The sequence below is a fragment of the Podarcis filfolensis genome, assembly GCF_964270895.1.
Source record: "Podarcis filfolensis genome assembly, chromosome: 7".
Classification (NCBI taxonomy): Eukaryota; Metazoa; Chordata; class Lepidosauria; order Squamata; family Lacertidae; genus Podarcis; species Podarcis filfolensis.
Genome location: NC_139603.1, coordinates 39519133 through 39635125, shown reverse-complemented (window position 1 = coordinate 39635125; position 115993 = coordinate 39519133). Strand labels below are relative to the sequence as shown.

Sequence of the window (115993 nt, the reverse complement as noted above, 5' to 3'; positions counted from 1 at the left end):
TGCTTTTGCAACTAAGAGCAGTTTAGCCATCTACTTCCATGGATAAAGGAATTAGTGATGAAACACATGGATTACATGGACAAATAGGTATTTACTGCAGAGTAACAGAACAAGTCAATAACTAAGGAGTGAAGCAACAGCAACCACAGAAAGCTAAAACTGGTGGTCTGTGTTGCATTTTTTAAAAAGCAAACATTTAAAAGTGCAGAAGCTTCTGCACAGTAACAATATAGTTAGTTAGTTTTCTGTACTTATCGAATTGCACTTGTATTGCAAATTACTGAAGTGTTTTCACGTCGGAGACTTGTATAAGACTGTAATGGATAGACCAGGGACAGAAAGCTTGTAGCCCTTGGCCTAATTTCATATGACTATCAGACTACATAACAAGGGGAAAGGGAATGTCAAAGAGAGGAGAAAATAAGAGAATTGTAGAAAGGTCACTACCCAATGCCCTGAGCAAATGTGACTCTCAAAAGGGAATAAAAAGACTTCTTCCATAGACACCCTGGAATAGACACTGATTGTGATCCTAACATACTTGTTGATAAAAAAAAGTCCGAAGCAGTTATTATTTTCACTCATAAAATAAAACAAAAGGGTCACAACTGCATAGAACTTTGTAAACATGGATGCAGAGCTGAGACTTCATGAGAAATCTGGCAGAACATTTATTCTACAGTCCAGAAAGCAACTTTTGTGCCAAATCTTCTGCTGAAGAAAGATTTGTGATATTCTCTGTGAATGCTCCGGGAGCCACTTTGAAACTGAAATGAAACTTATGTTTAAACCTTCCAGTATCCAACTGAGCTTACCAAACTCAGTGTCCTCTCTTCTGACATTTAATCTATAAAACACAAAGTTTTGCTGGCTTGTGAATGAGACTGACAATGTCTTGAGATTTCAAAATAAAACATGTTTAGTGCAGTCATCTTGAAATTGTCCAAGCTGGCTGCAGATATATCAGCACCCTGCTGTTAGCAGAAAAGGGGGTATGAAGAGATATTAACCATGTGGAAAGACTGAAGAAAACCAACTGGAGAAACCCTTTACCATCTGTGCTCCTTTTCTTTCATTTTTGTGGGAAAAAATACTTTATATTCTTAGTGCAATAAAAATGGACACATAAAATGAATTCTATCCATTCAATCTCCCAGAATTCTATTTAAAGTTGATCCCTTTGATCAAAATGTGATATATGTATTTTTTTAGAAGAGAGATGCCTCTAGTAAAACAAAGGTAGACATAGCCAAAGTACCCCTCTTGTACTTTCTGTTCCATGCAAAGGCATATGCCACTGAATTTACTTTGTTATAGCCATCCAAACTTCAAAGATATCTTAAAATTGATGGTGGTCATATAGGTCACTGAAAAGCAGTACTTGGAACACCTACATAGCTAGCTTGCAAACATTTGAAAAGTTTTAATGTTGTGGTCTGCCCTACACATGCCCATCATGCTAAGCATTAATTTCTTGGAATGGTGTGTCCAGCTGCGTTAGATTTGTGTGGTGTGTTACTTGTTCTTTGGCATGGTAACTGAAATAGCCTGTGGTGTGGTTAATTATGGGGGAGGGGAGCTTACCTCTTTGGTTTTCAGTCCACTCCTAGGGTGAATCTGCTCTCCATATGACACAGGAGACTCAGGTACATTTACAAAAGAGTCCATTATTACTACCAAACCCGAGAAGGTTGCATGAGTGGACTTTATTCCATTCTCACATCAACTTAGTTGAATCATGTCCAGTAGGTGGTACGCATGGGATCACTCATGAAAGGAACAAATAATTGCATTTAAAAGTTATGTTGGGGGTGTGATTTAAATTATTTTTATGATTATTTATGAAATTTGCCTCAAAATGAACAATCCATAGAAGCTTTGAGGAAGATATACATTAGAAAGTTTATTTGGAAGTGCAATTCATTACATCAAGTGAGTTTCCTTTCCATTGTATTCCTGACCCTCTGAAGCAAATTGAACTCTATGGGAGTTTTTGTGGTGGCATCAGTGGGTTTTGGAGGAGTAAGTCAAATGCTGAAATTGTACCATGATTGAGATTAGCCTATAGAATAAGTTGATACTAAATATGTTTCTTAACTGCTATATACAATAGTTTTACCTCCAACATTAATCTAATTTTTCTTTGGAAAGCAAAATAGCATCTGTAACCACTAAAGTATGTTTGTCCATTCTTCATAAAGTTGGCAAAAAATGTGGCACTTAACATTTTGGAATGATAAATCTCGGCATATGTGCTATCCCATTAGTTTATTATTTTCATTTGAGTGCTTGGCCTGTAGCCAGAAGATAAGATAGTTGCCAGAATGCATATATCACACCACTCAAATGCAACAAACTTAACCATTTCCTGACCTAATGAACAGTGCATTTCTTAATTTTTTTTATTGATTTCTGCATAATTATAATAGTGTGTTGCAATATCTAATTCCTTTTTCAGTGATGCATGGCTAAGGCTTCAAACATAAACATTCACTTTTCATTTTAAACCTAACTTGTTGCATTTACTAACATTTTAATTTTGTTTATTATGTTTTCTATTTTTAACATTTGAATAGCAATGAAGATTACATGCATTCCATTAGTCTATGAAGCCTTAACAAAGACAAAACAATTTATTATACATACCCAACAGGTCAAATGTCTTGTTTTGGAGCAGATGGTGGAGCGTGTTTCTAATATGAGAGTTTCTCCAAAAGATTACATCATCCCAGCATATTTTCCTTAAAATGCACAATGTGAGGCTTTCTCCAAGATTCATGAATATTACCTTAATTATAGTATCACACAGCAGGTGTTGTTTTTTTTGGGGGGGGAGGTGATCCTACTTCAGCATTTTAATCACTGCAGTCTAATGAGTTGATTCCTAGGCTACTTTAATAAGTGATGCTAATAAATGATTTAAATTACAGTACTTAACGTGGTATCAGTACATAGAAACAGGAAATGAAAAGGGTGGGTTGAAATTTGTTACACCAACATGGAAATGTTTAAGACAGTGTGTACAAATAACTGATGTCATGTTGGCCATGGGTCGTAATGTATAAAACAATGAAAATACACACGTACTGCATTTTTTAAAACTACAGTGCAGAAATAGAAACATAAAACAGCTGCAAGAAAGTAACTATCATCACACTTTCAGTCTACTGTCAATTGTATGAGCATCCAATTTTCTTTGGCAGCTTTTGACTGAAGATAATACAAATTTGACCTCTGACAGGATGTACATGGGATGCTGCAGACATGTCTCACATATGTTTAATCTCTTCACAACCTATACAGCTGTTGTGCCATATTGCTTTAGCTTTTAAGACCCTATATTGCTGCAATAAACACTTTGCTCTCTGAGAAATTATATCATTTTTGGAGGCAGAGTGTTGAAAAAGAATTGTCAATATTTTCCCTACGGTACTTTGCAAGATAACTTATTGTCTCCATGTATTTTCTTCAGTGAAATCCTCATCTTTGAAACACTTGTGGCACATGGTTTTCTTTCTTTCTTTTTTCTTTATGAACCACAGTCCTGAGAGATACTAGTTGCTCTATTCTGACAGTTGCTTTGAAGTTGGAATCTTGTGAGCTATGGAAGCAATTGCACATTCTCTTTGTTTAAGGAAAACAGTGAGAGTACTACTTAAGAGTCCAGTTTCAGTTCCTCAGCCTAATGGTCAGCAAGAAGTCTGCATATGCCTTCCAAGGCTGCATGTGCCTCCCATCTGAATGGGGTTTCAAGAAAGCTGCTAGGCTCTCTGCCAACTTTCCAACCCCATTTGAGAGCTGGGAGGCCTTGGGGAAAACAGAGGGTGTTCAAGATGCACATACGTAGTAGAGGGGAAACTAGTGGTGTTTTTGCCTGTTTTGTACCCACTTTTAGAATTGAAGGTTTTGTTTGCTATTGTGGTTTGTTTTAATGCTGTTGCAAGTTTATGGCGGGTCAGTCTGAATGCTGTCCTGATTCCCTTCCAGTTCTTGTGGTCCTGTACCCAGTAAGGGTTAAAATCTGATAAAAGATTCTATTGCTGAACCAGGCAATCTTAAGACAATGACTTTAGCTTGCCACTTAAGCACAATGCTTGTTGTTGTTGTTGTTGTTGTTGTTGTTGTTGTTGTTGTTGTTTAGTTGTGTCCAACCCTTCGTGACGCCATGGACCAGAGCACGCCAGGCACTCCTGTCTTCCACTGCCTCCCGCAGTTTGGTCAAACTCATGTTAGTAGCTTCGAGAACACTGTCCAACCATCTCGTCCTCTGTCGTCCCCTTCTCCTTGTGCCCTCCATCTTTCCCAACATCAGGGTCTTTTCCAGGGAGTCTTCTCTTCTCATGAGGTAGCCAAAGTATTGGAGCCTCAGCTTCACAATCTGTCCTTCCAATGAGAACTCAGGGTTGATTTCCTTCAGAATGGATAGGTTTGATCTTTTTGCAGTCCATGGGACTCTCAAGAGTCTCCTCCAGCACAATGCTTAGCATAACCAAACAAGTTTCTCGGTTCCACGTGGGTGGGCCTTTCCCCTTTCCACCTGGCTGGCAGATAGAAGAACAATAGGAGAGTAGTTGTGTGACAGCTGAGCTAAAAGCAGGCTTCAAGCCATGCTGGTTGGGGCACCCATGTTGGATGAGCAGGGTATAAGTAAAATATTATCATCCTCATTGTTATGCTTGATTGGGTCTGGATCCAAGACTGTGACTATGGGAGAAGCAAGACCTTTTGGCGAATTAATGCTGTGGGGAAACCGCCCCCCCCCCCCCATATTATGTTCGGGTTGTATATATGTGTAAATAAACCATATATCATAAAGAGACAACAGTCTCTTCTATTCACACTGAACATTCCTTGGAAAAGGAAAAATGATCCTATTATTTATTTATTTATTGTTTTAGCTAAAATATTAAAATTTCAGTTCAGTAAAGGAGTGCCACGTTCAACTTTACTCTAAGACAGTGGTGGAAATTAGCTACCAATAACAAAATAGCAAAATAGTCTTTCCAGCTGTAGTCTGTATTTTCTTTCAGTTTTATCATGCAGATAAACTATAATGCCTCCTAAGGACCTATAATTTACTAGGGGACGTGATCAAGTGTTCATGTAAAGGGATTTGGATTTAGTGACCTTCATAGTTCATAAGGAGAATAAATTACAAGTTTTAATTCCTCCTAGACTAGTTCTTCCCTCTAGGATTAATATGGACATTGCCTGAGGTCAAAGGTTAGCAATGTGGTCTTCCTGTATTTGTTCTGAGGATTGACTGTTTGTGCAAAGCTCCTTTCTGTATAGTTTGAGTTTGGCTTAATCCCAGTTAAATGTGGCTAGGATGGCAGTTTTGCTATCTCAATTTTAAATTCAGTATTAACTTAATTACACCTCATTTCCTGATTCCAGGGATCAGGAATGATAATTTAGCACCCTGCTGATATTTTACTCTTTGTGACATGGGTTGTATGAATCCCCATGGGCAGGGCTTTTCTTCAGCCAGAACTCAGTTCCGGCACCTCTCAGGTAGGTGCCATTGCTCTTCTAAGAAAATAAGGGAGGTGTTCCTGGTGAGTTCCGGCAGCTCTTTTTCCAGAAAAATAGCACGGGGGATATGAATGACAACTTCCCTCCCTCAAATTCGCTCTCATCTGTTTTTGCTTCTAATTAGTCTGTTTGTCTCCAGCTGATGGTCCTTCACTCTGCATTGACTTCAGCTTCTAAGTCACACATTTTAAACTCTGCACATCTACCTCTCTCCCATTTGAATGTGTAAAGTCACTGAGAACTTCCCAGTATGCAGATATTCAGACAAGCAGCCACATTAACTCTGTTGCAGTAAAAATGAAAGCTACAAGAGTCTGGTAGTGCCTTACATTCCAGGGGAAGCTTTCGTAGGGGAACAGATAAAATCAACAGGTAGCGAAAGAGTTGACTTCTTTTCCATATGAAAAGCACAACAAGTTAAATGCACTCAGGTTCAATAAACAACATTTCAGAAAAAAAAGAAAAGCAATGAGACCCCATTCGGGAGAGCAGCAATTATACATCGATAATTTATCTGCACATTTACTATAAAAAAAACACAACTAAGGCAAAGAACTGTTCATAGAACAGAATCTGTGTGAGAACTTAAATAGGTAGGCTGATGGAAATCTGCTTGAAAGCCCATTTTAATTAAATTTCTTTGACATCCCTAGCAGCAGCAAAGATAGAAAGACAATGCATGTGCAAATTTAATGCAAATCTGTCCCCTCGTTGATGAGTGGGCCAGAGGCCCATTCCACATACAGTGTACTAGGCCCAGAGAATCCTGGTGACACTCCTGTCTCAGACCACCACTCAGCATCCTGGTTTCTCTGAACTAACTACAATTCAAATAAGCCACAGTATTCCAAATATATGTAAGTGGAAATTGTGGTTTATTCGAAACCGAACAGGGATTATTTCAATGTGTATAAAGGAATAGGAGAGAGTGCACAAGCCCAAAGCTATAGACTCCCACTTTAAACATCTGTGCTGGTGGGCCCTAGGCTATAGTTTAATTGTGGACATATAGATTCTTATTTCTTCTTTTAGATTAAATATTTCCAGTTTCAAACTTTGTCAGTGTGGGAGGATACCATATGATTGTAATTACTGAAATATGACCAAATAAGCCACTATGACGCAAAATTAGAAGCTACATTAATCTTTTGAGCCAAATAGTTTCCCATAAATTTTATGTTGTAAAGGGATTAGTACTCAAAACAAAATGATTTGCAAGACTGCCCTTTGAAAAGGTTCAGTTTTGTAGTTATTCTCTCCACCATGAATGAAACGAAAACATAAAAGCAATACTTAGATTCAGTCATCCGGAAATGAGTATTATGTCTGAGTTGCTGTTGGAATGAAAATGGGAAACCCTTTGGGAACTTATTGTCTGTAGGGAAAGGTTTTTGGTGAGGGGGATCTCAATTGTTGAAATACATGGGGCACAATGGACTGAAAATTAAGTGAATTTAAGTCCTATTGCTTTCATTGGCGAATGATACCTAACTCTCTCCTACTGGAATGAATGTGCTTTGATTTGTTATTTTTCTGTGGGCTTAAAAATTGACATTTGACACAATTTCATGGAAGGCCTAGAGCAGGGGTCATCAAATTTTTTGAGCCAGTGAGCTCATTATGAATTATCAGAAAATGTTGTGGGTGCCTGTCACAAAATGGCTAAAAGAGCAGAAAAAAGATAGGACTACAAAATCATGTGGTTGTGTGCCCCACTATCAGCCACCTGATCATAATGGAAAAGGCAGCTATTGCCTTGGGTCACAAAATCCCGAATGACTAGAATATGGGGCAGCAGTTGCTGCCAGATGAGCTGTCAGAGACGGAGGGCATGGAGGATGCCCTTAGTGGGGAGCAGCCCAAGGGTGTTGACAGAGGCAATAGGGGAGAGCATCAAAGAAGGCTGGGCAGCTGGCAAAGGAGAAGGCCACAGGGTGACCTCTTTCTCATCACCACGAATGTTGTGCTACCTTTGCCATCAGATACAAACCCATGCCCGCCAGGGAAGCCTGCTCCTCCAAGGAAATCTGTCTTTGAGGGAAGTTCTTGTGAGTGAGCAAGATGCATCTTTAAAGGCTGGCGGGAGGGGCATGCCTGTTTGTCAACAAATCTTTGCAGCTCTTGTCCAGTCTTGGATCCCTGATGCTGCTCTTGATCTGTCTAGCCATGCCTTTGGCATTCTGCACCTGAGGTCTGACCTGAACTTTTGCTAGCCTAGAATAAAGATTTCTTTCTGCTCACATGCAAGAGTTTCAGTTGTGGAATTCAGGGCAGAAACCAAGAGACCACATCAGCTACTACCACATTTTTTTTCAGAGATAAGTGTTTTTCTTATGTTCAGAATGGATAAAAGGATTGGTGTCCAATCCCAGCACGCAATGAAATGTGGGCTTCTTTAAGAGTATCTGTTCAGTGTAGGAAGGCTGAGTTATTATACAATGACATTATGTACCAAAAACATGTTATTGACACATTTATCAATGAGACATGTACCAAAAAAAACCCCCACATTAATGAGAAATGGCAACATATTTGCATCTATTTTAGAAATGCTGACTTCTGCTGTTCTAAGTGACTTTTGACCTAGGTTAATACTCCAAGGAAAATTAAATACTTTTTCCTTGTCCTCTGTAAGTTTTGGATTAATCATCTTTTTCCTTTGTATCTGCCTAGAGCTGGATTTTACTGTTAAGGGACTCAGAGTTTTGCTTTTCTCCTTCCTGTTAATGCTCCCACTGCTAATATGAACTGCCCTGTAAAATTCTGCCTGGCATATAGCCAGAGATGAAATGTACCAGAACAGAAGGAAATCCACCCTGACTTCAGTAAGGAGATGAGCAGCACAACTGATGCTGTAGAAACAGCCATCCATCAAACCATGTAGTTTGAGCTATCAACATTATATTCTAATCAGCCAGTTGATGAGTGATTCCTTCTAAAGTAAAGATTCCCCAGTTGTCTTCTCTGGCAAATGCGTCTTTATGGAATTTAGAATAAAGCTTTTCAATTCCATGAGATTTTACAGGAAATGTTGACTAAAGAGTCTAAGTGCACATTGCCTTGTTGTCTGAAGTGTTTGTGTTTGTTGTAAAAATCTCAGTCACGGAAAACTTGTTTTGCGTATTGTACAGGTCTTGGCACACAAGTCTTGCATGTTGTTTGATCAAATATTTATTTCTCTCTGGATGGTTTTCATAATTTTATGGTACTTTCCTATGTGAGCCAAAATGTATACGCCTTGAACGTGTCCTCTGTGTCTCAAGACAGATCTAAGGACTGTGCTTTTCAAAACTGTTGAAAAGTCCAGAGTTCATGGTGAAATAGAATGTTCTTTAAAATAAAGTGATTTTCTTAAGTTCACAGAGCTTCAGGGAGGAGCAAAGTACAAAACAGCAAAGTAAAAACCATTCTCTTCATGTTAGATGATTTAAGGAGCACATGCAGCGTTTTTTGGAGAGGGAGAGCAAGTTAGAAGATATATGAGAGTAATGATCTGTTGCAAGAATTTGTTTGAGAATGTAATCCCGTTTAATTTTACATTTGCTTTCATGTTTCTCAATTACTTCCTTGTACATCTAGCCCAAGAATTACATTTCCAATAAACAAAGGGCCAGACCTAATACACAAGAGAATCCACTCATGGAAGCATGTGGGACCAGTGACAGGCTTGCCTAACTGGGGTTTGATGTATAGAGGAGACTTTGTGTGAGCCATCAGCTCTGCACAATGCCTATAAACAACTCAAAAGAAATGCCTACTCTGGTTATGAAAATAATACTGGTCAGAGAACGGCTCCCTTGTGGGGAGTGCCAGTTCCCCTAAATTAATTGAGTTAAAGGCTCATCTAACCTATTTTTCAAATCTCTCAGGAATAGATGCTGTACATCAACCCAGGCAACTTGTTCTAGTACTCCAATTTTATGCTGTGTTTTGCAAAATAACACAAGCTCAGTCGTGGGGGGAATCAGTATAATAAAATCACAGGGTCAGTATTTCTTTTAAAAATTATGCTGCTTTTAAAAGCAAAAATCTTCTCAAGACAATTAACAACAGCATATACATAAACAATTAACTAAAACAATAGCATTACAATTTCCAGATCAACATTAAAATGTCAATAATAGTTACAATCTTAACTTTAAAAAATATAAAATCAGCATCAACTGAAAGCAGATTAGACTACCCAAATCATTAAGGGTTCCTCCGGATCACCTGTTTATTGAGCGTCCATATTGATTGGCTTGTACAAAGCTTGCAAAGAGGTTAGACTATGTCCGGTTGAGCATTCATCCTGATTGGCTTGTTGAGTGTTTGCATATCCTCCTGTTAATCATTCATTGATCCCACTCTTTTCAGTGCATTTTCCCATCACTTTCCAACTGTTTGTATTCTTTTTGCACTAGGGTGACAAAACACTTTAATCCACTTTAATGGTTCCAACCTAATGAGCAGTTTAGGATGCAGCTGAACTCAGCTCAGACAGGCTCAGTCAGAAATAAGTCCTAAACACCAGCCCAGGATCACTCCCTCAATGTTAAGATCTTTTAAAAACTATTACGACATAATCTGTGATGATAGACTGGGCAAGAGATGTTGGACACAATATAATGTTTGAAGATTGGGAAAGGTTGTGGAGAAAAGGGGTCAAGTTCACTGCATGTACGCTGTTAAAGGAAAATGTCATGAAAATGATGTACCTAACCCCTGTAAAACTAGCAAAAATCTATTATAAGAGTGACAATTTATGTTGGAAATGTAAAGAAAAAATGGAACCTTTTATCATATGTGGTGGACCTGTCCCAAGGTGAAAGACTTCTGGGAAAAGATATATAATGAATTGAAAAAAATGTTGAAATATACATTTATTAAGAAACCAGAGGCCTTTCTTCTTGGAATAATAGGTTTGGAATTGCCCAAGAAAGATGTTAGATGGTTTTTGTATGCCACACTGCAGCTAGAATTTTGCTGGCCAAAAATTGGAAATCACAAGAAGTACCAACAGTGGAGGAATGGCAGATGAAGATGATAGATTTTTCAGAGCTAGACGACCTGACCAGAAGAGTCCGCAACCAGAAGAAGGATGAGTATCAAGAGGAATGGGAAAAAAATAAAGATTATTTAGTTAAATATGTTAAGATAACGTAAATAGAATTACTTGCGAACATAAGATAGGCCTAGGATTTAAATATGTGATGTTGTAGAATATTATGTTTAAAGTTAAAATGAAAAGAAAGATGTTAATTGTCTAAGTAAATTTTATGTGAAAATAGTTTTGGAAAACTGCTACAATGACTGATAAGGAAACTCAGCCAGGGGGATTCGAGGAAGTCACCTAACAATGTTAACAAAAGTGGAATAATTATAGTTAAGATAAATGTTTGTTTGTTTGTTTGTTTTTGATGTTTTTGTTTTATTTGTTTGCTATAAATTTGGAAAAGCAATTAAAAAAATTGAAAAAAATAAAAATAAAAACTATTACGACATAAGCGGAGATCCAGTACCTTCCTTACACTTGTAGATATGTAGTGAGGTTGTGGAATAGTTTAACAGTGCAATTGGTGCATTTGAAGAGAATGTATGGCGATGCTGATACTGTGCTGGTTCTCAGCAAGCTGAGCAAAGAGATAAATCAGGAACTGGCACCTGCTGGCCAATCTTAAGGCACGCCAAAGCAACAACAACAACCACACTTCATGAAACAAATCAGATTTCGCTATTTGTCTCTAGTCATCAGACCATCACAAAACCAGAGCTTAACAAAGTGAACTTACATATATATATGAAAGTAACACAAGTTAACATAGATAAGGCTGACACAGACCCAAATGAAACCATGTTCAACAAAACAAACTTTAAATTCTGAACGTTCCAGATATATTGCATTTACCCTTGGGTTTGAATTAGTGTTAAAAGAAATCAAATTTACACAAACCTGAATAAAATTATATAAAACCTGAATTAAATAGAAACATAAATATACTTAAAATTCTGAATCTCCCTGGCAACATAGAGCATTCTTCCTAAACATTTACCCATTGTCAATTACTGCAGATACAAAACATGTAGTTGTCTCACGTTACATATTTATCTCTTTAACACAGCAGATAAATTACAGCCCCATGGACCGATCTCTCCACATATCTCCCTAAAGTATGTGCCAAGCTTTATTCCCTCAGCACATGATGCTAAGGAAAATATATAACAATATGTACCGTGGTTGTGGTTATCCAAAGCAGCTGAAAAATCAAGGCGAATCAACAGTCATGCTCTGCTGGTGTTCTCCTGACACAGGTCATCTTACAGGGAAACCAAGGCACTTTCTGTATCAATACTGGGCTTGAATCATGACTGAAGTGGGTCTAGAATATCAGTCTTCTCCAAGGGTATGTGGCCTCTACAGAATCTCCAATTGTTTGGGAGAAATTTACAGATTACGTTACACCACGAGTGCACATGTGTATGCTCTTATGTACATGTGTGGCACCTCTAAGGGAAAGGGCAAAATCTGTAGAAGTGGCTGTCCCAGATCTGCAATTCAAATATTAGTGTGCCCTTCAGAAACATGGAATCCATTGCTGAGACAAGGAAGTCTACAAATAAAGCAGTTATATGTGTAGTTTTTGTGGACAGATGACGGACCTCAAGCATACATGTCTACTGTGTGTTTTGAGATATTTACAAACGCTACTTTCTGCTTCACATTTTACAGTGTACACTTGCAAGACTGTGCATATACATTAGTATTTTGGTTTGTAAATAAGCACAGTACAGTGCAAATCTACCTTGAGTGTGGTATGAGGATATGTAAAACATAGGCATTTATTAAAAGTAACACAAAGGAGAGTGTATAACTGCCCCCCTCCCATTTGACATTTATTCTCTGTAAAATGATAGGGATTTACTCATACGTTGCACAAGTGAGGGCAGGGAGATGTTAGTAAAGCTTAGAGGTAGACAAGGGCAACCAGAAAAATGTTTTATATTGGCTTAATGCCATTGTATTAAAAGAAATGTGTTGTGGTATTAGTTTTGATAAAGCCTGGCCAATAGGAATTTCTTTTCCATTTAGTGTGGAGTGGCTTTAATGCTGGAAATAAGCCTGTTGGCCGGCCCCCAGAGCCGTGCAGATGAGAAAAAGATGCAGGAAATTCTCTTGTTTACTCATGTCTGTAACACTGAGAAGCAAGAACAGCTCCTCAAACCCACAGGGTAAGGGGTGTTTGTCTCTTTATATCTCTTTTTAAAAAACTGATGTTGTCAGTTTGTGACAGAAATGAAGAGAAGATAGGAGAGTGGTGCAAGTGAGGGAGAAGATTTGGAATGTATTATTAAACTGGACTTAACTACATTTCATCTCCCATTTGTTTCAGCTCTCTTGGTAATAACTTTTATGGCATTAAATAATTTTTAATGTTTAAAATTTGAAGCATGCTCAATTACTTTCAGTGTTTATTTAATGTGCCTGGCAAAATTTTCATCCCTTTTTGTGTTTTAGGTATTAAGTACTTAATGTTTATGCTCATTTCTAAAGTTTAGTGTTTTGTGCCTTTTTTAAAATCAAGCAACAGCAACCTAGAATGCTATAAATGTATATATAACAAAATATGTCACACAGTTCTTTTTTCCCTCCGTTAAGTAGAAAAAAGTGTTAGCATCTAGGATAGCTTGTGATATTCAATGAATATTGCTCATATTCTGATATCTTTGGACTCTGGCACTTTGTTAGGACACCGTTCAGGCGGGGTGTTTTTAGCTTAAAATGTGCAGCATGCAATTCTAAAAATCCTGATGGTCTTTTGAAAAATTACTATAGGCAGACTGTTTCTCTGTTTTTTAAAATTGTTTCCTTTTTAAAAAGGCTGGTTTCAGCAATTCAAAACAACAAACAAACAAACCAAAACAAAACAACACCCTCACCTGACTGTGAGTAGAAAGGGTCGCTGTTTGCTTTTGGATCTTTGAGAATAAGCTGTTGACACCAGTAGGCAAATGATAGCTAGCAAAAGTTACCATTGATGCCTCATAATAGAAATTTGGTTTACCTTGATATAGTAGGGCAGAATTGCAAAGCAGAGGCAAAGGCTGTTTCCTGAAAGTTTCGAATGTCCCTGCTGATGTAGTGCAACACAATTAAATTGATGCAATAACATGAACAGGGCTATCGCCCCGAACTGAATGAGAATACATCTGTTGGTGGCATCAGCAAAAATCTGACCAGGAAATTCCTTCAGTGACACTCTCCCACAATATGTTCCATATTATCCATAAACCATTTGGGCCATATTGCAAGTTCTTTCAGATTTTCAGAGGCAGCCGTACTCTTTCCGCAAATCCTAGGTTGATAGATAATTTGTCATTTACATGCTTGTTGGGAAAATGCAGTGCTCAGATAACCCTGTCTCATAAATCCTGAACCCCCTCACTTGGGGAGAAGGGCAGGGGGAGAGCAGCAGCCCAGTTTCAAAGATCTTACATTGCTTTTTAGGTTTTGCAAGCTTCCAGGAAAGAGGAATTTCGCAATATTCTGGAACAGCTGTAGAGAACATGTCTCACATTCTCAGATTTAGTAAATGGATGCCATTATCATGTCCTCGGAGAACAGTAAAAGCCCCGGTGGTTGTCAAGCGATGATGAAATCTTTTTGATACGTTGCAAATAAATAAATATTTATAGGGGAAGATCAGATCCATAGCTTATGCCAAGACAAATATTGGAAGGCACTGCTGGGTCTGGAACACAGCTGCACTGCCTTCCTAGCAAATTACCATTTCGATAGGAGGATTTGACTGATTATTCAGTGTGCACAGTCTGCTGTACAACCATATTAAGGGCAAAAAAACAACATAGTGGAAATGGATGCATATGGGGTCCCCCCATAAGATGATGGCCATAACTTGCTCTAGAGGTTTCAGGGCACTTGATATCAGATCACTGCTGCAGAGTTCTTTTGTATGCAGATGATACTGTAGTATACTAATGTGCTGTTTTCCTTTAGTCCAAGATGATTCTTGATGCAGAAAACTCTAAGCAGAATGGCCCCAGCAAATGGCGCTCCAGCCTGTGATCTCCAGTAAGGATCCCAGATCATCAGAGTGTGTGGGCCAAATAACTGCGTGATTTGGGTGGGATCTTCTCTCCCCTTTTGAGTTGAAGCCAGATGTCACTACCCACCTCGTGTCAGATCAAGGCTCCCACAAGAGGTCTCTTTTGCTTTGTTTCTCTGACCTTTTCCATGTCTATGTTTTCTTCTATCTGATGTTTCTCCAGCTCCCTGAGTTTTGCAAGAAGTGAACTTTCTTGTCTGTGAAGCATTGAAGAGTTCTGGATTTTTATTTTCTTAAAGCACAGAAGCAGGGTTTTTTTTTTTTCTTAAAAAGAAAGAGTTAGAAGCTTCATTTGAGGTATTTTTGTTTTGTTTTTTAAAGAAAAATCTATGCTGCTCTGCTTTAACCAAACAAACCTAGAGCTCTTCAGAACTCTGCAGGGAACGCTTTTGACAGCCTCATGTTGTAAGGCATATCAGCACACACACACAAGCACCAGAAAATCAGAACTGGCTGGTGGAACGGTAACTCAGAAATTCAGTTGCATATATATTCTGCACTTCTAGTATCACAAACAACAGAAATGGTTTAGCACTAAAAATACTGAAGACGGATTTCCAGGGTGTGAAAAGGAAATTTATCCTGTATTGTAATAATTCCTCTTTTCATATATGAAGCCCAAGCAGTTGTGTTTCACACATCTGTTTTACCCAACACTTTTGATTTACTGCCAGGACTATTTCATCTCACTGTAGCTGTAAGCATATGTCTCAGTACATTTCCCTTTTCGGGTAGAGCATATGATTTAAAATGCAGTACTCGACCTGCTAGTTACTTAACAGAATGTCACTTCTTCATGGAATCACTTTCCCTTAACCCATCAAATTATTTACTGTTGATGAACCTGCCTTCTGCTAATCAGACTTGACACAATGTTGAACGATGTATTTGAAAGTAAGGAAAACTCACTGCATTTATATTTGAGTTGGAGGTTGGAAAAAGTCCTCTTTGTAGAGAAAAAAGCCGTGTGGAGGAAAATGGTGTATGTTAGTGTCCAAGTTCAGTCTGGTTTTGATCGGTGGAAGAGTTCGTCGTAATTGGAGAAGGTGCGAGGAACAGCACAACTACTTCCGATATCTGATTTGGACTGACCTCTTATACAACTGTAGCCCAGCATACAGGCCTGGTTTTTGTAGGGCAGTTTTTCTCTTGCTTTACCTTTGTTTAACCTTTAATCATTGCCAGTGATGTAAGAGAACAGTTATTTCTGAAATCTTTTGCTCAGCTGGCCTGTGATGAAAATGTATTTTTGCAATGTAGTGCCAACAAAATGGCATTATTGTTACATATGCTTGGAATGGGTCACCTGGAAAAGTATAATAGGGGAAAGCAGATGTGAGTTTCAGACTAATTTTCCCCCACATTGACTATGAGATGCTAAACAAACAAACAAACAAAAATGGTATCTTGATCCAGTAATATAGAATAGGATCCAAAACAGTAGTGAAATCTGGTTCCATATTTTGGGGAAATTTCCATTGGATTCAGTGGACTCTTTTCCTAAATAAGTGTTCATAGGACTGCAGTTTTAGTTCCATAAACCTTTTCTACAACTCTATGCTTAGAACTTGGGTTGGATAGAAAGTGAAGCTTGAAGAGTTAGTTAGCTTAGTTTTTCTCGTGAGTAAACCCATTGAAATGGATACCTTTAGGTTCATTAATTCCAATGAGTCTGCTCTATATTAAACCTTAGTTTCTTTGCATACAAGTCGTTGTCCCAAGAGGAGAGGGAATAACTCTAGGCAAGTGATATCTAGCTTGGGGCCTCATTTCACAAACCTAATGATATGCAGATTGATTCTATATTAGATTTGTAATAGATTGAGAATTTTCAAGTCCTAGTGGCTTACCAGATGTTCCTTTTAATGCTTACAGGTTTCCAATTTCAGATAATATCAGAATTAGTTTAATTCAATAACAAGTTGCTGGATGAACACGAGCCATTTACCTCCTGCCAGCTGTATATTCTCTCTAATTCACTTATAGTTGCCTCCCCCTGAAAAAATATTTTTCTCCCTTTACTTTCTTGCCCTAAAAAAAATAAAAATTAAACAAAGTATGGGTGACAGCCAACCCCCCAAGTGGCTTCTTTCGAAAGCAGCTTGTGCATAATACATTCAGATATAGACGCTGTTGCATTCATGTTTCAGAAAATTTCTGGACACTACCTTTTTTCAGAAGGATTCTGTCATGTAAATGTTTCCTTTTGAGAGTGAACTTTAGCAATTTTTTTTTATTATACTTCCTTCAAAGAGCTCAAAGTGGCTTACAGGTGACTCCCAGGTGGTCTTTCATTGAGGCATCTGAAATGGTGAGACCAGCTTCAGCCTGAGAACTGTGTCACGTACCTTCAAATCCCTTTATCTAATACCCTACCACAAAGGGGCTGGACCTTTTGCAGCCTGGGGGCCACTTTCTCTCTCTCATGGAACCCTCTGGGAGGTCATATGCTAGTGGTGGGCTGGGCAAGGGCCGAAAGTAGATGGATCAGTAGGTGTGGCATTTGTACAGCCGGCCATATTCCAGCCGTGTAAAAGTCAGAGGTTCCTCCACCTACAGACACATATTTCTCCACTGAGGAAAGCAAGAGCTATGATCACAGTTCAAGGACACAATCCAGTCAAGCAAAAACAGTTGTGATAGCAGAACAGTGCTGATAAGAGGAGTGTTGTGGATAGGGGGTGTTGTCTAAGGAGGTCACATGGTCCAATGAGAGTCCTGAGGGCCAGATACAATGGTCTGGAGGGCTACATTTGGCCCCAGGCCTGAGTTTCTCTACTTCTGCTGAACCATAATAAAGCCTATGTTCATGTAACTGTGATAAACACTTGTTCTTTTGTCAGTCTGCATCTGTCTGCAACTTTTTCTTCCCTGCATTGAATGTTAGTTTCTAAGCTACTCAGGTCAGGGGCCTTTTCTTTAATACTTTGTAAAGCGTCGCCAAGCTTGATGATTTATTTAGCACAGAGAAGGGTTCAATACCAAACCCGCTGATGAGGGATTAATCCTCATTGTTCAAAATGGAACTTCCCTTTCTGAGAAAAGATTGCACTGTAAATCTAATTAAGAAGTCTTTTGTTTTTAGAATAAATTAGATTTTATTGTGCTATGATGCTCTGTTTTACAACACACACACCCTGATTACATACCATGCCTATCTAAACATGTGTTATTAAGTTAAATGGGAAGGGAGACAGCTCTCCAAACAGGAGAATTAGCCGGGCTTCTTCCTCCCAGTACTTTTTACCTTTCCTTTACTTATATTATGGAAACAGCAGCAAGAAGGGTTTTCTTCCCTCATCCCTTCTCTTTAGTCCTTCATCAAAGTTGTCATTGTTCACATAAATGAAGGAAAGATATGAATTTAATGGAAATAGATATACAAATAAATTAGTCATATTTGCATGATAATAAACTAGACATTTTAAACTACTTACAATCATATCCTAACAGGAAATGCATTTGATGGTTAAATTATGAAACAATTAGGAATATTTTGACTAGTACCTAATTTATTTAAGTCTCGTATTTGCAAGTAATTACAATATAAATATGGAAAGTGTCTTTATATATTGAATGTATTAAATCTCAGAAGTCTTCTCTATTACAGCTTCCAAGTCTTCTGGAAATAATTACAATTTTATGCCTGGTTTGAGAAGAAATATGAAGGATAGACAACAGCCTTCAATCTAGTAGTTCATGACTAAGAAGACCTGAATAATGAAAATCTCTTTCCTGTTTGCAGAAGGCATTCTGTAGTCCATCTGGTTCTGCTGAAAGAATGCTAATATAATATTATTTCCATAGTTTCCAAACATGCTAGCAGTTCTGTTATTTTGTTGTATAGAATGTGAGAGCACAATACACCCTGGATTATTCACACCATAGTTCATTTGGGGAATGGTGCTCGACAGGAACCAGTTTGGAACCAGTGACCCAACATGAAATGGAGTATGTGGCTGTTGAACAGCTTGCAAGAAAGCTAGCTCTGTGATTTTTAGCCAGTGGTAGAGAGACCACCAGTGATCTGTGCTGTATTTTCACATGATCACTGTGCCCATAGCAGGAGAGCTGGGAGGATAGAGGGGAAAGGTAAAGCGTCAAAGATTTCTTTAACATTCCATCTCATATCACTAGGACTGTAAATTAAAAAGCAGTTGTCTCTCCAACTATACATGTGGCTGCAGTTAAAATGTCAAAGAAACCTCTTATTTTATTTGTTTGTTTGCTTATTAGTTTCATTTCTGAACTGCCCTTCATCCCATAAACATAATATACAGTAAAACCTAAAACCACCACTAGAACATTATACAGAACAGAATTACTCCAAGTAATTCAGTAATCACTCTAGTGTTTCGTTCTCTTCCATTCATGTCTATAGCTCATATATCTATATACAGTGGTACCTCGGGTTACAGATGCTTCAGGTTACAGATGCTTCAGGTTACAGACTCCGCTAACCCAGAAATAGTACCTCGGGTTAAGAACTTTGCTTCAGAATGAGAACAGAAATTGCATGGCGGCAGCGGGAGACCGCATTAGCTAAAGTAGTACCTCAGGTTAAGAACAGTTTCAGGTTAAGAACGGACCTCCAGAATGAATTAAGTTCTTAACCCGAGGTATATCACATCACATCAAAATGTAAAAGTTGAATTTCAATTTTGAACTTTTCAAACATCTACCTCTGGTGACTTTAAGGCAAGAAAATGCCGTAGACTGCCAAAAATACACTAGAATAGCTGTACTCTGTACAATAGTTTTGAAGATAATGGGGGGGGGGGCAATGCTAGAAAGCTGCATGGTCCTGGCCTCATGGCCACACCAATGCTGTCCAGGTAAACAACTTCAACACTGTTTAACTGTTCCCCACCACACTATGGTTTAAGATCTACTGATCTAGCTTTCTGGAAGCATGGTGGACACAAAGACCATTTGGGGGGCAAGCGGATGACCCTGCTCAATAGTAATACACCTAGGATTATATCCAACGAAGTTGTCCCATTAGTGCAGAGACTTCCTCCTCTTCCTGTGCCCCACCTTCAGCCCCCACTGAATTGAGATTTCCTGAATGACCGGGTTGGGGCTGGAACCAAACCTTGTCAACAATGTGTACCCCTAGTATTTTTTTATATACCTAATATGTGACTTTCTCACACAAAATGGACAGAACAGGCACAGCAGAAAGATATTTAAACAACATTTTGTAGGGGCACTTTGACCCCTAGCACCTTATATGTATATTTTCCCCCAGTCATACCAGTGGGGCAGAATTGATCCCAAAAGCCCTAATAGTGAGCAACCAGCTATCTCTGAAATGTCCACAAGCTGGACATGTGAATGCAACAGTCTTCTCCCACTTGTATATTCCTTGGGTCTAAGGACGATCCCTTCCTGTCTTTGAGCATGAGGATTGGGCCCCTTTTAGGTCTGCATCACTTGAGAAGCTAGGACAAACCTTTCAAAAAATCTGAAGAAGTGTGCATGCACACAAAAGCTTATACCAGAACAAACTTAGTTGGTCTATAAGGTGCTACTGGACAATTTTTTATTTTTTATTATTTTTATTTTGACTTGCAAAAAATGTAAGCATAAGATCAAACTAACAGTCCAATGGGAAAAGGATGGCCAGAAAGAATTTGATATGGGAAGACCACATGTTAAAGAGAATGTATGGCCACTACTGCATTTCATCCCTCGTTTCTCCAGTGCCATTTAATTAAAATATGTGCTATGGGGGGCCACTAGGGGGCGCATCGGAAGATGGCTGACAATAACATCTCTCCGACCCACACGAGGTAATTTGGAGGCTATGATGGGGGTAATTAGCCTCCTTAACTCCCCCCGCCAGGATGGTGGGGGGGACGGCCCTTGCCTGCTGTGCCCTATACCACCCCCAAATTTGTGGGGATGGGGGCACTAGGCACAAAGCCCTCCTGTGGGATTTTGGCTCTCCTGGACGCCGTCCCTGATTCGCGCCACTAGCTGCAAGAACTTCAAAAGAAACAATTTGGACGAGGCGAATTGCACATACTTCAAGGAAGAAGGGGGGAGTAAAGACTGCTGACAGAAGAGATCTCTGATAAAACAAGACAAGAATAAAACATGAGAAGATACATCAAGATACGGTACGGCAAATGACTGATGGGGGAGGGGGAAAAAAACCTTTCCTTTCCTTTTCTATGTGATTAAACAAGAATCCCCTCCCCTTATGAGTCAGAAATGTCGTTTTAAGGACTTGAGCTGTGGATTTAAGGCTGTGTGGAGATAAACTTTCGAACCAAAGCATGTTTCAAGAAGAGCCTGGAAGGTATAAGAGCTTTGGAATGACGCAGTTAAAAATGCCGTCACCATTTTGGGAAGCTCTGTCGGAGGTCTTGAGTCTGGGAGGAGAAAGAGAGAAACAAAGCTGTTTATATATTGTGGATTAAACTCCTCAGTGGGACTTAAGAGCGACAGTTTTGTAAGATTATGATGGAAAGAGCGATGTTATCTATGAAGGAGATGATATATGGAAACCATCTGGATTTGAGGATTGGAAGAACGGAAAATTCACACAGGATTATTATTACTATTGGTGTTTATCAGCTTAAGGAGACTATCAGAAGAGATCATAAAGAAAAAAGAAAATATATGAACAAGATGTGATGTGGAAACAGCAAGATAAGATGGGATAGAATTACGAACTCTGTCTGGACTGATTTGGACTGATTTGGACATTAACGCAGCAGCAAGAAGATGATCAGAATTCCCCTTTGGATCTTGAAGTATGGGTCCCCCCAACAAAATTCAAAATTTGGCTTTGTAATTTGGAATTTATGTGATGTGATTTAATTTGATGTGATTGGCCAGTTAATAAAAATTATTTTTAAAAAAATAATAATTAAAATATGTGCTATGACAACATCATGCACAGCATTTTCTCACTTCCCACAAATGGAACCCAATGAAGCAGAGAAGCATAAGAAAATTCTGAATGCAGTAGCATCATACAATGCATTTTTTTTATTGATGTAAATCTTACTAACGAAAAACTGCAGGACATCTCTGTTGGTGGTGGCCTACCCATTGCTCCATAAGCTGTACCTATACTTATGAACATCTTGAACCCACAGTGTTATGCGCCCACTCTATATGCCTTTCGCTTGATAATAAATCTGATTCTAGCCATTCTGTTCTTAATGGGGGCCATGCATGTATCTGATGCTTCTTCATAACATCCCAATTAACAAGTAGAGCTAGTTAGAAGTAGTAAAAGGAGCAGCCAGGCAAACACACTGTGTGCCTCAAAAGCCACAGATGGCTGATAAATTGGAACAAATGAATATTGGTTCCTTCACTTCTTGAAACACCATTAATCACACAGCTGGGAATAATTTTCTTAGATGCAATTCTAGAATTAAGTTCAGTTGGTCAAGTCTAGCAGTTGACGTCAGGTCTAGAGGCTGACAAGCTAGAGCTTTATAATTATATTCCATTCACTGAACACTGTTTTAATGGGTATGGTGATCTAGAATTTTTCAGCAAATGGATGCAGTAATTTAGTGCTGGGTAACAAACGTACATTCCAGATTGGACCTAACATTGAGCTCCCTCTTTTATGTTTTCATGTGCCCAGATGCAAGTGTGATGCTAAAAGTATCACAAGTTAGTAACAGGTTTTCTGGTTGCCTGGGCATGTGGCAAATTATTTCATGAACACAATTCACCATGTGCAATTCAAACTGGGCTGAATGGTTTGAAAACCATTCCCAAAATGTCTCATACTGGGGCCATTATACTGGGGCCTGGGTAGATATTAAGTTCATGTATAAAACCTGTGCCTTTTGTCTCTATTTCACAAAGAGAAGGTAAGAGGTGGTATCACACAATCTCCTCATTTATCTTGTGCTGCAAGAGGAAGTCAGAATAAATGAAAAATACAAGTAAGTAGGTAGTTAGGTATCTATGTAATTAAATTCTCATGGCCTTTGGCTAGTCCAATAAACTGATTGATATATATTGATAGAGAGAGATGTATAATATATATAGTTTTTGGATTTTATTAACTGTAAGCCACTTTGAGGCAAGAGTGGCAACCTATACATGCTATACTAATTGTAGTAATAAAAATACATCACCCCTTCATAGTTTGAAATAGTGTTAATCCTCTTTAAAATATTAGATTCTAAAAGCACTGGGAAATTGCCCCATTGTCTATGTATATTTTTATTTTTTAAAAAAACACACACAAAAAACTGATTGTATGCTGATGGATTTCCATTTATTGCTCTTTACTGAAATGTAATTTTGCCCCATGCAGTGTAGGAACAATATCTCATCTGGCCAATTCTCCTATATCCTGCTCTCAAAATAAGGCAAATCAAAGGAGGTGGGTTGTATCCAACATTGGTCATACTCCAAGTAGCCCTATAGAAATTAATGGGCTATGACTAACTTAGGTCTTTTCATTTCAGTGGGCTTACTCAGAGTAGAAATTAGCTAAATACAGTCCAGTAATACCATCACCAATGGATGATTTGCAGGCAGTCCTTTGTCACAGGATGTGTCAAAGCCACTTTAAATCAAAGACCCATGTACATTCAACTTTTATCCTTGGTTACTGATTTAGCAGAGAGAGAGAAATGTATGAAATCACATTGTTGGTGGATGGGATTTATTGGCTTAACATCTGAGGAGATTCAGGAATGTAACTAATTGCTTCTGAAGTCAATTGTAATTTATTTTAAGTAAATTGTCTCCAGATTTGCCTTTCCTTGGTAGACAAGCCCTCTTTTTTAGGTGTTTTGCCAATAATGTGATCTCCCTGATAAACAGGCTGTCATGGAGTCACTGCATGCCAATCAACTGAATTTTTGCACATGCAAGTTCACTGCTTCAGAATTTCATCTGCAGAATGCGCTTAGAGAAGTTTTGCTGTCTGCAGACAATCCCTAGAGTATAGACCCATCTGCTTATAATTGGTCTATAGCCCCAGGCTAACCAAATATCTAGTATCACCAATGGACTGTGTCAGCAGCCCTTCCAGGCTACAGTGCATGACGCATTTTCTTCAGTGCATTGTCTTAATTATCTCATGTGCCCATGTAGGGTAAGAGGCATGGGAAGAAGCATCATAGCAGTGCACGATGCCAGGGGGGAAATGTTTCCAGCTATGTAGAACTGAACCAGTGGGAAGCAATATCTCATCTGCTGTATGTTATTAAAAACAATTCCTAATGCAAAACATTTAATACAGTTTATCCATATGGCTTGGTTTTCCTACCAAATCTCTGCACAGAGAATTTCATTTTTCACCTGGTGGGTTCATTTTATAAATCATAATCCCTCCCTTCTAAACCATAATCCCTCCCTGAAAAGTCATCTGATCATAATTATGGTTTTTCCATATGTGCCTCCCCCCCACCCCTGTTTATCACACACAAAACCCAGAAATGGTGCTGTGATGTATAAGATGTATTTATCAGAGACATAAAAAACTGAACCTGTCTTCTGTGGGATAACCAGTCTAATATAACCAACATGCTTAAGTCTAATTAATGTATGATGGAGTTAAGACCACAGAGTAAGCTGTTCTGCCAGGCTTAGCTCACCTTGGGAGGGACTAGGTAATCAAGCCTTCAGTCTACCCAAGAAGCTCAGACCATGACTCTTACAAGTCTCTCTTGAGTTCTTACACCAATAATGCAGGAACTTTCACTACTGTAACTAAGCCAAGTTTTGCTGGCTGTGCAACTTTTTCTGAATGCTGTATGGAAAACCCATGAATCCAACCTTTGGAAAGTTTGTAAGTAAACCATTTTTAACTTACCAAGTGAGTGGTCTTTATCTATGCTAGGGGAAGAGAGGGGTTTTGGAACTCACAAGGGCATATTTTAAAGGTCGAACAGCCTATATTTCTACACTGATGCATATTTTGTGACTTTGAATATCTGTCACCAAAGGGTACTTGCCCCAGAATTAAGCAATTTATAGACCTTTGCCAACAAAGCAGGTGAAAACAGAAACCTGTTGGGCATTCTCTACCTCTCAAAGTTTGTGATATATTGCAACACTATTTGGGGGGGGTGTCCGTCTCCTCTTTTTTCCTTCTAGAAAAACTGCAAACCGCTCTGAAGCTCTTTTAAGAGTAAATGGAAGAGAGCAAGTGAGAAATTGATAATGGGAGACTTTAGATAGATCTTTGTGATGCTAGTGCAGCATGGCTGCCCATGTAGCTGGTCCAGAGGCCGCAGCCCAAGAGATGAGAGGTGTTCCTTATCAGGTTCCTATCATGCCAGTGCTGAGGGATCTGCACTGACTGCCTGTTAGTCACCAAGTCAGTGTTCACGCAATGTACACATTGCATATGCACATGCAGAGCTCTGAATAAATCTGGACCAGGTTACCTGGGGAAAAATATTCTCCTGTACTGCCGAGTAAGGACATTGCAATCAGCTAATCAATGGCACCGAGTTAGTTTGCCTGCAGCCTGATTATTACTGGTTTGTGGTAACATGATGGCAGGCTTATTCATTTGTGGTACCAGTGTTGTGGAATGCCCTCCCTGCTGAAATACGAGAGGCGCCAATCAGTACCTCTGCCTCCTGAGGACACATTTGTTTAGGTGAACATGCTCCTGAATTTGAACTTCTGATCTTATTGTTTTCACTGTTTTTAAAGAGTTCTAATTGTTTTTAACTCACTTGTTTTATTTTGGATTTTAAGAAAGGTTGTTATGATGGTGAAAAGGAATTGTCATTGTGTATTGTGTGATTGTTTTATAATTGATTTTATAGTTGTTACCTGCCTAGAAACCCTTTGAGCATATAAGGAGAGTATGAATTAATAATAATAATAATAATAATAATAATAATAATAATAAAAATAATAATAATAATGGTGTGCAGTTTTTCCTTCTGCTGATAAAGGGCAGTTTAAATTGTGTGACATTTGACATTCACAACTGTCTTTTTGTTTGGTGATGGGCAGATGTAATTTGCAACTTCATCCTTATTCAAAATTGTGTGTCCTTTATATTTTGTGTACTTTAATATAATATATTTATGTTCTTGAGACTTTGGAGGGTTTTAGTCCCCCAATCTCAAGGGCAACATTTCCAGGAAACAGGACTGACAAACTCAATGCTTTTTTAAGTCATCTGGGTGGTCTTCAGACTGTGAATGCTGTCAGCTGAACTCAGCTGCAGAATCTATCAAACTCAGTGGGAGAACCAAGCCGTGTTGGATGAGTTTTATCTATGTTCTGGATAAGGAATTGTATATATTTTCTTTTCTTTGGCTTTTGGTCTGATCTTATACGCTTGGAAACATTTTTAGGCTATAAAGTATAACGTGGACACTTTAAGTGGAAACATAAATATCTTTAGGTAGGCTACCACATTGTCTCAGTAATTTATAAACTGAGAGTGGAGAGAAACTATAGACATGAAATATTCTGATGGCCTGTGTAATACTAGATACATAAGGATGCATTCCTCTTAAAATGGCTATTTCTCCCCTCTCCATTCATTCTGCAATGACATGGTTCTAAGAAATAGTCCAAATAGTTGTTTGACCTTACAGCTGCCACACAGACCATGCTATGCAATGATCAGTAAGGTTCTTCATGCTTGGCAATAGAGGAGTGGTAAAAAAAAAGTAACAATGGACACTTTTTAAAAATCTGATTGTGTTTGAAACTTGACTCAGGAGGACAAATCACATTCTAATGGTTGATGAGAAGAGAAGGGCAGTTACAAGTCTGATTCCACATAATAGATTGTCTTATCAAATTAGGTTTGTTTAGACAAAAGGTAAATTAACTTTGGCTATATAAATTAACAAAGGAACTTTAAAGGAACACTCCAGCATGACATAGCTGAATTGCCACTTATCAAGCAGTTCAGTCCTATTCTTTTCAGCTCTGGATAGGAGCAATGGCTTTTTGTTCTTCTGCAGGTATGAATTTACTAAGCATTCATATGATATCACCAACTGCACTATCACCAATTCCTGATGGTGTGAAGGGCCACTGTGCTTATTATGCACCTGAATGGACAGACTAGCCCTTCTCAGAGTAGACCTGTTGAGGTGAATAGTCGTGGCTAACTTAAGTGCATTCATTAAGTGCATTCATTCTGAATTATTGTTATTTGTTGTTGTTACCTGCTTTTCAACCCAAGGTCTTAGCATTAAAAACAACCCTAAATGCAACTCTGTACTTTTTGCATTTCATTGGGAGGAATTTAGTGTTTTCTGAGCAGAAGCATTTCTGCTTGCCAGGCAGAATGACCCCTTTCTCCCCCTGTATGTTGTTCTGGGGGTTCCCTGAATCTTCAGCATGGATTTAGGGGCGGTGATATCAAATGAATGCTTAGTAAATTAATGCCTGCAGAAGAACAGAAAGCTATTGCCCCTATCCAGAGCTGAAAAGAATATGACTTCATTAGTGGGTGACCCTTGTGTGCTGGCTTCCGCTAGTGCACCAGGTTAGTCGGATCCAGGCCATTGTAATTTAAATCCAACTTTTATAAACGTTGTTCTCTTTACACCCATGTTTACAACTGCCAGCTGAAGACTGTACTTTATACATGACATGGAATCTAATCCACAGAAGCTCAACAAGACTCAACAATAAGTTTTATGCTTCTGCTGTAATTAATGTGCTAGCCTTTAAGGTGCCACAAGAGCCTTTGTAAGCAGGGCCCGTTTTAGGTTTGATGAGGCCCGAGGCTACTGAAGGTAATGGAGCCCTTTATATGTCCAACTGTTCTTTGTCAACAACAAATTGTCACTGTTTTTTGTGTTGAATATAAGCTATATGGTAATTTATAGACCTCATAGGTATCTAAAACCATTTGCACATAACAAAATATGTACCAATATTTCATCAAAGTAATTGTTGAACTGTTGAACTGAAATACACTGAAAAACACTGTTGCTGTATGTAGGTTTTATTTTATTTGTTTTTTATCTTATATTTTGGAAGTGTACATCCAGTGGGTTTTTTTCTTTACATTTTTTTTGGGGCCCCCAAGAGAGTGGGGCCCTAAGCTATAGCTTGTTTAGCTTATACATAAATCCAGCACTGTTTGTAAGTTAAGTCAGTGATGACTGTCATGTTAGATGTAGTGAAGTATTTGCACTGAATTAGAATAATGCATTATTAATGGTTCTATCAATCTGGGGCTTACTTTGCCTCTTGAACTTGGATTTGTTTTGTTAAATTTAGCCTTTCTTTTTTGCTTAAGGTGTGGAAACAAGTGAATCACTTGAGACATGAATTTTGACTCTGTCTGTAACAAGCAGCTCCTTAGAAACCAACTAAAGGAGCCCCATGATGTTGAAGCACAGAACTGTGCAAAAGCATGTAGCACCTGCAACTCCAGTGTTGTATCGCCAAGAATAGTTTCACCCCCATCCTACCGCCCCTCTGTGTATATTTATAACAGCAGCGACTGGGAAATTTGTGAGGAGTTACGGCTTCGAGAGCTTGAAGAAGCCAAGGCTAGGGCAGCCCAAATGGAGAAGACCATGCGTTGGTGGTCAGACTGCACGGCCAACTGGCGTGAGAAATGGAGCAAAGTCAGAGCTGAAAGAAATAAAGCCCATGAAGAAGGGAGGCAACTGAAGCTTAAGCTGGAAGCCTCAATGAAAGAGCTGAGTGCCCTGAAGAAAATAAACCAATGTTTACTCACAGAAAATGAAGATGTAGAAGCCAGGAATGTGAGGAAAAAGAACTTTGCCTTTTCTGAAATGTGTTTGATGACAGAGGACCATTTAGCATCTCTGGAGAAAGAGCCTGTTAAACATGTCCAGAACAACAAGATTTTTGAGGTAGAAAGTCTCTGTCAGGTAAATAGATATGGGTCTTTTTTAAATCACAAAAATGAACCAGTTCCCACCACAGTTCTAAACATTCTGAGGCTGCAATCCTTTACCCACTTTTTCATTTCAGGAAGTTTATGCGACTGAAAACCCTTTAGGAGACCACCAAGATAAAATAATCAATTTGGAGATTCTTGATTCCCGACGCAAACACACACCAGTTTTTCTGGAAAATCCTGACACAAGCAAAGAGAATGAAACCAGATCTCAGGACGATGAAGTTGTACATATTTCTGTGTTGCATTTGCATCTTCATGAATCAAGGAAAATCTTGCAGAAGGAGCAAAAGTAAGTTAATAACGTATTTCCTTTTGTTAAAAAAATCCCCACATTTTTCTCCAAGAAAAACTTTTAATGGGCCAATTTTGGAATAGAATTACAGTGTATTTTGCAGGTAGTGAAAAGTCTAGTTCCAATGCCAAATTCATTGGGGACTAGTTCTTATTTCCCCCATTTATCTTTCTTATTAACTTTGCGAGATGGTGCCTGTCAACAACCTGGAAAAAGAGTAACATGCCTTTATGAAATGTTCTTACAAATCCTACTGTCTGCTCCACTGTGCAGCGTTTTAAGAACTTACTATTGACAGAGCAGTGGTGCTGAGTGTGATTTATTCTGGTATGTACTGTTGGCAGCTGTTGCTAATGATGGCAAATATTTATTCAGTTATTCAATACCAAAAGTGTGCAAGGATGAGAGACATAAACAAGAGGACATTCTTACCCAGAGAGAATATTATATTAAGAACCAGTTCAAGAGTGCAGCAACAGTGTCCCTGCATACAGTTGTTCACCAGCTTGGTCCTGCACACAACCATATGAAAATAAATTAGTAATATGGCATGTTATCCTGTCCTGTGATTATTTCCAGCTTCACCCCTATCTTCCTAGTTACTGGAGGGCTGACAGTGGCAGAGCAATGAACCCAAGTCTCAGATTTGTCTGTTCACTGAAATACACCTATGGAATCTATGTAACTGAAACTATCATGGAACTAAAGCTGCCATTCTACATTAAAAACATCCAACTGGCAGTCGATGCCATTCAGATAGAATGACAGCATTGGAGGAGACCTTGATGGTCATCTCATCCAGGGCCCTGATACGGATACAAGTTTTTAAAGCATCCTTCCTTCTCGATTCTAAAACATGCAGGGAGCTTGTATGGCTAAAAATGGCTTCCCACTTCAGAAGTTATCTCTCAACATGAAAGAGGCTACAAGGAACTGTGCAACCCCGCAGTTCCTTTGTATCCATGTTGCACCTTCACATGAGTAATGTGTAAATAAGTACAGTCATACCTTGGAAGTCAAATGGAATCCATTCTGGAAGCATGTTCGACTTCCAAAACATTCGGAAACCAAAGCACGGCTTCCGACTGGCTGCAGGAAGCTCCTGCAGTCAACCGGAAGCCCCGTCGGGCATTCGGGTTCCAAAAATAGTTCGCAAACCAGAACAGTCACTTCCGGGTTTGCGGCGTTCGGGAGCCAAAACATTCGAGAACTAAGCTGTTTGAAAACCAAGGTACAACTGTATTCAGTATCCCATGGGGAAATCTGATCTTTAGCGTTGCATCAGAACAAATGGCGATTGGGTTTGTTCTGATCTCTATCACAAAAGAGCAGGTATTCCAGGGGAAAGTGGCATGGCAAAGGCAAAACCACATGGACCCATGCCCAGAAGGCGTGGGACAAGAGGGAAACTGCTTGGAAGGCACAGGGGTGCCAACTATAGGGGGCTCTGGGTGCCTGAGCACTCTACCATTTTTGTTGTGGGTGAACCCACGCTGCAGGGCCCCCATGCAACTTCTGAGGTCTTGCAAGACATTGGAAAACATCCTGTGGCCCAAGTTGGCTCCCCTGGGACAAGTGGAAGTGTGGAGAAGCCCTTTGTCTTCTTCCAGTGTGTTTCAACAACAGCAGCCACTAGGTCTAGCAGCAGCCACTAGGATTAAAACTGCACATGCTTTAGCTCACCTGGATGCAGGATTGGACTGCCCATTGCTTTTGAAAATGCCATTCTCCCTAGCACAAGAACTGCAACAAAACCCTTCCACATCTTGAAGAATATAGTCCTGGAACCCATGCAATATTTTAAAGTATTGTTTGTTATCATTCTTGTAACACTGCAGAATCCGCTTATCTCTGGAGAAAGAGATAGAGAAGCTGAAGTCAGAAAAAATTCTGTGGAAATGGAAATATGAGGAGCTAAGAAAGTCCAAACAGCAAAGTCTAAAGCAGGTATGTTGCAAAAGGCAGTTACCATGGGTAACTGAAAAATAAATGAAATTTATTCTCTTTTGTTGTCTTGCTCTCCCATACGTACAAACCTAAGAGGCAGATTATGAGTTATGCCGAAGTAGAAATGAATACATCTTCCATGTTTTATTACATTTCCATGTCTAGGCCCTACCCTGCTTTCAATCCACCTTCTGTCTGATTTAACATGGAAAATTCAATAAGCATTCCCAGGATGTGGTTTGAAAAAACACATGTCCACCACCCTTCTGAAGCTGTGTCTGGGTCAAAGTTAAAAGGTTAAAAGGCCTCAGATCCATATGTACACTGCACTGGGATACCTTACAGAAGACACCTGGGCTATAAATGTAATAAACCAAGATATGATCATCTGAACACAGCTTTTTACATATGTTGCTCTACTACTACAACAACAACAATCCCATGGGGTTCTACTATAAGGTAAAATGGATTACACTTCCATACATGATACTAATGCACCTGCTGAAGGTCATTTTTAGCAAATTGTGTATTGATTGTATGCTATAGAAAATGAAACGATAATGAAAATCTAGTGGAAACTAACTTTTTAATGCTCTAAAATGGAACCTAAGAAATAATTAGCAGGATCTTGCTATAGAAATATAGCCTCTCCAGAGAACTTGCTCAGGTTTCAAACTTTCATATATACTATCATTTGTTTAAGACAGTTATATGCTGATTAAACGTTCACATTTCTAAGCTGTGGACATCAAAACAAACCATAGAAAAGGAAACAATAAAGCAATAAACATAAAATGAACACTACATTGAAATAACCTGCTGGAACAAGAAAGCCCTTAATCATGAGCATGAAGGGGAATGCCTGTCTAATCTCAGTTAGGAGACAGTCTTGGGCCCACTGCACTTAATGCACAGCTTCTAGTAGTCATAAAAACATAATATTCAATGTTAGGTCTTGTTATAATATTATTATCCTTGATTAGAATTCAGTCCTGGGTTGACGTGCCTTCTGAAATAGGGTGCAGAGGGCAGTACATATATAAAATAGTAATAATGTGACCATCCATCGAAAGCTGCAAACTTATACACACTAACCTGCAAATAAGATGCTGTTCCCAGATATTATAATATATGTCTGTCCTCTGCTAGTCCTATGAAAGTGATGATTAGGAACAGTGTTCATTTTAGTCCAAGAAACTTGCAGGTTCCTTCACTGACCACTGGTGAGCAGTATAGACTTGCAAATGCTTTCTTGCCAATAGCATGAATTCTCCCCCCTCCCAGGAAAATGTATTTGCTCATTATAAAATTGCTTTATGTTAGGTTTTTCTTTTCTTTTCCTTTTTGAAAGGCTGTATTTGTGATTTGAATATATAGCTATTTGTATTAGCACTTACATGTAATTGCATTGCTGGATGATATAGTATGTTCTCCATAATAATTTTTCTCTTAATCTTATAGAAAACATAGCTAGGTTACATAGGTAAATTAAGGCAAATTATCAGACTGAACAGAAAGAGTGTATCTGGATTTTGTTTAATCAATGTGAAGGATGGATGGAAATTATTTTGAAATGCGACGTGTGTTCAGTAGGTCTTTCAGCTGCAGGATAAATTGCTTGTAAAATGTATGGTGCAACTATAAATCACCATAATGCTTCCTTAGGGTGATTTCAGATGCTTCATTTTACCCAAAAGAATATTGCATCTTCAAGATCCACATCAATATGGCTTGTTAAAGGTTAAATCAGTTTTTAAATTATGTTTGAAACAACCTGGGTATGTCTCCATCATAGTACATGACGAGAGAATCAAATTATTGGGTGATTCCAATGTAGAGAAAAATGTTAAAAGAGATTTTGGAGATGCTTCCAACACAATAAAAAAATGGTCCAGTTTATTAAAAAAAAATGGCACCTGACTAAGTATAATTTGAGCATGGAAACACTGCCAGTAGATTAATGGAAGATTTTATTCCACATAAACAGCTGTCTACAGTGGTACCTCGGGTTACAGACGCTTCAGGTTATGCGATTTTGGGTTGCGCAACACGCCGAACCCGGAAGTACCAGAATGGGTTACTTCTGGATTTCAGCGCTCATGCATGTGCAGAAGCGCTAAATTGTGCTTTGCACATGCGCAGAAGCACTGAATCGCGACCTGTGCGTGTGCAGACACGACGCTGTGGGTTGAAAATGTGCCTCCCTCACGGATCACGATCACAACCCGAGGTTCCACTGTATTTCTTTTCTGTCCTGTTCTCAGAGATTATTGTTTTCTTAGATTTATTTATTTTCAAGTTTATATCAGATTATATTATATATATATATATATATATATATATATATATATATATATATATCTCATATTATTATATTTAGATCAGAAGTTTCCAATGTGCTGTATTCAAACTGTTATTGGGGTTCAACTCACATCAACTTCAGCTAGCATGGCCAATGTTAGACATCAGGAGGGCACTACATTGGTTACGCTGACCTAGATTAATAGAGTCCTTAGTGCCTGAGATAACTGCTTGAACAGTTAAAGTAGTGGGGGGGGGGGCTTAATCTCACACTGATTACATCCAAAAAGCTGCAGGAAGACCATAGCAGCTTCTTGAGTGTCTGGAGTCCCACCTTCCTTCCTACTTAGGGGTGCCGGATGCAAAATGGTTGCCAGGGGCAGATTCTTGCATCTTGTGTAGAAGAGATCTTCTACACATCTAGTTGTGTAGAAGAGATGATTGTAGCGTTTGTAGTTTAAATGGACAGGACAGAAGCCCTATCCTCTTTTGCATCATGTCCACCCACTGTAGCCCTTTATGCCCCACTTACCTAGAAAGCTGAGTGCCCCTCTGCAGAAACTGTCAAGGCAACAGGTAGATATGCAGTAAGAAGGTTAACATGGAACTTTGGATTGTGGCCCTTCAGCACAAAAGCAGGAGTGGGGAACTGGTGGCCCTCCAGACAGTAGTGGAGGGTGTGATGAGTTGCAGACACTTCCCTGACCTCCTGGCAGATGAGCCACTGCTGGTCACTAGCAGGGGAGGGGCGAGGTGGGGGCAAGGTCACTACAGTGCAAATGCACCAGTCAGTTAAATCCAGCACTTTTGCTGGTCCATTGTCACTGTGCCACCATTCCCAGTGTTTCACCCCTCCATCTTTAGTAACTCACCTGCCAGGAGGTCAGGTAAGCATCTCTACCCTACCATGCCCTATACTTCTGCCTTTGGGTGTTGCTGGACTACAACTTTCATAATCCCTGACCCTTGACCATGGTAACTGGGGCTGATAGTAGGAATTTGGAATCTATCAACATTTGGAAGGCCACAGTTTTCCCATGCTTGCGTTAAATATTATTTTACTACCATGAGCAGCAATAGGCTTCAGTGTGAATTATAGAACTTTTTAGAAAGCCATCAAATCGGGCTTGCTAACTCCTGAAGCTGAGAAACTAAGGAATGAAACTGAATCAATAGGGGGTGCAAAAGGTCCACCATCTTGAAGCCTTGGCTGTTTTGTAATGTGATAATTTAAAAGCAGTTTTCTCCTCCACTTGGCAAATAGAATGTAAACATACAACCCTACAATCATGCATTGAAAGTCTGTGTACAGTGTTCAGATAAGTACCCACACCTGCTGCAAATGTAAACATACATCCACACCTGCTTAATTAAGTATGTAGAAAGAAGAGAAGTTAGATTTGTTCTTCCATACAGCTCCTGAAACTATGTATTTCTTTTATTTTTAAAAAAATCCAACAAGTTAGAATGTAAACAGAACTGTATCAACTTTGAAACAAAAGAAGGGCATGGAAGAGACTCATTCAAGCATCTTTTCTCTGTGTCTTATTTAAAGCACAACTTGATTTAGTTCAGCCTTTTTGTTTTATGGAGCTGTATGCTGGCGATTGTATGGAAAACCAATATGCTTCCTCCTCTGCAAAATTAAAAGAAGAGAGGGGAAACCTCTTTCCAGCTTGGTAGATATAGATGTGACCACGAGATGTGTGGGTAATACATGACCTGTGCTTAAGGTTGTATCCATGTACGTTGTCCTCAGAGTTGACCCATTAAAATTAATAGCCCTAAATTAGTCGTATCCATTAACTTAATGTCTATTCTGAGTAGACCTAACATTAGATAACAACCCATTTTTAAAAAAAAAAAATAATCATGTAATTTAGATTGTTTAATAATAGTAAAAGCAACAGAAATATAAAAGGGTTGAACTCTATCTTCTTCATAAAGATAAAATCATTCACATTTGGTGTTTCCCCCCCTGAAGGATGTTTGCTGAAAATGTTTTCCCAATACACCATGCCTCTTTACAGTGGCTTGTTCTGTCACAAAAAAAATGGGCAGGAAATGAATGCGTTTGCCTGGCTTGCCAGCCCATCATTAGTGTGGCCGAATGCAAAAGTGGACAAGGTTCCTGCTCCTTTAAGAATTGTTCAAAAAAAGGGGGGTGGAATTGACACCAATTTCCATCAAAGTGTCCTTCTCAAATCAGGTAGCCTTCAGATATTTTGGGCTATGACTCTCATCCTTCTTAATCCTTGGTCACACTGGTTGGGGCTTATGGGAGTTGTCCAAGAAATCTGGAGGACACCAGATTGAAGAAGGCTGAGCAGTAACACAAGGTATCATCTGGCAGAGGTGTTTACCTGTCCTCCCAGCTGGTGAGTTACTGCTTCTTACTGGGAGGGGGTGAGGTGGTGCCATGCTAGCTTCCAGGCTGGTAGATCACTGATGCTTACGGGGGAGGAGGAGAGGAAGAGGGGTGATGTGGCAGGGAGGTCTGTGTAGTGAAAATGCACCTGCAGAACCAATATGCCGCTCCTGCTGATGTGTTTGCACTGTGATGACCCAACCACCTGGTCACCTCTTTCCCTCTCATAAGCATCACCGACCCATCTTCCAGCAACCTAGTGTAGCAGGTCCATCCCAATGGGCAATCCGCATGTTCCCAAGACTCTGGTTGAGGGGTTGTTGCAAAAACCAACAATTGTTTCAATAAGACAAGGGCCATTTCTCCAGGGAATCTCTAACACCTCCATAATCTTTCCTGTGTTTTTTATGTATCTGCAGCTCAGAAACACCCTAGTTTTTCCTCCACCTGCTTGTTCTTTGTTAGAATTCTTGCTCAGCTGCAAGTCAGATTTCTGCTGACTTCAAGATTGTCACCCTTTTTTCCACATGGAAGTTTGTTGCCCAGAATAAGTGTGTGTGTAGGGGGGAGGAAAGTACTTTCACCAGCTGTTGGATAGGAGGAAAGATTTGCAAGAGTCAGACCAATCTCCCTAATGACTGTCAAAGCTCCATATGTTAGGAAGAAGATTGTAGTGAAGTGTTGCTTCCTTTAAATAATAAACAAGCAAACTCAACTTCAAATCATGAAGACCAAGCATACCCCACTGTCACATTCACATCCTTTGCAGCAAAGGGGCAACGAACAGCAGTAATACAATGCGGTTTCAAGTACCATTAAAACGTTGCGTTTGATGGAAGCACGGTACCATCCTTTGAAATGTAAACCAAATATCTTCTGTGAAACCTTGAAACACATGTGGGAATTAGCAAAGACTCTTTCTGCTTCCTGCAAAGTTAGGATGTCATTGAGGCAAATTAAGAGATGAAAGCTCGTGTTTTTACGTCAGATCTTCTGGTTCAGAATGCCCCAAAGCAGCTGCCCTTTGGAGACTTCAAATTAAATTAGAAGAAATAATTGCTATAATCCCTTTACCTAAAACAATTTTTGCCATTTACATAGGGTTTTGAACACAGTTTGTATAATCTATTACCACTGCCACCCCTGCTGGTTTCTTCTGTCATAATCCAATCAACTACTAGAAAAGCATGCTAATGAGTCTTTAAAAATCCCATTTGGAATGAACATCAGGGGCTCCAGCTTTCCCTGCCTAGTTGTGGAATCTAAATTCGCAAAGTTCTCAAAAGCAATCTAGATGAAGCAAGGCGATACACTGGATTGTGGTTTTTGCTTTCCTGTGATGGAAATTCTTTTCTTCACTATGTGGAAAAACTTTATTATAGTAGAATGGAATGAGAAATCCCTGATAACATATATAACATGACCCCCACTAAATCAGTTCCGGGTATGTTCACAGTATCTTTCCATCGCATAGAAGTAACACCCTATTGGCCTGATCCTGAATTTGCTTCAATTGGAAGTTCAATGAGGCTTAGTCAGTGCACACAAGACTACAGACTAAGGGTGTGTATACATTGTTGCTACATCGTTATTTCCTCAGATTGGAACAAAGCTATTTTGGCAGTAGACACATCAAAAATGAGAAATGTTCACGGCAAATGACAGGATAGATATGGATTGTTATTGCAAGCGTCATGTATACAATGCTTCCTAAACCAGCAAAGTGACCATTAACGTTAAAAATCTGGCAATGGAAAATTTCTCTGGTGCCTACCTTCCTTTGATGCTCTAAGCATGTGCTTATTTTGCTTAATGGTTAATCTAACCCAGGTATTTATGCAGTCCAAAAAAGAGAGAGCGAAAAGTAAAAATATTCACCCACTTTAACTCTCCAATTGGCTCTCCAATTATGGAATCTGATTTCATGTGAGCTCATGCAAGCCCCTCCCTTGTTAAATTTAAATGAGTCTTAAACATTCCACTTTTCACCATGGCCTTTGGAGCTGAGTCTAAGGTATTGGGTGCTGTTCTTTGGAGCTGGGTGGGTTACTTAGGTGGTATGCTGGCGTGTATCTTCCTGAGGTGGAATTGGATATTTTAATGGTTTTAACTAGTTTTACTGTTAGATTTTATGGATTTCTATTTGTACATGGCCTCGAGCCACTTTGAGAAGCAAATCTTGTTTACAAAGCAAGCTAAAAGCTTTTAAAAATAAATATATATATTTAAAAATACACTGATTTTACAAGTTTTTACAATGAAGATTCCAGTACTGATAAGAGGATTTTGGAACTTCATGCTTTTATAGCTAAGTGCATTTCTGGACTAATACTTTATGCTGGCCCATCTTAGACAGCTAGGCCCCAAATTGAAGCATTTGACATCTGTTCTTATGTTGTATTTTGCAATAAAATACAGTAGTTTCACTCCTGGCACTTTTGATTGGCTTTCCCAATCTGTTCTTTTCAAAGGGGGCCATCCACATTCATTAAAATCAATGTGGATTTTGCTATTGTGAGTCAATGAGGCAAAACAGAAGAATGGGCCCAGCAAATCATCATTCCTTCCATAAAATTGTGCTTGAAAAAATACTCATTATTTTCTCTTTGTCTCTGTTGTAGTGTTGGTTTATGCTGAACTGTGACATTAGAATGGGTGATTCCTTGTGACAGTTTCAGCCTATAATTGCCTATAACAATTGGAGTTTTCTGTTTGCCTATGCTAAGCTTTGCAGTGGTGGTATGAATTTAAGTGTTCTACACTTGTGAGAGCTCCTTGTGTGTTTTAAAACCCTGGAAAACAAGGTTTAAACCTCCTCATGTTCATAGTGTCTTCCACCTTCAGAAATTCAGGCTCCAGGTTGTGGAGGGTGACGACAGATGCAATGCAGGGAAGGAGCTAGAGCCTTTGAGCAGGATTCAACTAAGCTGTTGTGCTACAGAAGGCACCATAAGAACTCCCGCTAGCACAATGGGACTTCCCCCTTCTCTCACCTCCTCCCCACATAATTTCACAGGTCAGGTTGGGAGAGTGGGCACAACCCCCCAGAACAGAGCACAGGGTGAAGAGAGGGGAGATCGTTCCACTAGGCAAGCAGAAAGACATGTGCTGATGGAGCAATCTCCTTAGCGTGATGTTGCATTCTTTCCTGTTTCCCTAATCATCCCGCTCATGTGCTAAGATAAAGAGTCACAATCCAGTGAGTTTATTTAGCAGCATATTTTTATGTTTTAAGCCAGGGGTGAGTAACCTCAGGCACAGGAACAAAGTTGGTCCTCCAGGCCTCTCTCTTTCATCCTAGCGATTCTCTCCTGACCATATGCTCACCTACTGGCTACATCCTCCATGAATGATTTTGCCTGGCTGGAATGTGTTCTTGAATTGTGACTGTGCCTCTTGCTTGCTTGTCAGGGAGGAGTACAGAGAATGTGTGTGGTGGGTATGTGTGCCTAAAACCTCTGGCTTTTATAGGGCTGGAATTTAATTACTGGGCAAAGGTGAGCATCACAGCCATTGCTCTGTTTACTTTTGCATCTGGACCTGTTTACCACTGAGATGTAGCAAACCTGTTTTTGCCTATAAGAGAATGTGCCCTTCAGGGCTAAAAAATTGTTTCCTTACCCCTGTATTAGGCCATCTAGAGACTATCGTTCAGATGATGCTTGCAGATGATATCCTAATTTTTCAGTGATGAGCCAACTTCTATTTTTCAGTTTGGGATACATAATGATGTACATCAGACTGAAGTAACAAGAATCACAGAAGGTTTAGAGGAAGACCCTGGACCCAAATCTCAGAACTCTATGAAGATCTGGGACTTACAAGCAGAGGTATGTTTAGATATTTCTGAAGTGTGTGTTTACACAACGAAAGTTTATAGATCCTTTAGAATTATGTTAAATATGCTTTCCTAAATATATGCAGAACACATGGGACCCTGGATGTAAGTAGTATTTATATCGGGGTGAAGGTTTCTATGGGAGTCTATTAGGAGTCTGAAAAAACATATTGCAAGAGCACATTCAGTACATCTTGGTTGGAAAACTATTGGTTGAATAGTTTTTAAAAGCTATTTTCATAAATTCAGTTATTTTTGTCTTTGGGAATCTGGAGAAAATGAAGAGTTAGAATAAATGTTTACCGTATTTTTTGCTCTATAAGACGCACCAGACCACAAGACACACCTAGTTTTTGGAGGAGGAAAACAAGAAAAAAAATATTCTGAATCTCGGAAGCCAGAACAGCAAGAGGGATCGCTGTGCAGTGAAAGCAGCAGTCCCTCTTGCTGTTCTGGCTTCTGCGATAGCTGCGCAGCCTGCATTCACTCCATAAGACGCACACACATTTCCCCTTACTTTTTAGGAGGGAAAAAGTGAGTCTTATACAGCAAAAAATACAGTATATTAAGGGAGGGAAAGGAGAACGACAAATTCTGTCTTTGAATAAAGGTAAAGGTAAAGGTAAAGGTACCCCTGCCCATACGGGCCAGTCGTGTCCGACTCTAGGGTTGCGCGCTCATCTCACTTAAGAGGCCGGGAGCCAGCGCTGTCCGAAGACACTTCTGGGTCACGTGGCCAGTGTGACGAAGCTGCAGGTGGCGAGCCAGCACCAGTGCCGCACATGGAAACGCCGTTTACCTTCCCGCTATAAAGCGGTACCTATTTATCTACTTGCACTTAGGGGTGCTTTCGAACTGCTAGGTGGGCAGGAGCTGGGACCAAATGACGGGAGCTCACCCCGCCGCGGGGATTCGAACCGCTGACCTTACGATCGGCAAGCCCTAGGCACTGAGGTTTTACCCGCAGCGCCACCCGCATCTTTGAATAGTTTGCTACGAAACGGGTTTTAAAAAGGTAGAGTGGAGAATGATTTATACATACATGACTGAAGGGCCATGTACAAGTTCTTTGGATGAATCAATTTGAGAGACCCATTTTCCCTCCTTAGTTTCTTTGTGTAAACTTTAAAATGACTATTTGAGAGTAGAGAAGTTCAGGTAGGACTCTTAGTTTTGTGAGTTTAAGATTAGGTGTGAGTTCTTGAATACACTCATATAGAAAATGTTTCCCCCTCCTACAAAATAGAGTTCTGCACAAGCATGTTATTGAAAAGTTTGTCATTTAGGACACCATGGTCTCCTAATCATTAAAGATACAGTTTCCACTATGGAATTTCTAAAAGACAAATTTACCGTACTTTCCCATGTATAACATTATGCTTTCTTACTTAAAAACTATGGTATGTTAAAAATTTGGGCTCATCTTATACATGGATAGGTGGCTTTTGCGATACGTGCATTTTCTAGCACCCCCCTAAAAAAAGCTGGATAACTCTGGGCCGCCACCCCCCCAAAAAAATGGTAATATCTTTTGCCACAAATCCTTATCTCTCTCTAGTGTATCTTCATAGAAAATTTAAAAGTGTTTCCTCTCCCTCACTTTTTCACTAATGTGAAAAAGCACCCAACCACAGCACGCTGTGTATAAACCCCACACAGGGAGGCAGCAAGGTGTGATTTTCATCAGAATGACAGTATGGAGAAAAGGGAGGTTTAATATGTTTCCCTTGCCTCCAACTGATCCTGATGTAAAATTACACCCTCTGCACTGCTGCATGGAGAAAGAAGACAGAAAAAACTCTCACTGTTGCCACAGAAAACAGTTTCTGAAGAAAGGTGTTTTTTTGCCAGTCCCCCCTGTAGATCACTTGTACTTTCTGAACAAGAATGGGAGACCATTTGAAGCAGCATGGGAGTTGGTGTCTAGTTCAGTAGGGATGGGATAATAGGTAAGACTTTGCCCTTCTGTAAGCTGGAGCCTACAATGAAATAGTAGCATTCATTTACAGCAGGGACGTCCAGCTCCCAATAGACTACGATCTACTCACAGTATAAAAAAAAACTGGCAGTGATCTACCCATTGTCAGACCAAATTTGTTGAGCTTTATTTGGGAGGGGGAGATCGCTGAGGGGCCAGAGATCTACCAGGAGCACCCCGCGATCTGCAAGTAGATTGCGATCTACCTGTTGGACATGCCTGATTTACAGGATCGCAACTGGGCATCCCAGACAGTATATTTTCAACAGCAGCTGTCTTCAGACATTTTAACATGATGAAACCATTGTATTAGTTTACTGCCAAAAGCTTGCTTGCGTGTTTATGAACCTGGAAATGGGAAACTGGTAATAGGCTGGTGGAAAAGTCTTAAGGGAGACAAAACATGAGATAAAATGAGTAGTGTGGATGATCTGATCTGCTTATCAAGGGCATAATGGTATTAAAATACTCTCTGGATGTCATTTGCTCTATGCAACCTGTCGTCAATGTATAGTCAGGATACCTCAGAAACTATTGTTTCATACTGCAAACCATATATGACTGTTCTGCTCTCATTTAAAACCTGTGCAATTGTAGCATAGCTCTTTTGAACACTAATAGTCTTGTATTGATTTTATTTTGTCCTTGTTGAGCTCTTTAAATTTAAAACAGCTGTTTTGCCAGTAGTTGTTCAGGATAGCCTGAGGCACCGCTCTGTTGTCTTTAACAAGGATTCATGACCCCCTGGTGTAGGAAGTCTTTAGGTCATTTTTGGGTTGCTTGTTTATGAAGAAAAAGAGGGTGAGCATTAAAAATGGACTTTTCAGTAGAGATTATCTTTTTCTTTTTTAAAAAAATAATTTTTATTAACCGGCCAATCAAATCAAATCGCATCACATAAATTCCGAATTACAAAGCCGAATTTTAAATTTTGTTGAGGGGACCCATATTTCAAGATCCGAAGGGGGATTCTGATCATCTTGCTACTGCGTTAATGTCCAAATCAGTCCAAACAAAGTTCATAATTCTATCCAGTCTTATCTTGCTGTTTCCACATCACATCTTGTTCATATATTTTCTCTTTTTTCTTTATGATCTCTTTAAGTCTCCTTAAGCCGATAAACACCAATAATAATCCTGTGTGAATTTTTCCATTCTTCCAATCCTCAAATCGAGATGGTTTCCATATATCATTGCCTTCATAGATAACATTGCTCTTTCCATCATTAATTACAGAACTGTCGTTCTTAAGTCCCTCTGAGGAGTTTCACCCACAATATAAAAACAGCTCTATTTCTCTATTTCTCCTCCCAGACTTAAGTCCTCCGACAGAACTTCCCAATATGGCGACGGTATTTTTAACTGCGTCATTCCAAAGCCCTTATACATTCCACACTCTTCTTAAAACATGCTTTGGTTCGAAAGTTTATCTCCACACAGCCTTAAATCCACAGCTTAAGTCCTTAAAATGACATTTCTGACTTGTGGGGGGGGGAATTCTTGTTTAATCACATAAAGGAAAGAAAGGAAAGTTTTTTCACCTCCCCCATCAGTCCCTTTGCCATACCGAGTCTTGGCGTATCTTCTCATGATTTATACTTGTTCCTCCGACTCGTCTTGTTTTATCAGAGATCTCTTCTGTTAGCAGTCTTTACTCCCCCTCCTTCCTTGAAATATGTGCATTCGCTTCATCCAAATTGTTTGTTTTGAAGTTCTTGCAGCTAGTGGCGCGGATCAGAGACGGCGTCCAGGAGCGCCGAAATCCCACAGGAGGGCATTGTGCCTAGTGCCCCCATCCCCACAAATTTGGGGGTGGTATAGGGCACAGCAGGCAAGGGCAGTCCCCCCCCACAATCCTGGGGGGGTAGGGAGGCTATTTACTCCCATCACAGCCTCCAAATTACCTCGTGTGGGTCGGAGAGATGTTATTGTCAGCCATCTTCTGATGCACCCCTAGTGGCCCCTTCAGTAGAGATTATCAGAGTAAATTTTCCCCCAGAAACATAGTAAATTGATAATAACTAACCTCCTCTGCTGTGAATAGGCTTCTGTATGATGTAAAGTAGTAAAAAGAACACACACACACACACACACACACACACACAATAAGAGAATTGTTCCCACAAGTGGTTATGGTTCAAAGCATGCATGACAATTGCAGAGTCATTTGTTTAAAAACTGCCCTAATTATGTATAAAGCAAGAGACAGTTATAGAACAAAAGGGTCACAGGGATGAGGAGAATGGAACCTTTCCTTTGGGGAATGGTCATAGCTCAGTGATAGAGCATCTGCTTCGTTTGCAAGAGGGTTCTAGGCAACTTCAGGCAGAGCTGAGAGGGGCCTGAGTCTAAAACTTTGGAGAGCCATTGACAATCAAGGTAGGCATTACTGAGCTAGATGAACCAATAGTCAAACTCACTAAGAGGCAGTTTTCTATGTTTCTCCCACCACCTTCTGTTCCTAGGTTGTGTTCACACAGCAATTTATTTGGGGCATCCCCAAACTCGGCCCTCGAGATGTTTTTAGGACTACAATTCCCATCATCCCTGACCACTGGTCCTGTTAGCTAGGGATGATGGGAGTTGTAGTCCCAAAACATCTGGCGGGCCAAGTTTGGGGTGCCTGCCCTAACTCTTAATTTCCACATTATATTTGAGCTTTCACACAATGTAAATCTCACTTCTGGGAATCTAGAGGAAGTTGAGAGCTCATTTCCGTGTTAATTGCTTCCAGGAAAAAAAAAAATTCATTTGCAATCCATTAACCCAGAAAACTGCGGGGGTAAAGTGACAAAATAAGGGGAGTAGACCAGCATACAGTTCTTTCCTGCCTATTTTATGGGAGAAAGAACACAGGGGAAAGAAGCACACACATATGGAAAGGGTGAGAGAATAGCAACATCGCCCAATGACATTTGTTGTGTGTCACAGCACACTCAGGGTTGTGAATGAAATTTAGCATGATGTGCTAGTATATTTCCAGAAAGCAACCACTACTGCAGGTTGAAATGAAAGCAAGATGAAGATGCTAATGCAATATTCCCCACTTCTGAATGAAATCTTAGTCTCTCCCAACTCCCCCCAGGCATTATTCCCCTCAGATATTAGGAGTGAGCTTGCCTGGGGGGAAAGTACTTGGAAATATAAAAAGGTAAGCAAGCTGCTGTGTATTAATCACAACAGTTCTATTAAATCATTATTAGCAGGCATCGTTTTACAGTCTGAAGAACCATGCCTCAGCTACAGTAATAAGTAAAATGTCCACTCTCCAATCAAAAAATGAAGAAAAGCCTTAATCTAATAGATAAGTACAGGCTTCCTCAACCTCGGCCCTCCAGATGTTTTGAGACTACAGTTCCCATCATCCCTGACCACTGGTCCTGCTATCTAGGGATCATGGGAGTTGTAGGCCAAAAACATCTGGAGGGCCGAGGTTGAGGAAGCCTGGATAAGTAGAACATGTCTTTGGAACATTTTGAAATGTTCCCAAACATATAGTCTTGGAAAGAGTTCTGTATCATATCAAAGCTTGCACACAATACTAGGCCAATCTTTGTGTTTTCTGTGTGTTTTCTTCTGTGGGGACTACACAAAGATATAGTCCCCGCGTTATTTTAGGTATTTACATTATTGCAATGCCAGAGTTTACATCTTCTATACTTTTGTGCTGACAGTATGAACAATGAAAAATGCAAGTTAGTCTAAGAAATCAATAAACCTGGCTTCAGATACTGCTTCTTTTCTTCTGCATGACCCATCAGATGATACCAAGTTACGAAAAGACAATATGTATGTCTCTCTGTATTGTTATGAGTTTGTGGGTTCAAGACACCTATAATTTATGGATTTAATAGGTCTTAGAATTTATTTAATGCTTGTAGAGTTAAACTGGAAGTCAGACTCTTGTTAGGAGATCACCTGACAGATATGACATTGTTGTTTAGTCGTTTAGTCGTGTCCGACTCTTCGTGACCCCATGGACCTGAGCACGCCAGGCACTCCTGTCTTCCACTGCCTCCCGCAGTTTGATCAGACTCATGTTAGTAGCTTCGAGAACACTGTCCAACCATCTTGTCCTCTGTCATCCCCTTCTCCTTGTGCCCTCAATCTTTCCCAACATCAGGGTCTTTTCCAGGGAGTCTTCTCTTCTCATGAGGTGGCCAAAGTATTGGAGCCTCAGCTTCACAATCTGTCCTTCCAGGGAGCACTCAGGGCTAATTTCTTTAAGAATGGATGCGTTTGATCTTCTTGCAGTCCATGGGACTCTCAAGAGTCTTCTCCAGCACCATAATTCAAAAGCATCAATTCTTTGGCAATCAGCCTTCTTTATGGTCCAGCTCTCACTTCCATACATCACTACTGGGAAAACCATGGCTTTAACTATACGGACCTTTGTTGGCAAGGTGATGTCTCTGCTTTGACATTAACAGAGAATATGACATTAACAGAGAACAAAGACAAGGAGATGGGCCATCAGCAAAGCAGAGACTCTGCGCAAATGGGTAGAGCTCCATCCTGAGCTCTGAGATTGGTAGTTAGTAGACAAGGCCAGAGATTTTGTTAGGAGGAAGTTTTAGTATTTCAGCTTTCTGTGGCATGATCAAGGCGGAAAGGTATTGGTCTGTTAAAAGCAAGTGAGAGAGTGGGGCCAGAGCACAATGTGGACTACCTGCTTTGAACTGGGAGACTGCAGCAGTGGGAGAGATGGGATTCTCTTGCAGTGTAATGCTTTGAAGCCCTTCACTGTAGGCTCAGGTTGTATATATGTACCGGTATAAGCAAACCACATATCATAAAGACATGTAACATTATATAAGGAGCAGGGAGCTCCATGCATGAATCCCAGCAGAATCCTGGCAGCTGTTTTGTATGGCATTGCTGTTTGACATCTCAAGCATATTAAGAACCCTGGATTAATTTGCCTGCATAATAGTTGCATGGGCCCACAAGTTTATTTTGCCTACAGCTGTGTGTCTTTTCCAGGAAAAGGGTTCTTGTCTTCACAGATTCCGCCATCCTCCTCTCCCGTTTTCCAGATGGAAATACCACAGCCTGAAAGTACATCAGTATGGGAAAGAAGAAAAAACCTTGAAATAGAAAATCAAGAACTGGGTATAGACAACAGAAGATTAAAGGCCAAGATGAAGGATCTTCAAGGTCTTCTGGACAGAAAAAGTAAATGGCCTGCAATTCATCTGTGTGGAGATCTCAAGATACCATACAGTGAACTGCTGGGGGGAAATAAGGTATGATACTTAGTTACTTAGTTCAAGCATTTCGGCAGGGGGTAGTTTGAGCTGTAGCAAATACTTCTCCCGCATTTCATTCTCATCCCTGACTTCCACATTTTAGGTGGGGCTGTCTCATGGGGAAAGTGCCTATACAGAGACCTGCACCCAAGCTAGAAACCTGCACATTCTACAGAGTTCTGCACCTAATGTGTGAATATTTCAGTGGAGCCTAAAAGCTGCATAATTTTGGAGGCGGAGCCAGTGGTGGGACCCTTTTCTACACATGATGCCACCTGACACAATTCATAGCAGAAGGGAGCTTTAATTGAATTTATTATCAGCATTCTTTTCTGCATAAAATATCAATTACCCGGTCACGATTTCTGCATTAAACATGTTATTAATTATATTTATACTTCACACAATAATAGTACAAATAAGCATCAAAGGAATATTATTATAGCTATAAAAAAGCACTTATTTTTCAATGAATATTTGAAGATAATTGCTTTAGCAGTCTGCCAAAAGTCAGGGGGTTTTGCAGTGGGTCAGCCAAACAGAATTTTATAGGATGCATCCACATTGGCTGTTTGTGCATGATCTGCTATGGTTATATGTGATATTCATGATTTCAGACAATAGCTTGCATTGTAAATCGCCAGAATATTAATGAAAGCATATCTTATAGACTGCTATATATGGATAATCGTAACACTATTAAGAAGCAATAGAGTTAAAGTGGATCAGGACACTGATCAAATAAATTCCTCTCGTGTGTTTAGAGTTTGTTTTGAATTGCTTCTTTTTGGTAGCCCAGACCAGGACCACATCTTATGGGAAAAAATAATATAAAACAACAAGATAATGTAGCATGAACAGAAGATCATTTATCTTCATTGGATGTGTTGCCAGTGCTTAATTTGTAAAATGAGTGGTATCAGTGCTCAACAGTGCCAGATGCTATCACAGGAGCTTTGGGCTGACTGTCAATACAATACTGGGGGGTGGAATTCTGCATTTACATAGAGGCATTTATCCCTCTCGCCAAATGCAAAGGATGGCATGCAAGTCTAAGAGTTTGAGGATCCAGTTGTTGCTGTTGGAATGGATTGTGGGGTTTAAGTCAGGCTGGCTTTAAAGGTACACCAGAAAAAAAACAGAATGCCCAGCCCTCAACATCCCAAAGTACAAAGACTGTACAATTTACTCATTAGTCAAAGAAGTCTTTAGGTTTCCATTTTCCAGGCAGGCTAGAAGCCACCAAAGATATAGAGCTGGGATAGGTGGATAGCCAGTGTTGTGCCCTCCGGGTGTTAATGTCTATAACCCCCATTATTCTTAGCCAATAGTTGTGCTCCATGGAGCTGATGGAAGTTGAGGTCCAGCAACATTTGAGGGGCAGCACATTGGGTACCCCTGTTGTAGGCATAAGAGAAAGGGAAGGGGGACAGATAAGGAACTAAGGCTAAAGAAAGGGGGAACCAGCCTGAACAGGAGACACCACAGAACAAAAAGGATGTGAGATTTGGAAAAATCCATCCCAAGTTAAAATCAAGAAGCCAAAGGAAATAGTTTGGGGGTAGCATTTACAAGTCAAGCATTTATTTATTTTTTAAGTTCTTACTAACTTTGCATTCACTGGTCTAGAGGAGCAGCAATTATTCTCAATGTGTGTAGTAATTCCATGCATTATTGCTCACTTGGGCAGCTGCCTCAAGGCCAAACTAAATGAGACACCATTCAAGCAATTAGCTTTTTAAATAACGGCATGAATGGGAGCTTTCCCCTTTATGCACATAGCAGGTATTGGGGCTTGATCCAGACTGAGAACCAGGGAAAGGATAAAAGGTAAAAGGTCCCTATCCTGTGTCAGGGTCCCAATCTAGATCAGCACCCTTGTGCTTGCTATTTACATTAAAACAACAACAACATCATCATCAACAACAACATTGGTAATTGTGTGACTGGTGTCTTATCAAGTTTGGTCCTCAATTAATACTTTAGCTGGTCCAACCTACATTTGATTTCAAATTCCCACTTGGATGCCAACAATCAAGTGATTGACAAGAGAACTATTTACAAAGGAAAGGAAAAGAGAGAGTCAGTCATGGGAGCTCCATTCATACGAATACAGTTCTAAACCAGCTTTTTCAACACCACTGCTTTCTGCACAAGAACCAGCCTATGGACATTGCAGGAGGCTGGACTAGATGATCCTCAGGGTCTCTTCCAACTCTACAATTCTATGATTCCATATCAGAGTTGCTACCTCTGAGATATATACCTCAGATAATAGGCTCCCACCCTTAAATAAGTAACTTGTGTGACTGTGCCTCCCTAGCTTTAGCAGTGTTTCTTGTTGTCATTGAAAGAAAAATAGCCAAAGTGTGTAAAGAAAAATAGAGAAGTGTGTAGCCTTCTCTTTCTGATCATGAGCACAATGCCTTGGGGATAAATGTTGAGACAAGATTATATCTGAATTTGGACCAACTGTGTATTTCTCTGTTCCATGGAGAGACTCCAGTTACATGAAACTTTTAGACTATACTAAAACCAAAATACGGGTTTTATTTCACCAGGCTTTTGTGTTGACCCCTTTACTGTGATAGAATAACGCATTATTACTTTTCCACCTTTCCATCTACAGTTTCTATGACTGGTATATATCATATTTCCCTTTAGCCCTACTGCCAAGTTTTTTAGACAGCTGCCTTGATTGCATGAAAGATGTGTATCAAATCTAATCTTCACTGTACTTGAAACTTTTAAAAAACAACCTACAGTTTTTTTTCAAATATATTATGAATGACTGTAGGAAATGTGGTTTTACTGTATTTTATTAGAGATATAAAACATAGGAATCAAAATGCTTTACGTGGCCTATGCAAGTTTTATATACTTCAACTTTTAACTACTCATATGACAGGCTGAAAGCAGGGAAATATATCATTCACATGGAAATTCATATCTATGTTTTAAAAAACATTTCCCTAAAACTATATTTGCGATCATAGCAGCTCATAGCTTATCTTTAAATACACACATGGGTTACAAGCTTTCCCATGTCAAGAATAGCAAATTGATGACTACCATCATTTGATCTGGATTAAATAGATGGTTGGAAGGTGTGTGGGGGGGGAGAGATTCAGACTAGAAGCATTAGATGTATTTTAATTTCCAGCGATATAGTGAGTTTATCTGGCTAAGTTTCCAATGACCTAACTAATCGGCTTACAAACTGATACCGTATGCTGTTACAGAGAGAAAAGAGAAAAGGGATGCAGTGGTAGCAGGGGGAGAAACAAGCAGAGTAAGGAGGTCCATTTGCTTTCAGATACGAAGTGGAGCCTATGCAGGTTCATCAGAGTCACTGGGTCATCAGCCCCATCAGTTATACCTGTTCTCCACCCGCTGCATTCACTTGCAAACACTTCCCACCTCCCTAAAATGGGACAATTTCATTTAGCCTAATGTATAGCATGAGATCATTCATTCTTAGCCAGCAGACCTGTCCATAGTGAGGAATTAACACTTTATTGTCAAAAGTACACTTACAAGTTAGGAAAGGGCATATCTATCAATCCCAGGTCTCTTAGCTACTCCTAGGTGTGCACCCAATACAGCAACAGCGAGGCCCCGCCTCTAGTCTCTGCTTATGTATCTCCCCCACCTGGGCTGCATGCAAGCAGGGAACAACTCTGCCTGCCATCTTTACCGGGGGCGGGGCGGAGGGGTTTCTGTACATCCCCAGTATGGAAGAGACTGCAACCCACATCTAGTGGAGCTGTGGGCATGCGTTAGCAGAGTTCCTCAAGAAGCGAGACTGTGTAGGTATGCAGCATCAAGAATTTTTCTTTATTTACAGCAAATAAAAAAAATGGCTAGTGTGAACAGTGTCTCACACATGCATCTTCTCTGTTTGAGAGCAGAGAACAAAAAGCAGAAGAACAAAAGCACAAAGAACGGAAGTTCTCTGGTCTGAGTTTCTGTTCCCACACTTTCAGCAGTATGGAATGTAAATAAGATTCACATGATCCAGCAATGAGAGAATGAATTACTGTATTTTTTGCTCTATAAGACTCACTTTTTCCCTCCTAAAAAGTAAGGGGAAATGTGTGTGCGTCTTATGGAGCGAATGCAGGCTGTGCAGCTATCCCAGAAGCCAGAACAGCAAGAGGGATTGCTGCTTTCACTGTGTAGCGATCCCTCTTGCTGTTCTGGCTTCTGAGATTCAGAATATTTTTTTTCTTGTTTTCCTCCTCCAAAAACTAGGTGCGTCTTGTGGTCTGGTGCGTCTTATAGAGCGAAAAATACGGTAGTACTGTACTGACATCCTCCCCCATTTCATAACATCATTGCTACAGACTTCAGGAGAGTTGCAGCTTATTTACAAATACACTCAGTTGTTCCTTGTTAACAACTTTTGACAACAAATCAGCAGGAATTTCCTTTCCTGGCATATAGGACACATTTATGAGCTCCCTGTGGATACAATCCCTTGCATGACATAACTTGATCTGCAAGTATTTGGTTCTTTGCTTACACACTTCAGAATTAAGCAAAGCTAAGCATGATTTGTTGTCCTGATAAGCCTGTATAGGACATGACACAGTATGAAATGTAAATAAGGATCACATGATCCAGCAATGAGAGAACAAATTACTGACAAGGGGTGCGGGGCACCCGGGCGCCGAATTCTGGGGGGTGCTATGTGGGAGAGCAGGGAGAGCTCTCTGGAAAGTCTCGCTCACCAAAGCCAGGAAGAGGGGGAGTGACAGGAAAGAGGGAGAGACAGACAGAAAGAGAACATGCCTATCTAGTGACGGGAGCACGCACAGGCTCCAGAACCTTCCCAAGAAGAACTCGTAAATGCGCATTCGCAAGGGCCCTCCTAGCTCCTCTAGAAATAAGGTTGCTCCCACAATGAAAGGCTGCCCAAGATGGCTCTCCCACGCATGTGCACAATGCCCGCCCGTCTCATCTTTCAAACACCTCCCTATGACCGTAAGTGCATGTGTGGAGTATTTACACCAACTCTCAATGTGTGGAGACAGGAGAAGGAAGGGTGGAAGCCCTTGACACTACACCAGTCTAACCAGTCTCTTCCTCCTCCTGCACCTGTTCTTCACTCTCCAGTCCTGCAGCTTCTCCTGCCTCTGACTCTCATCTCCTGGCTATTGCAGGCTCTCCCAGTTCACCAGTCCTTCCAAGCGCTCATCTCCTGGAGCCCACTCACCTGATTTGGATATAGGAACAGTTCATTTGCAAGTAATCATGCTAGACACATTTTGTACTTCATACGGCCTGCTTTACAGTTTTGTCATGGCTGCATGCTTTCCTGGGACCAGAATGTTTCATGTTTTCTGTTTGACTTCTAAAAGCCATTTGTGTCCTGCTTCAATGTTAGTGGTTAAGCTGGTTATCGAAAACTATAGTGTGATCATTTTTAGCAGCTGAACTGAACTTTCCAAGGTGTCTATTTCATGAACTTCTGATGAAATTCCATTTTATGATGGCCCCATCTCATTTACATTTAAATCTAACCACTTTCAGACATTCTTCTGAAATGTGTGAATAGAATAGTTTAATTTCAAAAGTGGGGATTGAAGGTGAGATTGTAGAAAGTTTATACGGGCAACTTATATTCTAGTGATTGGGACACGGATATTTAAAAGGAGACCAGAGGCATTGTGATAATCAATTAATTCTGTCTGAAATGGAAACGTTAAATCTATGCTTATCACTCATGTTTTGACATTTCTTTGAAATGCAAGCACCATTGCATATATTTATATCTATGACTTCTGAATATAGATAAATCAGTCTTGATTCAAAATACTGTTAGAAATTGTTGTTCAGTTTTTCCTGTTTATTTCATATATCCAGCATTAGAGGGGCATTTAATATTTTAGAAGTGCAATCCTAACCTCTGATCCATGGCACTGGAGATGCTTAGGAAGAGGAAAGCATATCCCTCCACTCGCATAGTGTGGGGGCTCTTCTACCACAGATGTCCTGGTTTGGTCATATGTATGCCATTCATAATGAGGAAAAAGAAATAATGATCACTTTATATTCTGAAGAGGAACGGGGGAGGACTCTAGCCTTTCCTGATCTGAATCCTAAGGATTGCTTTTCTAATGAGTGGTTATAAATACAGTACCGTAGCTTTTCTAATGAGTGGTTATAAATACAGTACCGTAAATAAAGCACATTGCATGGCAATATGACCTGAAATTAGGTTGTGCCACCACAGTAGAAAAGTTGGTTTGTTAATGTATATATACATTTGCCTTCATTGGTTTAATCAAAACTGCAGATCACATATCCAGTACACATTTAATATTAATATTGTACTTTAAAAAAAAATGCTTCACAGGTGCATTATAGCCCTATTTGCTAATGTTCGGAAAATGCTCCCATAGGATAAGAAAATACATTACCACTCCCTGAAGGCAACTTTGAAAATAGTGGATGCATGAGTAACTTCTTGTGCAAAATACATGACTCTTGTATATATCTCCCTACAGATCACTATGTATCTGTGTCTGCAGATACATGTGTATCTGTGTCTGCAGATGTATCTGTGTCTGCAGATACATGTCCACGTCTGCAGCCTCCCCAATCAGCTCCAGAGAATTGGGGGATAATCAAGGACATTGTGGAAAGTAGTGTGGGGCACTGCAAGGGCAGAGCCCTGAGGCACCCCACAAGTAAGAGCCCAGGGGTCTGAACACTCATTCCCCCTCCCCACTTTCTGGACACGGTCTAGGAGGAAGGAGCAGAACCACTGTATAATAGTGCCCCCAGCTCCCAGCTCCTCTAGATGGTCCAGAAGGATGTCATGGTCAAGAGCCCATCACCCAGCCCTTCCCAGCTCGCTTTTATGAGCCAGGATGGGCAAGGATCAAGGAGACAGGTGGTCGGTTTCACTCATCCAAGCAGCCTATCCACATCCTTGGAGGTAACAGATTGGAACTGATCCCACACAAGTTAACTAGACAGGACTCTAACACTTTCCCGCCCCGGCCCTGCTCCCATGGTGGTGTCTACCTCTTTCCGAATCTGAGCAACTTTATCTGCAAAAAAACTTTGCAAAATCATTGCAGGAGATCTTGGGGTCCTCACCTGGCATCGGTGGTGGAGGTGGTTCTGTAAGATTGCAAACCACCTGAAAGAGTCTCCTGCTGCTGTTTTCTGCAGATGCAATAGAGGTGGTGAAGAAGGTCCTCTTCGCCGTCACTATTGCCACTTGGTAGGCTCGATGTTGAGCTCTAACCCGTGTTTGGTCAGATTCAGAATGAGTTTTCTGCTGCTGGTGCTCTTGCCATCTCAGCGATTGTTTCATCTCCCTCAGCTCTGGGGAAAACCATGGGGCTGTCTGGGCTCCATGCAATTGGAGAGGGTGCTTCGGAGCCAGACATTCAATGTCCTTGGTTGACTCCACATTCCAGCGGACCACCAGGGAATCAGCTGAGAGGCTGTCAACATGGGATAAAACATCCCCTACCACTTTTTGGAGACCATTTGGATCCATTAAGTGGCAGGGGTGGACCATATGAATCGGTCCCACCTCCCTGTGGAACAGAAGGGTTGTGACTTTGTCTTCACATGAGTGTGTAAACTGATGACTTACATCTCAGAAAATGCTTTTGCAATTTTACCTCAAAATATGCTTCATTTTAACAGAGGAAAATACCAACCAATGGGGGTAGTGCAGCTGATGTTAAGTTTAACTTTACATTGCCAAGATAACTATGAGTAATTAGATAGATCTAAACTTTACAGCAGATACTAAGAATGACTAAGCCAAGGCCTTGATTGGCAAGGGCAGAGGAGTAAAGTAAGCTGTTCTGCTTTGTACTGTGGGTAGTTATACAAGCTGTGAAATGCATAAAGAAAGCAGGAGTAATAACATTTTATGGGATTTGAGGAGGAAGAAAACAAATGGGTAGATTTATTATTATACAGTAGTGCAATATCTCATGAAAGATGAACTTGATGAATTGCTTCACAAATCACGAAGAGTGTTAATAATGATGACAGAATGTGAATATTTAGTGTTTGTAGAAAGCTGGAGATTTGTTATTTATAATATCAGCAAATTCAAAATTGGGAGAGTTCAGCATCTAGTCTCCCCTTCAACCTGAAAGTTGTTCAGAGTTCAAGCCCAGTTCATACTGAGCTCACCTGCAGCCAGATATATCTGCCAGTCCCCCCACTATCCAAGGAAATTTCCCCATGTGAGGAAAAGGGGCAGAAACCAGCAGTGGGGAGGACTCTCTGGCGACCGTGTTTCATCCTTAAGGCCTGAATACTCCTGAGCATGGATCTATTTCTGTGGAGGGCTTCAACAGCAAATAATAGGTACAGTCAAACCTCGTTCTGTGTCTGCCTCCGTTTGCGTCTGCTTCAGCCAACGTCTGCGGCAAACCCGGAAGTACCGGAATGGGTTACTTCCAGGTTCGCCACTCGCACATGCTCAGAAGTGCTAAATCACGCTTTGCGCATGCACAGACGCAGCACTTTGATGTGCGTCATTTTCGGGTTGTGGCGGGGCCTCCGAAACAGATCCCCGCTGTAAGCCGAGGTTCCACTGTATAACAGAAATGAGTGGGAAGACATTCAAACAGGTTTTCCCCCTCCTGTATCTTGCCTTTACTGTTGCATTGATTTGATGTTCTATAGAAATCATTTTGTCAGGTTCTCCTGAAAAGCAGCCTATGAAATCTATAAACAAACAAACAATACTTTAAAACTATTTCTCAGCTGGAAAGGGGGAATCATGTTCCATAGGAGAATATTTGCCAGTGCATGCAATTTATTTTGCAATATGCAGGTCAGGAAAACAGATAAAGAAGAAACTCTTGAAGCTGATTTTTTCTGGCCTTATATTGTACATAACTAACACTAACTTCAATAGACTTGCACTTGGGTATTTCTGGAAAGGCTTATGTTGAAAACCCGTGTGTTGTAGTGGTCAGAGGGTTCCCTACTCAGCCATGAAGCTCACTGGGTGACCAAGAGATAGTCACTGCCTCTCAGTATAACCCAGGGCAGTCCAACCTCTCAGTACAAGTGGGCCACAAGAGTACTTTGACACAGAACCCGGGAACCACACACTTAATTGAATTTTGCAATATTGTTAACATTATTTCATACAGACAAGTAATATATTTAATTAAATATATATAATCAAATACACAATTAATACTATTAATTAATATATTAAGCAGATCATAGCCATTCTTTTTTAAAAAAAGAAGTGACCAAAAAGATCCAAAAACAAGGAGGCTGCAGAGCGTAAGGGGAGTTGCTGGGTGGAGGCAGAAAAGAGAAGGGTGAGGGAGAAAACAAGAGAGTTTTTACTGGCTTTTGGTGGAACAACGAGGGCTGGGAGAGAGAGGGAAAGAGCATGTAAATGAGCATCTCTTATAAAGGGACACAAAAGCAATTGTGTCAATTCATGAGTTTGGAAACTTATTTGTTTGTTACTGTAGTAATACCAAGCCTACAAGTCCATATACCTTTTTCAGTCTGAGAGACTTTGCCTCCAATGGCAGACAGAATCTTAACAATATTCTATTGAGCCATCAACTTAACCACCAATAGGTTTCCCTGACCAGCAATCTCATAGACTCCTCATGTGTTAGTTTCCTTTCACAGGGTGATGGGTGAAATCTTTGTCTTTTAAGGATAAAAGACAAGTTGCCTGGTATTTTGATCAAAAAAAAAAGCTCTGCAGTCATCTTGTGTTAGATTTCTGAAATTTATGGCAAGCACAGCAGAAAAATTCTCTTTATTTTTCCCCTCCTGTGTGACAGCTGAAACCTCTTCCACAGATGACTCTGTCATTATGCACCGTCTGTTTCTTTACATTAATGGGCCGCAATGTATGCAGGGAAAATTAATCTTAGGAGAGCCAACATTATTTCATGCTTCATTACATGAAATGCCTCCTAACTCTTTGATTATATGTAAAAAAATTGCCCCCAAGGAAGGAAAAAACCCCTCAAAAACCTAGCCTATGATGTACAAACTAATGAATTCTCATTAGATGAGATGCAATTTCTCATTATTTTAATTTTTCCTTACAAGAACTCAGTGTGGAACGAAAGCTTAGCCACTGTTTCATGTGAGACACACTTAGATGCACTTAAGTGGAATCTTATCTATAAACTGGATTGTCAATATAAACTTAGTAATGGCATTATCCTTACTAGATTATTGCTAACAAATGTAAGGATTATACAGTGGTACCTCGGGTTAAGTACTTAATTCGTTCTGGAGGTCCGTTCTTAACCTGAAACTGTTCTTAACCTGAAGCACCACTTTAGCTAATGGGGCCTCCTGCTGCTGCCGCTCCACCGCCGCATGATTTCTGTTCTCATCCTGAAGCAAAGTTTTTAACCTGAGGTACTATTTCTGGGTTAGCTGAGTCTGTAACCTGAAGCGTCTGTAACCTGAAGCGTATGTAACCCGAGGTACCACTGTATAGTATATGACAAATCAAGTGTAGTTAAAAAAAAGTGTTTAATAGGATTCAACAGAGTTGAAGTAGCAACAAATTATGCTTCACAACATATTGGTGGTGATGATGATGATAATCCTTCCCTTTCTCCCAAAGAAACACAGGGTGGCAATCATATCCCACATCCTAGTTGCTCCCCATCCCCAAACTAAAAAGCTCCAGAATCTGTAGCCTTTCTTTTATGAAAAAGGTGAGACCCCTAATAATAGGTATGTGGACACAATAGTTTTAGGCTATCTCAAAAAAAAGAAAAGAAAAGAAAAGGTTAACTGAATACCGACTATGTCCAGGAAATTTTGGACACATGGCAACCCTAGTATAACTACAAAATACAAAATATTGTCTATTCCAGGTCACCCAACCACTGCCACAGTGTCTTTTCTCCTGGCAGATCAAGAGGAGCAGATGGCAGCAAAGGTTGCAAGGCTTTTAGCTGGGGCAATCAGAATAAGGTCCACTATCTGACTGCTGATTCAGGATCCTAAACTTTTTATTTTGTTCTGTGTATATCACAATGTTTTTTTGTTGCTATGGCTGACGCAAATAAAGTTTCATTCATTCATTCAAAATACCATGAAATAACCTAGATTTCCAAAAGCAAGCCAACAGGTTCCCAACAGTATATTTTAATATGTTGTGTCCCCGCCCCCAACTTTGCACACACAGGGCTGTGTGTGTGTGTAGCTCCTACTTTTGTTCATTTAAAGAAAAAGTGCAATAAAATTATTTTAATATGGTGAGGCTTCAATGTCAAAAGTTTTTCTGCCCTGCAACTTCCCCCAAACCCCTGCTTACCACCCTTCCATGCTGGCTGGGTTTCTTTTCTTCAAGTTATACCTTCTCCACACCCCAGTGGATGTTTTAGTTTGTGGTTAAAGAAGTATGTTTCCAAGGGAAGCTTCCTTTGCAGACAACTGGGAGTTAATTCAGAGCAGAGAAGAGGGAAATGGTTAAGCACTTTGCTTCATCATTGCTTCTTTTGGTTTCCATACGGGAAAACATGTAAACACCCCAGCAATTCTGGATGAATAGTCACTGGTGAATAATCTCTCTGCAAACAAATCAGAATTAATGCTCCATAAAAGATAATACATAGTCTAACCTCTGTGTAAGCGTCTTGCAGACAAATCAGGTTGAATGCTGAGTAAACCAGTCATCTAGAGAATCTTGATGACCACTGAGTAAATCAATAATCTATGGCAGGGATGTCCAACCGGTCGATCGCGATCTACCAGTTGGTCGCGGAGCATCCCTGGCCGATTCTGGTCAATTGGCCAAAAGGGGGCGGAAGCTCAACAACTTTCGTCAATCTAATGGTTAGATCACTGCCAGATTTTTTATATAGTGGGAGTAGACCACAGTCTCTTGGGAGTTGGACATGCCTGATCTATGGCATGTGTAGTGAACTGCATCATAGGCAAATTTTAGGAAACGTGACTGGTTCTGCTGCAGTGGGCAATGAGCCTAGGGGGTGCCATAGGGTGCCACAACTATGAAGTAGTGAACTGAGCAGACCAGCAGGTGAGAGGCAAAGGGTGACACCAAATTTAGGCCTTGCCACTGAAATTTGAAAGACCAAACTCCATCCCTGACTACTTGCTATTTGAAAACAGGGAGGGTTTCCTTAAAAGAACAGGGCTAACTTCAGCTTTGTCCCTTCTCTTTACTACTGAGAAAACACTTCATTAAACATATTAAAACCGACCATGCTTCCCTTCTTAAAAAAGCATTGAAAAGAGAATACCTGAGACTGAATTCATAGCCTTCATGCTTTCAGAAAGAGAGAAAAAGAACGCACTCACACAAAGGACCCAAGATGTAAAATGATTGGATACATGGAGGTAAATAATGGGAAGGTTTCTAATCCATATTTCAGGGTCTCCAAGGGCTTGACGGTAACAGGTTTAGAATGAAAATGTTGCTAAATAACCCCAATATGTCTACCATAAAGCCATTATGCATTGTATTTATTACATGCAAATTGCCTAGGCCCTGCCAGGTCATACTGATGCAAACCTTATTGCTGAAGGTTGCCAGCACCAGTAGAGAGATAATGGAAGGAAATGCCTTAACAAATGCCTTATCCTAGTAAAACAGTACAGGAAAATGCACCAGCTGAATGCACAATTCTCTTGGTATCATTATGCTGTGCATGCAGTCAAGTTGGTTTATAGTACAGGTGCTGCTTCCTATTAGATAATGGTTCATAACTGATTTTAATAGCGTGGCTTACTGGAGCATGCTGATACAATGTTGCCTCAAGGTATTTGTCATAAATGTTGAGGAAATTCCTGTACAACATCAGAATTATGTGCTCATATAACGGTGTCCTTTTTTCATTAAAGTAGCACATGGCCATTAATTATTTGGTGGGACATTTAGTAACTCCTATAAAACCTTGCTCTTTTTTAAAATTATGTGTCACAGTCTATAGTCTACTTCCAGTGGTTTACAGCAAAGGGAGGGGGGAAATCTACGGAGTCAAAGGCATAGAATTGGGTTACATTTTTGCTTTAAAGAAAGGTTAAACTTAAAGCACATCTCACTTTATAAAAGTTCCCTCTTATTAAAGATAGACTGCTTGTAAGGTGCCATGGAAATACTGAATTGGTGGACAGTATAGTATAAATACTATAAATACATAAATAATGATTCTGCGATGTGTCAGGTTGAACATAGCCCATTGGCCATGCATATTGGTAAAACTGCCTGCAGAAACAGGAGTGGTTCTTTGGCAGTCAACCTGGTCTAGGTTCAAAAGGCACTTCACTGCTGCTGAACAGTTCTGAGTTTGGCCATGGTCTGGATGGGAAATCACTGGGAAATCACCTATGTGGCACACTACATTCAGTTCTGTCATGGACAAAAGGTGGATATAAAATGTAATAGAATGAATTGTGTTTCAGTGGTTACACTCCTAGAACTTGGCCAAGATCTCCACCCAGTTTTGTTCCACTTAAGTTTTAGTTTAGTGTCAATGAAAATCATTCATTCACATATTCAGAACCTTTATACATTGTGTAGTATGCGCACATAGCACATCACCACCCTCTCTTTGTGGACATCCATGTGAGGTTACTTTCTTACTAAAATTGTGCAACGTAATGCTAAAAGTGCAGCTTAATGCTTCTGTCTGAGTGTGAGCATGGGACTCAGCTACATTACTGTAGTCAAAAAACAATGTTTGAATGCATTACAAACATGCAACACCAGAAGGCGATGTTGAGCACAAAGCTTTTCTATGTGATTTTACATAGGGTTTTTTTTCCTTTGGTTAAACAATTTAATTTATGACTTATTTATAGCGTTTTTCCCTGTGTGTAGATCTACCCATGTATTTTCTAGAAAATGAGGTGCCGGAGCTCACCATGAACTTCTCCCTTGGCTTGTTCTCTTTCAATGGCAATGGTACCCACCTGAGAGGTGCCGGAGCTAAGTTCTGGTGAGCTCTGTCTGAAAAGAAAAGCCCCAACTGTATCTCATTCCCACTATAAATAAACAAGAAATTCATCATAGGATCAAAACCCATGTGTTCAGAATGCTGCACAAAATAACATGTTCTTGCATATTCAGGAAGATGGGTGGGGGAGTTATGGTGGAGAGATGTCTTGAGGGTAAGTAGAAAAGGAAAGGCATGTGGGCAAAAAGTAGTTCGCCGCCACTATAAGATTGAGGTGTTCAGAAGGTTAATGTAGAAAGGCAGTCAGCTGAGACGTTTAAAATTCCAAGTCTGCCTTTCACAGTTTTTGTTATTACCTACCCCAGCAGCAATCTCTATGCAGGTGCTTGCTATTTCCAAAATGTTACAGATCAAGAGACCCATCTTATAAATAAATTATAAGGGATTTATTACTAGTGACCCAAATATATGGTCACAGATCTCATGAGGTCTGCAAGGAGACACATTTCACAGTGTGCATGTGAGGTTTAGTAGCATCTTTAAAAATGCAGGTAAGTGAGATTTGTTGAACAACCAATGTAGCCTTTAATTTTTTTTTAAAAAAATATCATGTTAAATGAAGCCTACTAGCATATTTCCATAAATCATTCTCATGGAGCAAATTATTCAGCAAGAAGTGCTGCGTTTTCGGGATGCAGAAGGTCACATGTCAATCAAACAAAAACTGATGAAACTAGTTAAAGATCAATTCTGTAATCAAACCTCAGCTACTTGGATAACGTTTACTGGGAAGCAGATCTCTAAAAGATGCCAGAGAAGGCTTGTTGGAAACAGAGGGAACTTCACTAGCTGGGGTCAAGTGATCAGTATGTGTAATGGGGTAGGAACAGAATTTATTTTATTTATGTCCCAACTTTCCTAAAAAGTTCAAGGTGGGTAACAAAAGAAAGAAAGAAAATACACAAATGCAACACAAACTACAAATGCAATAAAAATCCTTAAAAGCTATCTAAAAGAAACAAGGACCCTAGATCACAGAGAGGTTAAAAACAATAGGAAAAGGGTAGGAATTGAGTCGCACGCTTCCTGAATGCTCTGACTATATATTTTGATCACTAGTAATAAGTAGATGCCTTGAAGTGTAACTGTTTATAAATAGCCAGTGTTTACATATTGAAATTGCTTTTATTTAACTCTGACAAATTCGAAATTAGCAATTGGGAACAATAAGCATTTGGAGAATGGACTGGGCAAATGTCATATAACTTTCTCCAACCCATTCATACATGGACAGAAATGTAAATCATATACTTGGCACATAAAGCTCTTGGTTCAATTGCTGGCATCTATAGGTAGAGTTGGGAAAGGTTTCTATATATCTCTCTATCATCTATCTATCTTATGAGGTATGTATCCTGCATACTATAATAGAACATTGAGATACTTCAGAAAACAGGGCTTCTTGAAGAAGATGGAAAAACATACTGAAAGGTCACCCTGTAGCAAAAAGCCTGGTGGTGAAATAAGTCCTTGGTTATAATATCTTAAAGAGTCTTGCCTTGACTGTTTGATTTATGGATTCAGTCAAGCATTTTAACTGTTTGCTAATTGTAAGTTCAAATTAGAGATGGTGCAAGACTTTGAACGAGGGGAGCTCGTATTGTGAGTCAGCCTGGTCTTGTTCTAGCTTGGCCCAATTTGAAAGGGGATTTTTACCCTGTCCCTGCCATTGCCCAACTCAGGATCCTCCTCCTTCAAACAGAATAGAGCCCTACCTAGCAGAAAACAGGTAGCTGGCAAGGTTGGGCAGCGTTCACTTCAATGAAAAATTGTGCTTTCAAAGCTTGAAAAGCCCCCTGACCTGTGGCAGGACAAGGTTCTTGGAGCACCAATCTCAGCTGAGGAGAGGCTCTGTGAGTAGTGCATGGTGACGCTCAAGATGATGCTGGTGATGGGTGTGTGTTTGCTTAGGGAGAAAGGGAGGGCAAATTTACAGAGGTCACCTTTTCAGGCTTCAAGTATTCCCAGCAAATGCTTTAAAAAAAAATCTCCCCAAAACCCCAGAGGTTTTTCAAGCATTCAACAGAAACGCTTGTCAACCACCAGTGGTGTTTGGAGTGAACCAGGAAGAGAGGACTTGGACCTTGCTATGCAGACGCTGCTTAGTGGTAATACAAAGCAGTGTATCAGTGCTTTAAATTGAATAAAAAACTAATTAATACTTTGCATTACTAAATAATGCAAATCAGTTCCAGGATGTTTTGCATATAGTTTCCCCCTGCAGATAGATGATGATGATAGATAGATGATAGATAGATATAGATAGATAGATAGATAGATAGATAGATAGATAGATAGATGGTGCAGGAAGAAAGAATATTTTATCTGTAATGTATCAGGAAGAGGGTAGTGGTTTTTCGTGGGCGTAAAATATGCTTATCTAAAGGAATCTTTTAGCATATCTATCTTGCAGTTAGCTGTTGACTTGTACAGTTGCTATGGTAAATATTAGTTCATTATCCCACCCTTTTAGCATATTCATATACAATTTTTTCTCTCTCATTCAGACTCATTGGTTTCCACTGATAATGAGAATACTCACTAAGAGGTCACTTCTGACTACACTTTTGACAAATGATTGAGTTGAAAACGTATAAACCTAGAGATAATAAACTTTGTGGCCACATTTGGATGATCATCTAAGGCTTCATAAACCATGATTTATAGCAGCACACTCCTCCATTCCTCCTCCCCTATTTAGCTTTGACTGAGCTGTGACTCGGGCTATTTTTTTAAAGTAGATTTCATTAAATCTACTGTATATGCCTCTGCAGAGTCTTGTTTTATGTTACAAGCTGTAGAAAACATATTCAGAAGATGCTTCTACATATTGCATGCAGGGTAAATTCATATTCTGAACCAGGATTGTGAAATTTAATGAGATTCCCCCCCTTGTAATTTAAAGAAAAAAATGGGGGGGGGGCAGTTTCAAGTTGCCTGACATTACCCTAGTTTATGGCTTCTCTGGTTATGAAGTCACTTTTGATTGTCAAAATGTCAGGATTTTAATTCTCCCTAATGTCGTGCCTTTACTTCAGTGTGGTCAGTTTTGTTCACCAATCCAAATACTCTCTCAATAATACTTCATAGCCAATAGAAACTGACATTATGTGCTGAAGAAGTCTGTAAATGCTTGGCACAGATTCAGATTCCATTTCCTCTCTCTCTCTCTCGGCAGTAGATGATTCTCCACCAATCTTTACATGTATTTTCAGTTGTAGCTATCAAATATATCACTTCTGTTACAGAAGCAAGCTCTTACTGTAACAGCTCCTACAGGACATTTGCTATGCTTTCATTGCTGCTGAAAGGTGACAAGTTTTACAGGATCGATGTTTCAGAGTCAAATTCTGAAATGGAAGCGGTCTTACAGTGTAGGAAAAAGATTTCTGAAGTCCTTTCTTTTGGGCAAGTGTTCTTTTGATGGTCACTAGGGAGCAAACAATCTAGCTTAGGGTCATTATGCTTAATGCATATTGTGCAGTTACAGTTCTAAATGAACTACAGCCATTGATTTTAATCCTTTCATCCCAGCCATGGCACCCTGAACCTGCACTTCTACCAGCACACAGCTAGAAGATTCAGAAGGCAAGCTCCCATTGTTGCAAATGGCCATTTTTGTTCTTTTCTCTTTTTCAACCAACCCTTGTAACTGTATAGATAAGGGCCATTTATTCCAGGATGTACTGTGGCTGGGGAGGAAAGAGATCAGCCACATGCTGTATACTGAGATTCCAGTAACAGCTCCCTGCCTCTGACAGCTGTGGTTAATTTACAAAAAGCAAGATAAGTAACTGCATGCAGCAAATTAAGCTAAAATATAATTGAGGTACATGTGTGCTCACTAAGGCCTTACATGATGTCCACAGGATCTTACCTCTCTGGCTGCCACCCACTGGAATTTGGCTTCAAGGAAGCACTCTGTTGCAGCCAATAGAATAGGTTGCTTGGTGTTTGTGTTGTGTCTGTTCTGCTTGTGACAGTTTCTTTGGTTTGCAAATGTGCCCACAGGAGCAAAAATGTTGGTGTTAGAAGGCTGGAAGCAAGGTTGCTATTCTAGCATAAAGCAGAACAGCAAAGATCGGGTGCTGCTGAATCATCATTCCCCACTCACTTTATCATCATCGCCCTGTCATGTTAAGTAGCTTGTGCTGAAGTACAGTAACTGCCCCAGTAATTAAACCTGGCTCTCCTCACCCTAGTTCAACCACCAGGCAGGATCTCAGTGGCCTAAGGAGATCAGCTAATTCTAGGGAACCTCTGGAGCTCTTCCTGCTATCAGGTAGCTTCACTGAGTTCTGGGTGAGACCTAGGTGGAGAGTCGGCTGAAGAAGGAGCTAATCTGTGGAATTCTCCAACAATTTTTGCCCATTCCTAATTGATATCTGTTGCTTATTTCCCCTCTCCCCACTTCTTTCTTTGCAATCCTTTTGATTATACCCCCCCCCCAATTCCTTTCAATCTCTCTCAAGTTCCAGAGATTTCATTTCCCCCGATACTTGATCAAACCCTTATTGCTAATCGGTAAACACTTCCTGCTAGAATATGCTGACAATGCAGCTTTATTGAAACATGTCTATGCAATCATATTTCCTATTTGAGGAAATGTTTTGGCTTCTTTATCCTTTCAGTCAATCAGAATCTTTTCTGGGAAAATAGTTCCATGTCCATTTTTCTTTTTGCCGGTGCTGTTGTTGTTCCACAAAAGCTTATTACATTTACTGCTGAATGCCATCTGCTTCTAGATACTATAGATTAGTGAGAGCTGTGGCATGCCTTTTGAAAAAGGCATATAACAGTGTGATGTATAGTGCACCATTATGATCCGAGATCATTTTAAACTTCTTTACTTGAATGCATTCAGCTGATCTTCTTTTTTAGAAGCTGCAGTATCAGCATGGCAAAGCCAGCTCAAGTGTGAAGTGAACTTATTCTGAAAGGGGGGGTATTGTTACAAGATACTTATGTTGGGTGTGCTGTTCCTCATACCAGCTTCACACTGATTGAGTCCTTAAGAGGTTCCTAATTCATCTCTAGCCAAGATGGGGAAATCTTTTCACAGGGCAAAGACATCCCCGCCCTGTCAACACTCCCTGGTATGAACCCAAACAGAAGCAAATTTAAGCCTTGCTGATGTGAACAGCTGGGAGCGGGGAAGACACACACACACACACAGAGAGAGAGAGAATTTGAGAGGTGCTACCTTCTACCTGCACTGAAACGATAATCTCATGGCAGAAGAAAATGAAGCCGTATGAATCCAGCCCAATGGTTTTTGAGGGGAGATTAAGGAGTGTGGGGCTCAACAGGGGGCAGACAGTAATTACAAAGTCATCAAGGGAATATAAGAGAAATGGCCCCTGGGTCACTAAAATGTGATTTGTTTCTCTGTGGATGTTGTGTTATTTGTTACATTTCATAATCTTTAGCTTGATTTTCTGGCATCTCTAATATTGATTTTTCAAATACCATTAGAGGGTTTTAGACATTGTCTCTAAGCAACTGATGCTATTCTAGTATTTTAAAAAACCCAAATGCTTTTAGAACAGTAAGTTCTTTTTATGGAGTAGGCAGTCCTCATTATTATTACTTCTTTCACATTGACTACAGAACTGCATATTTAGATGACTGAAATAGTGGAAGGGGGGTGCATTACATGTCCATTCCCCCATGTTTATGTTTTTAAATGATGCATGACAATATCCCTTTTAAGTGGTATGTGTGGCAATAATTCTTATGTTCTTGGATGAAAACAGGTCATAAGATATCTTTTGTCAACTTGGCATATCACTGATGTCGTGGAAAGCTTTAGGGATAACTATGTAAAAAAGAAATGCCAATGCTTTCTTGAGCCAAGATTTGTTCTTGGCTATATAACACATGGTTAGTGAGGAGAGAGTTCAACCATGAGCCGAGGTTAAGCTAAGATGATAATCCAAGATTTGGTTCAGCACATTGCAACACGAGATCAAAAGGGGGGGGACTGAAGAAGATCGTTGTGGATGTAAGAGCTTCTCACATTCCTGGAAAGCCACAATTTGACTTAACATGATGTCTGAACCTGGCTGTTATTTTACAATTTAATGTCAATGCCATACCAGTTGGACTCACGAGAGAGAAAACCCACAAGGTATGGGCAATTCTTGGACATCCTGGTTACTACACACTTGTTTTACAGTTTGCCTAGCAATTGGGGTGTGAGAATTTATCCATAAATTGTGAACTAAAACAAACCGCCAAGAAAGCCCACCCTTCACTTGTCACCTACCTTGCTTCAGACAGCAGGAGCCCTCTGCAGAACATCTGAGTATACAGAAAGTCTTTGGTTGGGATAGGTATTGACTGATACCGAATATTCATTACTTCTTTTCGAAGTTTCTTCGCAGAATTGTTTTGTGCTCTAAATTTGTTTGGCTCCAACCTGAAGCTCCTTCCTCACCCCTCCTGACTTCCTCAATGAAAATATTTTTACTTTTTCACCTTTGGATTCATCCTTGCAATTCACGTGAACTGGACCCTTCTTTTTCTTGGAGGTGAAGTGCTATGCACTAGCATTTGGTATATCAAAATATGCTGTGTTATAAAAAGCTCTAGTTCAATAGCATGCTGCAGTCTCTTGTGTTGTGACCCATATCATATTAATGAAATATTTCAATTAAGCCGACAGTCCCATTAACTTCAGCGGGAACCTCAAAACCCTTCTGCTATGACTGTTTGGGAATGAATATGTTGCAAGGCAAGTTATAATGTTGAACATGTTTGTGGATTGGGGTTAAAATATTGATCCTCCTGCCTTCATAAAAACTTGTCAATGAGACTGAAACAGAAATGCATTAACCAGCAAAACTATTAGCTTGTTTAAACATTGGTAAAATTATAAACCAGTACAGTATTGGCTTTCATGTAGCCAGCATCAGCATTTTCTAGCATAATTTTTCAAGTGCATTGGATTTTCAACCATCACAACTTTCATGGATCATATTTCCTAAGGTGAAGCAATATATTTCTGCAGATACCTAAAATAATATTCTGATTTTTTAAAACCCTTTCGCCCTTTTTCACTTTATCTGCCATCAGATAAGGGAGTGTGAAAAGAACCATAGCATGGTTGTGGAGTATCTGCATTGCAATATCATCTAGCATCCCCACAAACAAATCAGTGATTGATGAATTAAACTAGTTGTCTGGAAGCAACTGGGTCTTCCACAGTCCTTCTGCAGCACAGCACTATTTATCTTCAGCTTCAGAAGAAAGGAAGGTGTGTGTGGGGGGGGTGTCCCTTCCATCAGTGCATAGTTTCCTAAGCCCAGAGCACAGAGCTGGCTTGTAAGTTATATTTAGATGCTTTCCTCTGCAGTAGATTTTGCCAGACATCCTAGATTTAGAGATGTTCTGTCACAAATTACATGACTTTTATAGCAAAATTGACAAGAACCCTAGAGATCCTTGTAAAAAGAATTACAGCCCATAATTCTACAGGAATAAACTGTTTGAAGGCAACTGCTTTCATGAAATATTCTGGAGTGAATAAGGTAGGAGATCTCTATCTTAAAAAAAATGAATCTCTTTTGACATTAGAAGCCATATGCTCATTCTACATTAGAGTTGGGAACCACCAGCGCATACTCAGCCCAGGTCGAAAATTTAAGGTAAAGGTAAAGGGGACCCCTGACCATTAGGTCCAGTCATGACCGACTCTGGGGTTGCGGTGCTCATCTCGCTTTATTGGCCGAGGGAGCTGGCGTACAGCTTCCGGGTCATGTGGCCAGCATGACTAAGCTGATTCTGGCGAACCAGAGCAGTGCACAGAAACGCCGTTTACCTTCCCGCCAGAGCGGTACCTATTTATCTACTTGCACTTTGATGTGCTTTCGAACTGCTAGGTGGGCAAGAGCTGGGACCGAGCAACGGGAGCTCACCCCGTCGCGGGGATTTGAACCGCCGACCTTCTGATCGGCAAGTCCTAGGCTCTGTGGTTTAACCCACAGCACCACCTGCGTCCCGGTCGAAAATTTAGTTGCATATAAATTCATTCCTTCTTCCTACACACAGAGAGAGAGCCTTTTCTTAATCTCAGGAGCCTAATTTAGAAGTAAGATGGAGATGCGGGGTGGGGGACACATTTTATTGCTAGTGCTGAACAACTGGGAGAATGAATTCTTGCTAATCAGTTCAAATTTATCTCTTCAGTTGACAGTAAGCTACCAGTGCATATGTGTAACATTAAGAAAGACTATTCATTTAGACTGAAACTCAACTCTGCTGTATGGTGTGTCAACATGCAGAGGGCCAGGAGGCCAGCTGGCAAGCCCCAGCTGGGCCGTTCCCTTCCAGCCGTCCCACTGCGAAGACCATCACTTCTTCTCCGACGTAAATCAGTGACCCAGGCTTCTGAGCCAGGACACACTATCAGCAGATCGCACTGTGCACACAGAATAGGCGTGAGGCTTGTGGAAGCATACTACAACTACAGATTTATTAATCATAAATCAGGACAAAGAAACGTCAACTCTCATGTTGTCTCAGAGAGAAAATGCAAAGGCAAAAGCTATACACACAATGGAAGTTTCTAGCTTACTGTGCTGGAATGCAAACAGACATGTGACACGCAACAATCCCATGTCTATTCCTTAAGGTGGAATGGAAATGTCAACAATGGCAATTGTCCTGTGGCAATATTCAGAAGTTAAAACAAAGTGTTCTCACGCTAAACACCATAAGTGCTGTTGATAATGCCAAGGTTGCAGGCTTGATCCCTGTATGGGACAGCTGCATATTTCTGCACTGCAGGGAGTTGGACCAGATGATCCTCATTCTATGATTCTAAGTGCCACAGCTTAGGTGAAAGGAAACCATTACAAAGAGCAATGTCAAAAGCGTAAGAGTTCGTTTGCACTTATATTTGAAATGGCAAGTGTAATGTGTTTCAGAACGTGGTAATGGATTTATTAGGGTAGTAATAAAATCACATGATGGTTCACTAAGCTAAAATTGCCTACACCTATGGTTTGAAGGAACATCCAGCAGCTGTCTATTTGAAGCCTCTTCACTGCAAGCTTCACTGGGGGCGCTTCGAGCCATAGGGAAGCAGGAGACACACAGCAATGCAAGAAAGGGAAGAATTGAGGTGCTGGCATAGAGTTGGTAGGGGTGGTCCAGGCTGCAGATATGGTGACCTCCATTTAAATTAGAGAGAAGGAAAGTGCATAAAATAAGGTAAAACTATCTCTTTTGGGAAATAACAGTTGTGAAATGTTATATTTTTGGAATGTGCACCAGCCACAAGATTAGACTTGCAGCTTTGAGAAACAGCCCAATCTCTTTCTGTGTCCTTCTGATCTGACTCATTTTTCAGAACCAAGTTAGATCTATTATATGATGTTTAGCAATCTTAACCCCCCCCATGAAGTACCTTGTGAGTTCTGTCTTGCATTTGCTGAAAAATACGTATTGGGCTATTTTGCAACGTATGTCAAATGTCAGTCGAATGCCACTCTGCATATTTTCTAGACCTCTTGGATGCAGGCAGCAACAGCATCTTTAATCCATTTGACTAGAGCTGCAGAAAACTCAGAAGCAGCACCAAGCCTTCCTGCTTATGTATTTTATTTGTGAGTTGGGGTAGGGGGAAATGGGGCAGAAGTTGATGACTTGAGCTCATTTTCTTTCCAAAGCCATAGATTGGATTATAGTGTCAATACATACAGTACTCAAGTCAACTTGTTTCCATGCAAGAATAACTGTTCTTGTGAGTGCTCCCTATTAAACACAGCTGGAGTGTAACAAGGCTTAGCAGCGTGAAGCAATCAAACAGTTTCCAGTTATAGAAGCTGAGTCGTCCCATCGCCTTTATTGAGCCGTGGAGCATTATTTGTCTTCCGACTGTGTCTTGCCTTTGTAAAAACAGCACAATTAACGCTGATTGTAACTATGGAGGGAGCTGCAGCAGTTGTTGCATTGTAGTGGGTACGGCACAGGATGTAGTGGGACTTCTTGCCCTCCCCCCTTTTGAAAGCAAAAAAAAAGGAGGAATATTTTAAGACTTTTGATACCAAACACAAACACATTCCCCATCTAATTATTAAATCGCCTCCCCTACAGCTGTCCCCCCCCCCCCGTTTTATTGTTACGTTTGACATGAACATTTGAATTGCTCTGGCTTTTTGTTTGTTTGTTTCATATTCAAAGTTTTGATAGTCTTCTATAAAGTGAATGCCCTTTTATTCACATGCATATTAACCCGCCATGTATGGCAGTGCTCTGGCTGCACCCATAGAGAAGATGTGCTAACTTGACTACCTGTTTTCAGCTGACAGCTGTCAATCATGTCAATAATGAGCAAAAAATGTTCCATCTACTCATGTAAATTACTACCAAAAAGCTTTGGTTCCATCATGTCATCTTTCAACTTCCCTTCTGTGACCAGAGGATTGCTCCTAATGGGGAAGAGGGCTTGCTAGACTATAGAGCATAATGCAAAACAAAATCATTGCTTTATCCTTGCCCTGTTTCTTGTTTTCCATGGCTCTGCATGGTGTCTTGGAGAAATGGTGGCTTTCACTGTCTTGTTTTGTTGCTGCCTCACCTGCTGCATTTGTGTACTAGATGGCTCAGTGAATTCTTCAAATCAGCATGAATATTTATGGCATGTTGATTGGTAAAAGTGTCAACTGCATGGCTGTCCCATTCGGGGGGGGGGCTGGCTGGCTTAGTTCTCTGAGGCCCGGGGCAAGTGTACCCATCTGCCCCCCCACCTTACCACTCTGCACGGGCCTGACGGCACCCATAGTCTGGCAAAAAGAAGCAGGTAAACTGAGGGTCACAACTTCATCAACATTTTAAACAATACATCTGCAGAGAGACTGAAAGCTGTGCTGGCCTTTCATGAACTTGCACAGGGAGACAGAAGAGGTTAGACCCACATAAATGCTTGTGGGGATGTCTGCCCCACAGCAAGAACCCTTTTACCCTAAGGTTCACTCACTCCACACACTACTTTCAGGTATCCAAGCTATTTTTCCTTACGCAAGTTAATGACAAGATTCCTATCTCATCAACCTGAGAGAGTTAAATAACTGAGGGAAAATCTACCTTCCCCATGGCCCAGCTACACCACGAGTTCCTGGAAAGGGTGGGCTTCTGGCCCCATCCCCAGCCATTTACAAGGACCCAGCATTTCGTGCTCAATAAGGACTCACTTTGGGCTATATTGGCTGAGGTGGGGAGCTGTGCTGCCAAAAAGAACGAGATCACAATCATACTCATTTCTCCCAACAATCCCTCTGAAAAGTGAGGTTTTGTGGGGAAGCCTTTCCCAATGAAGCGCAGATGGAGGTGTGCATTGAGAAATAGCATTAAAAATGTTATGAACGATCAAAAGCACTAAAAATAGCAATAGAAGTGTTTGTGTGGTTCACATGGAAATCATGAGCGATAATCTCAGTTTTGGTTTTTTTAAAAAAGTCCTACTATAAGTGATCTGAGAAATCATGGAATTAAGGGCAAAGTGGTGGCATTGCTAGACATGTGTCATGTGAAACATGAGGAAGCAAGAAGCAGAAATATCTGGGTGGTAATGTGGATTGGGCCATACTACTGATGGTGTGCAAAAGCTTAACAAACCAAGCTGAGCCTGATCCATCCATTCCTAACTTGCTACAGTGGTACCTCAGGTTAAGTACTTAATTTGTTCCGGAGGTCCGTTCTTAACCTGAAACTGTTCTTAACCTGAAGCACCACTTTAGCTAATGGGGCCTCCTTCTGCTGCTGTGCCGCCAGAGCCCGATTTCTGTTCTTATCCTGAAGCAAAGTTCTTAACCTGAAGCACTATTTCTGGGTTAGCGGAGTGTGTAACCTGAAGCGTATGTAACCTGAAGCGTATGTAACCCGAGGTACCACTGTATTTCCCACCTGCCTTTATGTTTGACTTTTTCTCCATCCTATCCAGGCTGAGCTTTAAATATTCACCCCGTACAACTCTCTCTCTCTTTCTCTCTCTCTCTCTCTCTCTCTCTCACACACACACACAGGCATTTTAAAGGGGCCACATTCTAACACACTAGGCGATGCCCTTAATGTCCAGTTTGCATCACACCCCTGATGTTTTAACTACAAATGCTTGAGTCCATGTCCTGAGTTTGTAAGCTGATTCTCTGGGGATAACTCGTCACCCCCAATTCCTTCTGGCTACTATCCTTCTATGCAATGCACTTATCCCTTTCCAAAGCAAGCTCACTAGGGATTCTTAAAAACAACAGGAGGAAAACACTTAAATATGCTCACAATTGGAAGATACTGTGCACATAGTACTATCAAGAACAAAACTTTTTAGCTTGGTTATCCTTGAGCTAGCTGTTCCACTGTTTGGGTTGGAGCCCCTTTGCAATTTATGAAGAAATTATTATTGCTTTAATACTGAGGAGAAGGCTCAATGAGTCATGAAAGTGCATACTTGACTTAAATGAGAAGTTGGCTGAAGAAAGCAGGTGTGTGCACAGATTTTCATTTACTAAAATGTTCCAGAGGCAGAAGAACTTTATTTTAATATTGGGTTGAAATGAGAACTGCAGAGGCTCTAATGCATGGATGGAAAGATTCTTCCGTATAACTGTAACAGCTCTGGTGTCTCTTGATTAAAATGTCATTTAATTTTCCACAGCTGTACTCCTGACATTATCATAGACGACCCTGACATTTCCCTGCAGCTACAGCAGGAGAAGAAGCTAGACACCAATGGAGATGTTTCCTTTCCCGGAATCAGAGCCAATAGAATTCCATTATAAACTATCCCAATATTTTTCTTCACAACAGTGTTTTACAATCATTATACTTTGGAACACAGTCCCTAAATAGGAATCACATTCATTCCGTTTGTATACTCTCCTGAAACATGTTGCCAGTATTTTTTTTAAATCAAAACTCTTAGGGTTTTCTTCAAAATTGGTCAGAGTAATGCAAAATTCACTTTAGCAGCAACCCATATAGAAATGGATGGATGTGTGAATGTCTATGTTTAACCATGTGAATTGGGTGCTTGCCTCCAAAAACTCCCATTGCAAATGCGTATGGAAGTGTAATTACCCTGATTTGTAAGGCATTGCACCTGAGCAATTCACCATACTATCAGAGCTGGCACATGAAATTTCTTAAAGCACCCTACATGTAGTCACCAAAACATGTTTACTTTCGCCGCTGATTCAGTGTTTATGTTGGATTTGTTATAAGGACCTTGTGGATCTGCCATGCAGTGATGGTGAGCTATACAAGCAGGACCAAGACATATTGGCAGAACTGACACAAACAAGAAAGAAGGCGGAGCAGCATAAGGCAGAAGCAAAGCAGCTGAGCATTCGGATTGAAGATCTAAGAAGAAAATTAAAAGAGGCAGAAAGCAAGGTACTTAGATTATAATTGTTATCAGATAAACATTAAGTATGCAAATGAATGACAATGCATTTCAAATCATTTATATGTTATCAAGGTTACTAGAGAAATGGGCCATGGTTTGACCAATTTTATTTCCCTTCTCCACACCTGTACCTTCTCTCATCGCTGTGTGTACTCAGGTCTGCTTCAGAAATGCTCTGGATTTGTAAGATTAATTTCTTGCATATAAACCGGTTGTCCAAAAATTAATCTGAACTCCCCTGCAAAATGTGACAGCAATCTTAAAGTCCTGTACACATTAACTTTTCCCCTTCCCAGAGGTCTCACTGCTGGAGGCAGACTCTTCTCCTCCCCTTCATGCTGGTAACTCATCCCTGCTTCTAATAGACTTATCTGTCCCCTCCGTGATTAACCGATCAAAGAATGGAACTCAGGATAACACTCCCCTGGATAAATCGTTGTCCCTTCACCCCTCCATGCCGGACTTGGAATCAACATACATCGAAGACCATCCACGACCCGAGACGGTAATGGCCACTCCAAGTCAGGCTTCTCCACCAAAAATCCAAAAATTACGTGAGGAAGACACTACAGTGTCGAGAGTCACCACAGAGTGGATTGAAGACCCAGCAGGACATATAAATCAAATGATCACAAGTGTATCGGTTAGATCCCCAAAGAGGACGGCTCCAGCAGACTTGGTAGGAGCCTCTTCAGAGCCTAGTTGGGCCCGACAGCTAAAAACGCCAAATAGTATCTCTACTCACCAGGATGTTAACTCTCTTCTGCCCCCCAAAAATTCTGGCCCTCGCGATTTGATCGTGCCACAACCGGCTCACACTAGAGCAAAAGAGTCATCACAACCGGCGCGCACCAGAGCAAAAGACTCACCACACCAGGACGACAACTTTCAGCAAAGGAAAATAACGGACTTCTTTAAGGGAGCGACTTTGCCATATAAGAGCCCCCCACAAGAATTTAAATGACGGTTAGCCGGACAACCCAGAAAACCACCAGTATCGATCCTTTGTTGGAACATCGCTGGCTGGCGTAGTAAAAAATGTGACCCAGAATTCCAGTCGTATATCAACTCGTTTCATATCATTCTATTGCAAGAAACTTGGGAGGAGGGTGAAATTGTCATAAACGGATTTGACCTACTATCCCTTCCAGCTTGCCCCTCCCAGAAAGGAGGACGGCCGAAAGGTGGTCTAGTAATTGGTATCTCACTGAAGCTGCATTTCAAATTTTCATTAGTTTCGACTGCCCCCCCTTATGCTTTATCCGGGTTGATGTCGGGGGGGAAAGTATCACTGTTAATCTCCAATGTCTATCTCCCGCCAGGGGGTTCGTCCCTTGAACTGCATGATAGATGGGAAATATTAGAAGATCATCTAGTATCATGCCGAGTCAAATATTCCAATAGCCAATCCTTAATTGGTGGTGACTTTAACGCACATATAGCAGCAAATTGGGTCGATTTAACTAAAGCTAAATGGTGGACTGCTCCATGCCTCGACAATTATGATTTGAGACATGCCTTAGGGAGAGCCTCAAAAGACTCTAAAGTAAACGAGGCTGGAGTACTTCTTTACCAAATGGCTATTCGCTTAAACCTAGTACCCCTGAATGGTTGCTGCCCTCCTGATATACCGGGGGAGTATACCCACCTAGGTATAAAATCAAACAGTGTACTAGATTACCTTTTAGCCTCGAGTGACCTGATTTCGAAAGCTCTCTCTTTTAAGATTGGCAATATCCAGCTCAGTGACCACCTTCCACTTGCTGCTACGTTTGACCTAGACTGGCATGGGGTTGAGCACAGTCATCCAACTCAATTAGATACTAACGCCGAAAACCCAGTAGAGGGTACTAATACGGCATTACGAGTGAAGGGTATAAAGTGGTCTGTAACGCAGGCTCAAAAATATTCCGAATTTTTTCAGCAGGAGATCATACAAACCTATTCAGCCCTTGGCATAACCTCATATGAACACGATCAAACTATTAGTCTATTTGCCAATCTGTTGAAGGACCTTACGTCATTCTTTACTGTCCCAACCCACCAGGCAAATTGGGCCCACTTTAAGACAGGTGCACTGTGGTTTAACCGTAATTGTAAACAAGCCAAACAACATCTTTGTGCTATTTATAATGATTACAAATCCTCAGGGGCGACTACGCTTCCCAAGGAGTACTATCAGGCAAAATCAGCTTACAAATATGTGCAAAAAAAGGCCAAACAGGAATGGCAACTGAACCGCTGGCAAGCACTTATAGCTGCCTCAAGTACCCGTAATTCCCGAAAATTCTGGCTGTTGGTTAACAGAAAATCTAAAAGATACCCCTTAACAGTTATTCCGGCCCCAGTTTGGGAATCCTTTCTAAGGAACTATTTTGCCGTACCAGACCTTAATATTAATACAATCGATAGATTTGATGAGCAGCTCCCTCTTTGGCCACCCACTGACCCGGAAGAAATCCACGGACTCATTTCTAATCTTAAAATCGGAAAAGCCCCCGGTCCTGACCTAGTCCCGGCGGAAGCTATAAAACTTCATGCAGACTGGTGGGCGAAAATCCTGGCCGCTACGTTTGATGCCGTAAATAACAGTGGGAAGGTACCAAGAATATGGAAGGAGGCGATTATTGTTCCAATTCATAAAAAGGGCTCGACAGATGATCCGGGAAATTACAGGAATATCAGTTTATTGTCATTAATTGGGAAAATATATACACAGTTCTTGTTAACTAAGCTTACTAAGTGGGCCGAAGAGAACAACCTGATTGGGCCAGAACAGGCTGGTTTTAGACCGAATCAGTCAGCGGTTGATCATGTCTTAGTTTTATACCACCTTGCCCGGAAATATTCCTCCCCAAATAGAGGCCAACTTTGTGCGGCCTTCATTGATTTAAAGGCCGCTTTTGACAGCATCCCCAGAGGATTACTTTGGGGAAAATTAGCCCGATGGGGAATAGACAAAAGACTTTTGTGGCTAATAACTAAATTGCACGACGGATCGGCCGCCAGGGTGAGAATCACTCCGGCCGGCGACCTCTCAAATTCAGTAACTATCAATAGAGGTGTTCGTCAAGGATGTATCCTTGCTCCGACCCTTTTTAATCTATTTATAAGTGATATGAGGGTGCCTCTGATAGATTCTCAAGAAACGATCCACGCCCCCCGTCTTGCCCAATATCGTTGCCCCCTTCTACTCTACGCAGACGATGCAGTGATCCTTTCCTTCTCAAGAGTCGGCCTTAGGAGGGCATTAAAAATTTTCGATGTTTACTGCAAATCAAATTTTCTTACAATTAACCATGCTAAGTCCAAAGTCCTAATTTTCTCCAAGAGTCGAAAAACCTATAATTGGAGAATAGACGGAAAAGCTATTGACCAAGTCTTTAAATTTCAGTACTTGGGAGTCCTTCTCCAACACAACATGGGCTGGAAGGTCCATCTTGCATATGTATTAAACAGAGCAAAAGCCCTTGCCTTTGCGCTACTGCGTTTTTTCTTTTCAGATGGGGCTTTCCATATTCCATCAATGTTAAAAGTTTTCAAGGCAAAGGTGATTGCAACAATAGCATATGCAATCCCAATATGGGGGCCCTTTGTTAATCTAACCCATTTGGAGGTAATCCAAAACCAGCTTCTAAGAAGGTTGCTAAAATTACCCAGGTGTGTAAGCAATACTGCTATACGTCTGGAACTAAATGTTACATCTCTAGAAACCACATTATGGAAATGCATCCTTTGTTACTGGTTGGCATTATGGCATAAACTTCCAAATCTCCTCTTGATACAGTGTCTCTGGAGAGATGACTTCCCTAGCCCCTGGGCAAAAATACTACATGGGAAACTTGTGTCCCTAGGACTATCTCCATCTGAACTATTAAAATTGGATTTAATTTCTGCCAAGAGAATTATAACTCACAAATTAGAGGAGATGGATTTACAATTTAATATTGCGACAGGTGGTGGCACCTGTTCGCCGATAAACCTTGGCTTAACACCACCTACGAAACTTCCATCTTATTTAACTACCTTATCTGTGGTGACGCACAGGTATGCCTTTATAAAGGCTAGATTCAATGTTTTCCCATCAAACGTGTTGGGTAACAGACTCTCCAAAGGACAGATCTCACTCCTCTGTGACTGTAAAAGTGGATCTATAGAATCGTTATACCATATAATCTTCTGTTGTCCATTACATTCGGCTTCACGGTCCAAGTTTCTGGCCCCATATTTATCGAGAATAGCTGATAGACCTCAGGAAGCCCAAATAATATACTTATTAAACGACGAAGATACAAGTAGATCCCTTGCAGTCGCTAGATACCTGATTAATGTTTTATTTCAAAAGAGGAGAAATGGATCTCTGTATGACTCTGACAGCTTAGCTAAACTTAAGTACCATCAATAAGTGCCAGAACTAAGACGCATACCCCCCAAAATCTGATGGATTTGAATTGCAGTTTACATAGAGGGAGCTTATTGTTTATAGTGTTTACTTAACTGAAGTAAAATTGGTTTTATATGGGTGTTTTAATTTTGGAACTGTTTAAATTGTATTGTTTATGGATAAATTTTGATGTATTGTTTCTGATATGGGCCAATGGCCGCAATAAATCTATCTATCTATCTTCCCCTTCCCAGAAGAAAATAATTTTAGACCACAATGAATTTTTGTCCCCAAACAGGCCAAATAATATTTCAGTTTGAAAAATCTCTGTTACTTTTAATGAATAAATACCATTATCAGCTAGAAGATGTTCATTCTATTCTATTGAACTGTGGGCCACTTCATGTGCAACTTCTATGAGGAATGGTCTAATGGACGGTTTTCACAAACTTTTGAGCTGGGGTCCTCATGCGGGGGTTAGTTAGTTAGTTAGTTAGTTAGTTAGTTAGTTTCTTTTTTTACTGAAATATTTATTAAAATTTTTCACATTCAATACAAAAAAGTCAAAAAAAGAAAAAAAGAAAAAAAAGAAAAAAATTAAAAACACATGAAATTTACAATTCCATATTTTCAGTACCATATTTCCCTGACTTCCCCACACCTCCCCTTCTTGTATTCCAATTCAAATTGTTAGTTCCACAAGTTCCTATCCCCAATTTTTAACCTTTTTATATTTAATTCATTTTTTTTAAAAAAACCAATTTTAACTTATAGACATCAATATTTGTACCTCAATACACAAACCTTTTTCTAAAGTCGACCCAAATTCCCTTCCACGAATTTCCCAATTTTCATATTAATAACCAAACAAAAAATAAAACAGATCAGAATTGTACACCCTTTGGATTCTCAAACCCCACCACCCCCTTTCCCGGTTTCGATCCCCAACAAATATCCATCAGTCTTAATCTTCTATCAGCCTGGAGATCTCACGTCCGAGGCTCTTAATTCTCTCTCAGTTCCTCTCTGCCAGTTTTTTTGATAGTCCTTAGTATTAAACACCAGATCTCGGAGCAGCTCTGTCCCGATAAGGTCCATGTTTCTTCGAGCCAGACCTCCATACTTAAAAGTAGGGTCCAAAAGTCCAATTGTCACAAAAACTCCAGCTTCCACTTTAATCAGATTTGTAATCCATGGGTCTTCAGATCTCCACATAAGGAGATCTCTCCATTCTTCAGTCGCCAATTCAAACCAGATTTTCATCATCCAATACTTATTTTCCCTTGTGATCATCCTGTCAGGCCTCTGGTTTGATTTCTTATTTTCCTTTGTAAGTGTGATATCAGGCCTCTGGCTCTCCTTTGTCATTTGCAAAATTACAGCTCCTCCTTCCTTCTCCTCAGAAACAACATATGTCTCTTTCTCCACACTTTCAAGATTCTCAAAATTCTCTTTTTGTCCAGCTGCATGGGCTTCCTGAGTCAAATCCTTATCAAATTCCATAATGTTATTTACTGTTAAGCTCAAAGTTGTTACATTTGTAGCCAAAACATCAATTTGGCCTTGTAACTTTCCCAAGAGAACAAAGACTCTGTCCAGCCCAGCCTGAATTTTCCCTCCTCCAGCCATTCTTGTAGTGTCCCGAATCCCCCTCTAGAGGGATTTTGGTAACTTAATATTCTTTCCAGTTAAAATCCAAAAGCCAAGTTAGTTTGTATCAGTTCTTACTTATTTTCAACAAAATATAGCCAAGTTGCAACAAATATATCCAGCAGAGACAGCAGAAACAAAGTTCTCTTTTTCCTTTTTGACAGCTAATTTTGACAGCTGTCAAACTCTTCTATATCTCCTCAGCAGGCTCTCTCGCGAATCACTCCCGGGTCCGGGGGGGGGGTGGCACTTCAACTCTCAAAATTAGCTCTTATCCTCCAGTAAAATTACTTGTATTGCCAAATCGTGAAATTAATATCTTTTGTCCAATAAAGGAGAAGAAATTCTCTCGACCTTAGTTAACTAGTCCTTGCTTTAGATTTTTTACAAGACGGGGAGGCGGGCTTCCTGTTTGCGCCTTCCCCGATCGTGCCAAATTCAAAAGAAAATTTCCTTAAAAAGTCCAATTTCCGTACTACTCACGGGTTGTTACTTTTAGAATCCGATTGTTCACAAGAAAAAGTCAGCACTCTCCGACCATGGCTCGCGGCTTCACTCCACAGGAGGAGCAGTCGACTCTCGGCACCGCGCCGCTCACCCCGTCCCCCGTTCCAAAGCCTTTAAAAAGGCTCCTTCGCAGGTTGGGGGGGCGCAAATGGTGCCCGCCGAGTCACCAAGTTCACAGGCATCCGCGCCTGTGATTTCTAAGGGTCCCCGCGTCGCCGCAGCGGCAAGACCCAACTCCTGTAGAGCCGATTCCCTCCGGAGCTCGGAGGGAATCCGCCATTAGCCTTTCGCGCTAACCCGGAAGTCCTGTTAGTTTCACCTTTAACAGCTGCATGACAGGTAGAACTTTAACAGGTTATGCGTTACCACCTTCTGCCAGTGAGGCAGCTATAGAAGCATGAAGCCATGCTAGGAAAAGTGGCAATCTCCACAGGGCCTCCCTTGTGACAACACATCCACAAACCCCTATTAGTAAAAAAAAAAAGTAAGTGTATGCCCGTGGAGCTCATCAAAAAGTGGCAGCAAAAATCACTCTGAAGTGAAAATGGTTGTCAGTGCCCACCCTTAGCAGCGGAGTTCTCTGCTAAATCTTGTTGTGGTGTCCTTGCAAAGGGATGACTGGACCAACCAGAACCAGCTTCTGTAATTCACTCACTTGCAAGTACAAGATTGCTTCAGGGTCTCTCTGTAGTTTGAAACTTGGCATGCTTCAGAACTTGCCTGTAAAAAAAAATAAATTAACAACTCATTTAAGGTTCATTAATTCAGCTCTGTTGGCCTGTGGGCATGGTGCACATCTTCACTTAAATTGGTTTTCACAAGAAAAGGAAAAAAAGGGCTAATCATTTATGGTCAAGCTAGCTAGGCCTTATGGTCCCAAAGCCTTAAAGATCTATAAAACTAATACCAAGAGCAATATAGACAATAATTAGAAAACACTTGATTTTTTTAAAAAAATATTCCAATTAGATATGACAGTAAATAACCAGTGCAATTTTATATCTAGATCCATTAAAAATGTATATGTTTGGTAAATTGCATGAGCTTCTTATTACTATGAAATAAAACACCTACTGACAAGTGACTTCCTTGAAAATGTCAAAAGCATAATTACTTACCCCTTGCTTATAGGTGGATGGGAGGAGAAAGAGGGCTAGGTGTTTACAATGCATCATTTAATTGTAATAAGACTTTCTTTTTAGATTCAAGACACATTTTTCTTAAGAGAAGTCTCAGGTTTCCCATTGTTCTGGCTGTAATATACTCAGGACTGCTCAGCTGGGACTGCAGCACATGGAACTACCTGCAGGATTGTTACCTACATCTTGGATTAAGCCAGTTTAAGCCACTAGTTTACCAATTCACTTAAATTTGTTCACTGTAGAATTAAAGTTCTGATAGTGTGGGCATATCCAATGACTGGCCAAAAAGTGAAAGATTGGTGTTTATTCTAGACTTAGGGAGAAGTCAGATGCTACTTTCTTGGAATTTAGAAAACTGGAAGCAATTCTGCAGCAGTCAGCATTTTAAAGATAATATATTGATTGTTTTTTTATAGTAGAAAGTACATTAATATGTCTTTGGATGATGCACAAAACTGAGGTCCTGACCACTCTTAATTATTAAGTCCTATGACATTAGGGGTTCAAGCAAATTCTGGCCAAATTCCATCCATCGATTTTGGGGGTTGTGCTATGTTAATTGAGGGCAGAATCTGGCTTAATTTCAGATGGGATAATTTAATTCTGCCTAACTTAATTTCCCATGCTGCTTTTATACTGTCAGTATCATTTTATACTGTTTATACTAAAATTTGATTTATTCTGTTCCTTAAACAAGTCAAGTTATCCATCATGGACTTTGTATTGACTCACAGTGTGTAGGCGGTGCTTGCACAGCCCACTTTCCAGAACCTTCTGGAGCATTTGGTGCCCACAGTGCTCTTTCTTATTCACTTAAGAAGGATCTTTTGAGGTGAAGCATCTCAGTCAAGGGCTGGACTTGGTGCATTGTCCACTTACTTCATCTTTACCCATTATGGAACAAAGAGCTGCGTCTCGTCTTTTCTGAGCAAGAGTGAAAATTACAATTCAGTTGTGTTCTTTCTCATCATGAGGCAATATTCAGCTGTTGATTGATCCAAGTAGTGGGACATCTTAAGAAAGTGTGAAGAGTGTGGGGCGAAGATGCCCAGTTTGATGATGCCACTACGGCCCAACTAGCTATAGATTTAGGGACACATACAGTTTGGCAAAAGTTTACTAAGCAAGCTAGGGTGGAGAGAAAATCCAGGTTTTAAAGTTCTTCTCTCATGCCCTTCTCTAAAACTGCTAAGGTGCTGTAAAACCATAAGGTTTAGTAATTAAGGTGAGGGTCAAATATATAGTGATAGACAGGCAGATATTTAATGGACAGAGCAATCTGCAGGAGGGAGTTTGGATAAGATGTGGAGGTGACTCCTTGCCCAGCTCTGCCCAGCTGTGTGGAATCTACTGCCAGCATATGCTCCTGAAGTGGAGTGTTTCATATTGTTCCCCAGATAACAAGAAATGAATAACCAAATAGCAAATATAACCATATAGGCCAAATGCAATATAATAAGTTTTGATCCTAACTTTCACTTAGGTCTGTCAGTACCATAAAGTCACTTTCACAGTTCCTTGGACAGTTAATCCTGTTCCCTGCTGGTGAGTTTCACTATTTTTCAGTGGTGGAGGCTGCTCTATTTGTCCCTTCTTTTTCCTTTTCTCATTTGTCTTCCTGATTGCCTTCTCCACTCTTCTGCTTCCCCTTGCCTTCCTCCAAAATCACTCTTCTTCCCTCTGCTGCTCTCTTTTGTCTCTCTCCTCAACCTGATGTTCTTCACTCTTTTGCTTTCTCTTCTGCTTCTCCAACAACATACCTCTCATTCTCCTTCCATCTCTACACAGCTGGCATCCCAGGGCCCATAGGACTTGGATCAATCTCTTAAGGAGACCTCTTGGAATCCTTAAGACTCTGCTGTTTCAATTCTGGCTTTGAGTAAAAATCAGCCAGGCCTACTTTCCTGCATTTGAAGGTATTTCCCAGGTTCAATTCAGTGGCACTACAACTCTGCCTCCCACTCACAATGAGCAGGCATTACAGTTCGTTAGATTTTTGGAAGCTTTGAGATCACAAGGTGCACAGATCTTTCCCTTCAGATAGATGCCCCCAACCTCCATGAAGCCCACTAAAGAGGTGCCTAAGAAATCCCCAATGTGTGGGGATCTGAGCAAGCTTTCTAAGCTGGCCAAAACAAAGGCAGGTATGAAGGCTATTCATCAGCATTGACTCCTGAAGCAAGACCTGGTCCTGGTGATCATGATTATTCTATCTAAGGCTAAACATTCTTTAGCTCCTGGCAGAACAAACATCCATATTAGAAAGGTTCAAGCAGAAGTTGTCAATAATTCCATGGGAACCACTTCTGCATATTCCATTAATTTCTGCAGCTATTCTTCTCTCTTCAGGGCTTTTTCTTCTTTCCTTATGAGTCCAGTATAAATCCCTTTGTGAGATGGAAACATTGAGGAAAGCTCCCTCTGGCCCATGATCCTCTGTTGTGTAATTTCTGGCCCTGGATCTCCAAGACGTGTATTTCCACATAAGCATCAGATAAAATATTGCCCCTTTCTCAGATTTATATACATAGAAAAGCATTTTTGATTCAAAGTTCTCTCAATCAGACTCTTCATAGCCTCAAGGATCTTTATTAAGCATGCAATTCTAAGAATCACCCATCTCTGGGAATAGAACAGAGAATTTTTTGATGATTTTCAATCAACCTGGCACATCACCAATTATTTCTGCTTAGCACATCTCTCGTGTGTGGATCCCTTTCTGGATTCAACATATGCCTGAACCACAGGAACACTCCAACGTTATTAAGAACCTACTGTAATTGTGGAATGCCCACACTCGTATGCAATATGCCCACATTGTTCAGAAACTCCTGGGCCTTGTGCACCCTTGTTATGTCCCTGTTGTGCCATCCATTCAAGATAAGGGTCTTCAGATTCTTCTTCTACTGCTCTTCCTTCTACAGGTTATCTATTCCATCCCATGTTGGATGGAGCATCTTTACCTTGTCAGATCCATTAGCATTCCTCTCCCCGTACTATAAAGTGTTACCATGCTAAAGTACTGAAGTTTTAGAGATATTAACCATTTATATCTCTTAGATTCACAGCAAAATCTTAACTGTTCAGGCTATCTCATGAATCACCACAAGGTTACTGCGGGGCAGATGTGGTAATCTTTCATGGGCTTACACTGCCAACTTTTAACCTTTCATTTATTGTTAAATTCCTATGTGCGTACATGAGGACAGTTTAGCAAATTCCTCACAACAACGTTTCTGGACCTGATGCAGCTGAAATGAACAATTCTTTTTAAATTCATAAATCACACCTAATGGTCCTTTTTCCTTGACAAATTATGAAGCTCGAATGCACAGCAGGCACGTCTAGGAAATTAATCACTTTCACAGCTTTTGACGTGAATCCTTATTTCTGCTCAAATATTTAATTGTGCTTCTTTAAAAATGTTGTGAGGCCAGGATACATTTGTGCAGGACTTTCGCTGAAGCCATATGATTGAGCTATCTTTCCTAGGATGCTTTAGTTTAAAATTTGCAAGGATATGTGTGTGTGTGTGTGTCCATTTAAATATAATATGCACATATGCATAAGTAAATAAATAAAAGCAGGATTTAAGCCGGTCCCATTTAGATACAGCTTCTTGCAAATTCTCTCAATAACCTCAGAGATTTGGGAGGTCACAAACAGGATAGGTAGCATGCCGGTTGGCAGTTCTCTTAATTGCTCCACTTTGCAGAGCTTTATTCTCTCAACTCCTTTAGTGTGACTGAGCCATCTGGCTGGGAAATGTTTTATTATTTCTTAGGGACTCCACTAACAATGCCATTTTTAAAAAAGCTTCTGTGACTGTAAACTTGTTAAAATTGCAGCTAATGAGATGCATTGCAGGTTTGCTGTTATAGCCCTCCAAAAAATAAACCCAATAATATGGAATAAAACACAATAATATGGAATGAAACACAGGAAGGTTTTACTATTCATGATAGCCCACAAGTCCTGTTTAAAAGTAAGGGCATTCTCTGTCATATACCTATCCAAACCATGATATCATCTGAAGGATATCCAATCCAGGAGCCTTCAACATGTGAAGTGAGGCAGCTGTGCACCAGGGAAGTGGCCTTCTTGGTGTTGGTACCCTGGTTGTAGCATTTCCTCCCCTGATAGGTTCACCTAACTCCTTCCTTATTTTCTTTATTTCTTTATATATTTTTATTCTTTACTTATCTGTCATCAAACAAATAATTCCAGCATGGGGTACATCAAACATAAAATTAAATTAAAGTACATCAATTTCAGTTTCTTAAAAACACTTCAAAGACTTTTTTCTCCTTCCCAGGTCTTTTACAGAACCTGTGATATTTTTGTTTTGAACCCTTGCTTATGTGCTGTGTATTTTTTTTATTTTTTTTTTAAGCTATCTGATTTTTTTCTGCTCTCTGCTGGAAATCTTTAGGTCACAAGTTGCTATTTTATTATATGATTCTTTTATGTTATTGTGTGTTAATATTTTGTGTTTGTGAGCCATCCAGAGGACAATGCAATTGAGTAGCCTTATGTAAGAGTAGTTGTTGTTATTTAAAAGTCACTAGAAGCAGTTTCTTTACTTTGAGCTGTGTATAGATGGTAGTTTTCCAGAGATATGGCAATATAGAATCATTATAGTCTTTGGTCCACTGTGTTGTTTTGCTTTTGCTTTCTCAGTAACATCTGTAGTCAAACAGGCTCACAGTTTTTGAATGCTGTCTAAACCAGGAAGACCTGACTGAGCACAGACTTTATCACAACGTAAGAAATAATGCTTATACTGCAGGCAATAATGGCACTATCATGTCATGTTTTGGGGGTATTATGTGTGCATAGCCTTAAATGGTATGGAATCTAAATGGTATGGAATCTAGTGGGCTAGTTACTGTGAATCAGTCAACTAAGGTAGATTGTGCTGCTCATCACTTTAAATCCTTCATCTGGAGGAAATTGTATTTTGTTCTGTTTTCCAATTCTTCAAAGCATCCAAAAGGAGGGGAGCCTTTTTTTTCTGGAACCATTTTCCCTCAACAGGAAATACATGAAGCACAGGGCACACACATTCCACACACACAAAAAATGAGATATAGGGTATACTCATAACAGAGTGCAATTTATGGAATTTACTTCTCCAGTGTATTGCATTACAGTGAGGCCAGCATCACTTGTGTAGGGTTGCCATACATCTGAAATTTCCCAGACATATCCAGAATACTGCAGTCGGCTGCAGTGTCTGGGTGGAAACTGGCTAAATGTCGGGGGGGGGGGAGCTCAACAACTTTTCTGTCCAGATTTTCGCTGTTTGAACCCTGGCAACCCTGCACTTGTGATCTGTTAAGCTCAATATGCCATATCAGCCATGTATGGTGGTTTATCAAATACTTCACTACACCACCTTCCTGGGACTGCAAAACCATGGGGATTGCTAATCATCTGCTGGTTGGGCATCCTGAGTGATGCAGACCTGAATTAGTTATAGTCACCCATTATGCTCGCTCTCTCAAGCCTCAGACTGCTTTCCATCTGCTGGCAAACACAAGCTTCTTTTTTTGCAAGGAACCATGCCTTAGTAATTTCATCAGATTTCGAGACTATCCCAGGATAAGAGCACAAAGAAAATGGATAAATAACAACACAATTCATTAAAGAGTCAGATCTGTATCAGTTGTCATTGAAAACAGCATTGTGATATACTTCGCCACTAGCATGCATGCTCAGTTGCACCCTGAACATGCAGGGTGCTCAGAAATGTTTAGTTATGGGTCCTGTGCTGTGCAAGATGCCATAAGGGGACACATGCTGTGGCAGCCCCATTAAAAAATGTGCATGGTAGAATATTAGTGCTTGTTATAAATGATTTACCATTATTAGATTTCATTCCAGATTTTCAGTTGTCAATTCCTAATAGGGCTTTTAAATCATGGTGAGACTTCATTGCTTTTCCAATGATTTGCCTAGCATTTTATTGGAAGCAGTATGCAAATTCCATCGAGTAATCTAGAATATTTATCCTGGCTGCGTGTGGTACAATTTCCTTGTTTCTTAGGGCTTATATATATTTCAACTAAATATGGCAAATCATATTGGAAAGGATGTCTTTCACTTTTTTCAGACAAAAAAGTGCATTGATATAGGCATCGAAATCTTACTATATTCCAGTTGTAATTGTTTGTGCCAATTTGGAAATTTTTTTGCATGGTTTATGGCTGTTGGTCATAGCAACAGAGTGGTTGGCATAACTTGATAGAAAAAGAGACCTCCATTATGAACTATCTTGACCCTGCTACTAGTCTTTATTTAAATAATGTGACCTGAAAGGCATGCATAAATACCCTGACCTCCTAATACTTAATGTAAAGACTAACACACGAATTCTGTGTTACCAGCAAAGTTTAATTATTACACATAAGAAAGAATTGGGTTTCACATAAACAATAGTATCTTCCTCTGAAAGTAAACTCATGATTTAGGAAACATTCAGATAACCAGTTAGCCATTTCTCACTGGGGTCATGTCTTCTCAAATTCAAACTCTGTGAAATAAACAGAATTATAAGCAGAGAGAAACTTGTGGGAAATAAACAAAGGTAGAAAGGAATAAAACCCATTCATCCAGAAAGACCCCTTCCTGCTCCATAGGGAATAGTTGGCTCCCAATAGTACTTAAACTCTAGATTTTCAATGGTTGGGTAACTCCTAAGCTCCAGTCTTTGCTTCTCTCAAGGGTCAGAAAGATGCAATAGGTGACTGAAGGAACAGAATCAGTTGAAGCTGCTGTGCACCAGCCCTTCTTATGATCCATATTGTCAGGGGCTCGGGAGCAGGAGCACAGGGGAGAGAGGAAATGGAGAGCGAAGGGGAAGAATCCGAGGGTAGCGTAGGGGAGTATGACAGTGACCCGAGAGATTCCATGAGCTTCTCCAGCGAATCAGAAGATTCCCAGACGGGGGCGCCGATGGTCAGGGCAAGGGGGGTCCCAGGGGGGACGCACCAGAAACAAGGAGCCAGCGGGGAACCCCAAAGCAGCAGCGGGGGATCAGGACCAGTTTCCCCACCAGAGCGTAGTGGGGGGGAAGAGTCACATGTGTCAGGACCAGCGTCTCCTCCAGCGGGGAGAGAAGATGAGTCAGGGCTGACCACGCCTCCATCGGAGAGTGGGGGAACGGAGGGGAGGTCAGTTGCAGCTAGCCTCCCCGAAGGGGGAAGCAGTGACAGCAGCAGTGAAATGGTCAGGAGGAAAGTTGCTGGCTGGGCGCGCGCGCCAAGTTCAAATGTACAGGCACGAGGGACAGCAGGAGACCCGGATTGGGAACCAGCTCCTAAAGCCCGCCGGAGGGAGGGGGAAGGCTCAGGGGATTCAGCGTCAGAAGAGTCTAGAAAGGGCGAGACCCCGACGGACAGGCGGAACCAGAGGCGGAAAGAGCAGAGGAAGAGGTGGAGCAAGGCTAGAGTCTTAAACTGGTGTCTGGGGGGAGGAGACTCAGACGGAGCTTCAGCGGTCTAGAGTTTGAGACGTAGAGCTGCACGCTGCGGCTCTGGAAGTGAAACTGAACTTCAATAAAGACTTCCGTACTTGACAACGAAGCGGCGTTGGTCCTTTGTGAGCTGGGACCTCGGGCAGCTCTGACACATATGTATATTTTTTTATTGTAAATATGTGTATACCACCTAACAACTAAAGTTCCCTGGGTGGCTTTCAATCCATGAATACTCTGCCCCACCCCAATCTACGCCTGTTCACTGAAGACTTCAGCAAAGCTGTGTATGCAGCTATACAGCTGTACCGTAAATATGAATAGATCAAAGGGCAGGAGCCAGCACTTGGTTAATAGTTCAGTGAATGTCATAGATGGCGGGGCAGAGCAGAGCTTTTCACCACGATACCACCCTCCTTATTTGTGTTGATTGAACATGTGGCTCATAATGTATGAAGATGGATTTAATAACACATCCAACATCCCTCAAGATTTAGTTTCTCTTTGCATGATCCTCTCGTAATTAGCCATGCCCTTTGAAACGAAAGTTGATGTTGTGACTACGTTTGTCTCCAGAGGCACATTTGATGAGATTTTGGTGGATTATCTCAATAAAACCCAAGTGCTTGCCTTTAAATGCTGAATTTATTCTAATAAACCTAATGGCATGTTCTTGGCAGTGATGGATGTTCTGTACACTAGACTGTAAAAGGCCAGGAAAAAAATCTCACTGTGTCATGGCAATATAAACATTTTCATTATATAATAAAATCCAACAGATGCTCTTCCCTTTCCAAAACCAATGTGTCTTGAGTTAGCAAAATTCAGCAAGCCACCTTCGAAATGTTTTTATGAAGATTTAAGTCTCCTTCATTGCATTTCTCTCTCTCTCTCTCTCTCTCTCTCTCTCTTGTTTCAGGATAAAACAGGTGTTCTATAAAAGAACTATCTTGCGCTTACAAAATCCTGTTTAGGATTCTATAACTATTGTTTGGCTTGACCATAAAACAGCACAGCTAAAGCAGACACAGCTGGTCATTAATAACTTACAAAAACTACACATCCATGAGGCCTCCACTGTCATCACTCTGTAATAATTTTACAGCATCAGTGCGATAAATGCTGCATTATTACGCTTCCTCCCTCTGCCAGAGTTTTCTCCTTTGAGTTGGAGAAAGCACGTAGGCATGTTAGCAATCAAATTATTTCCAGCAGTAATATTATTATCAGATTTCATGCACAAAGGGCTACTGTAGAGACCAGAGGCAATCTTTGGCTTGGGCTTCCTAAACAACTTTCCATTACAAGGCAGCTAGGGAAACAGATCCTCCAAGTGCCCCTTTTTTTCCAGGGATGTCGCTGATTTAGAGAAGCCGTTCCAGTTTCTAATTTGATCTGGAATGTCCCACTTTTCCTTAGGATGCCCCTATTTTCATTGGAGAAATGTTGGAGGGTATGGAGCTACCCAACACCCAAGCTGTCTGAAGGCTATCCTGTATAGCAAAGTTTTTAAAATGTTTAGTGTTTTATTATGTTTTTATATATGTTGGAAGCTGCCCAGAGTGGTTGGGGCAACCCAGTAAGATGTGTGGAGTATAAATAGAAAAATTATCGTTATGGAATGGGATGTCCCTATTTTCATCAAATAAATGTTGGAGGGTTTCGGGGGACCCTGCTAGCAGTCAGGTGCAAGAGTTTTAAGGGTGGGTGTATAAAGGGTGTGTGTGTGTGATGAGGGATGAAGAAGTGTGTGAATGAAGGGATATAGATGTGCATGTAGCACTGCCTTATATTCAAGCCAATTCAATAGCCCAGTACCACCTCCTTTGAGTAGCAGTGATTCTCTGAAGTCTCAGGCAATGGCATTACTACCTGAGATTCAGTAACCCACAATGCCAGAGATAGATCTTGGGAACCTTATATATGTCAGGCATCTGCCACAGGGTTATATGTGCATGGAAAGTCACAGAAGGCAGGGGAGATGGGGCAGATGTGAGAAGTGGCTAATATTTGCAGCCTCACATGATAACCCCCAAAACTTGTTCAATTTTCTCTGTTTTAACAATCATCCTCAATGTTTTCATATATACATATACATACACATGCACATGAAAATGCATGACTTGCTTACTAAATAAAAGTTGCAGATATACAAGTTTGTCAAAGTTCCTTGTTCAGTCATTAACTTTTCCTCCACCCCCAGCTATGCCGCAGCTTACACTGCAAAGCAGCTTGATACGATTGCACATATGTGATTAGGTAACTTTGACAGATTTTCCCTAGACTGTTTGGTTTCATAATGCTTACTTACTTATTCAAACCTTTATTAGGCATTATACAAACAAAACGATAAAAGAAAAAGTAACATATAAAAGCCTTGAGATATATACAGAAAGGCAGCAGTTGGCTACATACATATATATTTATATACATATAAAATCAGTGGTTTTCCTTGTTAACCTGCTCCTTGGAGGACTGCTACCAAAAACTCGGCTACCCCCGCCGTTACCCTTTGGTCAACGTCGGATAGGCAGAATCCCACACATTCACCTTGTTGGGGCTCCAGACCACCCAAAAGAGGGGACAGCACGCGTTGACGGAGCGTACTGTACAATGGGCACTGAAAGAGAATGTGCTCTACCGTGTCCGGGACATTCATAAAACATCTGCAGAATCTCTTGTTTCTAGGGATGTTTTGATATCTTCCCCTGACAAATGCTGAGGGAAAAACATTCAAACGGGCCAGCATAAAAGCCCTACGTTGGGCTGGAATTATTAATTTGGTGACGTAATTGGCTCTGCTATCTAAGATATTTAAATCATAGAATATGGGCGAACAAATTTTGTTTACAGCTGCCATAATATTTTGCCTCTCGACATCCTTTAGTCTAGTTAGGATATTATGGAAAATGTATTGCTCATTAGAATTGTACAGGGGCTCCAGCTCGATGCCTAAAGATTCAATCTTTTTTTCGAGGTACTGATACCATCTTGATTTGTAGGAGTCTTTGAGCAAATCAGCGAGCAGACTTGATGGAGGGCAGCGAAAATGGCAGCGTAACCAGTACTTTATTGAGGTGGACCAGGCCCAATATTCCATTGTGTGTATGCCTATTTCTGCACACATTGTTTCATATTTGGTCACAGCTGGGAGTCCAAGAATACGTCTCAGAAAGCTGGAGTGAATCTTTTTTAAATCACTATTATATGCTTGGACCCATAGCGGTATTCCATAGAATATCTGGGATTGCACTTTTGTTTGGAATATCTGATTGGCCGCAGGAATAAATTGATTGCCTTTCTGATAATAAAAACGGGTAACTGCTGATGAGGTGCACTTTGCCTGTTTTATGGCATTTGTGCGATGATTTGCCCACCCTAAATTGCTCTGGAATAAGATTCCCAGATACCTATAGATTTTCACTTGTTGGATTTCCTGCCCTCTTATTTTCCATTTCTCTAATTTCCAACCATTCGAGAAGACCAAAATTTTTGTCTTCTCGTAATTTATAGAGAGCTTGTTACATTCGCAGTAAAGGATCAGAGAAGATATAAGACGTTTCAGACCCAAGCTCGTTAATGATAGTAGAACAGCATCGTCTGCGTATAATAACAGAGAAACTGGTTTCTGATTAAGTTTAGGGGCATGTGATTCTATTTTTTGAAGGTGATCTGGCAAGTCTGATAAAAATAAATTAAATAGGAAGGGGGCAAGAATACACCCTTGTTTTACCCCTTTCGAGTTTGGGATGTCTGATGAAAGGTGACCTTTGGTGTTAAGTTTGACTTGACAGATATTGGAAGAGTATAAATTTTTTATTAGGATCAATAAGCGCTGATCAATTTTTAATTCTGCGAGTTTCCTCCACAGCTTTGGGCGGTCAATTGAGTCAAATGCACCACGAAAATCTACAAAAGCAGCAAATATCTTAGATTGCCTTTGAGATCTGTATTTTTCAACCAAATGCATAAGTATAAGGCAGTGGTCTAATGTAGAGCAACCTTTGGAGAAACCTATTTGTTCTTTCCCTGGTAAATTTAGATTTTTCATCCAGGTAAGGAGTTTAGATAAAAGGTGCTTAGCGTAGATTTTCCCTATCACTGATAATAGGCTTATCGGTCTATAATTCCTTGGTTCTTTTGGGTCGCCATTTTTAAAGATTGGGATAATTATTGATCTTAACCATATCTCAGGTATGATCCCATATTTATCTATGAGAGTAAACAATTGAGCTAAGGGTTCTGCCCACCAATCTATATAGGTCTTAAATAATTCTATTGGTAGACCGTCTGGCCCAGGAGATTTCCCCGATTTGAAATTTTTAACTATCTCTCTAATTTCCTCTTCTTCTACCCTTGGCCACTCCTGGAGTTTATTGATTTTATTTTTAGTGGTTTCATTTCCTTTAAGTTCACTGTGTAGATTGTTAAATACAGATGTGAAATATTGGGACCATTTGGATTCTGCAATTGGTGGTAGAGTTAGTTGATTTTCGGCTTTCAATCCTCCGTACACTAGGTTCCAGAACGCTTTGTTATTTTTGCTCTGAATTGAGTCAAGTAATTGTAGCCATTTTTGGGTTGCATATTTCTGTTTCTTTTCGGCCAGAATGTAATGATATTTTCTTTTTTCATCAAGATAAGAGGGCTCTAGTTTAGTGCGATTATTTTTAAATGTTTGGCGCAGTTTTCTTTTTAGCTGGAAGCATTCATCATCAAACCAAGGGCTAGCGCTATGTTTAAGTACCCAAACTTTAGGTGGAGTACTAAGTTCTACGAACATTTGGAAGATTTCATTATAAATTTTCGGAATATCGCTGTAGGAATTAGTGGTCTTTAAGTTGGATAATACTTGTTTTCTCAGGTTGGCTGTAAGTTTTTGCCCCACTACTGCACTCATTTCCTGGGACCATTTTAATTGGGTCATTTGTTTGTATTGAGAGGGTTCTATAATATTGTGCTTGGTTATTTTGGTTTCATCCTTTAAGTTAATAGACAACAATAATGGCTGATGGTCGCTTTCAGTACGCGTTCCGATTTTGAGGTCCATGATCGAATTTATAATATTATAAGGGACAAGAATATAGTCGATGACACTGCATCCTCGGGGGGAGAAGTATGTAAACTCCCCGCTTCTATCGCCTTTTGTTGAACCGTTCACAATCTGTAAATTAAAGTTGTTACATAATTCAAGTAGGCGTAAGCCTTCGTTGTTTACAACCCTATCTCTGGAGAATCGTCCTATTTTCAGGGCATGTGCGATATCATTGTCAGTATTCCAATTTAGTTTGCTACATAGTTGTTCATTGTTGGTTCCCACTCTGGCATTAAAATCACCTGCTATTATCAATGAGGCATTTGGGTATTTAGCGGTCAAATTTTCTATATAAAAGGTTAGTTGTGACCAATTTTCACTGTTGCTGTTGTTTTTGGATGGGGGGATATAGACATTTACATGTAGCAAAGTATCTTCTTTTTGGGTTAAAAGTAGGGCTTGTGCAAGTGGCAAGCATTTTTCTAGCTGCTTGATTTCAAACCCTAAGTTGTCTTTGATCATACAACAGAACCCTGCTTTCGGCCGGCCCTTCGTGTTTGTTTTCAATGCGGGTTTCGTATAGGAGGAGAATCCATTGATTTTAATATCTCTAGTTGACCATGTTTCTTGTAAAAGTATTAATTCAAAATCTTTAAAGAAGTTCATTAGGTCTGGGTCTCCGTCTTTGTTTCCCCACCCTGCAATATTCCAGGACAGCAAGCGTAGAATCCGTTTTTGAGTTGGTGGCTGGTTGACAGCATTTAGTCATTCTAATTCTGTTATTGAGTCCAGCGAGGAATTTTGTCTTGTGCCGATACAGCCATTTGTCACTACTTTCGGTGGGGAACATAATGGTGGATCTTTTAGATTCTTTTTTAAAGTGCGGGAAATTAGAATTTCCTCCCTTTCTTGATTTTCTTCCTTAGCTGTTCCTTGTTCCTGAGAGATTTCTGTGGTTGGTGGACTATTATGGACCGTAGGATTGTTTTCGGTCTCTACTTCCATTTCTTTGGTCTCGTTTGATGTTGAGTTCAATGTGTCAGGTCTGTTGGAGGTCATCTTTTGTTCGGGAATGTTAGAATCCTTTGTAGTACTTAAATAAGGGGTACCTATTTCGTTTGGGGCTAGTATTTGATATCTCAGCCAGGAATTTGTGGTCTCATTACTGGAGTTTTTCCTTGTCATTTCATATTTTAAAGGAGGCTGGATTTGAAGCTCTGCATCTATACATTTAAAAGTTCCATTAGTAGCTCTCTTTTTGACTATGCATTTTGGGGAGAGGGCTGATAGGTGTGAGGTTTGATTGTGTATTGTTTCTACTGCATTTTGTTGACCTTGTTGGTGAATTTCGATCAATTTGGCCTGTAGTTTCGTCAGTTTACTGAGTATGCTTATTTGTTCTTTATCTGGTAGGTTGGTAAAGTTACTCAGCAGATCTTCTTCTTCTGGGACTGTCCAGTCTGTTGTGTCAAGGGCGAGGCTGTTAATTGATGCTACAATCGCATGGTTTGGGAGCTTGGATTTTTCTTGCGTGATTTCCCGGGTAGCTGGCAGCGGTTTCTCCCATCTACTGGGTTCTTCCACGGGAGTAGGGCAGATATCGGCTTCTGTTGGAATGGCCTTGTTCATCTTGTTCTGTCTTTTAGATGCAATCAATGGTCTGAGTGATATATCTTCAAAGTGTCGACGTGGAATAATTCCTTTCTGGGCTAAATGAGCCTTTTCCCTTAAGATTTCGGTTGGGATTCTATGACTACCAAATCTTAGTAGTACTTTTTTGGAATATCCATCGTTAGTGAGCCTCTTGACTGCTTTTAAGTCAATCCTTCCCCCCTCAAGGCCTAGGAGCAGATTTAGATGATGTCTGGCCCAGAAGGATGACTCCCAGTAAGGTAGGGGCCCTCTGTATGGAAAAATGTGGAGAACAATCTCACATGGCCTCAGTATCAAGTTGACTGAGTGAGGGGGGCTTCCTCTGATTTTTGGCTGGTTTAGAGGTATGAATTTGTATTTGTTCTGTTTATCTCCAGGGCTTGTTAAGGATGGCAAAAAGGGAGTGAGTTGCCTCCTTTCATCTGGGTTATCCAGCTTCTTGAAGATGTTTTGTAATTGTTCAAAGATTTTTTGAACTGTTTGAGCAGTCAGTAGGCAGCATTCCTCCAGCAGCTCCACCTTTCTATCAATTAGTACTTGTGCCTCGGTTGTGGGAGTAGTAGCCTTGTCCTCATTTATTCCTAGGGATATCTCTTCAACTGTCTTTCCATGTAAAGAGTTGAGGGAGTTTTTGGGAGGAGATATGTGCTGTTTTTGAGGTAGCAGATACTTATCTAGATTACTCTGTTTGAAACCAGAGGGCTCTGCGTCAGTTTCTATGTCAAGACACCTGAGTCTTTTGGTTCTTCTCATTGCAGATTCTTCTTAAATCAGTGAGATCAGACTTCTAAATAGAGTGATAAAGTATTAAAGTTCTCAGGTCGCAATCTCGTTCAATTTTCATTCCGTCCTAGGTGGGCTGCTGCGAGGAGTTTAAAAACTGGGTCCAATTAGAGCACTCCTTTGCAGTATCCCCCCCCCTTCTTCTCAGTTTGTTAAAACCACTGAGATATTTGGAGGTCCACGAAATTGAAGGTGTTTTAGGGTTAAAAGCCCATTAGAAGTCCTTCAAAATCCTTGGAGTAAGTTTGTCACGCGGAGTCAAAGAGAGACTGGGAGGGAGTGCCTTGAGGCCCGGAAGGGAATGTCTGAGAGCCTTTGTTAAAACTTCACTAACTTCATTAAGTCCCGGCACCGAGGAAGATGAGATACGAAGTAGTGAGAGGAGTCCTCATCATTTGCTGCAATGTACAGATGGTGAAAGCAGAAGTATTTCCAACAAACAAATCACAAGTGAGTGTCGATTGCTTAGCAAAGGTAGGCAATTAAGATGGCCCAAAAATATTGCAGCCCAAAATAACTTCAGCATCATTTTCCCCTGGTAACAAGCATATGGAGTCTAAGCTGGTATTACAGTGTGCATCGCTGTAGTCAGTTTTACCAAATGTATACTGAGCAGTAAAAGCAACCTTGGTAAATTTAAGATATGCAATAGTGGTGGTGCAAGACATTTTAGTACTTCATGGAGTAAAAAATATTATACTATACAGGCTCTCATCTTTAAAAACTCACTTGTTTATAAGTAATATATTGATTGTGTTTTTTAGCAAAACACCATGCACCTTCTTCATTATTTAAAACCATGAAGAGCTGCAAGAACATGATGGCTTATTGAGGAGCAAGTCAGAGTATTGACCCACCTTCTCAGTGCTGTCTATACCGATCATGAGCAGCTGTCCAGGATTTTAGACAGGATTTTCTCCCAGCCCTATCTGGAGATACCAGGGATTGAAACTGAGAAAAGAATTCAGCTAAGTTACAGTCCCTTAGCAGTGTATTAGTTGTGCAAGAAAAGGTCCAGGAAGCCAATGTCGTTTTTGTGGCAGGTTGCACAACAGATCGTATGCCTTCCAACATTTTCAGCTTTGGATCCGGGACATGGGCGCAAGTCAAATTGCTGGGGTTGGAAGCAGCAGAGGGAAGGAGCAATGTCGGCCCAGTGCTACCAGGCCACAGCTCCAATTCTGTCTCAGACCTGAGCCAGAGGTCAAAATGGCAAAGAGAAAAAATGGCGAACATTCTGCGCCTCTCCTCCTCTGGGCTCTGGCACATGAGGGGGCAGCGGAGGCCATAACTTCCTCGGTGCCAGCCTAGAGGGGGGGGGGGGAGAGCCGGTGTTGAACAGTCGAGGGCAGAGAGCACTCAGAGCCCCTTTGCTTCCTGTTCCCTCTGTGGTGGCGGCCACTCACGCCTCTGCTGTCCACGAGACCCACTCCTTTTCTGTGCACTGCCACCACCTTTTCGCTGAGTTCGAAGTTCCCCAGGGCCTTGTGTTCTGTGCACTCCAGCAGTGCTGGGGCTGGGCAAGGTGAAGCAGACGGCTGTCCTTGCTTCCTCACTCCACCATCCCATCAACGTTTCTCTGCTCCCTGCTACACACTCTGATTGGAGGAGAGTCCAGCTTCTCCCAGCAGCCACTGAGGCCACCTTCTTTCATTGCAAAAAGAAGAACAGAAAGTTGCACTCCTCAGCGGCAGCTGCCCAAGGGAGGACACATGGATCCCAGGACAGTCCAATCGGAGAGCAGGATGGCTTATTTAAATCCATGATGTTCCGCTCAAACTGGGACAGTTGCTTGATATGAGATTGTTATAGCCCTAATGCTTCCTGTTGCTCAACCTGTTGCACAACAAGCTTCCTCTCGTGCAACTGTTGCGCTGGATTTTGTATCATGCAACCATTATTCTTGTCCTTACACTAACACAACAGTGCTAGTGCTGGTGGTCAGAGAATGCTGAATCTGGTCCTGGGTATGTTTTGCATGCCATGTGTGTGCCCTACTACTGGGAAGGGGAGCCATATCCAAAGAAAAGTAGTTTAGAAAGAGTCCTTCAAAAAGATAATTTCCATTTGGCCCAAGTATGTCAACTCAAGCTGCCTTCCTAATGACGCACAGTACTTTTGCAATGCAATGCATGGTAATCACTAACTGTACTATTTGAAAGAGAAAGGTAATGTACAGGATCAAAACAATGATTTTGGAGCCCACTGTGAACCCATTATATTGAGATAATGACCCTGCCATTCAACAGTAACAGAAATGAAACTGTGATTATGCTCTTATGGACAATGTTATCCTATGCCTATGGACTGGGAAAGTAGTGATGATAAATATGAATATATTAGACTAGATCAAGTGTGCAAAAAATTAACAAAGGATGGAATTTCAGATGAAAGATCTGGTGCACAAACACTTTAGTTAACAAGGTAAGAATTAATTAGATCACAAAATATGTGTACTTTGTTTCTGAAACATTAAAGCATCAGTGCTAAATAATGACTTTAGTTAGTGAGAGAACCATTTATAATCCTTATTCAAGCCTTAAGAAACACTCAAAAGTTTAGTAATCAGTACCCATGTTATCCTCTTATTCCCAGTTTAAGGGGGGGGGGGAGAAATGTCACAGATGCAATGTCTTGGAAGATTCGACAATCCCCTTTATTTTTTTGTATGATTCTATTTTTAATGTCCAGATTGTGTCCATTCACTTATTTGCACAGAGGTTGTCTGCTTTGTCTGCCTTGTATAAACTGCTGAAAAGCATATCAGAAGAACATATCAGAAAATATGCAAGTAAACAAACCATTGCAATTGTGTTACCTTTTATTAGATCCTGTAATAGAGTTTCCAGATCCTGAGTGGGATCCAAAGGTCACTCTCTGCTAGCAGAATTCCTGCACAAGGCTGTGGAGAGACTGACCAGATGTTACATTGAGAAGCCAAGTTTCAAGTGGGAGATAACTTTTCTTTATAGGTGGGTGGGTGTGGGTGGGTGGGTGTGAAAGAGAGAGGGGGGGAAGCCTTAGCTACCTCCCCAGCCTGTGCTGGTAAGCAAGGACGATATCATTGCTTATCCATTGTTTAGTATTAAAGAACGTTGACAAAAATCATAAATAAGTTACTCTTTTGCCATTTGAGAGTTTGCTTCATGAGCCTGTTGCTGTTCTGACATATCTCAGCAAGGTCAGCAAGTGGGTTGCATATCTCCCTAGGCATTTTATCTCACTTCAGAAAGGACACAGACCATAAATCATCCTGAAAACCTTGCCTTCTCATTTTTCCCTTTAGGGTGCTGTTCTGCCAACTGCCCTGACATTTGTATAATAACCAAACATTTATTTATTTTTTGGAAGTGATCCCTGGAGTGTTAGTCTTCCTTCAACTCAGGGTCATGGCAGAAAAAAAAAGGGAAAGGAAAGAGAAAGTACTGGTTTTATTTATTTATTTATATTTTTGCATATGCAGATGTGGTTCAGACAGTGAACGGTTATGCAGGGGACATAAATATTCTACCAAGAGTGAGGTCAATAGGAGATGAATCTGCTCAAACTCCTTCAATTAAGTTGTCGCTGTGGCTCAAGTGGTTATTTTTTGCAGGATATATTTTCATAACTCTAAAATTATAGTTATCTAAATAAGCTAACAGCAGAATGAACTGTCGACTCCAGTGCAAAGCATAATGTGGGTTTTTGCTTCAGAAGCAGAGACTCTGCTTCATACTTTATTTTTTCCAGTGTGCACGTTCTAGTTCAAAGTAAAGAGCCAAGAATGATATTCATCGCATAGACATTATTTTGTTCCTTCTCTTTCATTAACAGAAACCCTCAGAGACAGGAAAGGAGAGAAGTTTTACCCACAATCCATCTTCTCATTGAACTGATAATTCCTCCTTACAACACCGAAGCTGGTGGGTTCGCGACACTTTCCCCAAACCACCTGGCCTCCTTCTCCCTCGTCACCTTCTCATCTTGCCGTGATGACATTATCTGTTCTATTGCCCAGTCAAAAAAATAAACCCAAAATGAGACAGAATGGAGAACAACAGAGGAGAGAAACTGCATCACAGCACTGCTATACCTTCAAACACATTATCTCTGGCCTCTTCTTAAAGGACAAGTGAAGGAGTGGTGCAATGGGAGCACCTCTCTTTCTCTCTGTCTCTCTCTCTCACACACACACACACATACACACACACACACACAGCCCATTCTGGCCCTTAGAGTGAGTAGGCTGCTGTTTCCTCTGCAGTAAGTCAGTGACGGGATGTGTGGCCCTCCAGATGTTGATGGACTACAACTCATCCTGGACTGCTGGCCGCCATGCTGGCTGGGGCTGATGGGAGTTGGAGTCCAAATAATCTGGTGAGCCATCGATTCCCCATACCTACAGTAAATGAATGTGGAGGGCAACAGGGGGCACTGCTGAATATCAGTCTTTCCCTAGAATGTAGTATTTTCTCCATAAACCAGCTAACGGCTTTTGCAAAATAAAGTGTGAACATCAGCACCCATGGTCTTCCACAGCAGATAGATGAAAACATCCATGCATTTTATCACCACTGCCAGTTGATATGTACATTTGCATCACAAAAATTTAAGAAGCATACAAAAGAGAAAGAAAAAAGGGAAGGTTCAAGAATTCACAAAAGTTCATTATTTTAATGCAAATATGTTCATTATTTTATTATATTTAAGAGTGGCCATTTTTTATAATCTTGTTCAAAAAGGAAATATGAATACAATTTTTCTGGGTAACCTCAGAACCGGACATCATTAAAAGGTCACTATTCCACCTCATTGCTAAAGTATTGACACGTTTAATGACAAAATGCCCCCAATTTTTATTGCTTGAGCTGTCTCATACTGAAATGTAGGAAAATATTCTGTGGCCTGCTGCCCAAGTCCTTCATGCAACAAAAAGAATTAAAATAAAAATTAGATGTAATGAAGTCTTGTGAATGAACTTTGAGGTTGTATATTAAATTTTAATTACTTTTTTTCTGAAATGTAGCCAAATAATTCAGAATTAATGTTGCAGTGAGGTATCACTTACCTTAACCTCACCCAAGGGGGCAATTGGAATATGTATGAAATGTTACCAACATGGTTAACGTACACCTTTTGTCGTCTTGATTATTTCTTTGCATTTTCATAGACAGATGTTCTCTGTATCTTGAGAGGTAACATTTTTGTAAAATAAGAATAATCATTTTTGCAATTATCATACATCAGCCAAATTAACAGTGAAATCTTATGCATGTCTACCTAGAAGTAATTTCCATTGTGGTCAGTGAAATCCCAGACTGTGATGAGACTGAACCAACTTTTCTTTTAAATACATACTTTTGTATAAAAGCTTTTAAAACTTTATATCAGTATTAAAGAGCTAATTGTGTAGTCTTTGCTTCCACACCTATGGCATAATAAAGTAACTGGAATGGAGCCCCTAAAATATTCAAAAGTGATTTGTAAGTGGGCAGGAAGTGTTAGTTTTCCTGAGGATATATTAGACTTTTGTGAAGCTGCAAATACATGAAAATAAATATTTTGGTAGCCATATTAGTAGTTCCTTTATATGTTTGTGTTATTTTGTTCACTCTGTCTTGTAAACCTGCTGTGCAGTTAGGCTGAAAAATGTGCATCTACTAATTTATAACATCTGTCAAGATATTGTGTTTCTTCTTTTTTTTTCTTTCCTTCTCGACTAAGTGCTTGTTCTAAAGGTGCCTTTCCACTCCTGAAAAGAGTATTCCATTCACAAAAAGGCAGGTTTCAGATCCAAAGCCCTGCCAAGCTCTCAATGGACTTGATCCTCAGACCCTTCCACTACAACAGCTTGTGGCAGGCATAGCAAAATAGAAAGAAGAATTGGCCACATCTTCCAGCCACGTCAGTCCCACAGTAGGCTTGCCCATCGATGAATGATGTTCTGCAACTTCTTGGGAACTGCTCTAGAACTTTCCTCGTAGTACTATGTCAACAAAGTGTTTGCAGAATGGCACCAATAGTTATTTTTGTTCCAGACTATGTTCTTCAGATCCAAACCTGTAGCTTGGATCCAAAGCTATATTTCTCAGATGTCAAAGCCAACCTCCCGTTGTAGTCTTTAGGCAATGGGAGTCCCCCTTTTTAACATTCCAGTACCTCAAGACCTGGTCCTAACTGTTCAAATTGTCTATTTTCTTTGCTCAGTCAGTAGAGCATGAGACTCTTAATCTCAGAGCCATGGGTTCAAGCCTCATGTTGGGCAAAAGATCCCTGCATTGCAGGGGGGGTGGACTAGATCACGCTCATAGTTCTTCCAACTCCACGATTCTATGAATAGGCATAGATCTTCCAAGGGTAAATCCCATTCACCTCTTGTTGTGGCTGATGTGCTCAAAAATATACATGTTAAAGCACAAACTGTTCTAGGTGATGGAGCACTGAAGATGGGGAAGAAATTGTCTTTCTTGTTTTCCCAGTTTAAGTAAACCTTGTAAGCTCTTATTTGGAACGACAGAAAAGCAGTCAATGTTGGAAGATTATTTTCTTTAAAATTGTTAGAAGCAACCACAATAACAAAAGTTTTAAAAATAAAGGATGTTGTGTGGAACCTTTGCTATTATAGAGGTCATGGGCATTATCTAATCAAGAGTCTTAATGTGGGGGTGGGGAAGAGAAACAGTCTTCAGACTTATTTTAGGGTTCAAAGATCTGTCAAAGATCACTTTATTGAAAAGCAATAAATTGCTTGAGAGAGAAATTCAACAGAGTGTCGCGCTGCTAGGCTGATTGTCCTGATCAAACAGGTTTCACGCAGTTATAGTGCTGCATGGTCCGTTTAAGCAGCTATAGATAAGGAATTTAGTCAGGCTGTTACTCAGCTTATCATCTTCAACTAACCTTGTGGTTTTCTTCCTTCAGTTACATTCCAAGAATTTGCTTGCAATAACAAGTTCCAGCAACATCTCTTTTCCTTTGCTTGCTCAGGCACAGTGAACCTGACACTAGTGCCTTGCATACGTGATAAAGAAACAGAGGGCTACATTCTTGGATCAAATCAGGCCACAACTTTATTGATCACAGATGTAAGTGCATTTGGCTCAGGCATTGCATGATTTCCCGTTCAGTCAGCTTACCTGCAGCCTGCTGATCAGATGATCAATTCTGGGATAGGAGTGCCCTATGACTTGCATCAAATAGGAACAGCCCATCAGAATTGCCACCTTGTGGGTGTGCTACGGCCCTTAACCCCCATCCAGGCTTGTGGATGAAAACACCTCCCCTAGGATTCCTTTAATCAATGGGATAACCCAATTTTCTGGAAGGGGAAGGCAAAGCCATGCAACTCCCCACTTCCAGTAAATTACTATGGATCGTACCCAGTGCCTTAACCACCAGAGTTGTGACAATTGCTGTGAAGGAGGCAGAAACCTCCAGACCAGCCTTTTTGCCTAGAGATAAAATTCCTTCCATTCATCACGTGTCAGGGACTTTAAGCAGAAAGATTTCAGGCTTGGGTTTTTAGGCTTGGGATCTTTAAAAAAAGGTAAAGTACAATTAAATCCAGTCGTGAACGACTCAGGGGTTGTGGCGCTCATCTCACTTTACTGGCCGAGGGAGCTGACGTTTGTCCATAGACAGTTTTTCCGGGTCATTTGGCCAGCATGACTAAGCTGCTTCTGGCGAAACCGGAAACGGATCTTTTACTCCTATACTGTCCTGATGACACAACCACCTTGCACACAGCAGTCCAGCACCAATGAAGTTACTAGCTGGAGGAACCATCACAGCACCACAAATGAATTTACCAGTTAGTCTCTGAACATGGTGTAAGGTGATTGTTTTGACCATGGTCCAAGTATATTTAAATAACCCTACCACAATCTGAAATCAACTATTACTTAGAGTAGACCAATTGAAATTAATGGGCCTAAGTTGGTCATGCCTATTCATTCCAATGGGCCTACATTGAGAATAACTAACAATGGATAAAACCCCAAGCTTTTCTGAAAGGTTATTTCTAAGGAATACTTTCCCCAAGACAGCCTGCCAACCAATTCTTTTTCAGTGTTTGCAAAGGTGATGTGTTAATTTTGCTTGGTTTTTAGGTTGGATAGCTATGGCTGCAACCCTATACATACTTACCTGTTCTCAATAGGAATTACTTCTGAGTAGACATGTCTGGTATTGCAGCATTGACATTATAATTTTTAATCCTTTACTGTTTTGACTTTGCACTGTAATTTAAAATGATTTTTATAATTGCTGTTTTTATTATTAGCTTTTATGCACTCTAGTTACAGGTAGGTAGCCGTGTTTGTCTGCCATAGTCAAAACAAAATAAAAAATAAAATAATTCCTTCCAGTAGCACCTTAGAGACCAACTAAGCTTGTTATTGGTATGAGCTTTCGTGTGCATGCACAGGTCAGCTTCCTTGAAAGCCAGGAAATAGAAAAAATTAAGTATGATCTCAGCTTTCCGATTGTCGTATGAGTGGTAGGAAAACAGCAAAAGAAATATGTGGGACAGGAAACAGAAATGTTTGAAACTATTGCACAGGTACACCTTTGATGAGAGAGTGAGAGAGAGAGAGAGATGTCCCCACATAGCCTAAATGACTCGACAAGCCTCTCATTTAATGCAAGTCAATAAGGTATCTCTGAAACAAGAAGGAATCTGTGAGAAGTCAGAAAGTGAAGGATAGGGAAGACTGTCAGCGTATGTGAATCAGAGAAGCATGTGACAGCCTTCAAAGTGGTGGGATGTGAAATGACAGAAGACTGATGTGTTGCCTAGTTACCTTGATGCATTAGCAGTTGCTGTCAGTAAAAATGCATTATACCAAGAGAATTATACAATTAGAGTAGCAGGCGCAAGCAAAGAAGCTTACACAATCTTGCCCTCTAGTAGCATCCAAAGAAAAACATCATTCTCTCAGCACTTAACAGCTGTTTTTGGAGGGGTGATAACTCCAAGTTATGTACTGCCTCAGTTTATTTTACATTTTGTTCTACAATGTTAGATTTTATGTTAGCCTTTTATTGCAAGCCAACATTCCCACCTTTCATCTTCAGCTCGCTTCTGTGGATATTGTCATTCCAGTAGTGCAAAGTATTTAGCGACATTTGCTTCCAAGTGGCATAAACCCCAGAAATGATATGTTATATGAATCATATATTTTAAATGGATCAGTAAATTCCCTTCATCTCAGTTTAGAAGAGGAACTGGAACCCACCCTTCTTATTTCCACCTTGGTGCCTAGAACACTAAATTCACGATGCTAAAAAGTGCCTGGGTCCCTGGGAAATTTCGTTTTCCCAGGGTGCCCCAGTTAATGCAAAAACTCAGGTTCCCTGGAACCTATATGCCCAAGAATGCTTTGTGCCTATGCTACTGTCCTTGCAACTATTCCAGGCACCAGACGAGGAAGAAGGGGGTGTCCCAGTTCAGATTATTAGAAGTGGAAGTAAAAATTAATGAGAAACACATTGTTTCCGGTTATGGCTCTTTTGCATCTGCAAATAGCTGCTTGAGATGGTACCCCAACACAAAAAAGAAAGTGCTTAAATGTATCTGTTAAATATATTCCCCATTAACATTAACTCCCATTAATATTGATGGGCGGTTTCTATCTAAGAAATCTCCACAGGCTGTCTTTCAGTTTAACTCCTGAGGGAAGGCCTTTAAGCAAGCATTGGCTGAAATTCAGTGGACTGCTCTGAGAATAAAATCTATTTTCAGCATCTTGAGACATGTTATGGGTTTATTTTAGAAGTGTGGGTGATTTCTGGGTTTTGCATTTCTTGCTTGAGACTGTGATCATAGAGAGCCAGTGTGGTGTGTTAAGAGTGGTAATCTCGTAATCTGGTGAACTGGGTTCACTTCCCCGCTCCTGCACATGCAGCTGCTGGGTGACCTTGGGCTAGTCACACTTCTCAGAAGTCTCTCAGCCCCACTCACCTCACAGAGTGTTTGTTATGGGGGAGGAATTGAAAGGAGAATGTTAGCTGCTTTGAGACTCCTTTGGGCAGTGATAAAGCGGGATATCAAATTCAAACCCTTCTTCTTCATCATCATCATAGGACAATAGGCCTTCTACTGAGTCAAGCCATTAGTCTATCTGGCTCGGCTGTTTGGCAGGAGGGTTTTATTCAGGGCCCTCCCAGCCCTTTCTGGAGATGCCGGGATTTGAACCTTGAACCTTCTGCATGCAAGGCAGAGGCTCGGCCACCAAGCTACCTCCCTTTCCTAACTCAAATAACTCAAGTACCTTGGGTTAAGAACTTAATTCATTCTGGAGGTCTGTTCTTAACCTGAAACTGTTCTTAACCTGAGGTACCACTTTAGCTAATACGGCCTCCCACTGCAGCCGTGCTGCCGCCGCACAATTTCTGTTCTCATCCTGAAGTAAAGTTCTTAACCCAAGGTACTATTTCTGGGTTAGCAGAGTCTGTAACCTGAAGCGTCTGTAACCCGAGGTACCACTGTATTGATTTTACATGTGTGAATCAGGTCTACTCCTTATGACTTTTTCCACATACCTCATCCCATTTTAGCATGGTGAGGGAAAACCATCCGATGGTGCTATTCGCATTACCCTAGCAATTCTTTGATATTTTGCTGCAGTTCCCATTTACATATAATAATTAGTATTGTTAACTTTGATTAGGCTGTGCAGCTGCTGCCGCAAATGAAAGCGATTCAGTTTTATTTTCCTTTTTTTAAACTCTCATTTTCTAAGGACAAGTTATTGCCCATGACTGAAACATTGTTTACTTCAGAACCTGAATCCGAGCGGTTGTCGTGCACCTTCAGCTGTATCTTTGAGGGCACATCTAGTTTCTGCCATCTGTTCTTTTCATGTGGTCATAAAAGATCATTTGTGAAATTTTCTTTCCTTTATGGCCTCCCAATGAATGAGTTTCTAATAGCACTCTCTGCGAAAGTCTCCTGCTTTATGGGAATCAAAGTGCACATCTTCACTCAGCTGTTTGGGAAAGGTATAAGACACAAAAATCTCTCTTCATTCATCATTTTAATGATTAATATAGAATAACGACCATAACATTTAATAATTTCTTAGATGTAGTAGTAATAACAGAAGTAATAAATAAATAAATCCCTAAGTAAAATGTGCAAGAGATGCTTAAACTCAGTTTTGATTTTTACTGTCAACCAATATATTATGTTTTATTATATTTTTGTATATGCTGGAAGCTGCCCTGAGTGGCTGGAGCAACCCAGTCAGATGGGCGAAGTACAAATAAAACAACAATAACAACAACAACATATTAACATAAAAACAGAAATTCCAATGACTCCATCCATCTTCGCTTTCAGCAATTTCTCATCTTCAACAGGCTGTTTACACTACTAAGGCATATATTCTGGACTCAAATTATGGTCTCCTGCAAACCAGTAGTTTAATTATTTGGGGTGATTTGAGGCCAGTCTGTGGCAAAACTGAAATACGAAATCCTCATCTTAAAAAAATGATACTAGCTATTGATGTCTCCCTTCTCTCTCTATGGTCAGAAACAGCATGTCACTAAAGGCCAGCGGCTTGGAACTACAGGATTGCTGTTGCTCTCATGTTCTGCTTGCAGGCTTCTCCCGGTTGGCCACTATGAGAACAGTTTGTTGGAGTAGAGAGGCTTTGGCTTTATCTTGCAGAACTCTTGCCCAGGCAGGCGCATTATGTGACCCATGAGAGCAGCAAAATAACCAGACTGTAGAACGGTGGTGGGATAAAATCAGGCCACATCTTATTGGCAGCAGCAGTCATGGTAAGGGTTGGCATGGCATTGTGTCCGGGATCAGTTCATCATTCCACAAGTCCCATGTTGTTGGAATGGATCTGTCGGGTTTGGACCTCTGCAAACCTGTTCCATGGGAGTCAGCCAGTGTTGAACCTTGCAGTGGTGCAAGCCAAGCAAGCAAGGTCTCAATGGACGACTAGGGTGCAGCTTCCAACCAGGCAGATACCCCTACCCAAGCTTGGGGTGCTGTGGTCAATCCTTCCCTCAGACCTCTCTATTGGGGGGGCCTATGCCATGTTGATCCTGCCCAATGCCATTTCCGCCCTCATACAAACAGTGCTCTTCTGCCTAATAAAGGTAAAGGTACCCCTGCCTGTACGGGCCAGTCTTGCCAGACTCTAGGGTTGTGCGCTCATCTCACTCTATAGGCCAGGAGCCAGCGCTGTCCGCAGACACTTCCGGGTCACGTGGCCAGCGTGACAAGCTGCATCTGCTGAGCCAGCACAGCACACGGAACGCTGTTTACCTTCCCACTGGTAAGCAGTCCCTATTTATCTACTTGCACCCGAGGGTGCTTTCGAACTGCTAGGTGGACAGGCGCTGGGACCGAGCAACGGGCGCTCACCCCGCCGCGGGGATTCAAACCGCCGACCATGCGATCAGCAAGTCCTAGGCGCTGAGGTTTTACCCACAGCGCCACCCGCATCTGCCTAATAAAGAAAAGCCATAATTTCACTAAGGGGAAAGTGGGGGGGGGCCAACCAATTGCCAATCAGGTTGAAAGAAAAGAATTATTTTTGACCCTGTCGACCAGTGACCCAGAAATGCTTGGTGAAAGCTCTAACTTGAGGGTGGCGGGCAGGCTCTCATGGTGCAAGGGCTCATGGGACAACTTTTCCCCATAGGCCCATGCATACAGGATATGGGCAGATTGCCCAGTAATTTGCTGCAATCTATGGGCCACAGCATCACCTGGCAAAGGCAGCCTATGTTTATTGGGCATGAAATGAGGCTTCTCAGGGCCTACCAAAGACATTTTGAAATCTGAGACATATCCCAAAATGGTGCCTTGCTCCCTGCCAAGGGAGATGGGGGCAGAGACTCTCAACATCAGGGGGGCTCTCAACAAGGTGGGGAGCGAGATTGACATCAGGCTCTACTGGTCAGGTGGTCCCTGCTGCCTGAAGTGGTCACCTCATCTTGCCTCATGGGTGGGCCGGCCCTGACTCTTCTTATGACAATAAGCCATGTGCCATCACTTGTAATGTCTTTGTGTGTATTAGGAATGAACTCTGCTGTTCTGTGCTGATCACTACTATGGCAGATCATGGTCACCTGGAAACAATTTTGTAGCCTAGCCTAGACATGTTCGTTTCCCTGCCATACTAGTTCTGTCGTGTGCAGTCCCTCCAATCCCATGATAGGGCAGTGTCCAAACATAATACACCCTTGCACCCATTCCTGATTGAAGAAATATTTTGCCATGCGACCTGCTGTTTGTGTAGAATGACGTAAAACTCTCAGCTAAAGGGACCGTGCCTGCAATTTAGAGTATGTGCTGATGCACACATGGATTTCTGGCATAAGGAAACTTCTGTAGTCACTTCAGTGCCTTTGTGTTGACAGAGTTCTTGTTTCTATTGAAGTGAATGGGAAAGGGTTTGCAAGAACTTGGGTGACTTGGATGTCCTTCCAGGAGTCATTGAGTTGTAGCCAAACTCTCATATCCCATGCATATTTCTAGCAAGCAAACTTTACAAGCAGAACACCTTTTCAGTGGTTCCTTATGTACTTTTTAAAAAATGGACTTTAGAAATTACTAGATTTTAAGTTTTGCCTTAAAATTGCATGAACCATAAAAAAATGGAAGGCCTCTAATGATGTTTTAATAAAAATATAGAAACTTTAAAATTAATTTCAAATGGAAAAAGCTAACTCTTTTTTCCTGTTAGGGTGCACACTTCCTTTTAACAGTTATCATTTTAGAAACATTTGCAGTTTATGTGACTAATCAAGTCACTGTACAGCTGTGCTAATAGCACGGGAAGCACAGTAATTGAATACTGATAGCAATAGTTTTCCATAAAAGAAAAAAAAATCTTATATAAGGATAATATTTTAAAATAGTAATTTATATGCAAATATGTAATAAAAAGACTTGCTTCCATCTAAGAATCATGGATTATGTTCGTTCAAGCAAAGCACATGTAATAATAACAGAGCACATTTGTGATAGGTTCTGTGATGGATTTAATTTGAGAAGTGGAGAAGTTTAAGAGGCAAGCACCAATTGGCCAGCTTTTAAAGCAATTAAATGCAAGATAAGTCTGAGAAAATTTTGATCTTGAGCCTTTTTTAGATATCTGAAATATCACAAAACTCACACATCATCTGAAACTGAGCACACGCCATACATTTAAAGCACATTTAAAACAAACACACCATGGATCCTGGGAATGGTAATTTGTTAAGGGTACTGGAAATTGTGGTTCTGTGCGGGGTAAACTACAGTTCTTGGGATTCAGGTGAAGGGGGCAATGCTTTAAATGTATGGTGCGTATGCAGCCAAGCGAAGGCTATTTGGTTGCTATGTGGATCCTCCTCAAAATAGGGTCCCTTTGACAAACTATCCTCATTTCAGGAAACTCAGAGAGAGATTTTCACAACCAGACAGCATCCCTTTTGCAGCAGCTTCCAGGAATGCAAAGTAAGGGCCTGGAAGATAACAATGCATTGTATCCAATAGTATCTTTGGACTGTTGGAAAGCACTTCCATTTCCGTAAGGCAGGGCTTATGATTTTTGCTTATTTCCCCCAACATTCTGTTCTCCTCTGCTTCGTATCCTATACTATCCTGGAGGATCCCCCAGAAGCAGCTTTTCAGAGATCATGGGGATGGTGAAAATCAGATGCCCTGCTTTACAAGAGCATAGGTGCTAGTACCCAAGGTGTCTGGTTGTGCTGCTGTGGCAGGAGTACCATGGTGTTTCTTCTTTCTTTTGGGAGGGGGAGTGCAGAAAGAAGAAATGCCATGGTACACTTGTACCAGCATGACCAGCCATCTTCATCTGCCTGGACCTCTCCCACAATTGCTTCAAGAGCTGACAGGTAGCCTCCAAGGAAACCTGCACATCTATTGTAGTGAGCTGCAGTCCAGGAATACCCCACACTTCATGTCAAGGCTACTTGCTACTTCCAGCCCTTATTTTCTAAGCAACCTGTGTTTTCCATACTTCTCTTGTGCTTCCATCCTACCTCTGTCTATTTCCTTCTGACGCGAGGTTCATCAAGAGAACCTCATGCACAGAGACGGAAGGCAATGTGTCTACTGGTTGCTAATCTCATATAATATGGAGCTATATAGAAGTGGTTTTAAACCTATCTAGGAAAGGTGCATCTTCAATGCGGCAGGACTAAACAAATATGTGATCCCATGTCAGGGGATCAGGAGGTCCTGCTGAAAAAGCAGAGTCTGGATCACATCAATAGCCAAGGTTTTTTCCGTGTTTATTTTCCATTGCATTCTGTTTCGGAATGCAGGTCATTTGATCTTATTTTGTGTACTGGCAATATCTCTGAAATTATATATTATTACAGAGTCTACTGCTTTGACATTTTCATCAAACCAGTAATAGTCTTGCATATCTTACACAGCATATGATTTAAAAATGCTGTCCCCAGTAAAGCAGTCATCACAGACTGTTAATCATCCGTTAACAATGCAGCTATTATATTGCTGAAACTTCTCAGCAAAAAGTTCAGTAATTGTTGGTAGAAATAACATATTTCAAAGGAATTGTTGATGATACGAGCAATTCAGCAACTACTGTTCCTGATTTACTTTGCCGTTACTTGTGTAGGCTGTATTTGAGCCTATCAGTTGTTGTTGATGTATGTTTCAGCACAGAGGCAGAGTTATTGTGCTGCTAGTTAAAAGCATTAATTGCTCAATTTTACATTTCCTTAGTTTACTAGCATCTGCTGTTCAAACTTACACCGCCTCACTTTGAAGTTAATTGTTTTTTAATTCAAGGAAACTTTTGGATTGCAGGCATAAGTCTTCAGTCCTATACTTATTGACGGTAAATTACATTGAACTCAATGGGATTTAATTCTAAGTAGACCTTAGAGCAAACGTGGGAAACTTCATATCTAAAGGCTAAGTTGTGACTAATGTATGCCCAATTTTTCATGACTTACTTATTCATTAAGTAGCTTGATTTGGATTTTTTTTCCTTGTTCAAGTGAATTATTGGATGCAGAGAGTGCTGAAAGCAGAAATATGATTTCCTGTATTGTCATAGAATCATAGATATGTAGCGCTGGAAGGGATCCTGGGGGTCATTGAGTTCAACCCCTTGAAATGCAGGAATCTCAGCTAAAGCATCCTTGACAGATGGCCATCCAACCGCTGGATTGATTTTCAAGTATATAGCAAAAATTAGCCTCAGCCTCATAAACTCCATAGTTTGTAGTTATTGACTGCAGCTAGCCTGTTCCTACTAGCATGTTTTCATGTGTGCAGATCAGTACAGATGTAGAAGCTTGTTTCTGTCTGCACCATGCATGGTTCATGGTGGCTGCCCTTGGCAGTTCTGTGGTGTGCTGCACAGTGTCCAATCAGCATCAAGTCTGTGGATTAAGCCCTGTTTGTTTAATGTAAATATTCTAGCCAATATCTCTCTGTGGATAGTACCTTCATGTGTGCATAGAGTCCTAGTCAGCAGTCTTCATGTAGGTCTCTCCTTTGAGGTCAAAATTAATTGTCTAATTTCCCAAAGGATGCATCTCTAATACAAAGCTTGCAATGCACAGGTGTGCTTCAGTGCAGCAACAGTAATGTTCTTGTTTTCTTTTTCTTTTCTTTTACTGTCCACATCTCTCTGGGTGAAACATGAGTTTGAACCATCCAAGATAAAAAGGATTCTGCTGTGATCATAGAATAATTTACATCGATAAATATCAGCACAATGCGATTTTTCACTATCAGACTCCCACAATGTTTTCTTGGAAATGTGTCTGTATCTTGTCAGCTTTATTTTTAATCACAGCATGAAGAATAATTTAAAAATCAACTATTTGACAGCTATAGATATGAATCTATTACTCAATCTGAGCCTTTGGAATGGGATCGACTGTGCATCTAAATAAATGAAGGCAGGAATATAAGCATGCAAAAGCTAAATCATGAAATAATGACAAGGAAAAGTCACCTCGTGCTGACATTTTTTGCCACCCTAAAGCACTTTATGAACGCATCTGTATTAGATCAGGGCACAGACAAGATGCTGCACTTCTCTTTCATTAAAAACCCATTCATCAGGGATCTAATTGGAGTTCACACTATTGCGCAAGTAGGAATGTGCAAAGCTGTGTTTGTTGCCACTCTTGCACAAGCCACTGCTGCATGTATGAGTCTCTGGACTTTGGTAAATAAACCCAGAAATTAATTTCAGAATTAAAAATACATGGTGGCATCCAGAGGTGGTGTCCTTATTGTGCAATGGACTTCTGGTTGCACAAATTGGAGTTACCATTTCTCCCCTGCGCTCACCCATAAAGCAGATTGCAGGACTCAGTGGACCGCATGGGCAGGAAAGAAGGGGTATCGTTGCATCTCACCCAAAACAATCCAGTAAAATAATTTGTATGTTCAGTCCTTTCAAAAGCCCTTCCCTGTGTAGAAAGGCATTAACAACATGTATTGCCCACAATATTTTCCCTAGAACTGTAGACTTCTCTTGATTAGCCTAAATTGTTTGGCTTAAATAGCACAAATTTATTCATTGGCTCAGTATCTCAAGCAACATTTTGCTGCTCGAAAATTGGCATTGATATTGCCCATTGGCTTTGATAATGAAATTGTACACCTGTTCAAAAATAAGCACCAGATTGTTAATGATTCTTGGCCCTCTTGCTGTCGGTTATTTTCCAACAATATTTCTTTCCAAATTAGTGGTGCCTTTTTGTGTTTGTCAAGAACTGTGAGACAAACAGCTCCAAGAGTTCACATGTAACATCCCAGTTAATCCAGATTCACCTGCATCTAAAACTGTAACTTAATGGAGGAGTGATGTTTGGACAAGATTGTTGTTTAATGTTTAAATAAGCTTTCTTTAAATAATGAGCTCATGAAAAATTCAAGAATCCACTTCATAGGAAATACATTTTATTAAGAATATGAAATTCAGTATTAGTTATTTGAATAATTGTAAAGCCTTTAGGGTATGCCAGACCCACTTCTCAAACCTGATTCTCCAATCTTTTCCCTTCTACTAGTTACATTATGAAGAAAGATGTTTATTCATTTAATGTTTTTATATCCCACCCTTCATCCAAATATATCTCAGGCAAGGGCAAGGGCTCACAATAAGAATTTACAGCAAAATACAATCACATTATTAAAGTAGTACAAAATACTCATTCAAAACAAGAAACACTTTTCAAATTCACCAGAATTGTCTGAGTATGTGTAGAAGCCCCATTCCATGGCCAATAAGCACGGGAAGCCTTTGCCCGGCAATTGCTGTGGCCCATAGATTGCAGCAAAATACTGGGCAAGGTTTTGCCCACTATCTTCTCTGTGTGATGGGTGCATAGGGAAAAGCTGTCCCATGAGCCCTTGCTGCAGAGTGGAGGGGAAGCCTATATAAGGCTGCTTCCCCTGGAGCTCACACTGGCGGAGGAACGGGGGGCAGGGGAGTGCATCACCCCCAGTACCATCAGGGAGAGGGGTACCATCGCGATCGCCCCCCCAGACATGCGCCACGCACCCCCCTGCACCAGGTGCCACGCCCCCGGGATGCATGCCACGCCCCCGCGGGTGGCGTGCTATGCCCTGGGACACGTGCCAGCCACACCCCCACCTGCTCTCCACCCCCGGTGCTGGAGCATGCAGCTTTGCCACTGGGAGCTCACAGCCATTATGCTTTGAGAGCTTCCCACCTACCCATCATTGGGTTAGAGCCTTCATTGAGCAATTTTGGGTTGCTGGTTGACAGGGCCTGAAACATTCCCCCCGCCCTCAACCTGATTGGCACTTGGTTGGCTTTTCTTTCTTTGTGCCTTTCCCTCAGTGAAATTATGGCTTTCCTTTGTTAGGCAGAAGAACATTGTTTGTATGAGGGCAGAATGGCATTGGTTGGTATCTACATACTCTAGGGGGGCTCCTATAAGGGGCCTGAGGGAAGGATTGACCATGGCAAACCCAAGCGTGGGTTCTGTATCTGCCTGCTTGGAATCTGCCCCCTGGTCCCCCAGGGAGAACTCGCTTGCTTGGCTTGCACTATGGCAAAATTCAGCAATGGCTGACTCCCGTGGAACAGGTTTGGAGTGATCCAAACCCACCAGATCCATTCCGTCAACATGGGCTTGTGGGATGATGAACTGATCCTGGGACCTAATGCCATGCCAACCCTTGCCCTGCCTGCTGCTGTCAGTAAAGATTTGGCCTAATTTTATCCCATCACCGTTGTACAGTTTGGTTATTTTGCTGCTCTAATGGCATAGATGTGCATGCCTGGGCAAACAAGTCTACTGAAGAAAGGTAACATTTACATACGACTCTGCCCACTTTTGTCTCTCACCCTGCCCATGACTGGCATGTGTCCCCCATGAGATAACCCATAAGGGAACGTGATCCTCTTTCTCAAGAAGGATCCTCACCCCTGATATTGATACGGATTAGATATAGATAAATTCCATGCAAATCCATTTTTTATTACAGTAAAATCAAGACAATTGTCAATTAACACATTGCAGTT

General features: G+C 40.6%; 1 protein-coding gene across 2 annotated transcripts; it reads left to right on the top strand.

Moving 5' to 3' along the window:
* Positions 1 to 12345: 12345 nt before the first annotated feature.
* On the top strand, positions 12346 to 102044 carry CCDC102B (coiled-coil domain containing 102B). 2 transcript variants are annotated; one of them, XM_083622620.1, is made up of 8 exons: positions 12346 to 12744; positions 27868 to 28471; positions 28575 to 28792; positions 30634 to 30742; positions 39125 to 39241; positions 46264 to 46473; positions 73674 to 73844; positions 100305 to 102044. In XM_083622620.1, exons 2-8 carry the CDS (start codon positions 27896 to 27898, stop codon positions 100359 to 100361), a joined length of 1458 nt encoding a protein of 485 aa, XP_083478746.1. In that variant the 5' UTR covers positions 12346 to 12744; positions 27868 to 27895; the 3' UTR covers positions 100362 to 102044. The 2 variants fall into 2 exon arrangements, with proteins under 2 accessions (XP_083478746.1, XP_083478747.1); XM_083622621.1 differs by lacking the exon at positions 46264 to 46473.
* The last annotated feature ends 13949 nt before the right edge of the window (positions 102045 to 115993 follow it).

Excerpts from the sequence above, each read along its gene's own strand:
- CCDC102B (XM_083622620.1), top strand. The coding sequence starts at position 27,896 with ATGAATTTTGACTCTGTCTGTAACAAGCAGCTCCTTAGAAACCAACTA. Across the intron at positions 28,793-30,633 it reads ATCTTGCAGAAGGAGCAAAA|AATCCGCTTATCTCTGGAGA; the intron begins GTAAGTTAATAA and ends GTAACACTGCAG. Across the intron at positions 73,845-100,304 it reads TAAAAGAGGCAGAAAGCAAG|AAACCCTCAGAGACAGGAAA; the intron begins GTACTTAGATTA and ends TTTCATTAACAG.